This window comes from Megalopta genalis, chromosome 1 (assembly GCF_051020955.1).
Source record: "Megalopta genalis isolate 19385.01 chromosome 1, iyMegGena1_principal, whole genome shotgun sequence".
Taxonomy (NCBI): Eukaryota; Metazoa; Arthropoda; class Insecta; order Hymenoptera; family Halictidae; genus Megalopta; species Megalopta genalis.
This window is the reverse complement of record NC_135013.1, coordinates 22,976,650-23,120,828: the sequence shown is the minus strand read 5'-3', so window position 1 is coordinate 23,120,828 and position 144,179 is coordinate 22,976,650. Positions and strand designations below refer to the sequence as shown.

The following is a 144,179-nucleotide window of genomic DNA, read 5'->3' as shown; positions in this document are numbered from 1 at the left end:
TCCCTAGTTGTACCCAAATAAATGTATTGCAATTGTACCGCACAATAATAAATAATACCTTATAATTTCGTGTTAATGTTTTTATTTGATAATAATAAAATTACGTTGACGTCAGGAAATTAATGTCATAATATTAATGTTATTAAAATTACAGTGTTATTTTCATACTAATCTATGAAAAATACATTATTCTGTACGTCCGTATTTCGAACGTATGCCGTGTTCGAGGGGTTAATAACTTCGCAACTTTTGTTAGATAACTGTCTTAATTAAGTAAGTGCCCACATGCTTATTAACAAGGCATGCATATTATTAATGTTTCCAAGGTTACTAAAATGAAACATACGCGAACTCGTTTCTTGTCAACGAAAAGATCTTCTTCTCGATGTAACCGTCCTCTTGAAGTCAACATTGTTTTCCTCGGACAGTTGTTTTCCAGTGATTATATTAAAATCGTTTCGTTTCTTTGCAACCTAATGGGTCAATGAAGTGGTAGAGACGCGGACGAAAAGAAACTCGCGAAGACCGGTATATACATCCAGCCATCGTCGAAGGTTGCGGTGGTTCCGAGCAAAGAGCGGGCCACAAATTAGCTCGTTAGAAGCGCGACTTACCAGAGAACCGGTGTCCCAGCATCGTCCACGGGAGACACACTGGTTTCCGACCGGCTGAAGTTTCTTTTATCCGCGTTTCTCAGGACATTTGATGCGACGAGTCGACAAGGGACTTGTAGCTGGTACGGTGCTTGGTACCTGCAAGCTTTTCTAGCTCTCCCGCGCGTCGCGTTCCCCTAATATGCGCGAACTGCGAAAGTTTCGTCGTAAAAGCTGCGACAAGGAAGAGAGGAGTCGGTGTAACGAGATCAACGGGCTCCGCCTACGTTTCGTTTCTACTTCCTGTATATCCCCGCCTACCGAGAAATCTTCTTCTTCTTCTTCTTCGTCGTCGTCGTCGTCTTTGTATTTAACGCGCGCGCCATTAGAAGACAACTTTTGTCATTAACAAGCGCGGACGCCGGTTCGGATCCGCTCGAACAATCTATTCCATCCGCGAGCGAATTACAGCCTCGTTTAAGCAGCGAACGCGTCGCTTTGAATGTTAACGAAGTTTCGCTTTGTTCGACGGCCCGCTGAATACAATGCCGTACTTCGTGGTCACGCGACTCGTGAGCCAGCCAACGGCTAATTAGAAATTCAGGCTGCCTGGAAGCTCGCCGTGGCGAACCTCGTGTTCCTATTGAGGAACATTCGAGAGCCGCTCTTTCGGCGATCCGTGCCCCGACATCTCGCCTACGGAATATCATATCGATATCAATTTGTCGACAGTTCCGATTTTTATTTCATATCACCATTCACTTTTCACAGGCGTTATTCGTTCAACTTGTTCACGCGATTTGCTTCATTTCGGAATATTCTACTTTCGTCGGACCATGTGTCTGTATTATATGGTAATAGCAATGTTCGCGGTTGCAACGGTATCGCAAATCTCTACTTTTTCTGTTTACACGAAAGATATCAATTTTCTGATCCATTCTTCTGCTTTCTCATCTTTCTACGCAGATCGAAGGGAACTCTTGCTTTCAACTAGAAATACAAAATTAACTTTGCCGTAATTCTTGGATTAACTTGTTAATCGAGAAATTAACTTTCGTTCAACCCGTTCAGAATGGGATCTTTCTCCTTCATATTAAGAAGTTATATTATCACACTTCAAGCAATTTAGAAAATCGTGTTTATCTTGTTGATTATTCATTTTGACAAAATATTTTATGACATATTTAGAAAATATATAAATCAAATATTTTCAATGTAGGTATAAAGAATTGGTACAAATTGAAATAATTATTTCGCAGTTGTTAAATACATGTATAGCAGTAGTAGTAGTAGACTAACGGTGTCAGGATATACTAAAGAATAATATATTATAATATAATATAGAAATATTTCATCATACCTGTTAACGATATATATGGAATATTATTGAAAACGCATAAGCCACAATGTCCCCACATTTCCCTGAAAGTTTGAATCCAGGTAACCGCAGCCTACTTATCATAGTTGCCTCAGGTCTTTCCCTTCGAAGAGCAAATTGCTACATTAATCCAATAACGCAAGAAACTTCAATTAGCTTATATGTTCAACATACTTCAAAAGCGGTTTACATACTAGGGCAGACACCTAACAGCCTTAGAAGAATCCAGTCAAAATGGACGCTACAGGGGGTTGCGCAAAGTGGCAAACCAGTATCAGCTTACCTAAACCTTCTACGACTTCGGTGTAACAACCATGTGAAATGACTGCTTAAGCAGGTTCAGAATTAGAAATTAACTAGAACAGCGCTGAAAAATCTGTACAACATTGATGTCTCGCTGCCCTGTTTATTCGTTAAAATGATGTTGCATCTTGAAGTGCTCAACGAAGAACTTATCTATATCAACTGAACAAATACATTACGGTCCAAAAGTTGTCCGCTTATAAGCAACCTCGAAGACCACTCTTCGGACAGCTTCATAACTAAATCCAATGTTCCGAATTAAATTAAATAATTTGTAAACCTCGAAGATACGGTTCTCGATGCCGACGCCGACGCCAAGGCGGCGAACTTGTCTCGACACCGTCGAAAATAGCAGCTCCTTTTTGCTCGATCCCCATCTGGGCAAGACGACACGTTCCGTGCACGTCACACATCGTGACGAAACTTCGGCTACTTGTACAAACTGTAGGTACAGCGCGTTTCGACAGCGACTGACTAGGTATATACCTACACGGAGGATGTACATCCAAGACAGAGGGGGTGTATGTATCCAAGGCGGAGGGGTACATAGCGTCGTAACGCAGCAAAACTTACACGAAAGTTTCGTTCGAGGGGGGAAACGGGGCTGGGAAAAGAGCGGGGAGAGGCTGCGAATATACGCGGCCGGAAACTCGGCTTCGACGGAAACATAACGTCGCTCGCGAGAGCATGGAAACGGGCCGTAAGGCAGTCAGAGGAAGAAGAAAATCGGAGGTGGTGCACGTGTCGTGCTCGCGAAGGGTGAAGCGGCTGGAACAGCCCCCGAACTGCGAGTTCGCGCTCTCAACTTCGGTCTAGTCCTCGTGTACCATGGCAAACTTTATCTCGGATGAAATTCGTTCGGAGCCCGGCCCGCCCGAGCCCGGAATTATTCTTTGTTTCGGCCATATGGTCCACCCCCGCGGCACTGATTGAATCCGGGAGCCCGTGTCTTCGGCCGGCGTCGCTTTCGACCTCGAAACAAAATTTCGCTAATATTATTGGGTTGGCAACTGAGTAATCGCCGATTTCAGTTATAGATGTCTCTCGCTCCTATTTTTATGATATCCGTAAATGTTATATATTATAAAATTATTATTATTATTATTATTATTATGTTATTTTTTATTATCCGTGAATGTTAGCAACTGGACAAATTGAATGCAGCGGTCAAGGAAAGGCGACCAGAATTGGCCAATCGTAAAGGTGTCATTTTCCAGCAGGACAATGCTAGGCCGCACACGTCTTTGTCCACTCGGCAAAAATTCATGGATATTGGTTGGGAATCGATGTTACACCCACCATGTAGCACTGATCTCGCGCCATCGGATTACCACTTATTTCGATCCCTGGACAACTCCCTTCGTGGTAAAACTTTTAATGATGACGAAGCTGTAAAATCTCACTTAACTCAGTTTTTGGCCGAAAGGATCAGACTTTCTACGAGCGCGGAATTTTCAAGTTGTCGGAGAGATGGCAAAAGGTCATCGGACAAAATGGAAAATACATTACAGATTAAAATTCGTTCCAAGTAAAAAAGAATTTTTTATTTCATTGAACAAATCGGCAATTACTTAGTTGCCAACCCAATAGTATTGGGTAAGTCTGGGAGAGTCCGACCACTTTCTGGAAAAAGAATCGTACTGATGTGATTTCTCAGAATTTTATGGTATTAACCAAATTACAGCAATGTCTAAGTAATTTAACACATATATTAAACAATATTTTGCGTTAAATTAAAATATATACTACCATTTTCAAGCAAAAAACGATAATATTGTAAGTCGACGATCTCACCCGCATCACAGGGTTAGAGCGTTCACTTACTACGTATGAGAGCGGCCTCGAAAAATAACCTTGACTTTAGTTTATAAAAAGTACTATAAATAAAGAAAGTAATTCTTAAGTTATTTTTTCGACAGCATCGACACATAAATCACAAAAATTCTCATATTTGGAGCATCCCTCGTGATACCAACGACTATACCTCACACATTTAAGCCAGTCGTCACTTTTTGTGGTTCCGAAACAATCCTTTCTGCATCTCACGCATTCATTTTGGTTCCATTCTTCTAATGACATGTCACTTTCTCGTAAAACTCTCGTAAATATATCCCTTAAAATAAAAATACTGTAAATAAACTTCCCTATCCGTCAATTAGTGCTAAGAATATATTAGGTCTACCGGAAAGTTCTGTCCGATAATGTCATTGCAAATTTCGATAGATATGCACATATTCAATTGAGACGTTCGCGAACTGCCATCACGCTGGCAAGAGGTCATAAATAATGACGGAAATTATATCGTACAATAAATATTACTAAATTTATGAAAAATCTATTATTTCCTTTCATTTCTCAAACGGACAGAACTTTCCGGTAGACCTAATATATTAGTGAAAAAGCTTTCAAATTCGCCTAAAGCTTGAAACGCAATTTGCATGATTAGGATACAGTTCCGCGATAATTTCAATACGTGATCAACAATCAATTTATTACTTACATTGGTCAGTCTCTCCAGCCGGCCGAACTCTCCCGGATTTATCCTATATACTACTCTTAAATTACATAAATCTTCTTTGCATTTTTGCAATAACACATTTTTGCGGTAATTTTCAAGTGTAATTAGAAAGGCAATATTCTTGATCAATACTAAATACTCTGTTGTTATCAATATTTGGTACAACGATTTATAAACGATAGGTTATAATAAACAATTTATTCTCTTTATCTTATAGAAATTCCAACAGTTATAATCTCGTTTACTGCTTCTTTCATTCTCTCTATGCTAACGCGTTTTAGTTTCGAAGAGCTATTTTCAATAGCTCACTACATAACTTTAAATAAACCTCAAAAATCTAATCTTAACAGATAACGTATTATCTTTTAATAAAGCACAAAAATTTAAACTTAACGGATGATGCACTGGCGTGTTATGTTATTCCGACAACGAGACCCTGTGTCATGCGTACGCATCACGTTACGATAGCGAGTGTCCTGTCAGTAAATATCATATGCCTCATTTATAAACTTGATAACAACATTACAAATTTAACTTCTTCAACTACTATGATAAAAAAAAGGCTACCCGATGCTACATGTCAATCAAAATTAATAGTATTTCATTCTACGTTACAGGAAAAAAGAAATATTACTTTCAAACATAAAAAGAATTAATTGTCTGACACACGTATCAATTAGTAACAATTAGTATCAATTGTTAACAAATTGATAATCAATTGATATTCAAATGTGATTAGATATGCATAATATAGTCAGAAAACAAGTATAATTTTATTATAAAAATATTCACAATTCCTGAGATAATGCTAATGTCCCATTCAATATACGTTCCATTCATAATAGTTCTTCCCTACCTATTTTGGTAAAATTATTGTGGAAGATAGGTACTTCCCAGAAAAATATTTCACACGAATTTTCTTTTATCGCTCATCATTCACATTCAAAGGTTGAAAACAGTCCCTTAAGGTACGGATAAAAAGTAAGTTTAAGGGATGTTTTCACTCTTCCAATACGGATGATGTCAGATAAGTAATATATACGTGTTAAATATTTTTCCAAGAACTATGTTTATAGCTAAGGACCAGTCTATTGTGCACTATAGTGTTTCCAGAAATACAATCTTCGACGCAATCGAAGAGTTAATAATCATGCGCTCGGTGAAATGTTAAATAACCGCTGACACGATACGAAGCAAATTCAAAACAAATTCAAAGCAAAACTGTCCGTTTCACTCAGATAATTCTGTTCCCTGCGCATATAGTTTTATTGCACAGGAGACACAGAAAACGCAGTGGGACGAGAGATCCGGGCCACGAAGGGCGAGGAAGAAGCAATGGACTGCGTTCGAAACGGCGGGTTTGACGGAAAGGTTGCCGGTCAAGGGTTAATCGCAAAGTTCCTGGCGCGATCTGCGCTGTCCTTGAGGCTGCGTTTCGTCGGTCGTAGATCAGGATCAGTCGCGAGGGAGGGCCGGGACGAGGCAGAGGGATCGGTCCGCGTCCTGCAATAATTATTCCGATGTAGATAGGGCCGCGTAACTCGAGCGTTAATGCTCGCCGACGGTGCAAGTCGCCGTGAGTGCACCGCTCGAGTGCAACGCTGCGGTCGGGGGAGAGCTGAAACGGGGAGACAGATCACGAGGCCCGATTGGCTCTCGGCTATAACCTGGCTCCTGAACGATATTCATGCCGGTCAACGGTAATAACGATAAATTGCCGGGCCCGTAATGCTCGTACTGCCGTCCCTGCGAGTCCCGGGAGGATGCGCCAGAACGATGCACCCTTCGTCGTCCGGTGAACCATTTTTTTTGCTCCGTTTTCGGGCCCCTTAAGAACCGGGGCCCTCTTCTGCTCGGGCCCGACGGTTCGCGCTGACGACGCGCGGCGCGAACGGCGCCCGCGAGCTCCGTGGGACCCGGCTACCCCTGCCGACAAGTATTTCATCGGGCATATCGAACCGTTCGTTGCTGTAATTATTCAGATTTCCGTCGTAAATCGTCGCATCGACGCGTTACATTAACGCGCTGCCCATAAAATGCCAGAAAGTCGATGCTATTTATTTAGAGCTCCGGTAATTGAATAGTCGAGACCCGTTACAAAGATAATTAAACCGCGAATTTTTGTGCAGTATAAAAGTCGTTCGCATTAATTGCGACATAGAGGGACTTTAATGAGTTGAAATAGTATTAGCAGTTCATGTAAGACACTGTGAACGGCTTCACTGGCTTGCATTGGACTTGCTCGTTTTCTGGCATTGCATGGATTCCCATTTCATTCATCGTACTCGGTGCCATTAAAATTAACTTGTTTAAACAAGTACTTACGCGTGCCACTAAAAATATTTATCACCGTTCAAATGTAAAAAGAATCCGACGACTAATTCCGTTGGAGAATCCTTGAGACGATTTTCAATTATACAAACAGTTCGGCTGTTTTACAGGATCGTCAACGCGACTTTTACAAGTCATAATAACTCTTTTGTATCGTTTGCCAATTGCGCTCCTTCATTTGAACCGAGTTACCATTTCGGCACTGACCTCGTAAACACGTCATGTATCGCTTCTTCATTGGTTTTTTGACGACAGAGATATCAGTTAGATAACTTCGAGATTATGGTTTACATAACGGGGATACGGAACTTGCAGCAGTCGTGAAAGCTGTAATATCACGCATAAAACGTTGTGCTTAAGGGCCAATAAAAATAAAACATTGTATTCAATTTCATTGAGACGACCGACAACGGTGTTCTTGCATTACCAACATTTTTACGAGCTGTGAATTCTCGAACATCGCGGTTCAATTACGAAGGAATTACCAATAAATCGTGCACAGACAGGAAAATTACATTAACATTCCCTTTCTGTTACTAAATGTTTCACGTTCAACATAAGCAGAAATATTATTGATCCTTACCGAAGCGTATGCTTTCCTGCATTTTATGAATCGTTTAATGCTGCAGCCGAACGTCGACGATCTGTTAGTATGCGGATTGTACGCATTTATGGCAAAAGTTAATGGATGGTATTTAAGACGGTAAACAAATTCTTCGAATTTAGGAATGTCGATACGTTATTTCGAGCTACTGGAATGATAAAAAAAAGATAGCATACATACATGTTTGCAATTTATTGGACTCCCCGTGGTGTTCAGGATTGAAGACAATGCGATTACTATCCTGCACAAGGAGCTAGCAGAATTAATTGTGGTCAGTGCCGAAAGGAATTGTCGACTGTGTCCTCGGCACGATAAAAACGACAGCTGAAAGATCATACGCTAATAACAAGCTCGGTTCGTTAAAGATCGCGAAAATTGCGACGCGCGACGACCTAACGAGTCTTCGCACCTTTCGTCGCCTGTTGACGACAACTGCAATCACCCCGCGGCAACATAGTATTTTTCTGCACGTAACCGTTTCATTCCGACGACTGTCATTATCGAGTTCGTGTTGACAATCGCGACATTCAAATCTGCTGAGCACGTATCGTGTAAATCGTACACCGTATTCTGTATCACACAGGCGTTTTCGATCATGTATAGGGACGGCCATCTGCTGGTTTCTTTTTAAAATTGCTATAAAAAGGACCCGTTTAATATCTTCCAATATTTCTTTGTTTTATTAATAGGAATAAATATACTGATTAATTATGAAAAATTACTGGCAATTTTGAACAGGATGTTCTGAAAATTGAATTTTCTATATTGCTAGCGTAATACGTAAGGGTACAGTTAACTAATCTGCTTAAAATTTGATGTGTACCTCAAAATAAACTTATTACTATATTATAGTGCCACTGTTGAATCGAAACGTTATCTCATCTCAATTTTACAGCGAAGAAAAACTCTTTCTCGCGAAAAAACTCTTTAAACCAAAAAGGAGGCAATACGTGAGGAAATTAGTAGACTGCAGATTTTATGCACTTATGACAAAGTTGAATAGCCACAATCTAAAACGGTGTAAAAATTGAAAGCATTTTGAGACGTCGATATATTATTTTTAATTTATTGAGATGATTGAAGGAATTATTTTGTATAAGAATCCGCAGTATAGATATTAGACCAAATGATACAACCATATTTCAGAATAAGTTTTGCGAGAGCACAATAGAGAATTTTGAGTGCATTAAGTGTTATTAAAGAATTTAGAAGTTCCGTGAATAAGTCCTATCGAGCTGAGGCTACGTGTAATAATTTTGTCATAATCTACTTTGAAAGATAAGTCAGTCGACAGTCATTTGGATAAGATTATGACAATCATTTTGGCATTTTCCTACTCGTTTGGTACTAAGTTTACGGACCATTAAAAACCAGTATTTTAAATTACTTCGTAAAAATAACAAACATACATTTAAATAATAAATTCCCTCTAAACGTATCTTTATAATTTCAATAATCGTAAATTAAGTAATTTGAAATGTGTCAAAATAAATTAGCGTTAAATTAGCTCATAACATTATTTTCCTATGACAGAAATTTTTGGATTTTATTATACTCCCCAGAATAAGGCTCTCAATTCGGCTAACTAACGACGTTCTTCATTGATGATTTTAATAAATTTGAAAACCAACTATATAATGTTACCAGAAACTAGGATGTTTAGTTTACTTTGTATATTCTAATCGTATTGTTCTCATTTTCATTGTCATATTTTTATTGCTATTCTATTATTATTATTATTATCATCGGTGTGTTTTTTTTGTAGAAAATGGAAAGGCCATCTGGCCCGTTTATGCTAAATAAATAAGATAAAATAATTTGAGTAAAAGTGAATCCCGAGTTTCCGTATCGAGAGGATGCCCAATTTCGCAACATAAAAACCGCTAAGTGCAGAATTCCAGTATTCTGTTCTTCGACGAATTCGTGTCACCTTTCACTTTCCACGATCCGCGCGCTTCGCGTCGATCCGGATCGCTCTGTGTTCTGGCCCTCGTAAATTCAATCTAAACGCGTCATCGATAATTAAACGCGGGTTATTCCGAGGCGATCGACACGGGATCTCTCCTGAAATATTCGCGAGGAACGGGATCGCTCGTTCATTAGCGCAGTTTTATCGTGCAATCACGGCTGCAGAGCGATGTCGGCCCCGTGTACCGGTGCACACTTATCGCTGATAAGCAGCCGTTTATCGGCCTGGTGGAAGGGGAGAGAGCGGCAGGGAAGTGGGGGCCGCGTAATGGCAGCTACGGCATTCATTATCAGGGAAATGGCAGCCGGTGGCGTGCTCGAGTTCCGATTCTATGATCTATTTTGCACGCGCCGGTGTCGCGCTGGAATTACCGCCGATGCAAATCGACTCAGCGCCGACGTTCCCTTCGGCCGCAGGACATCGTTCTCCTCTCGCAAAGACACGCTCGATGACCTATTCGAATGCTCGCATCCGCTTCGCCGGCGACGGCGAGCCCGGCGATCGACGCCGATCCTTCTCGCGAGGATCGCTCGATCCGAGGAATTCGAGGATATTGCCCGGCGAACGCGCGGTGATCAAGCGCCTCCGCTATTCGATCGTCGATGGAAACGTGGGCTATAAATCGAGAATAATATCTTGGATGGTTGTCTACTTGAAACGCTGATCGATCGGAAATTGTGATTAAATGATCAACCACCTGCGGATCCTTCTATCTTTCTGGAAAAGTCCGTGTGCCGATGAATTTCTTTCACGAGGTTTCTAGTAATAAACGTACGGGAAATGGATTTAACTCCGTTGAATTTTATTGGTTTTTTTTATTTTATTTTCTAGCGGACGTAGAAGTTGCACGTGTATTTACGATTAGATAGCGGATTTTTATGCTTTCACAAGAAAAATAAGTATCCGCAGAAAGAGTATTTAATGGTGTTGTCTAATTCGAAAGTATTTAATGGTGTTGATATGTTCCTTGCGATCTATTGAAATTGTTAAAGATGGAATTAAATTTCTAAGTGACTCTTGTCTTATGCGATAGATGCAGACAATTTTCATTTTGCACAAAGATCCGCAAACTAATTATGTTTGTTAACCCTAAAGTAGTGAAACTTGGGTCCATTTAGAGGTTTCCATCAACATTTTCAGAATTAAACAAGAAGATTACTGTTGACCTTAGAGAAGTATATCCGAAAATACAGGAAACAAAATTAATGCGCAAAAAGAGTAAAATAATAATAATAATAACAATAATAAAAGGTTCTGCGAAAAGATGTCCGAAGAAAATATCAACAGCGAAACAGTTGAAACTTAAATCTTAATCAAAAATCGATTATGGAATATTTTTAAACGCTCTTTCAGCAATACGAGAAATGTCAAGCTAATGAATTAACAATGAACAACGTTAAAATCGAGGTACTCTTTGTCGCTAATAAACAGAAAAATATTTATGTCCCGGTTGATTTATGTTCGTTAAAGATTATACGCAGATCCATCAGTGTCCCCTTTCGCACAATCTTCCTTTCAACGGAGCAAGGTATAAAATTTCCACTGATAAATTAATCAAGTAGAATATCCAATGCACGTCTACCCAGTTCTACCGGAACCTCTCAAACTGTCCAGCCATCAGAACTCTAATTAACCGAGCAGACTTTAATCAGTATCTACCAGCTTCTATCTGGATCCTCTCAAACTGTCCAGGTTTAACGTCTCTAAACTACATATTCCACGGTACTCCGAACTCTGCGATCTACATCATTAACACGCTACTGCGATTCCACCGAAATTTCTCTAAATTTCTCAAGATTCTCGGACTTTTCTATACTTGTTCATTAAAAACGAAAACTTGCTGGTAACAAAAGGTTTTATTATCATGATGGTGATACGATTACTATTTCAATCGGGTCCAAAATTGTAAATTGCAATCCTGGTTTCATTTATTTGATTAGCAAAGATAAAGATTTGTTTGCATGTGCAATGTCAAGCTCTAAAACCACAGTATCAAAGTTCTAATTTCATTATTAAATTTCTAACGATTGAATAAAATGAATAGCCATTATATATATATTAAGAGCAACATAAAGTTAACAAATCTGTAAAAAAATCCTCGAAAAATTTCTTGATAATGCATCGTCAATTGTGTACTTGTAAAACAGATCCGCGATCAGAGTATTATTAATGTAGACTTCCCACAATTTTTATTAATATATATATGCTTGGATTAAGAAACTTATTTAATGATGTCCTACGAAAGGATCCGCACAGTTTCAACAACTTCGAAATAAAAAACATAAAACCGGTCGTTATGATCGGCACAGTAAACTTGGTCACAGTTCAGTCCGGATCACAAATCGATTAATTTCAATATAAGATATCGAACTAACAAGCAACAGTCAAGGAAAAATCAAGTCTAGACACAGAACGGTGGCATCCATATATAGATGATGCATAGCAATGAACGCATTAGAAACACCTGAATCCGCCAAATCTGGTTTCTTCGCCATTTCCGACATGAGAATGGCAGTGCAAATTCTGCTGCTTCTCGGTGATCATTCATCATTTTCATCAGCTCTCAGAAGAGTTACCACCACATGATCACAGAACCGAAATTCCCTAGCCCCCCCCCCCTTGCACAAAACGAGCGTCTTCTACCGAACGAGATAAAATTGCATGGGTAATTGTCCATTGTCTTCGACCCTCTGATCCGATGATCCTGAAAAACCGGAAGTCCTAAAGGCCCTCGCGGATCCTGCACGTTCTCCGCGACGCGACGCGGCCGCGGCGGAACACAATGACCGTGGATGCAGCCGGTCGGTTGCAAGTGTTGCAACCCGTAAAAACGCTTAGTTCCCGCAAGTAGCAGATGGCAGCACCGCACTGCACTGTGTGGAATTAAAAAGCTGGTGAGGAGGAGGGAACGCTGGCTCGGGAGGAGGACGAGGAGGAGGAATGAATGGAGCGAGAATCCTCTGCGGTCGAACGGAGAGAGAGAGAGAGAGAGAGAGAGAGAGAGAGAGAGAGAGAGGGAGCAAGAGAGACGCAGGATACCGCTAGAAAGAGACAAATTCGTAGAACAACTGGAGGGAGAGAGACCGATGGTCGGCGAAAAAAAAGAGCAAGGCGTGCGAGGAAGAGGGAGAGAGGGAGGAACGGTATTCGTTTGTGTCTACGTGCACCGATGCCAGTGTGCGTTTAATCTGCTCTATGGCAGGGAGGTGGCCCGATGGGGAGAGAGTCCGGTCTTCTTAGGAGGGAGATGACTCGGCCGGCTTAATGATTCCGGGGGAAAATAATGAAACATGACCAGGTATCAGAAAGGGGCGTTACTGGCGTCGGGGAGGCTGGAGGGGTACGGTCGCCCTTTTCCTTGGCGGCCGTTGATATAAGGACCGGGATACGACGTTTCGTCGGCTCGGGGAAGGTAGGAGGCACTAATGAGGACCGTGAACAAGGACGACAGGGCCGACAGGAGGGACGAAGGCCGGCAGATCCGACCGAAGTGCCGCCGGACGGAGAGGGAAAACGAAAGGAGGCTGTGGCTCTCTGGACCGGCCGATCATCACCGGGGATTGGCCCACGGGCCCCGGCGGAGCCGCCACCTGGTTGGACGAACGGACCCCTCGGTGCACCAGGTGAGAAAAACTCACCTGGAGAAACCATGCCTCCGCCGATGGGAGTGGTGAGTCCGATCCGCCAGGGTTGCGAGACCGGCCAACTGACTCGGGCCTAGCTACCATGTTGACTAGCGCGAGTCGAATCGCCGCATCGGTGCACGGCGTCGCGGCGCTGAACTGCGATTTATGGAAAGCCGTTGTGAGAACCACCGGACTCTTCCTGCTTTTGCCGGTGAACCCAACTTCGACCCCGATGGGAAACCGTGCCGGCCCGACAGTCCTCGGGCCTCGACAATTTTTGCGGCCCGTGGGAAACGGGGGAACAACGGCTTTAATTGCCGCAGATTCGTCGATATTTCGAAGCAGATTGGTAACCGGCCGGTCTTCGAGGGTTGAGGTATAGCTCGAGGCAGGTCTATGTTATATATAGGTATATATACCGGTATATTTACCTATTATATATAATATTATATATATATAGTATATTATTATATAGTATTATATAGTATATTATTATATATTATATAGTATATAGTACCTATATAGTACCTATTATATAGTATATTTACCCTATTTGCCCGGTATATTTACGTATATTTATCTGTAAATTTTCCGGTTTTTAGATTTCATTCTAATTTTCGAGATTTTCTTTAAGCAGAAATCGATAAGCATTATTTTCTTTTATTATTGTTACATTTAGTGGTGGTCTCTCTTACCAAAACTGTTGCAATATCAGGATTATTGTGACCCCGAAACCAAAATAATTAGTATAATTGTGATTTACTTGATACGTACGATTTTGCGGAACTTTCAACATAATGGTCTTATAAAATTGAATATAATTTGTATAACGCTTATACATCTTGATTTAACCGACTATGATTGTACCTGCTGTTTCTTACGACTACTGCGATGGTAGTCTGTGAAAAAGAAGATAACAAATACAGATAAGATTAACAAATGATAATCGATTCTCTAGTTCAGGGCTCGGAATTAACGGGCTCGTGACCGAGCATTTTCGATGACTGGTCTAAAATGTGCTGTACAGTGGTGGAAGTGAAATCTTACAATTGCGATTGGATGATGCCAATGGATTCGAAAAGCAATTTCCGCAGTGTCGTCAGTACACTCCGCCTCCCTCCCCTCTATCGCTCTGCAGCACATTTCGAACCAGTCTTCGAGAATGCTCTGTCGCGAGCAATTCAATCCCGAGACTTGCTCTAATACGAAGCCGCAAACATGAGGGTTCGTCGCTTTAATCTTTAACCTTTTGAGCTCTGAATACTCCTGGCCGAAACGGTTCGTAGGGACGGAGCGCGGCTATCGCTGACCATCGCTGGGGGCGGAATACTTTTTTGTCACACCGAAGTGACTATTCAAGACGCAAACAGTAATAAATTATAGTGATTCTTTTGCAGAAGGTTAACAAATTAATCTTCTGATTCAATGTCCGATGATAGTGATTCGCTATATTCTATTTCACTGTCGTCCCTTGTGAAATATTCCTCAAGATTTGACATTTTGTAGGGTGTCACGAATAAAAAAAAAAAATCGAACAAGTTATATTCCGCAGTATCGTTGTTGACGCGAGCGAGACCGTGAGGTTCTTACATTCGCAAGACGATACTGCTGACTGAGTCGTTTCGAGTGCTTCGAGTCGCGAAAAGGTGACAGAGCAGCTAATTATTTTAAAATCTAATTGGTTAGAGAGTGGGACATAAAATGGGATTTCCGTTTCGGAAATTCCCGGGGATTTTTATGACTCTAATATTGCCCAACCGCTACCTAAGGAAGGCAAATTACTAACGAGCGCCCGTGTATTAATTTTACACGAAAATAACTGCATATCGATTGAAAAAATCGACAAACGCATATATGCGCCCTTAGTCCAGGCCGATGACTTCGAGAAAACACATAAATGCGGCCTTAGGCTACACGGATGACTTTCGCCAAACGCATATATGCGTCCATATAGAGCTCTAAGGATTAATGACTCTTACCCGAACGGAATAACAAAATAATATCGGTATTTATTTCGATTTTCGTTACTATATCGGCTTCAGGATTAGAAAGGAATTGATATTTCGGCGTTACAACGGTTTCGATACATGTTTGATGGAATGACATCGATATAAATTCCCTGGTTTTAGAGAGGTTTCTTATTTTTATGAAAACTCGGAGGTGAATGAATAAACGCAAGTCTGTTCGCAGGGATTTGGATCTCATTTGCAGAGTTGTTTGAGACGAAAGCTTTGGTAAATCGGTGTTCTTCAATGAGCGATTCTAGGCTTTGATTTCTCAAGAAAGTTCTTATCGGAACATCTTAGCAACGATCGATGAATTCGCTATTTTGTAACGATTCTGAGGTAGGAACTATTTGTACTGTTAGCTAGGATCGCTAGGAATTTGAGAAACATTTCGAAAATGCGATGACAGTCTGACTGTATTTAAACAGGAATCTCGAGGCTCATGTGAAATTGATTTATCTTTGCAGCATCGATGGTTTCGACAAGTTGAAAAATACGTTTCATGTTTCGTGTCGAACATTCTAAAACATCTGAAAACAGAAGATTTATGAATTTCCTCCTCGAGAAACGTATGTAGGTCAAATTGCGTTGGTAGACAGCGAATCTTTATACAAAATACTAAATCGTTTAAATCCCTTCACATTTTTGTGAAAAATGCATAAAGATCCCGCTGTCTACTCAATAATTTCCGAGGATCTGTTGGAACCACAAATGCACTTTCCTCATCGTTGTAGCTTCGTTCATAAAGGATTCGTATGCAATTAATCGTAAACTACTGTACGCAACATGTACGTTTCCTATTGTTGAAAGCAAAATCATCCTTTTATCCGATGTTCTCACTTATTCAACCGCACTTACAAAAACAAACTCTCGCGGCAACCTAATGAATACAATACAGTCTCTTGATTGCTTCGCCGATACCACATTCCCGCTTACCGAGCAACGAAGAAGCTCTCGATCAGAGAATCGTTCGAGCACAAATTAACAGTTTCCCATCGCCAAAAGCTCATCACCGTTGTCACTATCAATTCCGTCGTGTTGCTCCAGTTTTCATTCGATCTCACCTGGAAACGAATAATCGCGGACCAGCTGGTTATGAGCTCGTCAACGGGTCCCGTCGCCGAGTTTACAGCGTTAATATAACGTATCGACGTCGAAAATCCGTTCGGATTTCATAGAAATGCAGATCTGTGTTTACCGATGCGCGGCGTCGTATCCACGTAGCCGAGCTTACAACAGGAAGCGATTGTTACTTTGTTATCGAGCGGATGCAAACTCGCGCAATTACCTTTAATTACCGTTTAATAGCGAGCGAAACGGGAACGGTAGCGCACCTGTCTCTCATCGGGCAGATCCTGATGCATCGACACGGCCCGCCGGTGTACCTATTTAATTGCTTTGATTATATTTGAGAAGATCCAGCCCGGATACCGACGAGCAACCGGTTCTGGATCCGTAGCTAGAAGTTCGTGCGCACGGTCCATTTCGCTAAAATAGCTGTATCGCAATTAATATTAAAGGCACGATATTTGGCTTAATAAACGTCCGCCTGGAATCGCTTCTCCGAATGCGTCTGCCCGTTTCAAATCGCATAATTTATTCCGCGGTTGGGGAGGAATAAACGCATCGCGTTTTCAAGGAACCTCGGTTCACGACTTAATTGGTGCCTGGAAAATCGCACTTGCTTTCTCGGAAAAGAAGCAAATTCGTCGAAACGATCGCTTTATTTCCTTCGAAATAAAGATATGCTGAAATGGAAATCGAAGGACAAGGTCTAAAATTAAAGAATCGTAATTTGAACAGTTAATTGTGTGTGAAAAAGTTGACAAATGTGCGATGATTGCCTGCTTTGCTAACTTAAATTCGGACTATTCATTTTGTTGAAGTTGCACACGATGTAATCAGTAGACCGCGAATTTTTATGCAAAATAAAAATTGACTGTATCAACTGTAAAAGATAGAAACTAAGTAACAAGATCCTTTTGTTGTAAACAATTTTAGCAGATTAAAAGTAATACATTGACATTTTTAAATTCTTTTAATCTTTCTACTTCTTTCGCAACTGCAGTTTTGCCATAAATGCATAAAATCCGCGGTCTGGATAATGAGACGCATTTTCCAGCTAGCAGCTTCGATGTAATCGAGTATAAAAACATAAGTCGTTGACATTCGCTGTTTTACATGAAGTTAATCAATGTTCATGAATCAGGAAACGTATTACGTAAATTAGATATCAAGCCGTCTACTGGAACAGTTTGCGTCAACGGTATGATTCACTGGGAAACCCGCGGGATCATCGAGCATTTCGTAATCGTCGGACATTATTCTGAGGCTAGATTCGTTAGATTCGATAAGTACTCGTTTCGAGAGCAGTCATCGAAAAGGGAAAATCGGCTCCGTCACCGTCGACAATCTGCGGGAATGACCACACGCTAATTCCTGTACACGGGCGACACACGCGTTCCCAGATAAAAGTCTGGCTTTAATAATTAGCGTATGCATAATTCACCGCTGAAAGCGGGCTTATCGTCTTCTTTAAGCGGTCGGTTATGCCGACCAAAGTCGTCGGCTGTTGCGCGGCAGGCCCTCCACACGATCTCTGGCTCGGGAATGATAAACCAATGGCCCTATGGTGGTCTGAACGCCCGTGAAATGGTACTTTGGTACTTGGTTCTGTGGTAAGAGCTGTGTAAACGTAACGTTATCCTTTATGGTTTTTGGAATCGTTAATAGCGTGCTCTGGAAAGATAAACGAATGGTCCTTGTGGCCTGGACGCGAGTAAGATGGCACCTTGCTGTCTCGATACCGTGATAACGATCGTTATCGTTGCTTCGCCCTTAATTTATTAGTCTCGAGAGTTTTAGGTATAGCAAACTAAAGATCTTCATGATTTATAATCGGACGAAGGTTTTTTTAGTTTCCTATTTAGCCATTATTAGACCGTGAATCATTGTGCAAATTTCTATTTCCATGTCTATTTTTACGAAAACTAAAAAACAAAGGACAATTAGGCGATGAAAAATCTTCTTGTGATAAAAGTAACAACGTTCTCGTACTTCTGAAATTTACACGTAAATACGGCCAGATCTGCGATCCACTCATTATCACAATCGATGATTTACAAGTTAGCAAATACATATAGTACTCCCGTTATTTCAATAAAGACAAATTATTATTGCTATCGAGATCTGGTCACTTGAATATGATAGATGGATCGACGCAAGTTCAGATCGTTCCGATACGAATAAACGACACTAATTAGTTGTCGACAACGACGATTGCAACGCAGTACGAAGAAACGTCCCAGGAAGTTGGGCAACGTGATAAAGAATACGCATTAAGGAATTCTCAAAGATGTTTATGATATCACGTGTAAGTGAGGTACAAGACTTTAATTTTTACACTACATGGATTCTTTATCTTCTTCGTTCTATCGCAGATAAAGAACACGTATCGTATCGCGTGTTGTCGCGCAGGGTGGTCCTGTAATTCTTCCGTATACTTTTGCCAATGTAATAATCCATTTTGCTATAAACTTCGCTGAACACTGGCTCGATCTTTTGTGTTTCACAATCACAGCCACGTGGCGACGGAATTAGTACCTAACGATTCGGTAATTAGATTAAACGAAACCTGCACGTTTATAATCCCATTTCGGGATTCCTACGATTGCAGGCTTTTCAGGCATGTATATTTAGTTTTTAGCGTACTAGTATTTTATAGTCAATTTTATTATAACTATAAAATAAAAAATCATAAAAATGGCACATAGAATTAGGACGAGAAATAAATCCGATAATGACGCTCTATTATCCGTTGCAAATTAATATAGATTTAATAAGACACGCTTTGTACATAACTAAACAATAATTATTATTATTATTATATAATTATATATATATATAATTATATAATAATAATAATAATTGCTTTCTTATTTCTTATAGAAAGAAACAAGAAAAACTTCCACTCACACTCTATCTTCAGCAACATCGTATTAGAGAACATCAGAAATTTCTTACTAAAATTATGAAAGAATATCAAAGCGCAGTGTACAATTTACACAAGAAGATCCAGTTAGTGGTCACAATTAACTGTTAGCACTCGGAAGATTTGTCTAATATACCTACCAGCAACTCGGCGCAAATTTGGCAAAAATTGAGATTTTGCTATATAAATAAAAATCATTGTACCGCTGTGAAATGTTATATAAATGAATAAACAACAGATCCTGTGATTTTACATATTTCTCTTACACGATTACCTTAAAAAATAATAATTAAGTGTCGTTGCATCGGCGACACTCGAGTGCAAACGGTTCAAAACGAATACCGCAGTGAATTAATAAACTGCACGCCGCGCCACAAGTCCATCGAAAACCACCCTAAAAGTGCGGACTACACGAGAACGGTCCCTCGGAGTAATTACCATCGAAACGACGTCCACGAACGTCCTGGGCCGATAAAGCAACGCGTTATTGTTCTCCCTATAAACGCGTGTAGCAACTGTTCGCGCATAGCCGCCGGCTAAAACGAAAAAGAGATCAGCAAATCCCTGTATCGCGGGGGTGCGACGGTCCGACGAGAATGGCATCGCGTACGATCCGCGTTATCGTACCCCAGAACATTACAATCAAGCGGCGAAGTGTCATTAACGACATAACGACGCTCAGCGTGGCCAATCGTTTCATTCACTTAGCACAAAGGTTCGCGAACTTTCGCCCCTTTACGGAAAAAAAATTAGACTACGGAGTTTGTGCGTTTGCACGAGAAACGATCGGTCCGTCTCCGAGAAAAATACGGTTAGCAATTTATCTGATACGCGCTTAATTGATGAGTTGCAAAAGAGATTGCCCAGTTCCGTTAATGATTTCGTGTGGGAAAATATCGATCGTAAACAGTTCGCGATATCGCGAACAACTTTGAAATATTAAATTTTTATATAACAACTATAAAATATTAATTGATATTTAATCCTTATTTAATTATTAGAAATATCTGCGATATTATTTAATTTTATTAATATTTATTATTATTGTACAGAAACGAGGTCATAATAGACAAAAGGATAATAATACGTCCCTTAGATTAATATCTCTTCACAAAAAGTCTGTTTCGTAATTTAAATAACTTGAAATTTTACAAAATATAGATAAATTAACAAACATGAGAAGTGCGAGTTACAGAGAACGTAACTTGACAAATGGGTAACATTAGCTTTTAGAAATTTTTACAAAAACAATAAGGGATCGTTTCACCACCCCTTCTTCCAACAATCTCGTTTCAAATCCTCATAGTACACAGGATAAAAGAAGCGAAACGAAAAAGGAGAAAAAGATGAAAATATCGTGATTCAACGATATGCAACCAATGCATCATTGATAAGGGTTGATTATCGCGAATCGTCAAGCTAAAAGATTAGCCCCATTCCTCTGCGGTCCGCTTCGTCAACTCCGATTCCGATAAATCTGTATCGCCATTAACACCGAAAGGCAAGAAGGCGGAGCCAGATCTCAGACTCGTTTCACGGGCCCATCGCGTTCGTTTCCGGCGATGATCCCTGCCGATCATTACCGCGAACGAGTAATCCGGAACGATGTCCCACGGCGAACGGCCGAAACGGTCCCTGTCCCCGTTGTCTCCGACCAGATATACCTGTGCATCGATCATGCTCATTATCGGCGTCCGAGTCACCTGGAAATTTTCAGAAAGCTCCGTGGAGCCAGGATAATTTAACGCGTGCCGATAAGCGGACGACGTTCGAGCGTTGTCGAGCGATAATCGGGGGGAAACGATCCCCTCCTACGATCGTTTCGGGATCCAGCGGCTTGTCAATCAGCCGGCGAGTCGCGATCCATCAGTAGGACGGATCGAACAAATTCGGGAGAAAGTCGAGCCTGTCCCTAGTAAATGATGAATCGATTCCGGTTCGAGCCTATCGACCGATTTCGGAGGTAGACTCGTTTGCGACTTCATCGAGCCGTTGATAGAACTCTACGGTTGAAGTTCGGTATCGTTTGACAATTAACAGATCGCAGATCTTTGTGCAGATTTTTGTTTTGACGCTAAATATAACATGACGAGTCAAATGACACGTTTTAAACGTTCCAACGAAATTTCTTACATACAATGTTATCACGTCGCTTGACTTGACTTTACGACTTTTATCATAATTTACATTCAATGTATTTTTCAATATTTATCTTTCTCTCGTAGATATTTTTACCGAGAAATATGTATATGCAACTTGACCTATCTACAGTAATTTCTTCTTAATTCGCGCTGAGATTGCGCGTAGAGCTTTGTGCACTCGGCAAATGCGTAAAATGATAGAATACAAGAAATCTACAAATCTCAACAGCCTCGGTACGAGTGTTTTTCACTATTTAATGAGAACAATTTATTACAACAATTATTATTATTAGAACAATTTATTAGAACAATTTTGAAAAGGTAAGTTTACATTTAATCTCTTCTAGAGCCTCATCGTTAACTGTTTCTTTAGTATCTTACCATCAAAAAGCACAATATACAAATACTATAGTTGGCATAGTAGTATATGTATAAAAAGTAGTGGCAATAAGATACTAGAATAAGAGGATAAATAGGAAAGAACGTGAATGAGTGTTTGCGTGAGTATCTGCGGAGTGATTAAACAAGTAGAGATATAAGAATATATTGGAACAGAGGATAATAAATAGTACCTGTATAAATGCGTACAAATCAATCGCAATAATAAAAGATCGAAGGAGATGTAAGATATAAATAAGATGGCTATATTATATTATATATATATTGAATATTCAATATTATATATATAATATTAATATATAATATATGATGTCAAGTATATAATATTATATACTATATATTTATAACGAAACTATATTATATTATATATTCTATTAACAAGATAAGTGATGAATCAGAGACATAAAGACACGCTTAACCGAGTCCATTTCCCCGCATTATATACTGAAATAAATAAATCTAACCTAGTTCCAGTTCCACGTATATACCGCAAGCAATGTCAGTCGTCGAAAATAGACACTTTATCCTAGCCTCTTCGAAACGACCGTCGAATATAAAAATTCGCCTAGTTATCAGAGCGAGAAATAAAAACCGTGAAGCTCCACTCGCAGGTAACAAACGTAGCTACTTAACAAAGGAGCTGATGACTAATATAACCGAATGTGGGCAAAGCCCAGAAGGCTGGGCAGCACCCAATCAACGGGATCGGCGTCCATGTGCCGGGTATAAAGGTGGGCTAGCGTGCAGGCCAGCGGCAACATGAAAGATTCCTCGCGGTAGAAAATCCAACGGCGGATTCGTCCGTGTTCCGCTCCAACCCCATACATCGTCGCTAGCTGAGTGGTCCATAAACAGCGTGATCGTTGTATCCTCATGCTGGATGCGCGTGTAATCGTGAGAAGAATCCACGACTAGACCTTCCGAAGAGGAGAGCGGACCTCGAGAGAGAGAGAGAGAGAGAGAGAGAGAAGAGTGGCAGAAAGAGAGAGAGAGAGAAGAGGGGAAGAAAGAGAGAGAGAGAGAGAGGGACAGAAGGAGAGAGAGAGAGAGAGAGAGAGAGAGAAGAGAGGCAGAAAGGGAGGGAGAGAGAAAGAAGAAAGGCAGAAAGAGAGGGAGAGAGAGAGAAGAGAGGCAGAAAGAGAGGGAGAGAGAGAGAGAAGAGAGGCAGAAAGAGAGAGAGAGAGAGAGAGAAGAGAGAAGAGAGGGAGGCGATGCCGGCGTTCATTAATTAAACGAAGCGTGAGATTCCCAACCCTCTCCGCGCGGCGGTCCTTCCGAGTCGCTCCACCTTTCTCTTCCTCCTTTGTTCCAAGCCGACCAACCCCCGCGATCATCTGAAGGAGCCGCTTCTCCGGCGATCATCTGCCAGAAAGTCGATCGACCGATTCATAAATCCGTCCCCGGTGTCCCTCGTCGCCCTTCCGCTTTAAATTGTCGGGACAGTTCGAGAGCCCTGGAACAAAGGGTCGACGGGACCGCGCGTACAAAAGCTCGGCGGGACGCGGCGCGGCGTGTCCGCGAGGATCTTGGTAATTGTTGCGTGATGATTGGACAGCTTAACGATCTTCCTGAAAACGCTCGGCGGAGATCAGAGGGCTCGCGACTGTCTCGCGTCGGATCGCCGATCCCTTTCAGCTCCGCGGTTTTCATTTCTGCTCGTCGAAGCGCGAACCCGGCGAAAATTTCACGCCTTCGAGAACACTGATTTTCGATTGCTGTTAATTACAATAATTGCACGGCTTACGGTAGAAATTGTTATACAAACATAAATGTCAAGGCACGACGCAGAGACCGCTGTCTCATTGTTTTAGAAAATCTACACCTCATTACTAAGCCGCAGATTTCATTCGAAATTCTCTGAGTCGATCGATTCAATTTCGCAATTTAGTTACGTTGTATTTCAATTACATAATCCCTAGTTCAGCTACGTTGCAATTCAATTGCGTAATTGAAGCTTTTCGGTTAATTCAATTGCGAATTAATGTAATTAAAATACAGTTCATCAAATTACAGTCCAGAACTTTGAAGAAGCGAGACACGTTTCTGTGTTTCTCGTTCGGTATACTCGTTTTTTGTCTCCTCTACGTATTTTCTTTTCTCATTACCTGTTTGTTCATCATCATTAAATTCGTAATTTTAATTAAATTACATCGTAATTCGTAATTAATGTAATTTTTGATTGCTTAGTATTTCTTAATTGTACTTCAATTGCAATTACGAATTACATTGTGATTTAATTGTATGGAGATTGGAATTACGAATTGCAATGCGATTGAATTATAATGTAATCGAATTACTTCGTAATTGTAATCCCTTGAGCGATTCAACTGTAATTCGGCACAGCTCTGGTTACGGTTGTAGAATTTATAATTTATAGTTTACATACAGTTCCTAGTGTCTTTATAATAAATAGATATCATTACACCGAACCAAGAAAAATCAAACGCGACTCGAGACAATAGAATGAAAATCAGAATCGAAGATTTTCTCTGACAACAGCTACGAAAGATTATTCCGTTGCCAAAATATCCTGCCCTGAAATCTGTCGAATACATCGGAGCATTTGCAAGGTAGATGAGCAACAATTCGCTATTGTCGTGCGACAAGCCAGACCCAGCACAGCCAGGTGATTCGTAGTTACCCGGACATATTTGCTCGGACCAGATTTCCGATTTATCAGCGATAGGCTGACAAAGGGTCGGCCGAAATCCTTTGAAGATATCGCGTATCGGTCGATTCGTTGTTTGATCTGCTACGAAACATGGACGTGCACTCCGTCGGTCGTCGATAACGGCTCGCGATCGTCGACGGCACTCGTTCGAAACCGGCCCTTATCAGGTACGACATATTTGTACGTGTGTCGGTCAAAGTGTTGCTGAAACGGGATCGGCGAATGGATGACGAAAATCGTCCACGTTCCTGCAACCGGAGATTCCCCGGGGATAATGGCTCCCGAGCATATGTTACGTAAAACCGTTATCGGCACGAGGCCGTACGCGTGCAACCTCCGACTGCAACTTCATCAAGATAAAACCAAGAAAAATCGTAACCGTGTGGACGACGCTCCAAGTATATGTGTTCGTTCGGCATCGATTACGAAATTTGTTGTGAACGTTCTTGACCCGATTATCTGGCCAGATAAATTACAATTTGACACAGTTCGATATTACTTTCAAACCTGGTCTGGAGTGTTCGGGGCAATTTGCGCGTATACCGCAGCGATTTTCTGTGGAACGGTCCGATTGATGAAGAAATGTCGTACGATCTTGCGATATCGCGTGGGTAATTGATTTATCGACTATGAAACACAGAGTCATTCAACGATGACTAACTTTAACTTGAACATTACAGATCTTTCGAGAACAAAAGAAACTTCGGGAACAAAATTCAATTCGTAATATCTTCTTTAACCTTTTAGGTACGGCTGAATTCTGAAGTCTGATATGTACTGTACAGAGTGTCTGTATATTCTGTCTGTATATTGTTAAGATACAGTTATATTGTTAACAGTTATATTATTAAGATAAGTCTGTATATTGTAAATCGATGTGAAGGCAAAAGAAGTGTGAAACAATCCATATGAAGACGATTATTTGATTCAAACGATGACCGAGTGAGCTACCAGAGTAAGTCACTATAGCGGCGCGTCGTTCAGAGAGATGACATCCGCGAAAGTCACTATAGTGACGCGTCGTTCAGAGAGGTGACATCCGCGGAAGCCACTATAGTGGTAAGTGGTAGCTAAAAGGTTAACTCTAGAACGACTCCCTTCTATTTTCCGGCATAAGTAACATATCGCGGGGTTGCGGGCGATCGGAAGAAAATCTTAATAATCATAATAATAATAATATATAATAATATATATAATATATCATAATAATAATAATAATAATAATAATATACAATAATAATCATAATTGCTGATTATTTTCAAAATATAAGAAAGAGTCAGAAACTCAATACGAATTTCTAAAAAAAGATTTTCGTTGTTCCTTCATGAAGTACGGCATGGTTTAAGAGAGTAAGACGAATTAAACAAAAATTTATGTAGTCGTCACGAGGTCAACAATGTGCCTCTGCCAGTACCTTCGCTACTCTAACACTTACTCAGTTTCATGTTGTACATCGGCCCCTTTCTTCCTCGTTCTTATCTTCAAGTTCTTCACATTCCTACAACTTTTTTTTTTTGACGCGTCAAAGAACGTCGCCGATCGATCAATCGCGATCAACAACGAGCTAATTGTTGGCGTCTTTTCCGCGACGCCGCAAACTGTATATGATTCGGAGATTAATCACTGGCGCCCCATTTATCTGAGAAGGTACAACATCCTCGGGTCCGGTCCGGTCAGGGTCGGGAACAATCGACGTCGAGGTAATTGCTGTCTCATTAATAACCCCGAACATCGGGCAGCGGCCGTGTACCGCGGCGTGTAATAAGTAGCAGCAACGACTCGGGATATCTGTCGGTTCGCAAGATCGCGCAATCCGCTTCGGATTCCGGAGCGCGGAACTCGCCGCGATGGATTTCATGGTGAAGTGGCCGCGGACAATGGCGGCCCCTGGCAAACGCCCGGCGTCGCAGATCACGTTGTGTCAACCGGCGCGCAACAACGGCGTGCTTATGTACGGCCTGGTGGGGTATTAATTATCCCCGAGCCTCCTTATAACGTAATTTATGGGCGGCAGAGGGAGGGCACGGCCGAACGGGGCGAAGCGTTATCAATCCGGCAAGATTAATCACTCAAGTTTATATGCCTGCGGCCCCCCTCTCTCCTCTTCATCCACTTCGCGGAGCGAAGTAGAACACTTCGCTTTGCCTTCGCTCTATACTTCGGCTTTTCGTTGCCCTCCGTCGACTTTGGCCTAACGTCTTGATTTATGAGCGACATCCATGGGGTCGGACTCTATGATACCTTGACGGACAAACAGTCGACGCTGCTACAGAAAACCACCCTGAAACTTTCGCACTTCCGTAGAAGGGTTTCGTCATAGTTCACAGCCGAGTGAGAAGACATTAGTGCTAGAACCTATTACTTTGGGAGATTTTAATTGGGGCGGTGGGGCTCGGTGTTTTGATTGATCGTAGAACCCCGGTGGCAGAACTTTAGGATCATGGGGATGCACGGTCGAGGTAGAACGATGCTACGTTGCCAGTCGAGACGCCATCTTCTTTATACATACTTTAAAACGGTGCTGGCAGCTTCAAGAACTTCGCGCATCTTCGAACTCGCATTTTTGCAGGTTGTTTTTATCGAAAATGATGTAAACACAAAAATTCGATCCATTTTATTCGCGGAAAAGTTTTTCCGTTACAAGTACGATTATAAATATTACATACGCGAGATTTTTACGATGAACGTAATGCGATAGTCCGAGAAGATGACAAAATAAAGTAAAGAAGAGTATGTAGTACAAAGTAAAGAGTAAAGATATCGCAAGAAAATAAGCAAACGGCAGCCAATATAGCGATTACGAATAATATTTGTAGGATATATATTAATAATATTAATAATAATATTATATATATATATATATAATAATAATAATAATAATAATAATAATAATAATATAATATTATATATATATTTTAATTACCCTAAATAGCCAAAATAGCGTAGCGTTCGAAGGCAACTATGGAGATAGAGAAAAAATCAACAAAGCGTGATACAGAATTCGCAAGAGTGCAAATCCGAGTAACAGGTTTCTACCGCGCAAGGTTCATTCTGAAAAGAGTAGTCCTAAAAATGAGATATTTCCGTCGTGTGCTAGGTATCGCATCGAAGCGAAGGTACGAAAGAATGGAAAGGATACTAAGCTACTTCCAATTTCTAATAGAAGTCCACCAATCGCAATCGACATGAACGTGTGCACAAGTAACAATGAAAAGTATCTTAGGAAAATTGAATTCACGTATTTACCACAACTGGTAAAACGCATTGGTACGACCCTGGTGCATCGATGCAGGCGCTGCAATCGCAATTAAAACTTGCCGAAAAATCGGCTGGTACTCTAAATAAAGCGAATCCCGATTACACCGGGAAAAGACCATCGATCGTTAGTCGACAGCAAGATTCCACTGTTCTAACCAGAGGGTGCGAAACCGCGTCGGCTGCAATATCCGTTCCGCGTATAGGGCACCGGCGATTCCGGGGAAGGTGCACCACCGAATTGAAAAGTGCATCGGGCGGCGCACTCTACCGAGTGCACGCTGAACCCGCCGGTGATTCTTTCCTCGTTGCACCGGGGGCCCGCCGTTAGAAACGTCTCACTCGTAGAACCTGTCGAAGTGCGGGTATTCAACACGGTGACAACCGTTGCTGCACACATTGTCGAAAGTATACGCCACCCCTTCTCTGGGTCCAGGTGCGAGGGGGACGAGCACCGGAGGGGTGGTCGCGAGGAAACTGGAAAGGGAAAGCCCCCTCCACCGGAACCCTGCTGCCCCTCTCTTCGTCTACGGCACCGATGCCGCGGTGCCGACGAGGAGGGTCTACAACCGTCCTTCGTCGAGTCGTGCTGCCACCTGTGCCAGCAGCTTTCGTCGACCTTGTCCGTGACTGGTCGACGGCCGCTTCGGCACCGGTCGCATCTCGCCCCGAAGAGCTTCTTGACCGTCGATCTTGCGCACCAAGATCCCGAACCGACCGTCCCGACGTCGCCTTCCTTCGATTTTACACCACCTAGGCAGAGCCCGCAATTGGTTCGCCAGTACCGGCTCGGATTCAACGCGAATCTCGCTTGCATGCTATCGGAACGGACCCGAGATCGTAAGAGGGTGTCGGTGATTTATCGAGACCCGGTTCAGATTTTATACTCGGGTCTAACCCTTTGCGCTCCGAGTGCGGTTTTACTGAAGGGTGCAGCGACTTCGAGACAGTTTTGTTTTAGGCGCATCTGAAACATTCGCTTCTGTTTCGCTAAAAAGAAAAAGATCTTAATGTTATTATTGATTCATTTATTTGATCAATATAGTTTGTGATAAAAGGAATGGAGTTTGAAATTTTAATTTTTATTATTCAACATCCTGTGATATTTTTAGAAAGCGTCTTCCATATACATTCATGGCTTAATTGGGGAACTCTCCCAATAATCTCCTTCTTTCATGTTTTCTCGAGGTATCGAATATGAAATAAAATTGATTGAGATTGTACAGCAATCTGCTAGTTACTGAACGCAAACTACATTTTGTAACTGTTTTAGGGTTTTACTTAGAATAATCGGTGGCGCGAATGCGGCGCCAATAGCGTTAGTGCATCGATAGCAAATAGCGCAACAGCAGTGCCGACGAAGAAGTGCAAAGGGTTAAGGGTGGACGCCAAGGTTCGGACTACGTTCGATAAGTCTTAGGCCCTAAGACTTACGGGTTGGCGACGGAGTTGGGACCTACTTGGGATCTTTTTAATCGCGGTTTGCATTGCAGTGAATAGACTCCTTTGCTTTTACATTATTAGTCCCTCCCCCGATCATCTTTTGCAGCGGCGAAGATCTTGAGAACGGTTGAGGCCCAGCTGTGATATTGTTTTAATTAAACGTAACATTACAGAGGACATTATTCATTTGGAGCATACACATGGGAGAGTCGTACATTGTTCTGTAAATTTTATTTGTATTTCGTTAACTAGAATCGCTGATCTTCCTGCTGGCGGTAAAGTTCTTCGTGATTCGTTCGGACTTAGTTGTAATTTTTACACTCAAGTTTCACGTCACGAAGATACAAGATAATTGTATAATATTACGTAGATTTTGCTTAGACCCTGTTAACGAACTCTGACAGACGATACTGGTTGTGATAAAAGCGTTCTGTTTCATTAACACATTGTATGCGGGACACGTATTAATAGGTTTCTCGTATATTATCGACTCGAATGCGTATCTCTGTTTTTGTATAAATTAGTATTTCGTGAAATAATGATTTTTTACGGGAAGATATTAAGAACACTTCGTGGTGAAGAGCTAAATACGATCGAATGAAAGTTCATAGCATATTAATAATTATAACGACTTCCTAAAAATTGTTCCAGTGAAATTATCGGAAATAACCCTCGTAGAATGTGCTAAGATCAAAGTGTGATTTTGTTCTTCGTATTTGACTTTTTGGGTCTGAGATCCCGAGTGAAAGAAGAGAATTGTTGATATGAATTCAAATATTTCAATTGTACTATGCTTATAGTGAATTTAGTACATCAAGAAATCTGTCGGTGCCAGTCAAAGTACACGTCTACTCAAACTTTATTCACTCCAGTATTCTGAGTTTTAGATAATGTACGCTAAATTATTATTAAACTGTGGATTATCGTGTAAAATATTGGTACATGCGAAACGGTATACAATCGCATCATATCTCTTGACCTTAATGTTACTACTTATTGTCAGTACGCTAGTCATATCCTTTACCTATTTCTTATAGTTATTGCGAGCTTGCCTTTCTCACTTTCTTCTTGTATATACATGATAATTAGACTGCGGATTTTTATGCAAATTCACATTTCCGTGAATATTTTTATAAAACTTTGAAGAAGAAAATAATTTCTTACACCAACTAGAAAATACTTAGAATAGGAGCATAATTAATTACTGTTAACAAGGGCATTTAATTGCATTTCAAAAACTCGCTAGTCCATAAATGCATAAAAATCTGCAGTCTAGTGACAATTAATATAAAGCTATGTCGATTCCACCAAAAATCTCGAACACACAAAACTAGCCAAGTCGATTACAAGAAGCAAAATAATTTGAATAAGTCGGAGATGGTGTAACAATATTCTTAAATTCATAAATTAATTCATAAAATCTAGTGACAATTAATATAAAACTGTGTCGACTCCACCAAAAACCTCGAATACACAAAACTAGCCAAGTCGATTACAAGAAGCAAAATAATTTGAATAAGTCGGAGATGGTGTAACAATATTCTTAAATTCATAAATTAATTCATAAAATCTAGTGACAATTAATATAAAACTGTGTCGACTCCACCAAAAACCTCGAACACAAAAAGCTAGCCAAGTCGATTACAAGAAGCAAAATAATTTGAATAAGTCGAAGATGATGTAACAATATTCTTAAATTCATAAATGCATAAAATCCGCAGTGCAAACGTTACAGATAAAATTCGTAGAGTCCAGCGACACATTTCGCCTGATCCAAAGTATATCATCTATCTTAGAACGAACTCATTTGGGAGCCGCAGCAGCAGCTTCAGAATTCCAGTCTATATACCTCGAATCCGCCTATGTCGATCTCCCCGATCGTTCGCGATCGTACGCGGAGGACAATGTTCAGCGTCGGGATACATGCAAATCGAATTACGTGCCGCGAATCAGATAGCGGCCCGCGGGGTAATTCTACCGAGTTGCGATCTCCTGGCGTCTGATTAAAATTGAAAAAAGAAAGAGTTACAGAGAAGAACGGCGCACGCGTGGCCGCGTATCGTGCGAATAATTACGGGTTCAACGGACGATGAGCCGAACGAACCGAGAGGCCGGGCCCGACTAAGCGTCGGATGAACTTTCACTCGGGAGTTACGTGCGCCTTTTACCTATCGCCCGCGATCTGTAATTACAGGTTACCGACGTGACAGTTTTCACGTGCTCCGTGATAGACGCGCGTACACGGACGCATTGTGCGCGGGCCGCTCACAGATCCACGTGAGAACGTTGCCGTTGCTTTTTTTTGTTCTCTTCGCGAAACCGCGTGTCTCGCTTCTGCAGAACTTGGCCAGTATTCCGGGGATATCCGCCGATCAAGAACACGATAACCCTGCACGATTGTGTTTCAACATCTCGGCCGAAATCTGCGCGAGGCTATTTCTCTGGACGGCAGAGTCTGATATGTACTGTACAGAGTCTGATACTGTATATTCTGTCTGTATATACAGGGTGTCCCAAAAATGTCTTGCAATCCGGAAATGGCGGGTTCCTCGGATCATTCGAAGCAACTTCTTCCTTTACAAAAATGTTCTCCGAGACACCGTTAACGAGTTATTAACGAAAAACAGTGACCAATGAGAGGCGAGCTCGGCTGGCGCGAGGCGATCGAGCCAATGAGCGGAACTGGGCTTCGCGCGCTGGTTGGCTGGGCCGCCTCGCGTCAGCCGTACTCGATTCTTATTGGTCACTGTTTTTCGTTAATAACTCGTTAACGGTGTCTCGGAGAACATTTTTGTAAAGGAAGAAGTTGCTTCGAATGATCCGAGGAACCCGCCATTTCCGGATTGCAAGACATTTTTGGGACACCCTGTAGACTGTTGTAAATCGATGCGAAGACAAAAGAAGTGTGAAACAATGCATACGAAGACGATTATTTGGTTCAAACGATGAGCGAGTGAGCTACTAGAGCATGCCACTATAGTGGCGCGTCGTCCAGAGAGATGACATCCGCGAAAGCCACTATAGTTGCGTGTCGTTCTAAAAGATGATATCCGCGGAAGCCACTATAGTGGCGCGTCGTGCCTAAAAGGTTAAATAGACTGTGGAAATCGGAGTAAATTCCGTCGGCGATGTACGAAAAATTCTGTTAACGAAGAAAGTCAAACTCGTACAAAATATGTGTCTCATTAATCATAAAGGTCCGCTGTCTATTTGTGAACGAGGGGCTAAAGTGCGTTCTTTCATAGAGAACACTCGATGTCGCTGATGCGGATTTCAGCATCGTTAATCTTCGTTCGGTAGTTGTTAGTTTGAAATTTTGGAAATTGAACGTGTACGATGAGTAGCTTCTGTGAAAGGGTTCTAATGTTCACTGAAATCGATAATTGAACGATTTGGTTACAGCTTGTTCAACGATAGTAAATAAGATGTATGAAAGGCACTATGTTTTCAGTTTTATGTACCGAAACACTGGGAACTCTTCTTTTAACCCTTAGAGCTCTATGGACGCATATATGCGTTTGGCGAAAGTCAGCCTAAGACCGCATTTATGTGTTTTCTCTAAGTCATCGGCCTGGACTAAGGGCGCATATATGCGTTTGTCGATTTTTTCAATCAATATGCTGTTATTTTCGTGTAAAATTAATACAGGGGTACTCGTATCGGTCTATGTATTGATAATTGTTTTGAAATTGTTCACACACAATTAAATTATTAATTCCTGTTGTAAATATCAAATTAAGATTTTTAGTTGATTGTAAAATTTAACGTTTTAAATTGTTAATGTTAATAATACATAATTTTAATGCTCAAAAATAACAGTCACTTCGGTGTGGCAAAAAAGTATTCCGCCCCCAGCGATGGTCAGCGATAGCCGCGCTCCGTCCCTACGAACCGTTTCGGCCAGGAGTATTCAGAGCTCGAAAGGTTAAAAGTGGAACATGAGCCATGCGGTAAAAATATTTTAATTTAAGATAATACAATGACGACATTTTTTTAGAGTACATTCTAACAACGCGTAACCCATCGAAGAAGAAGTTCGTAAAGGGTCAAATGTTGGATATCCAGTACGACGAGTCACTAAACTATCAAGAAGAACGATCTAAGAAAGTCAACCTTCTATTCAAGAAAATCTAAACTAAAAGAAGATTGCTCAACAACTCCGTTGTCGGAGTAAATTCCTCGACCGCTAGGTGTACAAAACAACTTATCACGTTTCGATCGGAGCTCGGCAAACAAAGATTCGAGACCGGCTCCCGAAACAGCATCACAGAGGATCGCGTTCGCATCTCGAAGAAAGCAAACACTCGATTGGTGAAGAGCGCAGGTTCGAGTCGGCTATCATCTCTCCGACGATTTGCATTCGAATTTCCGGCAAAGTGTGGATCATTAGTCGAAGCGTAACAATGCGTGTGGGACGATGCATTTAACATGAATTGCGATGTACCGGGTACGGAACTATAGCCTACAAAGTGAGCGAGCGAGTGAATGAATGAATGAGCGAGTGAGAGAGTGTGTGCGAGAGAGAGAGATAGAGAGAGCAAGAGCGGCATTAACATGCTAATGCCTTGTCTCGCGCTACAGTTAACCGTCTCGTCCCGTCTCACTACAGCTAAACGCGCCGGTTGATCCACGGCATTAGTAATTCAAAGCCGAGCCGACACCTATAGGCACAATCATAATAAAACACGCGCACCGGAATAGACGACGACGACGGTCCTCTAACGAATCGGGATCGGATGATCAACGCGCACTCAGAGATCTGTCGGTTCCCCGAAATAGCACGATGAATAATTCAATGTACGACACACGTGGCGAGAGGTCGGGGGGAGTAGTTTCTACGAGGAGTATAAGTGTTTCACGCGTGCACTGTGTGTCCGGCCGGTGCACCACCGACGACGATCGGTGACCAAGAGGAAAGGGGAACAGCGCAACGCGAACGTCGTTCCCGTCGTTCTCCCCACTGTCTTTGGCTCCTCGATTCCCGATTCCGGCGACGCACCGATGATCCTGGTTAAACACACGCACAGACGGCCGACGGGAAATCCGAAATCGATGTGCGACGACATCGGTCAGCGGCTTAGCCTGGGCGTAGTCGTAGCGGAACGTCGACGTTCTCTGTGCCGTCGACAAATTCGGTGTCGCATTCTCGGAAAGTCACCGGGTGTCGGGGATAGAAGGCGCTAGCGGGACCCGGGGAAGGGGAGCTTTTAAGGTGGAGTCGAGGTGGGCCGGAGAGGGTGGAGATCAACGACAAAGACGAAGACCAGAAGGAGGAAGGAGGACCAGAAACGGCGACGGAGACGGAGACGGAGACGTAGGAGTGGGTGGAGGAAGAGGAGGTGGGCGAAAGTGCCACGACGTTGCACACACTGGAACGACACTCGCGTATATCGGCGACCCATACACCGGCGCGTCGGCTTACAAAGCATATACGCATATAGCAGCGGCCTCTTGAAATCGAGCTGGCAATCGGGCAGGCGGGGGGTGGGACCCGGGGGCTGGGGGACTGTGCGCGCGCGAGGAGGCACCGAGAGAGCGGAGGAGCGAGTTGCGCGCGGCTCTGTGTGTAGACCGCGGTGTTAACAAACGGTACACTAATGTTTCACATCTCGGTGTGCCTCCGCCGTATGTTCTCGTCCCGTTCCATCGCGGCGAAGCGAGGGCTCCTCGTCCCGCAAACGCGCTCGGCTCCTCTAGGCCAGCGTCGCCCTCCGTGGCGAGCAAGAGCGCGAAGCAGTAGCTCAACGTGCCGCGCACACTGCGGGGTGACGAGAAAGGAAGGCAGCGGCAGAGCGGCACGAACCCCAGGCCTTGGTGGTAGTGCGAGACTCGTCGCCGGGAGCGAGGCGAGGCGAGGCGAGGCGTCGCGACAGGAGGGGGCTGCGGAAAGGTGGCAGGGGCGGGGCAAGATTAGTCCGCGCCCACGGAGGGGAAAAAAGCCGAGCTCCGCACCCACCGCGGAACGCTAGAGGGGGCACGAAAGAAGTGTGGAAGGGGACGATTTATCCTGCTCCGCGGGCTGTCTCTCTTTCTCCCTCTCTCTCTTTCTCTCTCTCTCTCTGTCTCTCTTTCGGGCCGGCCCTCCCTCTCTCTCTCTGTTCGGTGTCTATCTACGAAGTGGCGCACACCGCTGTACACGCTGGCGAGCGTCTAACGAGCCGAGGGGTAAACGGGCGATCGCGCGAGTCTCACCGCGAAACGGCAAAAATATCGTTGCCGGTAGAGGGTGGTAGGTGCACGTATACCCGCGCCGGCCGGCGAAAAATGTCGGCGCGCCTTTTTATCCAACCCCCCAGACCTCTTTGTCCCCTTTCGCACGACCCCCACCAGTCCCGACGAGCAGTCCTCCCCCGCGAACAGCAGGCGCTCGCGATCCACAACCAACAGCCGCCCCTACCCGCCCCTTTGATCGGCTCTCGCGCCGGGAGGGCGACAAGTAAGCGCGAGGAGGCGAGTTCCCTTGAAAGAACTGCGCAAAACACACTTTCGCGTCGCCACGGCCCCGAAAGTCGTCTCCCGTTGCCACCGCCGTCGTCGTCGTCGTCGTCGTTGTCGTCGTCGCCGTCGACCGGCAACCGTTGTCAGCTTGTATATTGTTAGTGATCGCCGGCACGTCGCCGCAATCGCGCGCCACACAGCTCGATCTCGACGATACTTCTCGTTTTTCTTTTTTTGTTCCCGCTTTTGTCGAAAGCCGACCAGAATATTTCGAAGCTCGGCGAACAAAGAGGTGAGGTGTTCGTCACCCAGGACTTCACGTGCGACCGATGACAATCGCGGCGCGTGATGGAACGGCCACGCGTCATCCACGCATTAAATTTCCGGTACGCGTTCGTCCCGCGTAAACGTGCGCGTGTAATACGTTCGTCGGACGGCGATCGTGCGAGCATCGGAGCGAGAAAGACGTTGTTGCTCTGGTGAATCGGAGCGAGACCAGGTAGAGGGAAAGAGCGCGCGGGAGAAAGAGAGAGAGAGAGAAAGAGATTGTGTAGTCAAGTGTCGCGTTGTGTGTGGAGCAAGGAGGTGGATCTTGGGAGGTGGGGGTACGAAGTAGTTGACGATCGTCGCTGGCGAAGTAGTATTAGTAGTAGTAGTAGTAGGAGGAGGAGGAGGAGGAGGAGGAGGAGGTGGAGGTGGAGAAGAGAGAGAAAGAGAAAGAAAGAGAGTAGTGGGAAATGGTCGGTGGTGGGGCGACGTCAGAGTGTGTGCGGTCGTGTCGAAGAAAGAGGTGGAGAAGCGAACAGGGGCGGTAGAGAGAGGGCAAGCGAACAAACTACCGGGAAGAAGTCAGCGGCAAGTAAAGCAGCGCCGCCGAGGCTAAACTTCGGGATCTATCGAACTAAAATTGTCGTGTAGTTTCTGCCTCCTCTTCTGGCCCCCTCCCGACACGGTCGGCCCTCTCGCTCTCTCCCTTGACCCCACCAGAGCGAATGCACACGGTGGCAACGGCAGCATCTCGGTCGGTTGCGCCCCCTCTGGCTCTGCGAGCGAGCACCCATCCCCTCCACCAAAACGAAAGCCGAACGAAGAGGGAAGAAAGCATCGACGGTGGGGCGTCACGAGGTACGCGGCCCGTCGGATGAACGAGGAGAGGCGGATCGGCCGGGCTGTGGGCGGGAGCGAGACGGCGAAACGGAAAGAGGCGAAAAGGAGGGAAAGAGACGGAACTCGAATGCGAGAGGGGATAGGCAGGGAGCGCGTTAGCTGGCCCCACGGGCGACTCACCATATTTTATTGTCGCGTTTGCCGACGCTAACCGCCGGCGTACGGCTCCGTGTGCCCGATCTACGGAGATGCCGGCGACCTGACTCTCTCCGGCGCGACCCTACGGAGAAGAAACGCAGCCAGCCCTACGAGACAACAGCCTTAAACAGAGGATACAGTCTACGGACCGCCGCTGGCTGGTGTCTCCGTTTTCGCCGCGCGGCCTACCAGCACACTCGGCACACACCGGAGTCATCCGACGATAGCGCGCGGTTACGACGAATTCGCGTGGGCTAGAGGTGCCGCCGTGCCGGCCGTGGCATCATCGGCCACCAGCAGAGGTGGCACCAGCACCCCCACCACAGCGCGCGGCGTGCCGGCCTGGACCCTCCCACCCGTCTCGCCGAGGGCAAACCATCTCGCAAAAATCGTCCCCCTTTCCATGGAAGGAAAAGAACTACGGCGACGACTCTGCCACCACCACCACCACCACCGTCGAGCCGACCGTTTCTCGTCACTACCACCACCACCATCGGCACACTACCATCGTTATCGCCAGCGCCACCGTCACTGTACCGCTGCCGTGCCTCCTCCTACACCGCGATCAACCGTCATCTCGCGGAACGAGGATACCAGAACTTACGGACTCGGATCTGGTCGTTCGGTCCTTACGACGAGGCCGCGACCCGCAGCCCTGAACGGGATATCGGTGCCGGTCGTCCTGCGTCCGATCGTGTTGTTCGGTGGTCGATCGTCGGATTCGGTAGCCAGTGAGACACTATTGTAAATAAAGAGTAGGAACAGTGCGCGAGTGGATCGGTATCGCCGGATTATTAAACCTACACCTTTTCGGACCGATCGCCCCTCCCACTCGCTTCTCGTTACCAGCCTCTTCTTCCACTACCGCGAACAATCAAATCGTCCGGTCACGCGTGTCGCGTTGCACGCTTCCCTCTCTCTCTCTCTCTCTCTCTTTCTCTTTCTCTTGAGTGAGACGCGTACGCCGCTCTCGTATACATGTGGACGCACACGTTCGACGATCGCGAAGAGGACAGAAGCGAGCGGGCGTTATGCGCGCAACATCCGCGCCAGTTTCACGGCTGCTCGTTTAAAGAGTGCGCACCGCCGTACGAAGGGGCGGGACGATCCAGCTCCCCGTCGCTCTAGGAGCCAGCTGGATCCCTCAATTTTCAATTGCCCGGAGAAAGAAGACACGAGACTGGCAGGATACACTGGGTCGTGATCGCTCAAGGTGCGAACAGCGATTCACAGTGCGTGGAAGAAGAAGAAGAAGAAGAACAGGAGGAGGAAGAAGAAGAAGAAGAAGAAGCAGCAGCAGCAGCTGAGGAGGAGGAGAAAGGAGGGAAGACGTAGCCGCCGTACAAGCTTTGGGAGGAAAAAAGAAAGCGTCGTGCGCGCGAGAACAAGTCGATCCTCGGCTTTCCTTTTTCACGAGTCGTCTCTCCGTCACCATCGCTCGAGTTCTCGACCTACCACTCTCTCCCTCTCTATCTCTCGTTACCCGGCTGACTGTCCGTCCCTACGGCGCTTCCTCTCTCGCTCGCTCCTCCCTCTATCCCGACCCGAGGTCTCTCTCTCTCTCTCTCTCCCCTCTTTCTTTCTCTCTTTCTCCGTCGCGCCTCTCCTCGTTGCACTCGCAGCCGTGTATACCTCCGCCTTCCTATCCGCTCGCCGGAGGACTGGATTCCGTCGAAAAGAAACGACGATTCGGAGGATAGTCGCGACCGATCATAGCTGGCGCGTCGATCGGATCAACGCCGGCCGAGTTTCGCGGTCCGACGATCTCACGATCGCGACACCCCCCTTGGTGTCCAAGTGTGTACCCTGTGGTGAAGGGTGGTTTCTTGTTCGTTCGGCCTTTTTTTTTGTCATCGTAATCGGTTCGCGCGCCGCAACGGACCTCGTGACCCGACGCACCTGGACAACAACACCGGAAATCGGTTTCGATCGACAAGAGCAGCGGGCTTCGGCGAACTTATCCTGCCGACGTTGACGCGTACGGTTGTCATCGGGGACACGCGTGTGCTGTTTAGTCGTGAGCCAGGCCAGACCGCGGCAGACAGTGTCATCGTCGGCCGACCACGTTGCGGTCGCTGGAAGATCGGAAAACTGGTCCCTCTCTGTGTGCCTTTGTGCCCGCGTCTCTCCCGTCCGTGACAGTGCCACCGGTGTGTACAACCGGAGAAGACCGTCTCCTCGCTTCTCCAGGGTCGGGACGGCGCGGCACGATCAGAAGGTGCGATAAAACGCGAGTGCGGAAACTATTGTTGATCGTCGGAGGAATCCCGAAGCCAGGGACACGTTCGTACGAAACTTGAAAACAGATCTGTCTGTGGGTTTCTTTTCCGTTTTGCTTTTCCGAGCCGTGTGAGTGGAATACAATTTGATCCGAGGAAGCGACAGTGATAGATAATACGTCGAAGTGAGACTTGGTGAGACTAAGACACACGGATGCACGGTAACGATACCATGATCGCGTAGCGGTGCCCGACCATCACGGCCCTGAGTGGCCGACACACAATGTCACAGTTCTCTTTCCGGGGATCGCCAAATCTACAGGTGAGTCCTCCCCGCGATTCTACCTTACACGCCAGCGGTTCGCGGGCTGCTGGGCTTTCGCGGGACGGGTTTCGGGGGCGCGGGTCTATCCGTGATGGATGCACTCGCAGCGACATCGATCATGCTCGCCGCGAACGGAATCAATCGGTACACCTATGCTCGGTAGGCCTCGGTAAATAATGGGTAGACGGGGTTTGATTGGTCCTTCATCGAGGATCGATCCTTCGCGCGTTTCAACCCTTTTAGGCACGACGCGCCGCTATTGCGGCTTCCGCGGATGTCTTTATTTTGCAGATGTGCATATTCAATAACCGGTAATGTCTTCGTACTATTAGAAAAGGATATATTAGGGTGTCCCATAAGTCCTTTCCGCGCCGCGCTATTTTAATGAATCCAACTGGCTGTGTTTATATAAACACGCAGACTTACCTCTTGGCTGTTTAGGGTATCGGTTTCAGTAATCCCAGAGCTATTTTAGAGTACGTTTCGTTGGTGACAAAGTTCCTTATACAAATTTTTCTACGCCGTTCAATATGGATAGCTAAAAGAAGCATTCGCGGCATGTTATGCTTCATAGCTTTAAAAAAAAAGTGATAGGGCAAAGAACACTGCGAACGAGATTTGTACCGTTTACGGTGATGGTTCTACGACTATTAGGACAGTCCGCGATTCGTTTGAGAGATTTAGAGCTGGCAATTATGATTTGAAAGATGAAGACCGCAGCGGCCGTCCAACAACGACGGTTGCGGACCTTATCGAAGATATGCTCGCTGAAAATCCGCGATATAGTGTGCGCGAGATAGCGGATGCCACTAACATACCCGGGACAACGGTACATAAGCATTTAATCAAGATGGGATATGTGAATCGATCCGAAGTTCCACACCGTCAAATTTTCATCACGACAACGCAAAACCGCATGTTGCGTTGGTCGTAAGACAAAAATTATTGCAGTTTGATCGAGACATTCTACCTCATCCTCCGTGCTCCCCAGACATTGCTCCATCCGATTATTACTTGTTCTTCTCGTTAAAAAATTCTCTCCGTGAGAAACGGTTTAAATTCGTAAGCGAAATAAAAACGCACCTTGATCGATATTTTGCAAATAAGCCTCAACAATCTTGGAAAGACGGCGTAACGAGGCTTCCTGAAAGATGGAAGAAGGTAATAGAGCAGGACGGTTCATATATAACTCGATAAATCAACTTTAAACAACAAATGTCGTGTCATCGTTTCGCATCAGATAAAAGGAAAGAAATTATGGGACACCCTAATACTATAGCGTGGTTACGATCTTCTTGCAACGATCGTTGTGTACCTACTTTTTCGCATAGAAAACTATGGCAAATCTGTTTAAAAGACGTCGTATCTCATCGCAGAGTTAACTCTTCGCTTGCCGAAAGCCTATTTCTATGAAACTTTTTTGTTACCACAGTGACCTAACCCAGACCTCGCAATCTATAACATTCTATTGAATTAAGAACGATTTTTAACCTTTTAGGCACGACGCGCCACTATAGTGGCTTCCGCGAATGTCGTCTCTCTGAACGACGCGCCACTATAGTGGCTTTCGCGGATGTCATCTCTCTGAACGACGCGCCACTATAGTGGCTTTAGTAGCTCACTCGGTCATCGTTCGAATCAAATAATCGTCTTCGTATGCATTGTTGCACGCTTCTTCTGTCTTCGCATCGATTTACAATATACAGACTTATCTTAACAATAGAACTGTTAACAATATAACTGTATCTTAACAATATACAGACAGAATATACAGTCGCTCTGCACAGTACATATCAGACTCTGCCGTCCAGGGAAATAGCCTCGCGCAGAATTCAGCCGTACCTAAAAGGTTAAACGAGAACTTAAACCGCGATTTAAAATCGCTGTGAACACAAAATGTGTGCAAGAATTTCTGTACTTCGATGGTTACAAAGTCTTCTAGCTTCTATGTTTCTGTTGTAAAAATACTGTCAAGTGTCAGATGTCAGTTGTTGAACAGAGTTTCACAGTGTACTCTCCTTGAGTTATCGGAAATAACAACAACCTTATCTCTGTTTGCTTTAGAATAAAGTAAACCAAAGAATGATAAACAAAGTCCGAATTTTCTGCTACGCGTCGTTAATACCGAATCCCTCTCTGCCGATAATAATGACCGGTAAAATAAAAATCTACGGTTTTCGTTTTAAGCTTATTGAAAGCAATTGTCATTTTTATAAAACAGCAGGCTGTTACTTTTAGAGCTTGGTAGGATTAGAAAATGTTCATTATTCATCACTTTCCACGATGAAGCAATCGATAATTAGGAAAAACGCGGCGAAATTCGCCCGACAATGGCCCATATCCTCACCTTAAGGCCCAGTTTCTTCGAGAATCAGGCCCTCGTGATCGGCAACACTTCTTTCCCCCGTAGAAAAACCTCGAAGTGCTTAACTCGGCATCCGTAAAAACTCGAGCTGCGGTCATCCGCGACGTATTTTTGCCGCGTCTAAAAACTCGTGAAATTTTTTTCCGGTTCCGATAAAAAAAACTGTGAATGCCCGAGCGTGTTTACGTGGGCCGTTTTTTGCCGATAGCTCAAGGAGTGCGTTCGTCTCTCGGACGAAGGCAGGGCGAAAATGGCCTGGACACGGCCGCGAAGAAACGGGGCTCGCGCAGTCAACTAGGGCCGCCGGTAAAAAATCCTAGCACACTACGAGAACGTCCGTGAATGAACGCGCGCGCGTATTTCGACCGCGAATGGTCGGGCCTGGAAAGAGACGCCACGGTTAACACGGTCGACCACGCCGATCTATGAATTCCGATATACATAATTCCGGCGGTTTGAAAGTCAAATGCATTCGACGAAAGCCTCGTTGCCCGTTCCCGTCTATGTGCTTCCTATCGTACGCGATCTCGAAGTCTGGCGAGTTTAACCGATCGTTTACCGCCTCTTAACTATTCACCAAGCAACAAGGATTGTTGTCTTGTCTGTCTGTTCTTCGAAGTGGGCTTTCGCCAGCACGGGAACTTCTTCTCGTTGATTTCATTTCGATGAGGTCCGAAAGACGAGACTCGAGTTGTTGGTATTTTCGAGTGTTTATCGAACGTTGGGCCCGATTTCGTTGAGCGTTGCGATGGTTTCGAGTGACAGTTCGATGACAGCTTAGGTCTTTGGTACGATTAGGAACTTGTTGCGCGTAGAAGTCGGAAGAAACGTAATCGAACGAACTGTGGCGCGAATGTTTAGAGAAGCATGACAATGTAAGCTGTGAAAACAAGCAGTTCTTACTCTTAATGCCTCGGGTGAAAAGTTTACATTGTGATCTATAAAATTAGCTCGGTCCGTCGTTTGTTGTGTTAGTCCAGTGAGATCATAGACGAGATATATGGTTCGGAAATTCCGTAGGCCTGTCATAGATCGCGATTTAGCTGGGGTTAATAGGAAATATTTCGTCGAAATCGCTGGCATTCGTTAGTCGGACGTTAATGAATTCCTCCGTAAACGTCTACAAATTACGTTTACTCTAGGCTTTTTATCGCGCGATGGATCACTCGAAAGGTTGAAAGCGTAATCCAAGCCGGCCGGAAGATTTACAGATGGCGCCTTGGCGTAGAACGTGATACCGACGCAACAATCGGGCTCTAAACATCGTAGACCCGCTTCCCGACGAACGTTTATTAGTCGTCCGTCCCAAATTCACGAGTTCAAAGTTGCCCACTAAATTCTCCTAACGGAGCATCGATGAAATCGCGCGAACTATTGCCACGGTCCACGCTAACCGAAACAGTTTCATTACCTGCAATACTACCTACGTTGATACATGGCAAACTGCGAAACGAAGAGTTGCATTTAGGTACGCTGGAGATCCGTGGAACATTCGCTTCTGAAAATATTGGGTTGGCAACTAAGTAGTTGCCGATTTGTTCGATGAAATAAAAAATTTTTCTTTTACTTGGAACGAAGTTTAATCTGTAATGTATTTTCCATTTCGTTCGACGACTTTTTGCTATCTCTCTGACAACTTGAAGATTCCACGCTCGTAGAAAGTCTGATCCTTTTGTGGCCATTTATGAAATTTCATTCTCTGATCGATGAGAAACATTTAACAAGATGTTAAGACACCGTTGACTGTCACTAAAATAAATTGTAATAACAGAAACGTTAATATTTCAGACTCGACGTTTAATCATTATCGCATGACGTTGCTGAACGCAGGCAATTACAAATTCAATCGCTCCAATTTAAACTTGATTACCTTAGAAACCCTACAAAATTCGTTTCCCTTTCATCAATTTCGCAATTAGACGAAAATCAAACATTTCGCGACTTCCAGAAACAGACAGTAATTCGATTTTTATCCAAGGATCAGAGTTAATGTATCCAATAAAGTTATATATTGGGTTGGCAACTAAGTAATTGCCGATTTGTTCGATGAAATAAAAAATTTTTCTTTACTTGGAACGAAGTTCAATCTGTAATGTATTTTCCATTTTGTTCGATGACCTTTTGCCATCTCTCCGACAACTTGAAAATTCCACGCTCGTAGAAAGTCTGATCATTTTCGGCCAAAAACTGAGCTAAGTGAGATTTTACAGCGTCATCGTCATTCAAAGTTTTACCACGAAGGGAGTTGTCCAGGGATCGAAATAAGTGGTAATCCGATGGCGCGAGATCAGGGCTATATGGTGGGTGTAACATCGATTCCCAAGCAATATCCATCAATTTTTGCCGAGTGGTCAAAGACGTGTGCGGCCTAGCATTGTCTTGCTGGAAAATGACACCTTTACGATCGACCAATTCTGGTCGCTTTTCCTTGACCGCTGCATTCAATTTGTCCAGTTGCTAACATTCACGGATAATGAAAAAGAACATAATAATAATAATAATAATTTTATAATATAACATTTACGGATATCATAAAAATGGGCGTGAGAGACATTTATAACTGAAATCGGCGTTACTTAGTTGCCAACCCAATAATTACATAACTAAGGACGAGTCTACGCAGAGGATAGGATATTTATTATTTAAAACGTTTCGCCTCAGAGAGAGAGAGAGGGAGTGACGTTTCCTTCTGACGTAATTTGTCCACGCAATTGATTATCAAAAAGTACAGTGTTCTTAAGAAATCCCAACAAAAAACAGAGCACAGATAACCCCTTGTCTTCCTGTCACACTAAATCGTCGACAGTCTACTAATTTTTCGGAGAACACTTTTATTATGATTAGATTGTGGCGGCTTTTCGTGCAAGTTTATAATACGTTCGTACACAGATTATTTTCCGGGAACCATATAGTACAAGGAAAAGTTTCTTTCAACGAGTTCGATGTTACGGTAAAAATGAAGAAAAAGAAGCGTCAATGTTTTCTAATATTTTACAGATCTGCATGTCGTAAATGCATAAAAGATCCGCAGCGGATGACTTTCCCCTGCATTTGGCGACTACTTGACACATTTGCTCCTAACGTCATAATCGTGTAACCTTTGCCATCTTGTATTAGCAATGAAAGATCGGACACTTAGATGATAATCACCGATCGCGGAATAAATTTGCATGCAAACGTCTTCGTACGAAACATGCTAAAACAAAACTAAATTAAATCGAACGTAATGCATCGTTCGCGTGCAAAAATGTAACAAATTGTTGCACGGAACAGATAAGGGTCGAAGAGAAGACCAGTGGTATTTTTATCATCCTTCGTACACGACACGATCGGTCAGGGTTGCAACCGCGATCGTAGCGTCCCCTACAATTGTCCCATTGGTATTCAAAGATTTGCCGGTGAAAATCTATTCGGCAAGAGAGAATGGGAAGACTAGAGAGAAAGGGATAGAGAGAGAAGGAGAGAGGTTCGTTTCCGTCCTCGGACCGCAGCGGATAATTTGTAGCGTGGGATCTTGTCCGTTGCGAAAATGGATAGCCGTTGGCAAGCCTGAGAGATTCGGTACCACGTGTCCTGACACGTTGCATATAGGTGTAGTACGCCGCGCATACCTATGCAACGGTGTGCATAGCGGCCGAGCTGAGAACATGTGTTGCCACGCCTAAAGCAACGCTCCGAAATGATCGAAGAGCTTGCGCTCGCTGGAATAATTATCTCGTCTTACCATCGCCGGAGCTTTTTGCCACCAGCGCCGTTCTACGCCCACACCCACGCTAGACACCACGCTGCACCCTCTCTCTCTCTCTCTCTCTCTCTCTCTCTCTCTCTCTCTCTCTCTATCCTTTTCTCCTTCTCTCTCTCTCTCTCTTCTCTTTTTCTCCTCTCTCTCTCTCTCTCTCTCTCCTTCTCTCTCTCCTTCTCTCCCTTTCTCCATCTCTCTCTCTCTCCTTCTCTCTTTCCTTCTCTCCCTTTCTCCATCTCTCTCTCTCCATCTCTCTCTCTCTCTCTCTCTCTCTCTCTCTCTCCCCCTTTCTCCATCTCTCTCTCTCTCTTTCTCTCTCCTTCTCTCTCTCTCTCTCTCTCTCTCTCTCTCTCCCCCCGTCCCCTATGAAGCTGCAGCCTGTGTCCCTCGCCTCGAAATGGCGTTTCGAACGGCCAGTTTTTGTCCCGTCTTCCAACATTGTTCGTTTAGTCGGTTGCCATTACGCGGTCTAATTTTCGCGTTTTCAGACACAAGCCCGGCTCTTTTCCTATCGATTTTCCCAACTCGCTATCTACACCGGGATAGCTATGGTGGACGCGATCAACAGAACTCGACCTTATAAAAGAATTTTTTCACCCTTTGCACCGCGTTACCTGTGCTCACAATGCGTTCTGTAACCTCGGCGCTGTCATGTAATGATTGGACTGCCGATTTTATGCACTTGTGGCAAAACCGAGTAGTCGCAGTTTATTATTTTGTTCGGAAAGTTCGTTTAAATTCTTTTATACGAATTCAATGAGACACAAACTTCCCGGACAAGCTAATATGTAGTTTGTTCGAAGACAATTTATTGTTTGGAAACTTCGTTTCATATTTCATAGAGTTCGTTTCATTGAATTCATATAGAAGACTTGAAGCAAACTTTTTGAACGACAATGTATTGTTTTTAATCTGTTTAAGTCATCGAAGTATGAAAGAACTTGATGTTTCATTTTATATTTCTTACAATCGATGCGGACAATATTGTTTTCGCATAAAAACCCGCGGTCTAGTAATAATACATAGTGAGCAGATTACGAATTGTATAAAATTGAAATTTTCCAAGGCGATTGTAGAAAATAGAAGTTAAAGGAAAATATGTTGCTTTTTTTATGATATTTTTAATTTCTTTACATGTCTTCGGAGCGTTGTATTTTCTCTAGTAGCTTCTGCCGTGAATGCATAAAATCTGCTATCTAGTAGCAAGACAATGAACTGGATGTGTGTTGTGTTTAAACAGTGGAAACTGTCGTTCAGAATTTTGACCATTGTCAATTTTCCAATTTGCTACTGCTTCATCATAAAGGTATAGTTTATACCATAATGTTTATACCACATAATGTTGCGTTTAGACAGTGGAAACTGTCGTTCAGAATTTTGACCATTGTCAATTTTCCAATTTGCTACTGCTTCATCATAAAGGTATAGTTTATACGTCAATTTACTATTTCTGAACAATGTGCATTTGTTGTCTTTACTCTACATTAATTTTCTGAATCTTTGTACTTAACGTTGCTATAAAAACGATCATACTGTCCTGAACCAACTAGATTATTCTAGAAATATACTTTCCATCAAAGTGCAGGTCATAAAAAAATGTACGTGCGTTAGAAAAATGTTTCCAATTTGTTCTTCTCGATACAGAATGTACAGTCACTGGAAGCTTCTGTATAAAATAAATTGAACGAGCTGACTGTAAGATAAATGATCAAAATGTCGTACAAAAATGTAGCTGTACGAAGTACATTCTAGATTTAATAATTCTTTGTCCTTAGAACAAATGTTGTTGGTCATCGAACATACTGAAATGCAGCTGAATAAAATGATGTTTAACCCTCGAACGGCAGATCTGTTTAACAAAACTATTATTAAGTATGGTTAATATTATTTATAATTTTATCTACCAATTTCTTTCAACATAATTATTAAGATCCGCCTTCTAGGACACATTAGCGTGTCTATAGTTGTTATTCAAGTAGTTGTCAAAAGCTAGACAGTGAAATAATAATATTTATAGACTCGTCGTTTGCATGTTAACCCTTTGCACTCGAAGCTATTTTAACTGTAAATATAAGATCATTCTTCTAACTTATAGTATTTCTATTTTATACGACAAAATGCATTTTATGCATACGAAATTGATTCTTGGGACTCGCGCAACAGTTACAGTCTGAACAATTTATTATATCTAAACTTTGTTAATATCAAAATTATCTTAAAAGGTGATATAATATAATATATTATATATAATATATTCTATTCTATATATAACATATAATATATTATATATAATATATTCTATTCTATTCTATTCTATTCTATTATATATTATATTATATATATATAACATATAATATATTATATATAATATATTCTATTCTATTCTATTCTATTCTATTCTATTATATTATATATAACATATAATTTAGTGGTGCCTCAGAGTCACCGCTCGAGTGCAAAGGGTTAAAAGACAACCGTACCGATGCAAGAAGTAGTAACAATCGCGATATCGACTGAATTTCGTGGCATGCGTGATACTTGTGTTAGGAAGAGGGCTGCGCTCACACGAGACTGGAATCGCGAAGCCCAGGGAGGTTTGAAAAATCGTCGAATGGTGTTTATCGAGATCGGTTCGTGGCAGGCTGCTGGCACATTGTCCGCTCGCAAGAAAGCTCGTGTTGCATGGCGGCGTTCCAGCCGAGCAATTTCCAGTAACGAGCCGGCTAATGTCTCTCGGTAGGCAAAAGCGGCGGTGGAACAGCGGCAGAATCGGTTCGCGTACGAAACGGTATCACGTTGCTTAACCGCCGATAAAAATTAATGGTCTATTATCTATGAGTGTTACTCCGCTTATAACACAGTTAAACAAACGAGCAACCACTTTAGCCACACGGTTGTCGTATTATCGTTGACACACTTTTCTTTCGCGTTGCGTCGCGCGTCAACCTAAACCGTTGATCTCTGTGCACGCGCCGCGCATCATTTATTACCGCCGAGAAACGCGAGAGACAGAGAGAGAGAGAGAGAGAGAGAGAGAGAGAGAGAGAGAAAGAGAGAGAGAGACCCACCAACTCGATCGAGGGTTTCGATCGCCGTGTATAAGTGCGTCCGTGTGAGACGAATCGTCGAACGTCCGGCGCTTTCTCGCATCGTGACTGGGTGACATTCGTTATCGTAATTGTACAACGGCGAAAAAATGCGATAATGCGCCGAGAGAGCCAACTGTCCGTTCCAACGTCCGTCAAACGGACTACTTTCCTCGGATTGAACCCAGCCTCTCTCTCTCTCTCTCTATTTCCGAACTTTTCACGTCGCTCGACCCGACAATAAACTATTAATTGTCGCTTGCATGGATTGCGTTGCCAAGTTACCGCCTTGGCATTTGCGTTTCGCCCGGTGATGCAACGAGAGACTCGTCGGCGTGGAAACCCGCCGCGCGCCGTCGTAAACGCAGCCAGACCGTGTAAACTTATCATTAATAATCGTCGCTCAGGTGTGTTCGACATCGGCTCGACGCAGCTTCTTCGTTTATAGCGGATCTATCGATACCTTGTATGCGTCGTTAAAAGGAAAGAAACTAGTAAATGGTTTCAGGATATTCATAAAACGCAAGATCAACTCTTTATGCGATAGGTGATTTTATAGGAAATGCGTTGTCCTGTGATTTCTGTTTCTATTGGACTCGTAAACGATTCGCCTTCAGCAATTTACAATCGAATTCCATTTATATATATATTTGACAAGAGACACAGGTTCTTACATATAATCCGGTAGGTTCATTCGATAGAAGTCCGCTGATTACCCCTACTACTTGTAAGTTTTTGTTCATATATAATCAGAGTTCACATTCAGATACATTGATTTAATCGAACGTCTTAAGTTTACGTTTAGAATTATAATTTATTTATATATACGGGTTCTAGACCGTTTGACATACCAAAAATATTAAATATTGTAAATATTACAAGAATTTTATACATGACTTATGCAGAATCATCGTTGGATCGTAATAATGTTCTTTGTAGTTAAGTTGTCGTAACTAGCATTTTTTACGTTTAGAATTATAATTTATTTATATATACGGGTTCTAGACCGTTTGACGTACCAAAAATATTAAATATAGTAAATATTACAAGAATTTTATACATGACTTATGCAGAGTCATCATAGGATCGTAATAATGTTCTTTGCAGTTAAATTGTCGTAACTAGCATTTTTGATTATCCATAAAATAAAACTTTAACTTAACATGAATCATTTTTAAATAAATGAAAGTAAATAAATGAAATGACTTTCGAAACTCTACGAAGTGTATAGAATATTCAACATTTGCTTAAGAGTTTAAAGGCACGCGATGTTTCAAATATTTATAAAGTGGCAGATTAGTAGATAATACATTTTATCTAAGAACGGCAGAATACGATATCACACAAATATGCGAACGATTTTTATTTAAAATCGTAGATTGATACACAATAGATGCTGAATCATTAGTTCTTCATCATAGTTCTTCCATCAAAAACATTTTGTACCTGTTGTTGCAAATCAATTACAGATCGAATCTCGAGTGTTCGATAAAACGGTCATTGAAACGATCGAAAGTTGTAGCTTCGGTCTCCAAGAGCTTGCCCGAGCATAAATCTACATAAACTTTGCGGAACAGTGTTTCCACGTTGCGCTATCTCTGCGCATAACTTCAGTTTCGAGGAAGCACTTCGATAAAGCGCAAGGCGAACCGAAAAGCATTGAAATTTTACGCCCGAAGGTCTAAGCTTTAACCGAAGGTCTATTTATTTATTCGTACAACTTGTGTCCTAGCCGCAAATATAACTGGCATAATCGTAGGCGCTTCGCCTTCGGTTGTCAAAACACACCGGGGTTAACTTTGTAGCGCGCCATGCTAAAAGGTAACTCGGCTGACACAACGTTAGCTGGTAATGGCTGTAATTACAGCAGTAGAAAATATCGCGTCCCGCGGGCGACTCGCGACGATAGAATACAATCAGACCGCAAAGGTTTAACTTCACTTTTCTGAATATCGGTTACCGATCTCCGCGTTACATTACGCTACATCCGACTAGTCTGTCAGACTAATATAAAATCGTAATAGAACTCTTGCGTCTAATTCCTCCGGGAAAAAAAGTCAGCACTGTTACACCATGATTTATGATACCTAAACAACGGTTCCATTCACGACTGTGAGCCAAGGCTCGAAAACTGTTACGATATAAGATTAAGTGCTTGAAATAGTAATGAAATAATTTTGAAGAATCTAAAAGTCGGATTATTTCAGTTTAAATTGAGATTATTGCGTTCGTTTCCATATAAAGAATTGTTCAGAGAAAAAGTCGTTCAGAATATTGATCTTGACAGTATGTTAAAAAGCATCACGTCAGCGTTCGTCCATGAAAGCAGACATTATAGTATTTTATTAATGCGACTAAATGTGCAGCAGATAACGGAAAACGTTTGATAAAACGTAAAATTTACTTGATGTATTAATTAAATGTGAACAAAATAAAGTACAAAAACAATATTCAAGGTAAAAGATCTAGCTTGTTATATTTTTTAAGTTAATTTTCCAGTACTTCGAAGAGCACGATGGAGCGTCGATTTTAAGAAAAATTGATCAAGTTACGAAACAAATATTTTACATTTGATACCAGAATTTCAAAAAGAACTTCGAGAACCTTAACTGAAACCGATATTTCGATAGTTCGATTTTTAAGTTCTTCATAACATTTATTCGGAATAAAAGTCCTTCGTAACAGTTTCCACCAGAACTTTTATATTACGATTTGAAACAATTATTTTCGGAACCTTTCCAAACCCTACTACTCTGAACACTAAACTCGACTCACTGGGAGAGTTCGCGAGCGACAGAGAGTTTCGTTTACTTTTGTCGGTAAGAATGTAAATTTCCATCAGTTTCGTCGTTGGAATAACTTTAAAATTAATTTTATGTAATCGCCAGACCGTGCATGTCCGTCTATTTGACTGTACAAAATGACCAAACAAGCCTTACATTGGAATAACGTTCAATTTGCATTTCGCTGTAGTCCAAATCGTTGTCAACACGTTGTCGCAAAATTTACATTTGTATCATTTTGTTTGAATTTAATTGCATGCATACGCGTATTTTCAATATGACTTGGAAGCTCGAAAACTTCGGCTTATCGCCAAGTGTTTGCGTGCAACGCACGACGCGACGATCAAATAATACCTAATTCATATTTTACAAAGTATTTTCAGTATAGCTCCATCGTACAGTGGGAAAAAACTGCTGATTTAAGAGTGTAAAAGTTAAAAATCCAAATATAGTGTAGGAATTTAATACATTATATTATTTACACTATATTTAATAAAATCGGCAATTTTACTTCTCAAAATAATTACTGTTAAAGGTGACGAAAATTGAAAGTAGTAGTATTAAGAATAGCATTAAAATATAGAATATTCTTTCCTCCTGTTATTAATTGTTTAGAACCTTAATATAAACATTAGGAAAACATCAAAATAAATGGAAACATTTTTCGAAAATTTTTAAACGTTTTCCGCGAAGGTTTTGAGAAATTCATTTCTTAAATTTCTTTTATGAAATATTTATAAGGTTTGCGCTAATATGCGTTAATTTTTGCATAAATTTTAAGAATGGAATATGTAGCTTATGTTTTCATGAAATCTGAATGCGCACAAATGCGCAAGAGCAGGTTGTTTTATTTTTTTTTTTTGGAATAGTTCGATGATGAATGAAGTGAATAAGTTTTCATTTCATTTCTAAAGAATATGCTTTTGTAATAAAAAGAAAATTTTATAATAACAGTATTTCTCTTTTTTGTCGTCATAAATTGAAACTGACGTTGAAATGATTGAAATGTCATAAATTGAAATATGTTGCTTCCTCTGTTCTATTTTGAACAAAAAGTATTTCACCAAACTTACGGAAATCTATTAGTCTTCTTTATACTTACTGTACATTGCAACGACGACTTATCTTCGCAGAATTATAAGACATTTTTTTGCAACTGCAGTAGAAAGCAGAGCGCGATGCTTAATTCATGCGTGAAAAATTGAGCCGTTTATTTTGAAAGTGGCATAAGTCACTTTGTTTTTAAGTCGATATATTTAAAGGGTTTGCGTTTTAACACGTTTAAAAATATGGATGCTAACTTTCGAGAAGATTTACTTGTATTTGTTATCTCAGGATGCTGAGATATTTTTCTCGGTATAAATAATTTCGTATAAACATTAAAAAATCACCACTTTTCATTACGGAAAAGTGGCTTATGCCACTTTCAAAATAAACGGCTCAAATGTGTAGAAGATACAGCAATAATATTTAGCACTACTTCAATCGACGCTTTATTTCTTCAATTTTCTATAAATGAAGCGCAATAAATTCATTTTTATCTTAACAATGTAAGAATGAAAATGGAAGGTGTTGAAGAAAAGAGGATATTGAGAATGTTGCTCTGACTTTAGCAATACTTATATCCCTGGTAAAAGATGCGTAAAAAATTACAAGTTACATTAGTAATATTTTATTCCACTCCATTCGATACTTTATCTTTGGAATTTTCTGTAAATAGAATTCAGTGAATTCATATTTATCGTACGTTAACATTCACTCGTTTGCTGAAATATTGTTGACAAGAGAACAGAATTTTGTTCTTGACTTAAAAGAACGAAATAACATTCATACCTGACAGGTTATCACTAAAATCTCTATCAGAAATTATTGACTCATCCAAGTACGACAAGGGGCTGACGATGTAACAATAAAAATTATAATATTAAAAAATGGAAGACATTTAATATGTTGTCCTAACTCTACCCATATTTAAATCCCAGGAAAAAGAGGCTTAAGAAATCGTATGTTGCATTCGTGCACATTTAGTGCTACTTCATTTGATAAAGTTATCTCTCGGCTTTATTTCTCAAATTTTCCTTAATTACAATTCAGTATACTCTTCTTTATCGTATCAATCTATAATAAGAATAAAGATTGAAATATTGAGGATGGAAAGACATTCGGAATGTTGCCTTACATTAAAAAACCACCACTTTTCATTACGGTAAAGTGACTTACGCCACTTTCAAAATAAACGGCTCAATTGTCAGCCACAAGATGGAAGTTGGTGACAACGGGTGCGAATTAAATTTAGAAGACTAATTCGCATCGCTAATCTGCCTCGCTTACTCCAATTGAAATAATGATTGCCTGCATCCACCTTAATCCGTCGCGTATTTTCGGACTATCTGATCTTCCGGCGAGGGGGAAAGAAAGGGTGACAAGGATCAATCGCCGCGATCAATAAATTGCTAGATGATACACGAGCTCCTTCGATATCGCCGCTGGCAATTGGTTACTGCTAGACTTCGAGATTACGGGGCTGCTGCGAGCGTTACAGGCGAATTAAAGCAATTAAGGATAACGTCCGGCCGAAGGCACGCGTGTCGATGTCGATAATGGAGCCTGTTGCTGAATTTTTCTCTTGTAGCGGTTCCGCGCTACCACTGCCCGACTTGTTCCCCGGTAGCAACGCGATGGAGAACGTTTCCGCTGCACCGGGACTTTCTGTCGGGACCCGTGTAAAATATATCAGCTCTCGAGCCTTTTGCTTTATGAACAGTCTGTTGGGGATAATGAACGATCGGTTCGGTGAATCGGTGAAAGCCTGATCCCGTGCTCTTTGTTCTCCAGGTAATTAGCACGCGAATAGCTCGAAAAAATCATTAGAGTTTCCAGTTTTCATTGAAATCTTAGCTTTTTTTTAAAACTGCGGGACTGTTATGTTACTTTGCAGTTGTTAGCTTAGGATAGTAGAATTTGTTTTGCCAATGTGGCAAAGATCTTGTGGCAAAAACTCGGAAGGGATAACAGGAATAACATCTTTCTGGTAATTTTCTCTGAGAAGTAAAGCAAGACATTTTAAGAGATCATATTTATTCGAATAATTTATATAATAAATAAAATTTTATTCGAAGAATTTATTCGAAAAATTAGTCGAATAAAATGTTATTTGGCGAATTTGTTGTAAATACGTTGTTCGAATAAAATTCGAATAATACTAAATGAATACTTGTTTCTTTCTTTAATCGTTTCGGCAAGTCGACGGCGATATATCTACGCTTTTAAATTCATCTTTCAGTAAAAATTAAAAAAGAAAAAAGATCTATATTTTCTTTGTATTCTTTGTATAACGTTTCTTTTGTAATTTCGTCTATCTGGACCTCGGCTAGTAAACTAGTAATCTAATATGTCAACAAAATCCAAGTAGTTTGAACTAATTTCAACTACTTTTGGAAAAGTATATACATTCGCAACAATTTTCTTACATTTTTTAAAAATACAGTATCGTCAATCAAATTCGGACTCGACTAAATAAAAAGCTGTCATACAATCATTAGACTGCGAATCTTCATGCAAAATTCATGCAGATTCATCTAATGTCTTTATCGTTTTATATTTGACCAATTCATTTTTGTCATAAATGCATCAAATCCGCAGTCTTAACAATTACGATAGCTTTTAAAATATTGATTTTAGTTAAACGAAATAGATCTTAAGAACACAACAAGGATTACAAAGTTATTTCCTTTTTTTATACAAATCGTTGATCATGCCCCTAACTATCTCCTATCAATTTCCTGCCTTCCCCAAAAATTGGGAAGTTAACATGGAGTTGCGTAAGTAGTCGCGCAACGAGTGGAGCAGAGTAGATTGTGCGCAAGGTGCTGATCTACTTGATACAGGGATCGAACCTTTTCCTCCATTAATCCCGTTTTCCTTACTATTTCTTCGCGTGATATAACATTCTTATTCAGTACCGAGACAAGTGAGCCGTTTATTTTGAGAGTGGCATAAGTCACTTTACCGTAATGAAAAGTGGTGATTTTTTAATGTTTATACAGAATTATTTATACCGAGAAAAATATCAGTATCCTGAGATAAATAAAAAACGTGTTACAAACGTGACAAATAAACGTGTGAAAACGCAAACCCTTAAACATATCGACTTAAAAACAAAGTGACTTATGCCACTTTCAAAATAAACGGCTCAAGTCAGTCATACAATTTCACCAGAAACTCGGTCCAAAATAACATCAAGCAAAAGGAATGTCCGAAATGAGAGCGAGAAATTTGAAAGAGAAATGAATCATTCGGCAAAGTGATAGTCCGCAACCGAACATGTCAGACAACCGTTTGGAACTGTGCAGTTTTCGCGTTCGAGTCACCTCGGCCGAAATTCCACCTGCACCAACTTTGTTCAGCGAGTCGGGGGGTGTCGCGCGACCTCTGTATCTCGAAAAGTTGGGGACCGGAAGCTAGGTGCCGCGGCTTCGCAGCCTCGGCATGGCCGCTGAAAATTGCTCGTCCGTGGAATTCGTGGAATCGCGTGGCCTGCGTAATCCACCGCGATTCCACCACCGAGGGGACGGCGAGGAGGTGGCGAGAGAATTCGGCCGCGTTCCTGCGAATCGGAATGCCGGTGTCGCGGGGACGGAAAGGAGCAGTGGGAGAGCGAGGGAGAGAGAGAGAGAGCGAGAGAGAGAGAGAGAGCGAGAGAGAGAGTGAGACAGAGAGAGGAAAGAGAGAGAGAGGAAAGAGAGGAAAGAGAGGAAAGAGAGGAGGATTCCTGAATGACGGCGCGGCTGTGTAAAAATTATGAATGGCCATATTATTGCAAGTTGGCAGCTCGATGCACCTCGCCACGATACGTTGCCACGTAGATACGATCTCCGGTAGTAGTTCGCGGCCGGCAGTTAGCGCTGTTTCGCCCGCTGACTTGGCGCTACTCGATCCAATCGAGCTGACTCAGATCCTACGCCCTCTCCCCCCCCCCCCCTCTCTTTCTCTCTTTCTCTCTTTGATTCCTCCGACCCTCTCGCCCCGGTGCATTCATTCACTCGCACGCTAGCGCAGCCTTCTTTCTTTTACCACTTGTTCCTTTCGATCGCAATTTTACGCCTTTTTCTTCCAACCCCTTCCCACCCCCGCGAACCTCGGACTATTCTATTCATTCACGCGTTTCGCGCGGTTGATTTTTTCGGGCTTGCTCTTTTGGATTGTTTCTCGCGACACCCCATGCTTTCTTTTCACCGTACGCTTCTCGCGCAGCTGGTTCCACCCCCCGTAAAGGTCGATCCACATTTGCGGAGCCGCACTGGACTGTCCAATGGGCAAAATTCGAGAAATCAACTTGCTATTTCGTGCCACTTAACACGTTCTCGGACGTGATTGCTGTAGCATTCATTTTCATTGTGTTGCATTATCGTGCATTCGATTCTATATAGCGTTTATTTTCATAACATTATTTTATAGCGTTTTATGCTTATTTTAGTTTATAGCATTCATTTCCATTGTGTTGCATTGTCATGCATTCAATTCTATGTAGCGTTTATTTTTTAAATTATTATCCACTTTTATTTGAATCGTATCGACGCGGATGTTATAGCATTCATTTTAAACAATTACCAAAATGTGATATTCCGAGCACTCGGACAAAATGTGACTGATCAAACTTTGGATATCACAAATTAGTTTGAAAATAATTCGTCTGTCTAGTTTTTGCAACTCATTAAAATGTTTATTGTTCCAGAATGTGTTAATTATGAAATTCAGTTTCGCTTTGAGGCTAACGAAATTGAGTTTTTGTTTCTTATTCAATTAAAAGTAAAGTATTTATTAAAATATTGGTATTATTTGAACGTGAGAGTATTGTTTTGGTTAATCTTTGATTAATAATTAAGTATTTTACAATGGATAATCGGGATAATGGTACGTAAAAGCTTTTCCAAATATAACCTAACTTTAATAGCATTTTTCTCTAATTTATAATTTTGGTTCGATGAAACTAATTTCGCGTAAAGGTGATTTGAATCTGTCTTCCATTCCAGTTTTTCTTTGTTTAGTCCAGTTATCCGATTTCAATTGTTGTGTTAACTGTTATTTCAACGCGTTGAATTCCGTGTGAATTTCGTTTATATCGTTTGGTACAATTAATAATAATTATTATCTACACAGTAATGAAATACTGTGAAATGTGTGTGAAATGCACACATAATCTAGTCAATTACAATGCTAAAATATTTCTATCAGACGGTTTTAATTTTATAATGTTCGCTTTAATGTTCGCTTTGAACAACTCCGAATTAATTGTTTTAAATAATTTCACTTTATGTTACTGTACGGCTTTTGTACTTAACGCTTACATGCTTGATCTCCGGACTGGCTAAATATACCGTGTAACGAGTGAACACTTAATACGAGGTTGAGAATTTTATGCGTTTGCGATAACAGTGAATAAGAGAGACTTTAAACAGTAGAAATTTTTTATATTTATTAGATGCATGAGAAGATTTTTGTTTGATTTTCTGTACCTTACAATCGATTAATAATATTAGCATTTTCTAGTTATAACATTAGTTATAGCATATATATAGTTATAGTATATAGCTATATATATAGTTATAACTATAATTGTATACTTTGTAGAAGAGACCTTACCGTTGCCTGCACTTGTTTACAATGAGTCATAATTATTATATCCAGTACGTTCCTGTAACTGTTCGAAGATATCAGTAATGTTCTACTATGTCACAATGCTTCGACTACTATTTTTAGAAAATAACAGTCCCATAGAAATAGTCGTTAAATAAATTGTCGCTTCTTAATACGGTCATTATCTCTTACAGGCAACGTTGGAAAATTTTATTTTAATTAACAAATAACAAATTACAAATTAAATTAATATTTCATTTGCGAACAATCACATTTTTTATTTAACTAAAACATCATTCAAAGAATTCCACGAAAAATTTATTTCCTATTTCTTACTTACAAATATAATGTTATATTTTATTCGAATTTAGGTGAAAAACAAATAATAAGTAATCGTTTTCTAAATAACAAATAATTTTGTATTTCAATGATCATTTAAATGAACATTTACTTAAATGATGTCTAATCCAGCTTACAGATACAATGGAGTAAAATTGACGAAACTGTCCAATCTGTAACATGACTTCATGTTTGAGAACAGCGTTTGAGACCAGCGCAGGTGTGCGCTCTCATTGTGAAACAACCCTAACTCTCTTTCCGAGAATCATTTTCTGACTTTGTTGCAGCTTTCTTTCTCCGTTCTGTCGCTTCGACGAATTTATACGAGTCTCCGTTTTATTGTTTCTCTTTCTCTGTTGCCGGTGCTTGACTCTGCGCACGCCTCGAGTTTGTAACATTGACTTCCGGCACTCCGGTTACGTTCCGACATAGCGCGCCAATTGTCGCCGTGTCGATAAGTTGCTCGGCTGTTTATCGCGCGTGATTAACCGAATCGAGACCCGATCTCGGCATCTCTTCCTCTTCAGCCTCGATGGTGATACCGGTACGAGGAATTTGAGAGATAACAAGCTGAGAAATCGACACCTTCGAGCTCTCCCACTCTCCGCCTTAATTCAGGTGCGTCTGCCGGAGCATGGTTTTTTAAATAACATATCTCGAAAGCACTAGTAAAAAACAGTGACTATCTATGTTGCTTAATAAAAAGCAATCAGAATGTATCTATTGAGAAGTTTAGCAATTTTTGTTATAATTATTACGTTGTTCTTTTTTATATATTTATGCAGTGTACAAACTATAATATTTAATAATATAATAATATAATAATATAATAATATAATATAATAATATAATATAATAATATAATTTAATAATATATAATATTTAAATTCAGATCCTCTAATCAGCGAAAGAAATTTTTCTCTCAATACAATTTTTAAGAATAGAGTAATAAGTAGTAACAGAGTAATAAAGAAAAAAGTTGCCAAAATATCTGTATCCTAATTAATTGAATCCCATAATTCCTCATAAATGCAACTTTACAGATCCGACAATCGCGAATTAAAAATTAGAGAGCCGTCATTTTAACGTCGCGTTAACGCGACTGTGTCTCGCGATCGCATGCATATGTATGAAGTTTCGTCGCGCGTTAATATGCATTACTATTTATCGATGTAATTGTAGAATTATCTATTCAATGAATCGACCGACCGATTGCAAACGTTCCCGGTGTACTATGCAAACGGTTTGCTAAACTGTCACTGCTTTTAATGCGACGGGGATTTTTATTTCTCATAACTTGTTTACAATCGTCTGTATTGCTTACTTTTCACCTAACAGTCTCGAGAAGTTCTTTACCTGACAATTCTTGCCGATCCTTGTTCCGTACCCAAGATTTTCTACTTCAATGTTCGCTCAAGGATTCGACGAGAATTTTCATCTTTCCTTCCCGAGAATTATCCGCAATTCGTCGTAATTCTTCGTTCAAAAATTCTTCTAGTACGAATTCATTGTTTGTCCTAAAATGTTCTCGATAAATCTTCGCTGTTTCTTATTGTAGAATTGCCTGTGATCATTTCATAAGTATCGCAGTCTCGAACTCTTATGCCGATAATCAAAATTGTCGACGTTGTTACATATAGCTCCTAAATTACGTTACTGTTTCATATAATAACTTTTATAAAATTAATTAATTAATTAATTTTTATTTATTTTATAATTATTATCGCAATACACTCCCTTTTCTCCCATAAGGAAACCCGGCTACCCCGGTTATTGAACAAACGTACGTTATCGTTCAATTCTAGTGGTTCTCTCTTAACAAAATGGTAGACTCGAAGCAGATGTCGATAGCAAATGTGCCAAATGTGCCTGAAATAAATATTTTGTCGGAACAGAAAATATTTTGAAGAGGGTTAATCGTTACCACCGGTTCCCGCAAAATCCCCACAAATGCTGCTTTTCTATCGAGTTACCGTTGAAAGCACTGCATCATCGACTTGCTCGTAACGAACCTCAGGTCCGATCGAATAATTACCCAATCACCGTTCACCGATCTAGATACCGGGTTCTGCAGCAGGTCCAGGCTCGCTTTCGTGCATCGTCCCACGGCACAGCGCAAGCGATTTTATTCGGGAACGTGTCGGGAGAGCGCTAATGGCGCGCTATCTCGTGATTGAAAGGGGCGCCAAGAATATGGAAACGATTGGAACAGGAAAAGAGAGTCGCGGACACCGAATTCGTAATGGGGCCCGTTTTACAAGCGAGCTGCGGAATTTATTGCACGGTGCACGGTACACATCGCCGTTGGCCGCGGTACCAATGATTTATGCCGTGAGAAAGATTAGGCATTCGCGGCTGAACCCTTGCACCACTACCGTTACGCCAGAACGTGGTCTCCCCTCTCTTTCAGCCCCCACGGATAAAATAGTAACGACTCACGGCGAGGACAATTTCAATAAATTATCTCTGCAGCGCGAATGATCGGAGATCGCGCTGTCTCTCGCCTTTCCCCGAATGCTTCGAACACCGATTACACCGAGATCTAACCTCCCCCACTTTCTTCGATAGGAAACCCCCCCTTCTCGCCCAAGAGTCGACGTAGCGTTCTCTCGCCTTCCGCTGAATTTGCATCGACGTGTTCGTTCGTTGCCGGGCTGCAGCCTCGGCGCACGAATGGGACTTCTGTCGGGACCGAACTGATCGATGTCCTCTGTGAATTTCATTGTTCCCCCGATAGTTTTAGTTTCTGATAGTACCAGAGCCATCTGAAGCAATGCGGCTGGTTTATTAGACTCCCGAGACACGGGTAGACAGCTCTGGAAATTTTTCAACCGACGGAAACTTACGATCGACAGAAAATTTTGCCTCGAAACATTCGACGTTTTCTAATTTTTATTTTAATAGATTCTCAAGACATAGGTAGACAGCTCTGGAAAATTTTCAACCGACGGAAACTTACGATCGACAGAAAATTTTGCCATGAAACATTCGACGACGTTTTCTAATTTTTATTTTAAACCATCTTTATTCTTAACCTTCCGCGGACCAAGTGGAAGGATCGACGACAAAGGAGGATGGTAAAAATAGGCCGATTTTGGAAAATCGTACGATTCTCTGCGCCCTAAAGAATATGAAAGATGAAATTATTTCTTCGGAAAGCAATGGAGAAATTGTTACGAATAAACGTAAATTTTTAAATATTATCGTCGTGCGGATTTAGAATTGGTGAACGAGTTGTTTCTTGCTGTTCTCGTAGAACAGTAATCCTATGGTCTTTTTCGATATGCTCGCATCGATCCACGACAAACTTGTCCGCTGAATATTTAAATGACTATTTGAGCCGTTTATTTTCACTTTGTTTTTAAGTCGATATATTTAAGGGTTTGCGTTTTAACACGTTTAAAAATATGGATGCTAACTTTCGAGACGATTTACTTGTATTTGTTATCTCAGGATACTGATATTTTTCTCAGTGTAAATAATATATTAGTATATTATTATTAGTATTATTAGTACTTAATAATAATTAATAATTATTATATATAATATATATAACATAATATATAATTATATATAATATAATTAATAATAATTAATATTTATTTTAATAATTAATAATTATTATTAGTATAAACATTAAAAAATCACCACTTTTCATTATGGTAAAGTGACTTATGCCATTTTCAAAATAAACGGCTCATTTTAATGATGAATTATCATCAGAAAGAGAAAATATCGAAATAATTGTATTTTGCGCTTATTTTGAATAACTTTTCCGTCGCCTCCCGAATATACAATTGTGTATTTCATACTCTTTCGAAGATATCGTATCGTACTCTGATAAACTTTTTCGTTCTCAAGCAATTTTTACCACGCTTCTATATAATTTCAATAAGAATATACGTTAAAAATGGCATTTCATTGCGATAAGGACAGAGCTCAATAAAACAAACATTAACGTTTTAAATATAAACGATTTATTATTATTAAGAAAATCACGCAAAGTCCACGTCTGACTAACATCGCGGCACGATGCGATACGACGTCTCAATTTCAGCCATTCAGAAATCCAGACCGCTCGCTCGTACTTCGTAACGAAATACTGCAGTTTAGTAAATACCACACATTCTGCGAAATGTTAATCTTTGCGCGCGAAAATAGAAACTGCCCGCATATCTAATTCATGAATATCGTGAATATTTTGTAGATATTCGTTGGAAGAATGCGCGGTCTTCCAGAGTCTGACGATACGATTTTACTGAAAGTACAGGTACCTTGCTCTTGTTGCTCTTCGTAGTGGCAACTGTTAGTTCCCATTCGAGGTTTTCGATGCAGAGAAGTCAGAATTAAAGCGGGGGAATAAACGTGTCGATGGTTCTACAAGAGTAGTAGAAACGAAACACCGCGAAGACTAAACACCCACAGGACAAAAGCCAACAGCGGCGGGAACACATACTGAGGCTATTCTGGCGCTGCTTAGACTTTATTTACGACTCGCGGTTTAGTTCATAAGTTTGAGGTGCGTGATGTTCTATTGTTCTCTCCTTCGAGAATGTTCAAATAATTTATACTCGCGCGCAAAATAGGGAAAAGCGCCGCCTCTCCCAGAGATATTTATAGAGTGCAACGAGAATGCAACGTTTATAATAACCGATAAGAATTCGAATATTATATACGTTGTGTCCTTTAATTAGCAACTGAACGATTTCGTGTCGCCCAGGATTAATGTTTGTTTAATCGTAAATAGGGAATATCAATTTGTTGGTCTCCCGTGGAGGCGCTGTTAAAAGCGGAGTACAAACTCTCTCTTTCTAGCTAGCTCCGCCAATTAAACAAGTTTACAGATGCTATTTTCGAGTATTCCATACTGTTTACGACCCTTGTCACTCTCGGGTTACCAATTTAGCGGCGAACAAGCAATCACTCCGTCGAGCTTCCAACGTTTCATAAATTCTTGTAACAGTGACACAGTTCTTGTTCTCTCGGACGATTTGCGATTAGACTGCGAGGAAAAGAAAATGATTGATAGTAGTAGAAAACAAGAAATGACTATTTGAAATAATTAATGACGGACTGTTATTTTTAACTAATTTACAAATAATTTCGAATAGTGAATTATTTCGTTACTTTTTATTTCAAATATGCCAATAGAAATAATTCTCAGAATATTGTATCATTAAGACTGAAATGCATCGATTTTATAGTAAAATTGTAGAGTAAAGTATGCATTTCATCCTTAATGACCTAATAATATGCAATCAGAAGATTTTAGTTTAAGGAATCGTTACATCAATTTGCTTCGAGCAAAACTCTTTCTTCAAAAAGTTCATCGTTAAGAGATTTTAATCTGGATCCATCGTAAGAGAAAATAAACGTTCAATTAAATTCCATAATCACTCCAATCGTTCCATAACCCTAAGTTCGATCATTTTATCTTGCAGAAACGCGAATAAAGATGTCAGTGTAAATCAGTCCCATTGTTAGAGCTGATAATTAGATCATCGTGTAATCCGAGAAGAATTTCACAATCATTTCAAGTAATTATTTCAAATAATTTTAAATTAAGATAACGTGTTACTTAAAATAATACCTCAAATGTAGTTATTTCAAAAGCGATCACAGGCATGGAACTGTGGATTTACATTCTTAGGAACTGTGGACAATTACATTCGTTAATCGATTAATTCAGTTATCAACGTTTCAACGATTAATGTCTTCATCGATCTTCCAATCAAATTAAAAATTTCAGTCGATTTTTCCCTAACATTGATCGCAACTCCTATCAGCAGGAGTCAAAATTTGTGGGGCCGTTTGTCGCGGAGGTTAGCGATCGCCGACTGAGTAGTAGGCCAGTGTTTTGTTTCTCTCGAACGTCGGTGAACATCCACCACGCGGTGTGCTCCTTGATTACAAAGTAACTGTTCGCTGCGATAAGCTGCCCAGTGTATCGGGCTTTAATACGTTCGAGTGGTGTGTGTATGTTTAATAAATAGAGCGGAGTCGGTCTCTCGGCGGGCACACCGGTGACAGAGCAGAGAGAATACGATTATGCCGACGAGGACGAGAAAGTATACGGCGACACAATGCGTACACAGCCCACGGCATAGCCAAAGAGTAAGTGAGAGAGAGCGATAGAGAGAGGAGGGGCGAGAGAGAAAGAGAGGTTCGCTATCGTTCGGCTGACGGCGTTAGCAAATGACGCCGGATGCGCCATTGTATCGTCGCGGCGTCTCCGCCGATAACGCCACTCACCCCGTTAATCGCTTTACGGCGAAACTTCGGTGTCGGATGGCGATTTCTCGCTACAAACCCGCTCCCGGAGCCGCTTTTGTCGAAACCCATGCAAACCTCTTCCGCTCCCGGCGATCTTTCCATCACCGGTGGTCGTCGCGATTGTCCCGCGACACCCCCTCGACGATCACCGCGGCCGATAATCAACGCCTTTCCGAATAATCGCGAGCCGACCGAGCCCGGTGCACCGATTAGTATGGAGCGGCAAATTAATTCAGCTGCTGCCGGGAAACCCCGTGAGAAACACCGATTTCACGAACTATCTGATTCCCGTTTAAATTCGGCGCTCTTCTCATTTGTAGAGCCGCCGGTCGATTTTAATTATTCTATTCGTTCCGACGGGTTTTCATTTGTTCCAGTCGATTTTTGGACTTTCTTTTCCCCGATTGCCGGAATTCTGATCAATCCTACAACGAACGAATGCTACGGCGAACAGTTTTTCTTGTTAAGTCGAAGTGCTACAACGAACACGGGAAAATACAATAAAAGCAGAAATCACGACTCTTCTCTTTCCTCTTGTTTATAAATTTTTATAAATTTACACATACCTTCAATCTATGTAGAATTTAAATATGATAAATAAAATTATGGTACGTATATTTGCATGTTTTTATATAATTTTTATTTCATATTACTATTTTCTGTGAAATAACTGTATGTATTCAGTAAAAACTGTGCTATGTACATATGAGCCGTTTATTTTGAAAGTGGCATAAGTCACTTTACCGTAATGAAAAGTGGTGATTTTTTAATGTTTATACGAAATTATTTGTACTGAGAAAAATATCAGTATCCCGAGATAACAAATACAAATAAATCTTCTCGAAAGTTGGCATCCATATTTTGAAACGTGTTAAAACGCAAACCCTTAAATATATCGACTTAGAAACAAAGTGACTTATGCCACTTTCAAAATAAACGGCTCAAATAGTCATTTAAATATTCAGCAGACAAGTTTGTCGTGGATCGTTGCGAGCATATCGAAAAGACCATAGGATTATTGTTGCACGAGAACAGCAAGAAACAACTCGTTCACCAACGCTAAATCCGCACGACGATAATATTTAAAAATTTACGCTTATTCGTAACAATTTTTCCATTGCTTTCCGAAGAAATAATTTCATCTTTCATATTCTTTAGGACGCAGAGAATCGTACGATTTTTCGTTCCCAGCAACGTCCAGAATCGGCCATATTTTTAAACGTGTTAATACACAAACCCTTAAATATATCGACTTAGGAACAAAGTGACTTATGCCACTTTCAAAATAAACGGCTCATATGTACGTGATAATAACGAAAGAATGCTATAACGAACGAGGTTCTAAGTCGAATTAGTTCGTCATAGAATACCCTATTTTATTTTATTTGGAAATCTCGTCATACCTGGTGGAAACGTACATTTCTGAGTAAGCTGTGTTTCCGACAGGTGCAACAGTCGTTCTACGGATGTCCTGATATTTTATTCGTCGCATTTGAATACATTTCGGACACCGTTTAATACTTCAATCCGTTTGTAAACAAATAAACAAACAATAATTAACGAATTCGCAACAAGTTTTATATAAATTTATAGTTGCGAAGAAAAATGAAAGAAACAGAGATTGAGTAAAAAGTTCGAAAGTTTTCAAAAGTGTCTTGTACACAATGATGTTTCTAAATGGTTACCAAGAGTCATTGGTAACACGCGCGACGAATTGTTTCTACAACAAGTGCGTTTTTACGTGTCTCTTACTACTTTCCAGCGACGCGGATTCAGAAAAAATATTTTCTTATCTGCTTACGATATCGATTGTGTTGCTTCGAAACAAGGAATACACGAGCCTCGCGGGTTCTCATTTCTTAATGAAACCGTGTTTCTTAGAAACATACGTGATTTCGGTACGTTACGCGTTTCAGTATGAGGAAGGAACTTTCAGCGATGTAATTCGTGATCGGCGATTCATGTTTTCGTATCGATCGATAATTATGAATGATTGCGGTTGCGATTCTGTAATTGTTATCGATCGATTGACCGCCTCGCTACCTGGCAGCCAAATAAGATTACAAATCGATGCTTCCCCGAAGAACTTTCCTTGTTTGTACGAATCGTGATGGTGTTATTACAGGAATCGTTTCGGAAGGATTGCTCAAGAGTTAAGGAAGTATTCGATTCTTTCACGTTTCGAAGCTCCGAATTTTCAACGATGTAGCAGTGTACGTAAAATTTTCGGTTTCTTCGTATTTCGGGGACTTTAACTTTCGAGCACGTGACTTCTTTACGTTTCAGGCGACTAAAATTTTCCGCGGGAACAATACTGCTTGAAGCTTCCAATTTTTCCATTTTTAGAGAACATGAAATTTTCAAGGGGCGATGCGTTAAACCGCCGACTTTTCCACGTATCGATGGCATTAAATTTTCAAGTCGACACTAAATATACACCACATCCGATTTTTCACGTTTCGGATACCTTTCGGATATTGTTTTCTTAATCTTTTCAATAAATAACAGTTTCATTTCTTATTTCTGTTTGAATTTTCTAATTATCAACTTTTACGAAAGTTTTGTAATTTCTTTCCGAAACTTTACTAAACTACATCAAAAAGATTTGGTATATTTCACGTATTTGTATACGTTAATTATTATTACGTTGGGTTTTTGTAGACCCACATATTTTTATGCTAATATTGTGAGGGAAATGCTTATCCAATTTTTAATTTCTTAATAATTAACTGAGATATATATATATATTGTAACTACTAAAATATACTATCTTTTTTTAAATTTACCATACAGATGTGCATTAGAGACAAGTTCTTCGCTTATCAATTTCACAAGCTATACATTCTACAATTGTTATTTTCGAATCTACATTGCATACAAACTGTTCGCATGTATCACATTTATTAAAATACATTATTAGAATACTTATTATTTAATATTCCACAAAAGTATTCTAATAATTATTATTTTATTAGAATACTTTTCCGTGGCTCTGTATCTGAAAAGTTTCAAACACAGCAAAAGTTCAAGTAGGTTTCGAGATAAGAGTTATAATTTTTTCCCTATACGTTGTATGCAATACTTAGTTTTTCCAACGATACTGCGACTAATGAAAGGAAAATTATTCATAGATTACGAGCTATCATAAGACGTTCGAGGAGTATTCAAAATTACAGCATCGTTGAAAATCATTGGAAAAACCGAGTGACGAAACTTCAATTCTTGGCTACAAAAAATGGCCGCCGACGGCTCCGCGAGCGTTAGTTCGTTCACGTGGACGGTAGTATAAAACGTGCGCGACTTTCCGAAACTGTCGATTGCCCCGCACGCTCTGCGAGCCTCAAATTTTCAGGCGACCGGTGTACACATCGATTACAATTCATCGTTAGGGCTCGTTCCGGCGTCCGGGAACGAATCGCGCGCCCTTAAAATAAATCCCGCCGTTTGCCGCTCGGTTTACCCTCGGCGGCCGTTGTCTCGTTCGTTCGATCGGCCGGTCGAAATTATGGCAGCGCGACCGCCGATCCCACTATATCTTTCACGTTTCTCGGAACGATTTTCAGGACGATATAATACACGGCCGAGCCGAAAAACCGGGAGGGTGGAGAGGCCGTGGGGCTAAACAGGGACTAACGAGGTCAGGGTGGGAACATAAGTGAGTGCCGCGAGGCCTAAACACACACGCGAAGACGGTCCATCAATCTGGCCTGCAGTCAATATTGACTCGGCTGGGCCTCGTTGCAAAGAGGGCATCATCGAACAGACCGAGGACCGGTCCCTTTTCTTCTCGCCAGGACACGCGTGACAAATGCTCCGTGTGCAAACACCGGCGCATCTGTGTCCACAGGATAACCGATTTCTCTCTTTCTCTTTCTCTTTCTCGCTCTCTCTCTCTCTCTCTCTCTCTCTCTTTCTTGCTTCTACCGAGTCTATAAATCGTGGAAGAGCGCAACACGCCACCCGGAGGAGGACCTCCGCTCGAATCGTATTCCGGGCTTTTTCCGTCACCGGCAAAGATTGCGCAGCAAACCGCGATTTCCTAAGACGGCCACGCTGCAGTCCCGATTCTTTTATGCAGACGCGATTAGTTTCCCCCTCTTGGAACCTCTCGCAGACTTATTACGCCCTCCCTCGTTCAGTCACGATCATTTTATAGGATAATTCCGCGGACATGAGGAGAAATGCCGCGTGTCACGACTTCGAAAGATTTTGGTTTGTGCCGTAATTGAGCTGTAGAATGTACAGCTGTATACCTATAGCTAATTACCATATTTACCAATTGTAACCCATAGCTAGTTACCTACGTGTGTTACCTATTTGTCAGAAAACAAGTCATGAAAATAAATTCGAGAGGTTTAACAAATATAACAATGTGGAAACAATGCTAATACGAAGCATTATAAATCAGAACAGAAGCGGCAATAACTCGAAAGTGAAATCACACGATTTGCGGCGTTTTTCTTTGCAACCGCAAAATTATTCGCGAATCTTCGCGCATCTAGGTGGACTGTGGATTTTTATGCGAAATAAATATAATCTTGATCGATTGCAACAGACACGAGTCAAATACAAATTTCTTTGTTTACCGTATTGAGTTGAAAAGAGAAAAGAGTCGAATATTGCAATGTTACACGTACATCGACTTTTTTATCTTTCTTTTCGAATTGTTATTTCGGAAAAAACATATCTTTATCAGTAGAAATATTTATTTATACTTTTACAACATAAATAATAATAATACTAGTATTTCTTATAAAAAATGATATACCGCGCTTTGTTCCATGGAAAAAGGCTATATTTTATTCTTAAATAAATAAGTGTTATAGCTTACAATCCCATGTAAATGATAAATATCAATAAAACGATTTTTTTTCTTTGCCTTCACATTGTTATTTTCAATTCTCGATTCTATTCCAATGTGAAAAATTATAGCAGCATAAAATACAACACCGCTCGAATTATCTCGAGTGTGCACAGTTTGGCCTGTTTAGCGCGCTCGAATTAACTCGAGCGTACAAGTTAAGGGGTTAATCGATGCCTGAAATCGGCGATCTCAGCTTTCCATCGGCGATAAAGCCACTAGTATGGTCTAATGAACATGCCTAATAGTGTTTTGTCGCATATGTCACTAAAATCGCAGATTTGCTATAACTAAATGAATTAACAGTCAGATGGCGGATAATTTGTGGGGTAAATATTCTATATTTATGGAACATTTTACATCTCATTCCTAAAATTGTATTTTCTTATAAAAGTATTACTTATTATAAGATTATAAATTATACTATAATTTATAATTATATAATTATAAAAGCATTATTTACACAATTGTACAATTTTCAAACAAAATACGTGTCACGTTGATAAACACGTTGTAGACATGGGTCCAAACGGACCCGCTTCCGCCGACGGATTGTTAAGCGAAATGATCACAAAATTGCTCTGGAATGCGATTACGAATTTCAATAACCATTTGCTGCAATAAATACAAACAAAGCTTTGCATTCGGCGTAAAAGTTTCGTTTCCGAATTCGACCGGTCCATTGTCTCCGGAGAAAAAAAAGGGGCCATCGGTCAATCTGCGTCGCGATCGCGTGCCTTCCCAGGGGCCCGGACCCCGATCTTTCGCCGACGGATAAGCCAAGGGTGGAGAGAGGACAGAGAGGGTAGAGAAAGGAGGAAGAAGAAAGAGAGAGGGCCGTTCTTGCCGAACGGGCAGAAGAAAGGAAGGACACGAGGAATCGCGACGTTACGTGTTCCCACGTCGACGCGACTGTTACATTGTGCATATAAATCGCGTCATAAAACGCGTGTACCCGGGCCCCGATCGTGGCCGTACAACCGAGTCGTACTGGTTTTCCAGAGCCGGCGGTACACACACTCGTCCACGACCGTTTCCACCCGAGGACTTCCAGTTTTTTTCGCAGCCGGGATCGGACGTCCATCGATCATCCGTCGTCGGGGCTCGCGCACCGATAGATCGGTTTTTCGTCCGCCATCGGACACAGGTATGCGAAGCTACCGATGGCCTTGCCCGTGAGCGGAATCACTCCGAGAATTTTCTGCAGAGCCGAGCACAAGGTGTCACCCGATACCAGTCCTTCCTTTGATGGCTCCTTCGCGTCACCGTTCCCGTCATGATTTTCGATATCCGACGAGCGGATTGGTTCTTTCAGCGGTTCTCGGTACCAAAACCATAGTGTTTGCCTCGACTCTTACAGGTTCGAAGGTTCGCGTGCTCGCAGTTGGTAGCCCCGAATCGTTGAGTACAAATGTCGGTCGTTAGATTTGCAAAGTTGCAAATAAAAGATTCGAACGTAATTTTATTTTTTCCAAATATTGAAGAACGTGGTATATTTCTTTCATGGTTATTTTTTCATTCATTCATCGATTTCATTCTAAGATGCCCCCTTCCATTTTTTTGGCATAAGTTGACTTGTGGGCGAACTAAAATAAAATTTTAATAACTAAAATATTTATAAATACGTTTATTATTTTCAAAATATATTAAAATGTATATTATTTGTATTATTGTTATTATTATATTTTATAGGTTACATGATATATAATCTCAATTATATTATTATATTATATATATTTAATTATTATTAAATTACATATATATCTCAATTATAATCGTATTTATTGACACGTTTGCAGTCAAGTTAAAAATTCAATACGGCCGCCATTAAACCCAAGAAGTAGTCTTAGTATAAATCTATGTTCTTCTTAATTCTGATAATTTATGAACCGCAAGATGTGAAGTTTCATTTGTTTACCTAATTTAATCGAACTGCTCGTGCCTTCCATCTTCCCGATCTTCGTCTTACAAATAGCATAAAACGTACACATCTTGAACTCGAAGAATTTGCACCTTCCACGGATGTATAAAAACCTGCAGCTTAGTCATCGTTTCAAACGATTATTCAGCAAACTGCGTCTGACAAAGTGACTAGTCTCTACGTCAGACATACTATCTATCAACGCCACAATCAGTTACCGAGTCAGACTTCGGGTGGCCAACGATTCAATCAACGCTCCCAGTTATCCGACAAACGAGTCATACCTGACGCAGTTGATAGTAGCCAAGGTGCCATCGGCTTATCGCGTGTACCTCTTATCACCGCCGTGCCGGTCTTCCGTTTTCCGGGGGCAGAAAAGAGGCGAGAGAGAAGTCCGGCAATTAGCATGGTCTCGGAAACAAACGAGTCGGCGAATCGGTCCGATGGCTCGATACATCGATCCCCGCGAATAATTATCAGCAGGCCAACAGCGCGAGGCAGAGTCTCCCGTAGAGGGTTCGACGAGGGGAACGCAACGCCTCGGACGCTACTTTAAAGGCGACGACGCCAGCGGACGGCATCGGGCCCCGGGGTGTGATATAGTTGCCAGGGCCCCGAGGCCCGTTGCACACACGGTTGCGAACCGGCGTTCTCGCGGCACCTCGATGCGATCGCGTCGAGTAACTCAGGGACTCGCCGGCTGCTTCCTCCCGGGCCCTAGCACTGAATTATGGCCCGTGGCCTCGGACACTCGGCAACACGCTTCGTCGTTTAACCCCTTGCCCGATCCTGAGGCCCCGAAGGCGCATTCTTGCCGGGCCGTCCTCTGCTTTTCTCGCGGACCCGTGGAATCTTACGGGCCCCGGTGAGAACGGACGCCCCGGGCACAGTATTTCTGCCGCGTTGCTGCTCTTCGACCCCCCCTGCCCACCGTCGACCCGACCCGGGAAGCATTGAATCTTGCCGCGAGGGCCGCATCATGTTTCGAACACCGTTCGTCGATCGGAATTTTTCGGGGATCCACGGTTTCATCCCCCGCCGTTATCCGACGTGGTTTTCCCGCAGGTGGTAACCCTGTTTAAACAGTCCGCGGAATTCGGAGATACGACTGTCCTAGGAACTACTGGATGTACAAAGTAGAACCTTACTTATGTAAGAGATTAGAAAATATCAGTCGAGGGCTGATCACGATTACACTCCTCCGAAGCAATCGCTCAACTTGAAGGCACTTGGGGCCCGTCTTACTGTCTAAAATTCTTAATAATCTATTGGGTTGGCAACTAAGTAATTGACGATTTCAGTTATAGATGTCTCTCATTCTCATTTTTATGATATCCGTAAATGTTATATTATAAAATTATTATTATTATTATTATTATTATTATTATTATTATTATTATTATTATGTTATTTTTTATTATCCGTGAATGTTAGCAACTGGACAAATTGACTGCAGCGGTCAAGGAAAAGCGACCAGAATTGGTCAATCGTAAAGGTGTCATTTTCCAGCAGGACAATGCTAGGCCGCGCACGTCTTTGTCCACTCGGCAAAAATTGGTGGATATTGCTTGGGAATCGATGTTACACCCACCATATAGCCTTGATCTCGCGCCATCGGATTACCACTTATTTCGATCCCTGGACAACTCCCTTCGTGGTAAAACTTTGAATGACGATGACGCTGTAAAATCTCACTTAACTCAGTTTTTGGCCGAAAAGGATCAGACTTTCTACGAGCGTGGAATTTTCAAGTTGTCGGAGAGATGGCAAAAGGTCATCGAACAAAATGGAAAATACATTACAGATTAAACTTCGTTCCAAGTAAAAAAAAAATTTTTATTTCATTGAACAAATCGGCAATTACTTAGTTGCTAACCCAATAGTTCAGTGACCAGATATTCTTCCGCACTCTAGATTGTATGCGACTATTTGAAGTTTGTGGAATTGTTCTTTGCCCATGCCAGATTTTGATAGTACCGTGTATGGTCAATAAAATTGTATTAGCCGCACAATTGCTCGGATTAACGAGTATGTATTCGGCATCGTTATATCTTTTTCTCTGCGCTGTTATCCTTCATACAGCGACTATAACAGATTTTATAGACGTGTTTGCAGCCTTCCGATACTATATAATGTTAAGGTTTATAAAACTTTGCTACTACTCATCTAATTTCTATAAATGTTTTACTGAATTAATTTTTAAATATATATTTAACTTTAGTTAATTCTATTAATTTTTAAACGCATCCCTAGTATCATATATCTTTATATCTTGCATTCTATTCTGTACTCTTTTTTTCTTTCGTACGTGCTTCTACTTGTATGCCGTACTTAGAAATACTCTCTTACGTTGCATACTAAAGCGTATCGATTCCTACAATAAGCTATTATTATTGTTGGAATTCAATTGCTCGATTGGTTGGTATGAATGAGTATGAGATCGATAAGTTGGTATGAACGTCGAAAGAGTGGGTATGCTTGAGCGGTTATTGTTTCTCGGGACACTTCCGGAGAAGTTGCAGAGTATGCGAGTGTCGCGAAGAAAGTTAAAAAGTAAAAAAATAAAAGGATCCAGGTGCATTCTACGAAATTTAATTATCGATTGCTCTTTTTGTCGTTTTCTCTTTGTTTCGTGTTCCACCAACAATTATCATTATTAGCCCTCGTTATTTTCTTGCAAGCTGCAGTATTTATTCAAAGGAGAAAGAAATGAGTGACATTTTAATCAGGGAAATAATCTTCCTCTGCATTTATTCATTTTTGTCACCTGTCAGGCAAATGCCGGATGCCTTCGCGAAAGAAAGGTGGCGATTTCGTTTCGATGACATCGTGTATGCATTTCTTCGCGTCGTCTATTGTTCCGAAGCGGAAATCCGTTAAATGATGTTTTAGCGATCTGTGTAAACGATAGTCCGACGGGATCGGATCTGCACCGCAGCTCCCAGTACTCGGAAGGTTAATGCTATAGCTGATTTCAATGGAAGGTCGCGAATTCATTTGTATATCTAATATTTCGGAGCGGTTCATGACACTCTCGTTTATACTCTGTTCGTTCGCGAGGTATTAGCAGTTTCTTTAGTCATACACGCACTCTTAAATAAATGTATCTTTGAAAGGAAATATGCTATCGATGTCGAATACATATGTGTCTGTTCGAGCGTCCATTAAAAATCCATTAAAAAGTATTGCATATGTCAAATAAATTTGTTAGAAACAGTACGCTACTTTCGGAACAAAACATATTACACCAACCATCGTTTATCTAAAATTTATGTGGTAACGACAAAGCGTTAGAATACTTTCGACGAACGATTTTTACATTGACAGACATTCGACCGCGGATTTTACGCATTTATAGCAAAAAGGGAACAAAATACGCATCGATGTGTCTTCTGTCTCCAATGATCCAGCTACGAATTTTTTCATCCTGCGTAAAAATCCGTCGTCCGCATCTATTTTTTAAAATCTGTGCTCTCGAGGCCTTTCCTCTAAACCGAAGTACCAAAAGCAATGAAAATGTACATTACATACCCGACATAAAATTTGAGAAGAATCATACAAATATGTCTAGAAGAAGGTACATCGGCAAATAAAAACAACGGTTTACTTCTTCCGGAGAAAACCTGCGAAGACGGAAAGCCACGGCGCGACGCTTCGCAAAGTTCATCGAACGCGCGCAATTCGCAAAGATCCGAGTTCGTTCGCGTTTTCAATGAAATCGACCGCTGCGGCGTAGGAACATTGGGCCGAGTGGCGCAAACAAACCGGGGGCGCAGGATGATCGTGCCCGGCGATTATAGTATCAGCGATGGGAAGCGTCGCGACTACGCGTTACCAAAAACCTCGGATCGGAAACCAGGGGAACACGTCGCGCGGCCGTGGCCTGTGTATCCACAGTTTGATCGTAGGATCGAGGGAGGCTGTGGATCGCGGGCACGGTTATAACGCACGGTTACATGGATCGACATCGGAACGGCATGGCAGGCAGTTGGACGGTTTGGTTTCGCGGAGTAGCGGCCCAGGACACGCATTAACGCGGCTCTCGACGCCATAATGCGTGGCGGGTCACGTTTTTCGTGCCGACACAATGCGCGCGGCTGGCTTTCGACAATATGTTTGGGGCCATCGGAACGAGCCGGCCAGCCGACGGACGGACGGATGGGTGGATGGACGGACGGACGGATGGATGGATGGATGGATGGATGGGTGGATGGATGGATGGATGGTTGCGGACGGGACGGATTGATGGTCGGCAGAGTCGCACGATCCTGCGGGAACGAGCCGGGGGTTTGTTTAGGTCCGGGGCGCGAAACCCACTCAACCCGCTAATCTATTTAGCCGTGCTGTTTGATATGGAATTAATGAGGAGACCCCCCCTCCCCGCCGCTATTATTCACGGATCCCCTTTCCACCGATTTTCGGTTTACCGTGCGGAAGAGGGGGCCACGCGATCCGTCGACTTAGCAGTTGCTCTGCCTTTTCAGGCTGCTGGAAAACACGTGGGTCGCTGCTGGGTGTGGTTCTTTCGTGCAGCTGCCGCCTAGGTCGACTCTCCGCGATTATCGACACCGTGCCGGCCAGAGACCCGTTCATTGTTTCGCGAATCGGAAACAATCGGCGCACGCGGCAGGTGTCCGCCTCGCTACCCGGTAATCCGCGTTTCCTCGATCTTGCGCCACGGACGACAGGCGGCTCTCTCTCTCTCTCTCCAGTCGGTCGTTTATCGATATGGAAACGTCGTTTGTTGGCCTGTTCGGATAAACTGCTGATATCGCGGTGACGGGCTTAATTTTGCTTTGTTAATGGGCTGCTCGCTCTGGTATCTTTTGTCGGAGCTGCTGGATTGGCCTGGCGAACTTGGTTCTGCGGGAATTGCCAGTTGAGGTACGGCGACAGACACCGTAATACGGTAGTTGGCCGATTAAGTGGACCGTGGTTTGAGAAAGTAACGCGCGCTGTTTTAACTTGTCGACCGTTGTTTCAGTAGTCGGAAAGGTTATATAAAGTCAAAGCGATTTATTTAACCTTTGCTCTGCGCAGTGTTTCCCGTCTTTGTTTCCAGAACTAACAAGTTACATTATATTTGTACGTGCCACTTTGCTAATCTGTTCAGAACTGTTGGGAAACGATATAATTGTCCTAACATGCAAATCGGTAAAATGAATAAATAACGCTGCAATGATAATTTATAGTTTCATAAGGCTGTAGAGAATCGTCGTAGTTCAACAAGTTGCATGCTTTACTCGCAACTTCGCTTCTCAAACAAACGCATCAAACTGCGATACAATAATAGAGAAATTATGCCTGAAAATAAACCAAAGGCACAGCAATTGGTCACTCCACAATAACTTGCCCGATTATCCTAGTACCTTACTCTAGTGCTTACTATAACAAAATTATAGACTGGAGACAACTTTTTAGGCACGACGCGCCACTATAGTGGCTTGCTCTGGTAGCTCACTCGCTCATCGTTTGAACCAAATAATCGTCTTCGTATGCATTGTTTCACACTTCTTTTGTCTTCGCATCGATTTACAACAGTCTACAGGGTGTCCCAAAAATATCTCGCAATTTGGAAATGACGGGTTCCTCGGATCATTTGAAGCAACTTCTCCTTTTACAAAAATGTTCTCCGAGGCAACGTTAACGAGTTATTAACGAAAAACAGTGACCAATAAGAATCGAGTACGGCTGACGCGAGGCGGCCCGGCCAACCAGCGCGCGAAGCCCAGTTCCTCTCATTGGCTCGGTCGCCTCGCGCCAGCCGAGCTCGCCTCTCATTGGTCACTGTTTTTCGTTAATAACTCGTTAACGGTGCCTCGGAGAAAATTTTTGTAAAGGAAAAAATTGCCTCGAATGGCCCGAGGAACCCGCCACTTTCGGATTGCGAGACATTTTTGGGACACCTTGTATATACAGTATCAGACTCTGTACAGTACACATCAGACTCTGCCGTCCAGAGAAATAGCCTCGCTTATTATAATATTTTACTGAGAGCAGAAAATATCTCGAAGAGAATGTGCAAAATGGTAATCGGAGTACCCTGTTATTGACACAAGAGTTGAACAAGTGAAAAATTCTATTCCACGATGATGGAGCAGCAGAATAAGTCGACCTGCAGCGTGTTTTTATCTGAAGCGACGGGAACCGGACGAGATGCGTTGGGATCGGGTGACGATTATACATACCGTCAGGCCCCGAAGGGACGCGTCCATCGTCAGCGAATTCTCTCGCCGCCGGTAGTCTCCTCTAGAGCAAACTTCGGCTATGTTAATGCGGCTAGCTTGTGTGTACCGAGTGAGTTGTTGGCAGAGGCGTAACGCGTGTCCGTCTCAACTACGCGCGGCAAAAGGCACACCGTCGACTTTTCCGATTTCGTAATCGGTTAACAGCGCTAACTACCTGGTCCCCCGATGTTGCCAGACCCCATGAACACGATGTCCGACGCGGACCCCGTGGGGCCCCGGTAAATATTAAGTTCGCGGTAAAAAATGTCGTGGAAAAGACGACGTTGTAACGCGAGAACCGAGCGGGTGACCGAGGCATCAAAGTGTCCTGGGATTATTGTTTGCCCGGGGAGCGGGGACGCGTGTTGATATAACCTTCCGCTGGAATAACTTGATATCCTCTTTTTCGTGAGTACACGCGGGAATCAATCTCCGTCCCGGCCCGCTGACGTACGCACTCGATACGGATAGAATGTAACGCGCATTCGATTAAAGAGTGTTCCGTGATCGGTGACTGAACGACGACAAGCCCGCCGAACAAAGCCGTACAAGTGTCGCGCCGCTGTTGGACCCGCGATGACGTAGCGCCGCGTCATTTGATGGTCGGAGCGGTGTTACGTGACGTTTCAACAAAACCGGGAATTTTATACCGCGCATGCATTCTCGATCGGGAACACGCCTCGTTCCGCCGATCGAATTTTTTGAACCGCGTAAGCGGTTCTTGCGACGAAGGAGCACCGGCTCTATTTGTTCGGTGACATTTTTACTGCTTTGCATGTTTGCTGGGAAATATTGTACTTAGCTGATCGGATTTTCTGCGATGCAAATTCACGATTGCGTCCGATAAGTCAATATTGGTTATGTAAAGCCAGATATCAGAAGAGGAGCCGCATTAGACGCTTGTTTCGCAAATAGCGACTCCTCTTTGAAATGCAACCGGGTTATGGGATTTTCGTGTTGCCTGATTTTTAAGAGGGTATTCCAGCGTAAAGTGCGTTTTTCCTTAACTTTCTTTGCGATTTTTTTTTGCGAAGCAAGTATTTACCAGGTTTATTAAACATGTTTCAACAACATTTACGAATTTTTCGTTTCAAATGAATGAAATCTAATGGCATTGACTAGATTCAAACTTAGATCAATTTCAGAAAGATATATCACGATTGCGATTATTTTGTTTAGTTGAAACGATAAAAAAATGTGTACAATTTTAAATTAATATGAGTTTGGCTACTGCAAAAATTGAAGCAGAAGCAAGAGATCGATGTCACTCGATCTTATCTCAGTAAAGACACAGCTTAACCCCTTAACTTGTACGCTCGAGATAATTCGAGCGGCGTTGTATTTTATGCTGCTGTAATTTTTCATACTCGAATATAATCGAGAATTGAAAATAACAATGTGGAAGCAAAGAAAAAAAATCGTTTTATTGATATTTATCATTTACATGGGATCGTAAGCTATAACATTTATTTATTCAAGAATAAAATATAGCCTTTTCCCATGGAACAATTTACATAAAAAAATTTGATTTTTTTTGGCCGTATTTTTTTCAAAAAAACTGTGCGTTAAGGGATTAATCTTCTAACTGGGGACCACCTTTCAGAAGCCTTGCATTTTCTTTCTGCTACAAAAAATAATTTTTTTATTCTATCGTATTACAGCTAGACTGCGCATCTTTACGCAAAAGAAACTGACTAACTCAATTGTAAGAAAACAAAAAGGAAATGAATACGCATCTTTCCGTTCAACAATTTTAATAAATCAAAGAGAAGATAGCAGTGTTCCTAAATGTTTTTAATTGTGTTTACATTTTCGTATCTTTTCCAATTTCGTATCATTTAAGAACACGAACATTCGATCGCTCGAATGTCCAAGCCAGTCAACTATTTCCCCGAGATGATCTAACCGAGATATGAATTTTGTTTCAGTGTCCTGTGACAGTGAGCTCGTCGTTAGCGTCGTCGTCGGCTTCGCCGGTGTCCGGCGCTATCCTGAGCGCAGGCGGTTCGTCGCTGGTCAGCGTAGCGGGCACGGCCACGAATCATCCCCTGAGCGTAGCCGGTCTGTCGAATGCGAGGATGGCGGTGACCAGCGCTGTGGTCAGGCCTCCTGGCAGTCCTACCACCTCGGTCAGCCCGTCCCAAGGTCATCCACCGCCGACGACCGGCGGGCCGACGCCGACCGGACGATGTTGCGACACCGGAAGGCCGATCTTCACGGACCCGTTGACGGGTCAGACGGTTTGCTCCTGTCAGTACGAGTTGCTCGGCGGTTATCAACGACTGGGAGCGTTGCCGACGGCAGCGTTGTCGATGTACAGCGCCCCGTACGCGGCAGCGGCCGCCGCCGCCGCCTCCGAGGGCATGGCAGCGTACTTTCCGAGCCTCGGCGCTGAACAGGCACCCTTCTACACGCCCACGGTAAGCCTTGAAACCATCTAATAATCATTTCGAACCATTAAAACGATCGCAAATCTCCTGTAATGATTAAAGTATAACTGTATATTTAGTTATACTATTATTAGCTATACTATTAGCCGTACTATTATTATATTTAGTTATAATATAGTATAGTATATACTATAGTATAGTATACTAATATAGTATATAGTATAGTATATATACTATAGTATAGTATACTAATATAGTATATAGTATAGTATATATACTATAGCAACTATAATATTTGAAATATCAATTCAATTAACATGTTATTTTATTTTTATACGTCTTTGTACGTAATTTACTTATCCGAAGGAAATGCTCTTACCACTTTGAATATCCTCGTTTGCAATCGGTTAAACCGGCCGTAACAGCAACGGAGAATTTTTTCGGGACTGAATCGAACGTAGATTTCAAGGTTGAAGCATTCTCTTTGCAACCATTCTGCAGAACTTGATGCACGATTCAGCAGAAATTAGGCACAAAGGATAGCTCATATTAGTTTAATCTTCAAGAAAAAATAGCAAGTTCTAGTTTTGATTTCTTATGTGCAGCAAATCACTTCATTTCGCAAAGTTTCCAGGAGATCACCTATATCATTGCAATCCATAAATATTTGTTTAGGTATTCCGTGGGAATAAACTTGAACTCGATAACTTTACTGTACAAACTGTATTCTTTAACGGAGCCATTAAATGGCGAGGGTGCCTTTAGTTTGCTTTTCTCTAGATTTTCACGATTTTCAATCGAAAAAATTACGATATACTCTGCAAGGCTCGAATAATCGTATCTCCTCTTTCCAAATTGTTCATTTTTGTGCACAACTGAGCGCGAATTAGGGAGAATTTACTGTACAGCGTGAACGAAAATAAATAAAATATCTTAACACGTTGAATGCCACGCCGGTTTTACAGAAATTGTCCGTGGCGCCACGATGAGTTTTCTTTTCTGTAATACATGAAATATTATCTGCAATAGATAAGTTACAGTGTATAACCATGTTTGACGTGTTAATTGCGACATGGGTCACTGTTCGAATCGACGATGGTATTAATACAAAATTTTAGATATTGACATTTGTTTTAAATCATATATATTTCTATCAATTTGGGCGCGCCGGTCACCGGTGGCCCCCATGGCGTCACCGCCAAGTTAATTTCATTCAACGTGTTTTAAAATTGGTTCCTGAAAGCCTGATAGATCAGCCAAAAGAAATTGTACGTTAAAATTCGTAGGGTCATGATAAAGGTCAGACCACAATCTTCAAATCTTCTTTCGATTTGCCCTTTCAGATTACGTGACAAACAATTTTCCTTTGCACCTAAGAGATGTTCGAATATCGACAAAATTGCGGACACGAAACTCTTACAAGGAAACACTAGCAAAACGTACAATATATCGTATTTATTCTTGAAAACTCGATCTACGCGATCTTTAGAGCTCGCGTTGCTCCCGCCCCCTCTATTTTATTTAATTATGCCATCGCACAGGTGGCTGGCAAGCGCGAAACGCGTAATAAACGTCTCAGAACGCAGTGGATGTTCATACGCGCGCGGAACGTTTCACTCGACAGTCTTAAAAGTTAATTTTACTGCATCCACGAGCGACCCAAGTCGAAAGCATAAGAGAAAAAGAAAGAGAGAGAGAGAGGGGGGGGAGCGGTGAAGAAAGAGCACGAGAATCCCTTTCGTTTTTATTGCCAGAACAGTCGCGAGCAATTCCATCGAGCACCGAGTCGGATCGTTCTTTTATCCGATCCCCGCGAAATATAAATTCCGTCGATCGAGCCTAGCTGCCATTAAACTGCCTCGCGGATCGCGCGGTTATCTCGGATCGCGTCTCACAGCCGCGATAAGGAAGACGATCGCCGATTGCCCGCCGAGGAACGCCGTCGATTTCGCGGACATAGTGCCTGCGACACGATTTTTCTCTGGGAAGCCTCGATCAGGAAGATTCTCCTCTTTGCATCGCTTATTCGTTTTCTTATTAAATCGTCTGTAATGCGATGCAATAAATATGGAGACATTTAGAAATTACACAGCCTTCATTGTACAGTGACCTACGAAAGTGTTCTCGTGTCTGAATGAGGTCTATTCATCTTAATTTTGTCAAGATTTTAATCCTCATACTATTTTGTCACGTGAAAATTCGTTCATTGTTTGATTCTAGATACCATAGAAATCGTTCATTGTTCTCCATTTGTGTTGCAATTCGATGAGTACAGATAACCATCTTGTTATATTCATAATTTACGTGCTAGTACTTGTAGAATGATTCAGAAAAGTGTTCAGAATGAAGTCCATGCAATTTTATTCCGTCAAATTCTTGACTTTTATACGATTATTGCGTAAAAAAGTACGTACATTTTTTGTTTCTAGCTACTATAAAATCGTTTATTGTTTTTGGAGTATGTTGAAATTTAACGTGTTCGTTCGAAATATAAAATTTCGAATAAAATGCATAGGGTAGAATTAAAGTATAGGTAGTTCGCGCATTTATGGCGTGGTTACGCCAACTTTCAGAAAAGAACATGATCAATTAAACGAGTTCGAGTGCTCAGAATGAAAGTGATCTTTCTCATCACTATTCATTTTGTAACAAAATCATCATCCATAAGAAACAACATTAACCCTTAGTGGACCAAAAACTATTTATTTCCAGTTTACACACTGCCAAGTCTAGACTGTTTTTCAGACGAAGAGAAATTTTTTACTGAAAATTTTTGTATCAAATATAGGGAAGAGATATTCAGTTTTTAAATAAAACTTCGTTGATATATTTTCATCGAAACAATCGTGCCTATTCTTCCAATGTTTATTTATGTGTTTTATAGATTTCTGCCGCGTGTATGGTGGCATTGGATCGTTAAGGGTTAATAATGATGTTCTAGAACCTGAAGAATCTTAGAACTAAACTACATTTAGTACTTTTTGTAATAATACTACTTATGCATATTCGTTAATCCATTTGTGTAAACCAGAGCTTATATACCCAGTCAATAAATAAATAAATAAACCGTACAACGGATCGAATAATGGTAACATCTCTATTCTTGCGAATTCAGTCACAAAATTTCAAAGCACATCGTACTTTGAAGAGTTTGCAGACGTAAATGAAACCGATTTTTCGAACCAGTTGCCCAAAGAGTCTCCAACATCTGAAGAATCGATTGTCCGTTCGGCAAGATCGTTAATAATTTCGTACGAATATATTGGGTTGGCAACTAAGTAATTGCCGATTTCAGTTATAGATGTCTCTCACTCATATTTTTATGATATCCGTAAATGTTATATTATAAAATTATTATTATTATTATTATTATGTTATTTTTTATTATCCGTGAATGTTGGCAACTGGACAAATTGAATGCAGCGGTCAAGGAAATGCGACCAGAATTGGTCGATCGTAAAGGTGTCATTTTCCAGCAGGACAATGCTAAGCCGCACACGTCTTTGTCCACTCGGCAAAAATTCATGGATATTGCTTGGGAATCGATGTTACACCCATCATATAGCCCTGATCTCGCGCCATCGGATTACCACTTATTTCGATCCCTGGACAACTCCCTTCGTGGTAAAACTTTGAATGACGATGACGCTGTAAAATCTCACTTAACTCAGTTTTTGGCCGAAAAGGATCAGACTTTCTACGAGCGTGGAATTTTCAAGTTGTCGGAGAGATGACAAAAGGTCATCGAACAAAATGGAAAATACATTACAGATGAAACTTCGTTCCAAGTAAAAACAAATTTTTTATTTCATTGAACAAATCGTCAATTACTTAGTTGCCAACCCAATAGCATGTCGTTTGATAATCGAGATGTTATCGGCTCTGGCCTTAACAGTAAAGTTGACAGAAAGAGGGTGACGCGGGGTAAATGGAACGGGGATCGGCATCGAGAGCGTATTCGTCCGGCCAGTCGGAGGTTATCGGACCACACACAAAGCGTATACACGAAGAAAATAGCCGCGAAGCGTAAATTTATGAATCCGTCCCGCCGTAACAGTGGGACACTGTCGTGTTCGAGCCGTCGCCGAGCCCGGCCTGTTATCGTCGCTCTTTATGATCGAGCTTAAGGGGCGAGCGTACGGAGAGGCCGCCTCGTTACGAGGCACCAGATTGCGCAGGTTTCTCTCCTCGCGGCTACCTATCCCGGCGAACTCGCACACAATGTCGTTAACTAGCGTTTTTAGTGCGAACGGTCGTTTACCCGTGATCCCTTTTTGACGCTTGACATAACGCTTGTCACACCTCCAGCCCCTTTATTCGATTCATTTATCGAGGAAACTTACTGCCACGTTCTGGGTGTCATTTAAATTCATCACAGTCTTATGCAGATTTTTATTTTGAGAAGATACTTCGTGGAAGTCGGAACAGCGACGTTTCTTTCACTCGCTGGACGATCCATTCTGGTGAAAGAGACGCGGGCAATTAGGCTGTTAATTTTTGTAATGAGCTGACCGAGTTAGGGCTATGCCATAATTTAGTATGGATTATAAATGAGATGCAATCCGTTTAAAATACAATTCTTCGAGTCCTGCATAATGGTAGAAAAATTACCGATATTTTGTTCGCTAGTAAAGTAATCAGAAACTGTATTTCATCTCCAGTAATTATTCAATTGTTCTCGTACGCGCCATCAGAACGTACATTATCATGAAATCGTACATTATTTTATTCTGCAAACTATCGCGCAACATGTGGATCTCAAAAATTTATTAATAGAATGGTTAATCATGCTAACTCCGTACACAAAGACAGAGATAATTGAACCTGAATCTTGTCGCGCTCTTTACGGCCATTTTAATTCTCTAGACCGATTGATTCTCACTTCTTACTGTTTCTCACCGTTTTTGCGACGCTCTTCATTATTTCAATAATTCTTTCGCTTCATTTAAACGCTTCGCTCTTATTGTTGACGTAGCGTGTCATATATCATATTACACTCGTATATTACTTTTTCCTTCTTTTATATTTATTTTTTTTACTGTTAACTATGTAACAAAGGACTTTCCCCGTTGGCATAAATAAACCATTATTATTGTAATCGAACAATTCTTAGGAAATCTAAAACTATCGTTGCAGCATATTGTACATTAAACATTTTACTAACCTTTCTAAGGCGATAATATTTTCTTTTCTACAATTTTTATTTTCCCGTGAATAAATCAATGGAATAAAAGGCAATAAATATTTCCAGTGTCATTCGCAATGCAAACTAAAAGTTGTACCTATACTAAAGTTCAATCTACGAGTCGATCAAAATTACTATGCTTTCACCTGCATTTTCTCAACAAAACCGTGGTTTCTCGATGGAAGAAATCCGAAGGTAATTGTTAATGAATTTTGCAAGGTTTCGCAACGATCGAGAGTCTGACGAAATTGCAGCCAAGTCGCTGGTTTCGAGTGCGCAACATCTCCGAGAAAAGAAGCTCGGATGAAGAATTCACCGAGTGTTGAACGATTAATTGACTTCGGAGTCGTGGTTGACAAGCTCCCGGGATCGAGTAATATTCTCGAGAATTACAGATTTCTCGGCGGTAGCACAAGTCCACGGTTTTTTAGCCGACCCCGACGGCCAACGCCGTCTATTTTCGGCCGCTAATTACAGTCGGTCCGCTGCGATGACTGCGCGATTCGAACGCGGTGTATAATTAATGCCATTAATGCAAGACTAATGCATATAGAAGAGTGGCCGGTGATAGGCGTTAGAGGGGCGACAGGAGGGAACGAACGTACGCCGGGTGTTCTATGGTTCTATTATTCCACCGGTTGATGGGGCATTAAAACCGAGAGTTCTGCCGGCGGGGTTACGGGTTAGAGAAACAAACAAGAGCCCCGCGCATCGATTCCAATTATTATTATCTCCGTTTTGCCAGCTATTTTTCTCATTATCGCCGATGAATTGGAGATCCGGGAGAACGGCGACGTCAATTAACCAGCGTGTCCTTTGAAAAATAGATTTTTAGAGTGCGACCAGAAACGCTGTCGAAGCAGAGATTGCGATGCGTTGTTTCCCTCGCAAATGATAATTATAAATTCTGACTGATACTAATCTGATCTTACGCTCGAAGAGCCGGGAATAAAGTTTAATGTTTTTTTGGTCCGTTCTATCGATCGTTTTCAAATTAAGCGGCGGGGGGGAGCACTCGACTGAAAATCAAATATTAGTAACTTTCTGAATGAAATTTTGAAAAAATATATTGCTATTTAGTATTTAGTATGCAGAATCGAATTATGTATAATTTAATTTTCCAACTTCCATTTTTGAGTAACAAAAAAGAAATGTTTCATCTGCTTTCGAGCAGATGCTTGCAATACCGTTCCTTCAGCGATGCACGCGAAACTTTTATATCCCGTGCTCGAAAATGTCTCGAAGTCAATAGACAATATTTTCAGTATTTACTTCATAATAAGTAAATTTATTACTTATTTTATCCTACATAAAGATCCGCAGTCTACCGATAAATTTTCAACAGATGAAAATAATTTAAAGAGCATCGATATCTTGACTGAGAATGATCAAGGATGTTTATTTAGCACCTGCGTGTTGCAGAAAGTTGATACTTTGCATGAACATCCGCTATTTAATGAATGAAGTTTGATTAGCTGTCGTGCCGCGTGATTCCGCGTAAATAACCATCAATTTTTAAAGCCCGGCCATTATTTATACACGAGCACGTACGCGTTTTCTTGCGTCATCTCGCGCTAATCGCTCGAGCGAGACACTGCTAGGTTTATTAACAAGCTTAATTACCTTGATTGCAGGCCGCCGGACTCGATCTGAAGGAAAATCTCGGAGCCGGAGCTGCGGCGGCGTGGCCTTACCCATCTGTCTACCACCCCTACGACGCCGCTTTCGCCAGCTACCCCTTCAATGGGTGAGTTTCGAAAATATTTATTTTGTACTTGATGCAATTAACAGCTAACAGTCTTCCCGTTACAATGTTGCATTCATGGGAAATCGCTATTAAACGCGAAACGAGAAAGCAGGAAAGACTTTTCGAATATATTTTTTCGAAAATATTTATTTTGTACTCGATGCAATTAACAGCAAACAGCTCTTCCCGTTACAATGTTGCATTCATGGTAAATCGCTGTTAAACGCGAAACACGAAAGCAAGAAAGACTTTTCGAATATCAGTGTTGCAATTTTCATTAATAATCTGCGCAAGATTGATTGCACTTGTCTAACATGAAACGCATTTATTTCTATTCGAAATTTCCGTACGGGTTGGTTTAAACACTGAGTTGCTTGGGGAAAAATGTTCAACGATCCCTCTTGACGGACAGTGGGTTGTAAAATTTGCTTATCTATTGAAATTTATTTATTCAAATAACGGGTATAAACCCAATGCGACATACATAGATTGAAGAAAATTGACGGAATAAAGAACGTGCGTGACATGTGTCATTCAAATGGGGTTACAAGGCGGTTTTTAGCCTGCCGTTCTACAAAGTATAGACATTGCCACTAAAAAAGTCGATTTTATCGGTGATTGCACTAGCATAAATACAGATTCTGTTGACCGGATCGTAGAACCTACGGTCGGTTTTAAATTTAGCTACAGCGAATAATAGCATATAGTACGAGCATATAGTATACAGAGCGGCATTAAAGTTAACTAAATGAGGTAACGTTGGACAATCAATAACGTTAAGTAATTTTAAACACTTACTAATACCAAGTAATGTTAACATTTTAGGCATGACGCGCCACTATAGTGGCTTCCGCGGATATCATCTTTTAGAACGACACGCCACTATAGTGGCTTTCGTAGATATCATCTCTCTGGACGACGCGCCACTATAGTGGTTTACTCTAGTAGCTCACTCGCTCATCGTTTGAATCAAATAATCGTCTTCATATGCATTGTTTCACACTTCTTTTGTCTTCGCATCGATTTACAACAGTCAACAGGGTGTCCCAAAAATGTCTCGCAATCCGGAAATGGCGGGTTCCTCGGATCATTTGAAGCAACTTCTTCCTTTATAAAAATGTTCTCCGAGGCACCGTTAACGAGTTATTAACGAAAAACAGTGACCAATAAGAATCGAGTACGGCTGACGCGAGGCGACCCAGCCAACCAGCGCGCGAAGTCCAGTTCCGCTCATTGGCTCGGTCGCCTCGCGCCAGCCGAGCTCGCCTCTCATTGGTCACTGTTTTTCGTTAATAACTCGTTAACGGTGCCTCGGAGAACATTTTTGTAAAGGAAAAAGTTGCTTCAAATGGCCCGAGGAACCCGCCACTTTCGGATTGCGAGACATTTTTGGGACACCCTGTATATACAGTATCAGACTCTGTACAGTACACATCAGACTCTGCCGTCCAGAGAAATAGCCTCGCGCAGAATTCAGCCGTACCTAAAAGGTTAAATAAAAAAAGTATGTCTGCAGTGATCCTCCTATTCTCCAATGTAGACAAATTTAGGAAACATAAAACCGTTCCTCCTTTTACTCCTGCGTGGAGTCAATGACCTGTCAAGTAAGCGATTTTTAACGGCAAATAGAGAAGTAACGCCATTTACCGTGATGACAAATGCGACACGGTGTTCGCTAATATAAGTACTCCAACGAATAAAACGTTTTATAAACTGAACAGTAAGATGGCTGAATATACTTCGCCGAAGAAGTGTCCCGAGATATCAACTAATTAATAACGCTCTTACGAACGATGAAGAAAACAATTATTCAGAGCGTTTACGCAAATAGCCTTCGCACGAGTCTCAAGATCCTTGTTCTCTCAGTGGTTAAACGGCCGCAGGATGAACCTGTCCGTCAAGTGTCTTATTTGAAGGGGTTCAAGATAAGGAAATTGAATGTCGGGAATCAAACTAAACGGAAACACGAAATTAGTCGTTCACATTTCTGCGCGCGCGAAGAGATTATCGCAGTTGAATAACAAAGTTTTGGTTCTAGTTCGATATAGTGTGTTCGGTTTGTCTGCGCGCTATATTTCTGGAAACGCTCAAGAAGTTGTTCAGATGAATCTTTTTATTTAACGAAGGCTGTGACGTCAATCAGTGTCCAGATTGTGCAGCACGAAGTCATTAGAATAGATAAAATCTGTGGATTTTCATAAACGTTGCATTCTGTATGCATTATCCGGATTCGAAGGAACTGTGCTACGAAGATCATTTGAGCCGTTTCATTTTGAAAGTGGCATGAGTCACTTTACCGTAATGAAAAGTGGTGATTTTTTAATGTTTATACTACTAATAATTATTAATTGTTATAATAAATATTAATTATTTATTATATTATATATAATTATTATTATTTAATTAATTAATATTATTATTTATTATTATTACTATTATTAATTATTATTAAATATTAATAATAATATACTAATATATTATTTATACTGAGAAAAATATCAGTATCCTGAGATAACAGATACAAGTAAATCTTCTCGAAAGTTAGCATCCATATTTTTAAACGTGTTAAAACGCAAACCCTTAAATATATCGACTTAAAAACGAAGCGACTTATGCCACTTTCAAAATAAACGGCTCATTTAAGCTATGGAGTTAGCGTGTTCGATGTGAACGCTTCTGTGAACGTTTTTGTGAACGTTCGACGACTCTCACGTGGCTGCTTCTGGAGTAGTATGAAATTTGTACTTTTTTTCGTTATCGAATTTACGGTCGTTGCTATTGCGAATTTCATTTCATACTACTATTATGAAATTACTATAATAATGATTCCAGATCAGTGACTCGAATATTCTGTCTGTTGCACTGAAAGCAAAATTTTTATAAAAACGAAACGTTAAAAACACTTATAAAAATTATTTTACGACTTTCAATCATCGTACGCAATGTTTATAATCAAATCATTTTCGTACAAATGTGTTCATTGAAATCGCATTCGGTTTGCCTTACGCAGTCGAATTAAATCGATTCGTTCAAATCATTTGAAGCATTCGATACCTTTGCAATTACAAAACACGAAATTCCGTTTCCCAAGCTGATATTATAATGTACAGCTGATACAATGAAAAGACATCGACGTGAACATTGAAGTCCGATATAAGTACATAAACTCTGCAATCCAGCTATAAAATGTTTTCCCCGCTAGTTTCGAATTATCGCTCGAGCACGTGCACAGAATCTCTTTTGTTTTCTTTGTGCAGCAAAACACACAGGAGGTCTTTGCAAAATGTTGCTTGTAATTTTAACATATTTTACAATGACGGAGAAACAATGACTTGTGTCTTAAAAACGTAATCTGCGCACGCCGAAGTGTTTAAAAAGACGAGTGAAATAAATGATAAGGTTACTACAAATTAATCGGACTCTACATTATCATTAACAATGAAATAACACTCCTTGTTTCTCACAACAAGGTAAATGTGACTCTTGCGCCACTGTGATTTTAACCCTTTGAACTCGAGTGGCGACTGTAAGGCGCCACTGAAAATTGTTATTATCATGTTTCGAAGTAATTTTAACATCAAATTTGTTTGTATTAGAAAAACTGTAAAATGTGTAGTTGTTGCATGCGTCAAAAAGTTCAATTTCATACGTATAAGATGCACTGGGTTCTATAAAATGGAAATGCTACAGGTTGGAAAAAATATTTCGAATTTCGAGTTGAAATGCCTCCGACCACTAAAGGTTAATCCGTGTAATTGTCTCGATCACAAACCGTGGCTCGTATACTGTATAGACTCCATAGGGAGCTCTTTTCAAAGCACAAAATCGTATCTCAGAATGACAGTGCAAAGAAGTTACTCCGCACTCGAGAAATTCGCCTTCCAAGAGAGCGCGTTTAGGCTTTTATCCAAAATTTTCCGCGTAGTTCGAACAGCTTTCGAGACGACGAAGCGTATACAAATACACCAGACACCGCGTGTATGTGCTGTACGGTGAAGATCCGTTCGTGGCCGATGTGGCCGCGCACACGGCCAGATAACGAGCGAGAGAAACACATAAACATTCTAATAAATTAGCGCTCCGCTGACCCGGGACTGTCGCCTTGGGCGTTTTTATTCTCGCGTTTAGCGTCGGAATCGGTCAACGCGTGTCACGATGCGACCGGTGAAAGGTCTCGCCGGTCTCGATAAATCGACGCGGCGGGGCCGCATATATGGTACTATAATATCGGCCGAGATTAGAGGAATTCGGCCGCACGGATCGAAGGTGGCAAGCGTCTCGCCTCTCGATAATTAGCCCTATCTGCGTTTCCGGACCGCTTTTCAATTTCACCCTAAGCTCTCTCCTCTTTTTCTCACCATCTTTCGTCTGTTATCGGGGTGACGCTTCTATTCACGCCGGCCCAGCAACCGAATACGACTTGTTAACACGTCTGACACAACCGGAAAAATTCCTCCGCTGACGCAGTAATTCGTTTAATCTTGGAGAAACTGAATACTTGAGATTCATGGTGGCAGAACAACGCGCAACCGTGTAATAAGATTTAGCGGATTATTAGTATTTAATTTCGCTGATTTCATTAGCAGGAGAGAAATGATTTAAATTGTTGAAAAATTGTGTCTGGCTAATTTAGTCGTATCTCGTGGATTGCAGTGAAATATCGTCGATTCGTTGCATCTGTGCAAAAATGAATTTTCAAGTTCGATAAACATGTGTTATCTACGAAGTCGAAAATAAAATTGTCTCTCCGTCTTCATATCGTTGCGCTTCGTGTCAACGAATGTCCAACCGATGTACAAAATCCGCGATCTATTAATAAATTTGTACTTCATTATGCAAGAGTCTCGAGTGTCGTCTCAAACATAGCACAAACTTGTTGCTTATTCCTTTCATAGTTTCATAATCGCTTCTAATTTATCCGATTATATTGAATTACTTCGTATTACCGTCTCTATTTTATGCGTCACGAACCGCAGCAAATTCTCTCCAATTGTCGCCCAGCTTGTAAACAAAAATGGACAATTTGGGAAGGAGGCGATGCGATTATTCGAGTCTCGCGGCTCGTTTTTATTGTTGTTGACAATCGGCGGCTACGAAAACAAGCCGCGAGGCTCGAGTAGTCGTATATTTCCTCTTCCCAAATTGTCCATTTTTGTTTACAAGCTGGCCGACAATTGGAGAGAATTTACTGCATTTACTCTTCTTGACAAGCTATTCTCTTTCCGACGAACTATTTCATTCTTATGGAAGCACAGAAGTCCACGAACTGCAAAATATTCGATTGTTTAAATTTATTAAAATAAGAAACGGTTACAGTAATTTCTCCCTAATTCGCGCTCAGATTGCGCACAAAAATTGACAATTTTGGGAGAGGAGATACAAGTATTCGAGCCTTGAATCTGGTTTTTATAATTGCTCACAATCGGGAACTACAAAAACGAGCCGCAAGGCTGGAATAATCGTATCTCTTCTTTCCAAATTGTCCATTTTTGTGCGCAATCTGAGCGCGAATTAGGGAGAAATTAATGTATTGGGTTGGCAACTAAGTAATTGCCGATTTCAGTTATAGATGTCTCTCACTCCCATTTTTATGATATCCGTAAATGTTATATTATAAAATTATTATTATTATTATTATTATTATGTTATTTTTTATTATCCGTGAATGTTAGCAACTGGACAAATTGAATGCAGCGATCAAGGAAAAGCGAGCAGAATTGGTCGATCGTAAAGGTGTCATTTTCCAGCAGGACAATGCTAAGCCGCACACGTCTTTGTCCACTCGGCAGAAATTGATGGATATTGGTTGGGAATCGATGTTACACCCACCATACAGCCTTGATCTCGCGCCATCGGATTACCACTTATTTCGATCCCTGGACAACTCCCTTCGTGGTAAAACTTTGAATGACGATGACGCTGTAAAATCTCACTTGACTCAGTTTTTGGCCGAAAAGGATCAGACTTTCTACGAGCGTGAAATTTTCAAGTTGTCAGAGAGATGGCAAAAGGTCATCGAACAAAATGGAAAATACATTACAGATTAAACTTCGTTCCAAGTAAAAAAAGATTTTTTATTTCATTGAACAAATCGGCAATTACTTAGTTGCCAACCCAATATTTCCATTCACCTTACGCATCTTCCAACTCGGAAATTTTCAGTTTCGCAGAAATATCCGCAGCCTAATTCCGTCGATCAGTATGACAGCGTGTTCGGCTCGAGAAAATCGCGTGTCCCGTTTTCTCGTAGCACGATAAGACGCGGTAGTGGGAGCCGATAGCGTTATCCGTAAGGGACGCGGTACATCGGTATCAGCGGTTCCGATCAATTTTTCTAATGTTCATTATCTGGTCCGGGAAAAACCGGTCACGTACCCGTCGACCCGGTGGTCGTCGTCGTCGTCGTCGTCGTCGTCGTCGTCGTCGTCTTTCGTCGACGTTGTCCTCGGTCACCGACGTGGAAAAAATCTGTACAGGGGCCGCGCGCGTGTGACGCACTTCCGCTGGATACCGATTCGTATGCAAGGAAGCGATCGGGTACTACAGCTTGCTTAGCAGCCATTCGGTCTAGTCGGCTCGAGCACCGGGTCTTCCTTTACGGAGACCTACCGCCGGTCCAAACCGGAACCGCGGCCACCTCCAAGCGCTAACAATTACCGGAAGATCGGAGGTTTGCACCTGTTGCGAGCGCGCGCTTCGAGATCCGACGAGATATCGACGGCTCGGTGATTCTTTTATCTCGGCGTATTCGATTTTTATCCGCTGTTTACATGGTCTTTTATATGTGAAAATTGGCGCGACGAAAGGGATCGATTAGGAATTTGTGAGCAACCAAAATCATCGGTGGAAATGCGATGTTAACATATTGATGATCGGTCGCGAGTTAACTTGCGCAGTTCTTATGCCCAGACGTAAAATCGCCGGTCGACAATGAGTTAATTGTGGAGGTATATGGAGTGATTTTCGCAATTGTCTTTTTAGATAATAATAATTTATTCATATATACATGGACGGGATGAATCTTTGTAGTAAGCGCAAATCACACGAGTATAATTATAAAAATGTTAGATGAATATCGAAGGAACAAAAATAATGGAAATAAGTGAGTAAGAAAAATATAAATATAAATCCAATAAAATAAAATACCAGAAAATAATAATATCAAACAGATGATTTTTCAGTCGGTGAAAGGCTTCTCTGTTGTAGTTAAGTTGTCCATTTACTTGGACACGCTGTTAACGATATTTGGTTTAGATGCGTTGATTTTTCTGTTGCATCTTGTTGAAGAATCTTTGATTCCAAGTTATCCGAGTTAAGCTATCTAACTATCAATTGAACGTACACTTTGGCCAAGTTCCACTCAAAAGGATTAAAAGCTTGTCAAAGATTAAAGCGTCAAAGTGTTTTTATTTAGAATTTATCGACAATCATCTTGATCCAATATAATCCGGTTAAGTCTTACTAGAACGATCTGTATTAAATTGACGATAGTTCTGCTCGAATAAAACTAGAGCTAGTTATACAATATATTAATGTTCCTCGAATGTTCGAGCACACGAACGTTTTCTACTTTTCTAGTTAATTGCCTATGAAAGAAGCAATTAACAACAATTTGCAAACTTCTTGCCCCTCGAACATAGAATCAACAATGGACGATAGTCGTTTGCAATTCGTATGAACTACGGCAATTACCTATTTCGAAGCGAAACGAGTTCTGTACACGAGCTGTCCTCAAGACTCGCGGATAATTTCCAGCAAGCCAACGTTAGCCGTTATCGTCGCGGCAAACGAGTCAATTATTGAAATTTCCGACATTGATTATTGTTCAGCTGTCTACGCGAACGACGGTCGTCCGTAAGAGCGTTCAACCGCCGGCAATTTAGTATTTTCAATTTTCCGTATTGATAAAGCACGCTGTTTTCAAACGACCGTGCCGGTCTAATGAACCGCGGGTCGCATTCGGGTTTGATATCGCGATGGCGACGGTGTCGGGCCACGAGAAACATCGCCGCGATAAGGTCGAGGCGCGACGACGACTTTTTCCTCGTTTTCGCGAATCGCCTCGCGTCTATTTGTCGCAGACGACCGATACGTTATCAGGACCGTTTTTTCTCCCCCCGCCTTTCTTTCTCGGGAATAATAAAAGCCACGGCACGAGATTTATTCCCGCGTGTCGCGCGAGATACGTGATTTCGCTGTCGACGGTCCTTGCGAACTTCATAAATCGCTCCGCGTCTGAATTTTCGTTTTACGTCTGAACTTTGTCGGAATCACGGAGCACCTCGAATTAAATGGATGAATGCTGGCAACATTTGTTGCATCGATAAGTCGCTCTACGAACTATCGCTCGCAGCCGCTTACGTAACGCACACTTGGAAATAATCGCGCGCGAACAACGCGAACCTCTTATCGAATCGTGTACGGACAGAATTCGCGTTTGTAACGCGCACCGGCTAACCACTTAATAGGCCCGATTACCGTGTCCGACGGACACGGCCGGGGTAACGGGCGATTAAGAAATAATTAAGAAGCAAGCAAGTCGTGTAAGCGAGAATGCGTGAATAGAACGATTGGCGGTGCTAGACCGCGCGACATCGCGCGATCTTGCGCTTTGCTGCACGAATTTTTGATGGAACTGAAACCAAATGTGGGTCGACTTCTTTTGCACAAGGTTTCGATCGCCTGGGAATTGATTCCGAAGCAGAGAATTTTGTGGATAACTTTGTTTTGTAATTTGTTGCAAGATTCGTCGATGTAAACGTATAAAATGTATTTTATATAGAAGGAAACGGTTATGTCATGGTTATGTCAAGGTTATGTCAATTGATTCCGGAGCAGAGCATTTTATGAACAACTTTGTTTTGTAATTTGTTGCAGGATTCGTCGATGTAAACGTATAAAATGTATTTTATATAGAAGAAAACGGTTAATAGAAATTGCAGACTGAAACTATCGTGGCAGATGGTTATCGCGCATCTTTCAGTGCACTTAGTTGCATAATTGAGAAAGCGATACAGATTTTTCAACTTTTCGGAGTCAGGTTTTGTAACGGGATTATGAAATTGATGCATTCAGTGCAATATGCATGCTGAATCTCGACTTGCTGTGAATTAATATTTGATACATAGTTCTCGCACGAGAGCTCGTAGTGTTAGCAACAACGCGATCACACCCATCTTTATCTCAAACGATATTTTACGAATATTAATTTCAATAATTGCGTTCACAAGAAAGGGGGAGTATTATTATTATTATTATCGTTGTCAATATCATGCAAGCATTTTGTTTTTAATCGGATCCTACAAGGCGAAGAAGAAGTTTTATTGTTTGATATTTCCATTTCAAGCTTTCAATTGCGAGTCATCAATTAAGTAGTAATTGATTGGTAAATTAATTTAGTATCGCGCGGAGACTCGATAACTCGTCGAGACATACTAACCAAAAAATCCCGCGAACTAATTTAGTCAATGAAGTCAAGAGTGCGAACTCAAGCTTATCGAGAACCTGCAGGTCTTTATGCGTTTATGCGGGTAATATGTCAATATAAAACCGGAGGAACTCATTTATTCAGCTCAATCTGTCCCTTGTTGGTAAATTTCTCTTGCATATCGACTGCCATACCGCTCGCCGACATTGTACAAAATTAGAACTACCAGATTTATGATAGCAATTACTGGCATATAATCCTCTTGCCGAGTATAGTATCTGGTACTCGATAGTACAGTCTAACAAACTTCGGTTTACTTAATTCTGTCACCAATGTTTGACTGACACGGCGGTCAAAACGGCGACGACGAACGTCTAATCAGGAGAAAGTTGAAACAAGATTAATTTTTTCCGATCTCGAATATTCCTGTTCCTTCTCAATTTTTATTCTCTTCTTGCTTGTAGAATTAAAACACCTACTCATGCATTTTTAACAATTTATTAAATACGAACAGTAACATGAACATTGTTTGAATTTAGAATGTAGGCACTTTAATTGGTGCCTCGTAGTCGCCATTCGAACGAGTGCAAAGCGTTAAAACAAGGTACAAAACGTACTATGTATTCGGTGTCAACGAAACATTCAGACGGAAAATGGACGAGGCTTCGTATACGAATCTTCGCACAATCTACAAATTTCCATACGCCACGGATGCGTAAAATTCCACAGACTAATCGAGCCGTTTATTTTGAAAGTGGCATAAGTCAGTGTACCGTGATGAAAAGTGGTGATTTTTTAATGTTTATACGAAATTATTTATACCGAGAAAAATATCAGTATCCCGAGATAACAAATACAAGTAAATCTTCTCGAAAGTTAGCATCCATATTTTTGAACGTGTTAAAACGCAAACCCTTAAATATATCGGCTTAAAAACAAAGTGACTCGCAGGTGGGTGTAGTTGGTTTAGCATTATGAGAATAATCGCGAAGGTTTTCCGAGGGCTCAGATCGTGCAGAAACATTTCAATTACCTCTCTGAGATCGCCGATAGCTCACGTAGTGCTCGAGCTCGCTCGAAGAAAGCGGACTAGAGCTTCTTCAGGATCAGATAGATCCAGAAAATAGATCCAGTACGGAAAATCGGTAGCAGGTTTAAGAAAGCACTGTGCTCGTGCTGGGTGATGATCCGAGAGCATTATGCGTAAGTGTGTGTGTGCGCGCGCGCGCGTTGCGGTCACTTAACATACAAAAAGCCAATAATGCAGAGTTGGCATGCGCGGCCGCGAGGTCTCGGGATCGTGCGGGTTAACGGTCTCGTCTTTCCGGCGGATTGGCCCTGCTTCCGGGGACATATAGGGTAAACAATAAGAAACAACCTGGCCGGTTGTGTATCGGGCTCTCTCGCTCGTTGTACGAACACAGCCGGCTTACGTAGCTCTCGGCTCTATGTCCGGCTAACGCTTCCTCCGCGATCGTCGACACGTATTATTAAGTGTGTCCGTACAACGACCGATGTGTCGGCACGCGCTGCGATCCTCAGCCGCGTTTAAGGACCTGCCGACGCAACGCGAATTCTTAATTCACGCCCGCGCGCAGCTGCGACACTGATACATCGGTGGAATCGAGGCGGGACACCTGTGCGAGCCGCCTTGGCATTTTTTTCGGGCCCTTGGGCCCCTCCAACTTGTCCTCTTTACCTTCGAAATTGGCTCGGTGTTTCACGAAAGAATCGTGATTCGATCGTGCAGTCGTCTCTGGAGCTTCGTTTCACCTAACTTCGATTTTTCTATTCATTGCAGATTACGCAAGGAACTTAACACTGTGCCGTCCGGTGGCACTACGCTGGTGCCATGCGAAAACTATCTGTTGTATGCCGGTGGTACCACTTTGGTGCCATTTGAAAAAACTGAAATGTCATTTGAACTATATTTCTTGGGTGTTAAAAGGCGGCAAACTAACTGTAGCATTGTGCTTATTTAACTAAGAATTGAGTACGAAAATTCTTGGATAACATATCTTAATTTTAGGAATTTATATTACCGCCATCATCGACATTTTTTTTTAAATCTAAGACTTCCAAGCTATTATGCCGGCGTCAAACAAAAGAATCGTATCTAAGATCTGCGGACGGCATAGTGTTAATACCGGTTGAATTTTGACACCGGTAATGTTCCAGCGAAACCATACCGAAACTGATATAATACCTGAATATCAGTATCTTCGCAATGCCTAAAACCGAAATAAATACCGGTATTATTGGATTGGCAAATAAGTAATTGCCGATTTGTTCAATGAAATAAAAAAGTTTTTTTTACTTGGAACGAAGTTTAATCTGTAATGTATTTTCCTTATAGGTTTGTGTTTTACCTACTCATATTTTTGCCGTAAATGCATAAAATCCGCAGTCTAATTAAAGCGCCAATTAAGACATGTTTAATAATATATTATATAAATTTTCTAAAGCAATTGCAGGAAACAAGAAGTGAAACATTCTGGTCGCTTTTCCTTGACCGCTGCATTCAATTTGTCCAGTTGCTAACATTCACGGATAATAAAAAATAACATAATAATAATAATAATAATAATTTTATAATATAACATTTACGGGTATCATAAAAATGGGAGTGAGAGACATCTATAACTGAAATCGGCAATTACTTAGTTGCCAACCCAATATTTCGGTATTCTATTCGGATAGGAGTCATTAGAGATTAAAATGATGAGTCTCGAGGCTCTTATTATATAAACCGACGTTCATAAGGCATATTACAAGGCCACGGAATATAATTATGATGAAAGAATGCTGATTATTGATCTCCGCTTAAAGACAATCTTGAAAATTATTTTGAAATCTAAACATCTTTTCGTGTCTCATATTCTCGAGCAAAAGCGAAACTATTGTGGAAACGAGTTGGTCCGCGAGTGGACCTAAATTTCGTGTCTCTCCATTAAATCGTGATAATGTTTAAGCGACTATATCGTTGTCAGACTGGTCGGCGGATTATAGACGAATATAATGACGCAATCGGAACATTGTACTATAGGAGCCGACGTATCGGCGATTCGATACGTCTATTTCGAGCATCGGAACGAATGCTACCATCTGAATTAATTGTGACCGGGAACAGGTACTACGCTGTATTCGATGGTTAGAGCCTACGGTGTATTAAGCGTTCATGCGTTACGACGTTCCATTAATATTTAATGTTGATTTTATGTAATAGGAAGCAGTGGCGATGATAAACGACCCACTTTCCGTGACTATCTATCTATTTGTGGTTGTAGTGCAGCACGGGTAAAATTATTAATGATTTCCTTGACGGTAACGACTTCTAAATGCATAGTCGGTAAAAATGACACATTCACTTGCGATAGGTCAGTTTACAGGAAAATATAGAATAAGTTCGACTGGGGCGGTTGCTTCTGAAATTTGTTTCCTGTTTTCGCAGACGCAAACTTTGTCTCTCGTGTGAGCCCGAGCTCTGCCAACGACTCGTTGCAGCCGATATAGAGCAGACAAACCACACACATCGGCTTCCATCATTAGACCAAAAGAGGGGGAGGGTCGTGGCTCTCGATGGCTGCGCTCGATACCAAATTAACGCGGGACGAGTTATTGCGAGGGGTCCGGTGTTTGCCCGCGACAGAAATTGCCTCTTACTCGAATTGATTTTCACCGTTGGCTGTATCTGCTTCCCGTCGATCCGATAAGATTAAATCACATTTCTCTCGCGTTCTTTCGTCACATTCGAGGGTCTACGAAAGACACCGATGTTGCGCTGCGAATGTACAAATTCTTGGCTCCTGCTGTTACCTCCAAAATAGCTTAAACAATTAGTAGCCGGTTCGATTCACTAACTATTTACATTAGCTCCAATACAAAGATCGACTAATATAAAATAGACAAATCGTAAGGATTAACCAGCTAGCTGTTTTTTACGGGTATGATCGTTATGAAATAATAACAATATTTGGTGTTACGACGAGCATACTCATTGTGCGTAAAAATTTGACGAAACAAAACGAGCAAATGAAAAAATATACATAATTGTTATGAAAAAACTGTATAGAATATTATCTGAATTGGGTAGTATACCCTTCATCGCTTTTTGCGTTAAATTTTGGAAACACACTTTTCAAAGAGATTACAACAGCTAACTGATTAATTAGTTTTCTCTTGTCTAAGCTTCTCCCAAAATTACAACAGAATTTTCAACGCGAATGTTTCACACGATGGTGAGTAAATAAATGCAAATGGCGAAACTCGAAGTGAAGCTCAAATATATTTAGAGCATGTACTACAAAAGCCGTCTCGTTAGCATAATGCAGTAACAGTTTAACATTTAGACCGCCACCGAGAGATGCTATTGTGGACCATTTAGCGTTGGCATCGGGTGCCGTACGTTCCGACGATAAGATCGCTTATTTGATTTACGCTTCGAGTACGCTGCCAACCCCTTCTGAACGACCCGCCAAATATTTGCTGTCTTCGGCTGGGATGGAATTATATTGAATCATGGGGCAACTGATCCATTTATTCGTCCGGATTGTCTGTCTGTCGACGTTGATGTTCGTTTATGGTTGCACAGGGATACTTAGGGGTTCGATCGGAAGATGGTCTTTTGGTTCCCACTGTGCAAACTGGCTATGATCAAAAGTATCCAAACTGCCCACCCACGTTTCTCAGACCCTTCAAAATTACTACGATTTATCTTCTGCCTCGGAGATACTAAATAGCTTCGTCGACGAGTCAAAATTATTCACATTACTAATAACATGATATCAATTAGATTGACGCGACACAACAGGCGTCGGCTACCTACGATCCACGGGCTACTAAGTGACAATTTGATAATTTGATAATTTGACCATTACATTCGTTTTTATAATAATTAGAGAGAATTAAAATTTTGAATTAAAAAATTTAAAAGCATCTTTTAATTATTTTCGCAATACAATTTTCTGAACGACTGTTCCAAATTGAAAATACAATTGACTCGATGCGTCTTCTTAATTGTCATATTTTGGTTAAATTTCACTCGCACCCGGAACAGATCGCCGACACCTGCGATATAATCTTCGATGCATTCGTTGCAAACAATTTTTGATGTATTGAGATTGATAAGTTGGTACGAATGTCGAAAGAGTGGGTATTTCATTGAACAAATCGGCAATTACTTAGTTGCCAACCCAACATATTGTCGCGTGGAAGAATAAAAATGGCCTGATTCCTGAATGGAAATCGACGGTTTTTCCAATTTCACCGTTGAAAATCGAGTCCTTGGAAAGCAGGCAAATTAATCATCGCTCCAAGCAGAGAGCGTGCAGGAAAGGAAATCGACCGAGCGCAATCTTCGCCGAGTTCTCGAGCATGCGAAGAGGAGCTCACCCCTTGCGAGACGCGCGCGCCTCGTCGCTCGGAAGTTTTGTGTCCGTGGTGACAGTCGGTTGTTCCACATCCAACTTTATTGCCAGTTGGTTTCAACGCGGCAGATCGATCGTAAACTTGCCAACGCCGTTGTGTTCGTGTATCCGTGCACGGTTGCTTGGCCGTGTCCGGACATCGCTGAAGGAGAAACACTCACGGTGACGCGATCGCGTGTGCGCCCATACAAAGAGCCGGTGTTCTCGTCTCTCCGGGAGATTATACAACCAGCATCCATCCCTCTTTCTCCTCCTTAACCTCCTTCTCCTCCGCCTTCGCCTCCTCCGTCCGCAGTTCCCGCGGCAAACGTAACAGAGTTTATATAAAATGATACACGGCCCGCTACTTTGTCATACGATCGTTTAAATTCATCTCGAGGCAGCGTAGCCGGCCAATGGGCCGCGATTAAAGTCAGCCACCGCTGAATTATCGTTAGCCGAGATTACTCTCGGCCCGCTGTTATGGCTAACTCGTTGAAAATTTACAAAACCCCGGTGATAGAGCGCGGTGTACGCGCGAGCCTTGTACCGTTCCGGAGTTACACTTGTCCCTGTTCTACCGTTACAATGGGCAACCTTTATCGAGCGATAAAGAAACCGACGCCGGATCTATGGGCTGCCACCGAGATACCTCGGTATCCCTGGAAAAGCCGACATGGAACGCTCGGCGTTACGGGGTTCGCGAGTGTCTCCGGGAACACGACGAAAGATCGCGCCGATTTCCTCGATGGATCGTCTCGGCGATTCTTTCGCCAACTTATCGAACGATCTCCGATATTATTTTTAGCAATATCGGTTGACTCGACAATTGCAGGCAACTTTTGCAATACGTTCTTCGGAAGACGCCTTTGACGATTTCACGGTAGCCAGGAAAAAGACAGGTCCAAATCGTTTCAATACTGTTCGCGAACTATACATTGCACTTTGTGAACTGTGCATTTTGTACTTTTTTTTTATGCAACATGTTTCACCTTGTCCCAGCTAGATTATTTTCTTGCGCGTTCGCAACATGAACGTCGCCTTGGGAAAAGGTTGTTGCTCAATCATTTTTCGAAAAAAGATTTCTACAAGTCGTTCGATACATGTACTTTTAAACAAAGTACCCCTTCCAAAAAAGAAGTCTGTCAATTTTCTCTGTGAAAAATTCCCACGAATTACGTCCATTCCAGATTGTCAATTAGCTTTTACTGTCTGTAACTCAGAAACACGTCTGGTTAGAATATTACATTTCCTAATAGAAATTTATGATTAGATCGCAAACTTTAGGCGCGGCAAAAATAAGCGATAGAACCTGTATAGTTTAGTAGTACCTTGGACAGCAAAGATCGGAACTTCGGAAGGATCAAAAGCCCGCGTCCCGCATCGAACCGGTCAGACTGCATAAGAAGGTGTTAGCGGCTCGGCACCTAAAGGTTCATTAAACGGGCGGTCGATAAATCACAATTCCCATGAGCGATTTTTCCAGGGCGGTATCGGTACGCGCGGCGTGACCTTTTCGGTCGCCACGCGTTATCCGTAAAAGCGTACGCCTAGCAGTCTCTGGTGCAGTGTCGAAAGAGGAAACGACAGAGAGAGAGAGAGAGAGAGAGAGAGAGAGAGAGAAATGAAGAGAGGAAGAAAGAGAGAGGAAGGCGGAGAGTAAGTGAGAGGAAGACGGAGAGAAAGTGAGAGAGAGATAGGCGCGGCCGAGTCATTAAATCTTTGCGCTCGGCCGACAGGACTAATCTGCCTCCATTAAGGCTAATGGGGAAAATCGCGAGAGGAGGCTCGGCCGACGAGCCGCCTGTCATCTGCATGTCGAACGCCAGCGCCGTGTGTCCCCGCTAACGAAAAACGCGTGTCGCTGACTTTTCACTCGGCCGACGTCGCCGACGCAACCCTTGCCGCGCAACCCCGAGCAAAAACCCACCCCCACGACTAAAACCAGGTCATTAAATGGCCGTACATCATCGCTGCGACGTGACACATCCTGAACGCTACGCGGCCCGACTCATTAGCCCCGGATATTCGTCCCGCCGGCGATGCGGGGACCGCTTCAAGTTTGACGGGCGAACGAGTCCTCCGGGAGCCCAAGCTGCTACCTATAGTACGCTTCGGGATCGATGGCATAGCGGGAAGATGCCCTTTCTTGCGATCTTTGAACGGTTTTTTGGCATTCGCCCTAGCTAGGATCAACTTATCCGTTGTTTAGATGTGTTTCGTACATTCAACTTTAGAGGGCCGTTTTAACGCTGTGAAAGTAGAAGCCGTGAAAGTAAAAAGTTGGACGAGAAATACTTTGTAATATTCTATATGTGCGGCAAGTTCGATTAGAATTGACGACCTCATGATATAGTTGTATATTACAAAGTAGCTGAAAACAATCGCCACTTTATTAAGTTTCTTTGCAAAAAGTTATTGACAATTTAAATATATAATGAACACGCTGCTGAGCTCTACCGTTCCTTGTTAATACAGTGGGGGTATCCTACAACGAACGGACGCTACAGCCAACAGTACTACAATTAACAAATACACTGCAGCTACAAAACGAACACGAAGAAATACAATATTTTATTACATTTTATATATAATATTTTATTTCCTCATAATATTGATACATAATACATAATACATAATACATAATATTAATACATAATATTAATACATAATACATAATATTGATATACTATAATATTAATACATCATTCATATGTCGAATGTATAAAATTTAAATATACTAATAAATTAAATTCATAGCATGTGTGTGTGTATACATATTTGCATTATTATTCTTATATATTACTCTTATATTTTTTATTTCGTCTTCAATTTATTCTACGTTATGTGAGATCGTTGTATTCAGTAATAATTGTGTTGCATATTTAGTCATTATTCGGTAATACACATAAAAATATACATACGAATATAATCAAAGTATGAAACAACGAATGGATGCTATATCGAACAAAGATCTAGAACGAACTAGCTCGTTATAAGATATCCCACTGTAATAAAATCTGGATAGCAGATACACACTGATTATTTCCGATTGCTGCGACGTTTCTGACTTTCGAAGCCAAAATGGCTTCGCGTGCAGAGCTAACGTTTTCCGACAGCCTTAGCTCCCACCCTGGGGCCTTGCGCGCTCAAACGGGTCCCGCAGCCGAAGAAAAAGATGTCGGCCGTTCTCAGGGTAGCCTATCCGAGGCCCTGGAACCCGATGTAGCTCATTATCCAAACGAGCGAGCACGGGGCACGGCGTTCGGCTCGGTCGAGCCTGAAATGTGTTCGCCGCTAAAACAATCGGACGCCAGGTTCGGGATCGAGGGTACCTGTGGATCGAATATACCTGAGACTGGGATGACTCCCGCATTACTAGAACGAGCGAAGGAGGACGAACGGACGGACGGACGGACGAATGGACAGAGATGAAAGGGACCGCGGTTCGGCTGGCGTGGCTTCGCGGTTGATTAAACCGAAACGCGACCACGAGGCAGCAACTTGAACGGCTCTCCGTGTGCCATGTGCGTGCACACACGTCGGGGAAGATGGCGCCGTCACCGAAATGGCTGCACCTTCGCGTTGATAAAAGCGCGCGAACCCCTCCGCCAGTGGGGACCGCCACCCTACCTGGGCGCAAAGGTGCGCGCCGGCTGAGCGAGCCCCGTGGAAAAGAGAACGACGGGTTCAGGAGGGACCGGGAACGTGACGGGGCGGTGGAGAGGGAGAGGGACGAAAGGAGTCGGATATCACCCCTAGTTACGAGTGGTAACGAGGGGCGGAGTCGCGCGAGCCGCACACCTGCCTCGTTTCGAACTGGCCATGGTCACTCACCCTCCGGTTTTATCCCCCTTAAAGGCTACGCCTTGACAGACGCGTTTAACGTAAACGCGAGGGGGAAAGGGCGATGGAAATGGCCGATTCGGTGGACTTTGATGGTCGATCGACTATAGGCCTGTTTTGCACCTCTGGTTCGGTCTTTCTGTTTTCATGTCTTGGGGGTGCGAATGGCCACCTCTACCGTGTCACACGAATAGAATCAAACTTCCACGGGGATTTCTATCTCACGCTTAATATTTGTATTCTCAACTGCCGTACTATTGCTGCTGTATCATTCGAGTAAATAAATAAAATATATATTCAGGTACACAATAAATATTATATTATATTTTATTGTATCGTCGAAGATATATCAATCTCTTATTTTTCCTAGAACAACTATTTCTAAATATAAAAATTGCACAGATATTCGCAGTTTTAGAATCGGACATAAATCTACCCTACGAAGTCGACTTATGTATGTCTAAACGGCTACTATCGCTGTAACTCTGAAGAAAATTGTTATCATTTTCAGTTTTGTAATTTACAGACGCGTCAAGTTTCAAATGATGGTACTCGATACTCTTCTTTGAGAAGTTCCTAAAAACTGTATTATAATCGGATCGTTAAATCGAAAAGGTTAAATCTTCGTACGGGTTCAAATTCAGCCATTCATTATTATTATAATTTTTAAACATTCGAGTACATTCTTTAAATACGCATATAGATGCGTATTTGAAGATAAGATTATTTATTCTATTACAATATTTATTCTATTACAATTTCTATTACAATATTGATTACCGTTTCTTCAACAAATTCTTAAGAACTACTTACAATCAAACACAAACTGGACTCCAAAATTCTGAACACGCAAATTGTTCAACTTAAATTCTAAAAACAAAAACTGAAAGGAACCATCGCCGCAGGAACCGCAGAGAAGCCGTACAATGAAAGCTCTAAAAATGGACCAATGCTGAATAATTCGCCGCTCTGTTTGGTTCCAATCTACCACTTCCGGCGATAGAGTAACCGTATCGACAGGTCGAATAAAATAAAACGCCGGCCACCTTCTATACATTTAATCAAGCATCGTCTACGGCTAAGTAATCAGCAGCTGTCCCGGGAAAAGATCATTCGATAGCATCACTCTTTTCGATGGACGTGAAAGAGCATCGACGAAGTCGATTATGCCGTTCACTGTGGAAACAAGCTTCGATCGAATCAGCTTCTCGCGCGAAATCTGCTGGCTCTCTCAGCTATCATCTATATAAGAGTATAATATGTGTATAATAGGATCCGCGCATACATGGATAGGCGACAGATCTAAAATATTCCAGCGGCTTGACCGGGCGTATTTAACCCTTTCGGTACGTTGTCCGCCGTGACACTCCCACTGTACGGGGTGCCGCGCCGAAAATGCGCATATAACGCAGGGTCGGTCCACTTTTGTACGAAGATTTTCTTAAGCGTTAAATAACGACTGTGCTTAATCCGTTTCTAAATCTTTCTTTAAATGTTTCCCGTAAACATTCTGTAAAGGGCCTACAATATGTTAAAATTTATGAACAAGTTTCGAAGAAAAATGTAACCTGAAATTTTTTTAATCGATTCAGATCAAACGACAATTATACCTGTAGCTGTTTTTTCGGAATCCTTGTAAGAAAAGACTTTATCCGTTTGAGTCCCAGGGATTATTCAGAAAACACGGTCGAAAAATGCCGAACAGCGTGGTAGCGCTGCTTGGGACTCAAACGGTTATTAGAATAGTTTCTAATATGTCAGAAATATGGCTTGCACGGATGCCAGATGTATTCGGCACTCGTCCATATTGGTCATCGGATGGATGCCGGATATATCCGGCGCTCGTACCGAAAGGGTTAAAGCTGTCGTGGACGTCGGTGGCGCGGCGATATCGTGGAGGCTGAGCGAGCGATAGATAGATCGGTTGGAGAAACGAAAAACTCGATCCCGGAAGAAGGGAGAAAGAGAGAGAAAAAGGCGCGGTGCGGGGTAGGAAACGGAGAGGGAGGGTACAGGTGGACGCGAAAGAGGCGGAGAGATAGAGTCTCCCGACAGAGGAGGGCCGAGGGTCGGGGGATAGGAGAGACGGAATCGGTAGAAAGCAGCAGTTCCCGCTCTCGGGGGCGGCTGGCTGTTATCATGAGAAACAAGCTTCCACTCTGATTTTTTAATCCGATCCGCGCCCCCTGCCACCGGCTGAATTTTAAAATAACTGCAGAACGCCATTTGCTCCTCGCAAACAGACCGGGGGTTAAGCCATCCTCTCTCCTCTCCCTTCGGCGCTCTCTCCTATATCGTCCTCTTCTGCTTCCACACACACACACACACACACACACACACACACATACACACACTTTCTCTCTCTTTCTCTCTTTCTCTCTTTCTCTCTTTCTCTCCGTCTCTTTCGCTCTCTTCGCGAGCGTGCACGGGGGCTCAGGTTTCGACCCTCCGCGTGCCGGATGGGCGCCGTTTTAACGGGAAAGAGAGAAACACACACCTGGGGCCGGGGCGGGGGTGGTGCCGAAGGAGAGAACGCGCGTGTGAGCGTCTCCCTACATCCCCGGTGTGGAAGCGGCTGATGCCAAATTGAAATGTTTAGCGCCTCGTTTCAGCTGCTGCGAGTCCCGCGCATCCCGCGCGACCACCCCCGCCGAAACAAAGACAGATGGAGCGCCCGCAACCGAACAACCGGCTCCGAAAGATACGGGCTGGAAGGAGATAGAGAGTAAGCCGGCAGAGATACCGAGCAGCAAGCGAGAGCTAGCCGGGCTAGGCCTGCCCCCGGGAAGGGTAGATAAGTGACAGTTTTATTAATTTCCCATCTCCGCGGGCCACCCCCTCGATCCGCCGACAACAGGAACGTCAGTCCCGCGCGTCGACACACACGTACATACAGCCACCTACCTACACGAACCCGCGACCCGGAACGAAAGAGGGTGGAAATAAAGCTCAATAATGGCGGCTACCCGTCACGCAGCCTCGACAAAGGTGCGCTTCCGAGGCGGCTCCGAAGGGATTTCGAGCAACGATATCTCGTCGTTCAGGATGTTGCGACCTGCTGGACCCGGGCTGCTCGGATTTTTCTGCCGAGTGACCCTTTTAACAGACGCTGGCTGCGACTTGGACAGTTTCCGTCTCGAGAATAATTCTCGATTGCTGTTAGTTTGCTTTAGTAGACTGAGAATTTACGGACGAAATGTCTGTCATTGTAATTATTGGACCGTATTGGAAATTTTGCTATTAAACGAAACACTATAGAATACTTTTCAATATAACTGTGACTTCACTTTGAAGAACGAGCAACACACGAGATTAATGTACGACTGAAAAATCCAGAGTATCGAGTCAAAGCGGAACCTGTCATGCATCCAGAGACCCTATTCGTTTTTAATATATATAAATATATAATATAAAGACTTAATCGAGATCTTCGAAGTGACATTGTCTTATGAATACAAAGCAGATTTTTGTACATTCATCGGATAAATCCAGCAGCCCGTGAGAATCATCGCTCAAGCATAAAACAAGCAGTCCTAAATACAATCTAGAATAAAATCCTTAATTTTCAAGTTATCCATGAATTTCAATTACCAGAAAACAAGGACAATCACAATTAGCATAAATATCCCCAAGTCCGGAGACACCAAACACCGGGACCAGGTTGTCCACGGTAACCGGAAGGTCTGCGAGTTCGAAGGGTCGAAGGGCAGAAGGTTTCGAGCGGACCGGGCAGAATTGTGAAAAGGGAACCGCAACGAAGAGAGAACGGAGAGTCGAGTGGAGGTGGGACAAGGGAGAAAAAAAAACGAGCGGCAGGGGGGAGTAAGCATCTCCGCAGTCCTCGGGAGTCGGCCGCCGGTGGAAAATTTAATTTCGATCCCGTCGATTCAGCAGTTATACCGAAGTTTAATCTTTGATAAGGGTTAGTCTTTTAGTAATGGGATCCCCGGGGTCGGTCGTTCTGGTCCGACTTCGTGAGCCTGGTAGGGGGGCTCCGGAGGAGTGGTCGGCGCAGAGGGGATGAGGGGGTACTCGTTTCCACTCCACTCCTCCCGGCCAGGATGGAAGGAAGGAGCTTAAACCGTTAGATAGAGATCTGCTCTCGGGACGAAAGTAGTAGCTACCCGCTTATATCGTTCCTCTAACCGAGCAGGACTCGGACTTTTATACCGGACCCGGGCGGGGGAAGGCGTAACGAGCCTCACGATTGGATAAGTTTCTCGACACGAGCTTCCACCGGAGACTTTGCCATCTTCCTCGTTTTCTTCTTCCTATCCCCCACCCCCCTGACTCCTCCGCTCTGCCGGCCGGCCCCCCTGTACCCCCGCTTAGATCGCGGTGTGTCTCTCTCATCCAGTTTGCTCGTATAACGTATCGCGACTTGTGTACGGTCCCCGACCGCCTTATATCCGGGTCACGTGCATCCTACGACGACGAGAACGGCCAACGTCGAAGGACTTAATAAAAGGATGGACCCTAACTCCTCCGCCTCTCTTCCTTCTCTATCTCTCCTCTTCCCGCTGTCTCTTTCCGTCCGTGCCTCCCCCCTTTCCTCCTCTCCCACCGAAGCGTTTCCATTAAAGACTTTGTTCAGTTCGCCGCCTCGATTCGCTTCGCGATATTGGGGACGTCTATTCGTACCACCCCGGAGGTTAATGCTTTCAATTTGGAGCTGGACCGTCTCCCGACCAATGCTCCGTTCCTTTATTTATAACACGACGAAGATGGGACCGAATGCTCGGCCATCCAACTTTGGGAATTCAACGGTTCGACCGTGTGTCTTGACCGGTGACACATCTTTTCTCATTACCGATGTAACGTTCGGTTGTCCAAGCTTTCGAGACGATCTGCTACAGTTGTGTCACGCTATTCTAATGCAACGTTGCAGAATGTTTACTAGATAGTTCTGGAGAATGATTTTGTGAGTTAACCGAGGTCGTCGTTTGCGTGTTGCAGCTACGGGATGGACCTGAACGGCGCGAGACGGAAAAACGCGACACGGGAGACCACGAGTACACTGAAGGCTTGGCTGAACGAGCACAAGAAGAACCCGTACCCGACGAAGGGCGAGAAGATCATGCTGGCCATCATCACCAAGATGACTCTGACACAGGTATCGACGTGGTTCGCGAACGCCAGGAGACGTCTCAAGAAGGAGAACAAGATGACGTGGGAGCCCAGAAACAGGGTGGAGGACGAGGACAACAACAACGAAGACGACGACAGTGGAAGGAAGAGCGTGGACGAGAAGGATCGACTAGGTGAGTCTCCGAAAGATGCGTCGCCGAAACGATACGTGCTGCATTCTGCTCGCCTAGAACACCGAGCCCCGCATACCCCTCGCCCCCTAAAAGCAAGCTCCGTCCCTGTTCCAGACTCCAAAGACTCGGGCACCGGTTCGAGCGAGGACGGCGAGCGACCGGCGCACCGGATGGAACTTTTGGGCACGAGCGGCGGTTCCGGCGGTGTCCAGGGAAGAACCGAGAGCGAATGGAGCGAGTCCAGGGCCGACAGCGGTCCCGACAGTCCGGAGTGTCTGTACGACCAGAGGGAGCCGAGGCATCCTCTCCAACTGCAGCACCCCGCGTACCTATCCTCCCCGCACGGCAGGCTGCTTCGTCACCCGTCCCCGGAGAGCACGTCACCGAGCAGTCATCATCTTCCTCCCAGCACGAGCGCGCCGTCGACCGGAAGCGGCGTCACCACGAAGCCCAGGATCTGGTCCCTGGCCGACATGGCGAGCAAGGACGGCGAGCAGCAGAGTCCGACGCCGACGACGATGACGGGTCTGTCGTCGCCGTACAGCGGCAGCAGCGGCGGCGGCGGCGGAGGCGGTGTAACCGGCGGCGGAGGCAGCGGAGGAGGCGGTGGGAAACTGGTGAGTCCCCTGGCGAGTCGATTGCCACCTCACCACCCCCTGCACCCCGCGATGCACACGGGAACGCAGTTCGTCCGGCCGCATCCGGACTTCTACCGCAACCTGTACGGCGCCTCGCATCTCGGCTCCGGCGACATGTCCTTGCTGGAGACCTACTCGAGGACCCTGGGCGGGCTAAGCGGCGTGATGCCACCCTCGACCGCCCCCAGCATACTAACCTCCTCCGCGTCGGCGGTCTCCGCCAGCGGCAACGTGAAACCCTTCTCGATCAACGGTGGCGGCGGACTCGGCGGGCCCGCGGTCCTCCTGACGACCGCGTCCTCGGGCCTCTCGCCATCCTCCTCGTCGACGGCCTCCTCCGGCGGGTCCGACCAGTCGCCTCATCCGAGCGGAAGCCTGCCGCCGACGCAGGAGCTCAAGTCCCCCGGCCGAGTGTGATTCGGCGGCTCGACCTAAAGTCGTCGGATCTCGCGAACACGACTCGAACGACCCGAGACGCGCCGCGCCGCGCCGATGGACGATCGTACGCGCGAGCGCGAAAGCGTGGCGCTGTGTGGTGTGGATGACAATAATAAGAGACTACGATCTTGTAATTAGTGTACAGTAACTGACCGAAGAACAACAGAACAAGATGTACTGCCCCCTGGCCCTCGTTCCCCCGGATCCCACGTTCCTAGTCTCTTCGGGTGAGAACCTTGTTTGACCCCCCACCCCGCCCCACCCCTTCCTCTATTCTTGCGCGTCCTCGAAAGAATTAAAATTCGTAGCCCCCCCCCCCCACTTCTCTATCCTCTCCCCCTCTCCCGTTTATCTCCGTAGCAGCAGCAGCTATCGCGGTTTAAAAGGAAAAAAAAATGGAAACCTATCCTAGTAATACTATACATAAAGTACTATATATATAAATACACACACACGATAATAATAATTATTATTTATGCGTTTGTAAATAGTAGAGAGGGCCCAGTAGAGAGCGTCCGGCCAGTGTATGTATTGTATGTAGAGTAGGTACGATATTATTATTATAATATTTGAGATCATAATTCATACTAACGACGACGATGATTATTATTATTATTATTATTATTATTATTATTATTATTATATGATTATGATTATTATTATTATTGTTATTGCAATGTTTATATAATATTATCGATTCACGTCGACTCGGTCGATCATGACGAGGTATGGATCGTTGATCGAGACGGGTTACGGGCGGGACGGGTCGATCAGCGGGGGTGGCTCGGGCCCCCTTCGTACGCAAGTATTATTTATTTATTAGCTCGACCGTTCTTCGCGACCGTGTTCGCGGATCGGTCGATGACGGTCAAAGGTATCTTTCCTTTCGATTTTCTGCCCCCCCGTTTCATGTTTTCCACCGGGCCCCGTCGCGGACGCGCCTCGGCACCGCCCGTAACCCGCCAGAACCCGGAATTCCCGTTGCGCCCTGCTGTCGCGGGCTCCCGGGGCCCCCCATGGGACACGAAACGCAAGGCTCACGGAGACGCGACACTTCTACAGACGTACTATGTAATAAAGGAAAACGGGCCGGGGGCGACGGCGACGCTCGCTGGGGGCGCAACGACCGTCAACATATCATGTCATGTCGAGAGTGAACGATCGCCATCACCTTTTAGTCATTCGTGTCCAAATTTCACGCGAGCTCGCCGATATGCCACATTGGCAGATGGCTTGCAGACTGTGTCCTTTCGCAATAAACGAATCATTATAAAAAAAAAAAAAAACGAACGTTGGAGGTTTTGTTATTTCGCACCGCGCCCCTTTGTCCTACCATTGCGATCGGCGCTGATCGATCACCCATGAGATCAGTGGGAAAAGGAGATCGGAACACTGGGAGCTGTCTTGAAGACAGTTCGTGGGGACTCTTTGTTCCATTGTTCGACGCTGTTGGAAACAGGTAAGAGCTCTCGGTGACAGCCGTTTGACGCGGCGCGTTATGCGCCCGGCGATTTTAATAAGTAGTTCTGGGGCGGGGATGCGCGAGGGGTTGAATTCTCTGGGGAGAATTAGGATTTGGGATTTTTGCCGTTACAGTTGTTCAATTTTCTTTGGATCGTTGTTACGGTGTTTCTAACGCGAAGTTCTATTAAGTTTATGTATCTAGGAACAGAAATTTTTATTTAATCGATGGTTCATGGGAATCGTGTACGCGATATTTAAAAAAAAATTGAATTCATCATATTGTACATAGTTAAATTTGTCTTACCTTTAGCTACACTAACTACGGAATTCCTTTTTAAAAAGAACGACGGTGATCTTGAAATATCAGGAAATACGGTCTGTTGAAAAAAAGAAACTTGAAAAGAGACCTTGCCAAAGCAAATACTTTCCTTTTATCGTACATTTTCTCCTATCATTAAAATCAACAGAAATCTTCCAGTGAAAAAGATTAGCTGTCTCACCCTATGTAGTTCATATAAGTAAGTTCAAAAATTTGAAGCGAATCGAAAGAAATTCTTCGGTATGGAATTCTGACAGCGATTCTTTAATCAATATTTCACATCGTAGACTATAATAGCAGTTTTATATTTTCAATAATCGCTGATTAAACGAAAATAAGGAAATATTTCAAAACTGTTAGGAAAACGACGTTCAAAGCGCTAATCCTGCTCAGCTACGGCGCACAGCTCGCACGATTCCGCATCGATGAACTCGCAGGGAGCATAGCAGCGAATCGGGTTCCTCGAAGAAGCGCACGATCGAACAGATTCCCCGTTTGCTCGATTAACGAGCGGGATCATGCACACAGCCGGTGGAGGGCCGCGAGTCATTATGCCGTTGTCGGCCTAATCGCGGCGCATGCATCCCGATCGTAGCGGAGAGACAATACGGTCCTCTCGATGAGAGGATGCCGGGGGACAGCCCGGCGAGTCGAGCCGGCGTCGGCGGCGGTTGCGGATGAATATGAAACGTCCTCGTTCTCGGAACCGGCCGCAAGATGTACTTATAAAAATGCAAAGCGACCGACTTCTGGGTGGTTGCGGGACAAGCTTGGTTATTAGTAAACATTTAAATCGACAATCGCTATAGGTATACGGACAGCGGGGGAATGCCGCGCAGGACAGCCTTCCCTTCTTTGCCTCGGTCCTGCAACGGTCTCCGGGACCTCTGTCACTGTCCCACGGCTTCGCGTGGTAGGGTCCGTCCCTCGCAGTCCCTCGCTGTCCCACTCGAGGGCCCCGAGGAGGAACCGAGGAGGAACGGAGGCGAAACGACACACAGGCCAGATCGGCCGTGGTGGAGGAAACAAGAAATCAAGCCGCGGGACCACCCGCCACGGCCTTGGGGGCACCGAGCCGCGGATCCCAAGGAGGTCCATCCCGTCTTCATGAATCAACTCGTTCCTGAATCGGCATAAACCTTCAAAGGGTTGTGGGGGTCCAGACCCCCTCCCCTCCTCCTCGACCCCTCTCGATAGATTCCGCAGAGTTATGCGGACACCGGTGCCCCGGTCCGGGGACCCCCTCGCCGCGTTCTTGCAACCGTGCCTTCCGTGCCTGCCATATCGCTGCTCCAAAAACGGGACTCCTCTGTCCACGGGAAGTCGGACCATGATATTTCAATTTTCTCTTTCTGCCACTGGCTGCTCCGTGGCCCCTGTACTTCACGGTAATCCGGATAGATTGCCTCGGAGTTGGACATTATTCGAATAACATTTCGAACAGATTTTTACTCGAATAATCTTTGAATAAAAGCTGCGAATAAACGAAGTTTCTCGAAAATAGCGAATAAACGAATAAGTCCCCCCAAATTATCGGTGTTTATTTAATTAATGTGTTACGATCTTGCGACGTAATGCATACATTGTAACGTTGTCCATGAGACTCGGTGTAACGCCATCCGATGTCACCTTTTGTTCATCCCTTAACTCCTTCGAATAATGAAAAAAATTGTATTCGAATAAATCTCTTCGGATAATGTTACAGATTTATTCGTAAATAATAAATAATTATTCTACGTTAATAATATAAATTCGTTATTCGTTACTTACGAATCTATCTGGAGGATGTATACATTATTTGCCACCCGTTATACGTTGTTCGTATAAAATTTACCCAACTCTGTTTAGAGCATTGTCTTCCGACCGTTTCTTTCGGATCTACCTCCATGTTTTGGGAAATTTTAAACTTGTTAGGTGCTTCGCTCAAAGAATTTGTACTTTTCGTTCGTTTTTCTTCAAAAAATGATAATTGCATGATATGTTCTATTTAAATCTCGATACCTAGACGTCTTCCTGATAGGTTGTCCTGCCATGTATTTCAAATAGGCAGCAGTGTGTTACGCGTTTATATTAAGAATGGGTAGGTGAAATACGAAACAATGCAAATTGAACAATTTCAATTCTAACCCTGACATAACCATGACATAACTTTGACGTAACTACACCATAATTAACGTGTGATTTATATTGTGGAATATAGTTAACATTCGTATTGACATGAATAACCATAATAGAAAACTATGACGAGTCGTATGGATTAATAGATTTAAAGAAGATGAAGACGTTCTTGGTGTTATCGTCCTTACGGTTCGTTCCATGAAAAATGTATTAACATAGACAGCTTTTATTTTGCATGAAGTTGTCTAATTGAGCCGTTTATTTTGAAAGTGACATAAGTCACTTTGTTTTTAAGTCGATATGTTTAAGGGTTTGCGTTTTTTAACACGTTTAAAAATATGGATGCTAACTTTCGAGAAGATATATATTTAAATCCCAGGAAAAAAAGAGGCTTAAAAAATCGTATGTTGCATTCGTGCACATTTAGTGCTACTTCATTTGATAAAGTTATCTCTCGGCTTTATCTCTCAAATTTTCCTTAATTACAATTCAGTATATTCTTCTTTATCGTATCAATCTATAATAAGAATAAAGATTGAAATATTGAGGATGGAAAGACATTCGGAATGTTGCCTTACATTAAAAAATCACCACTTTTCATTACGGTAAAGTGACTTATGCCACTTTCAAAATAAACGGCTCAATTATAAAATATAAAACGTGTGTCGGATATCAATGAAACGACTTGGGAATTTTAGTTATATTTTTATGCCATATAGAGCGTATACCAGAAACAGCTGTTTTCTTGAAATTTACTCGGCAGCAAGCTGTAATAAATATTCTACGAGCCATAGAAATTGCAACCGTGTAAAACTATCAACGTTTTTACCAGATCGTTTCAACCGATAGGAGGTAATAGCTTTTACAGCTTGAGAACGGCGTCGAGTGGTCAGTGCAGCAGCGGAGGAGTGAATAATGGTATTAGCGATCCCGGTTGTGGAATCATGTCGATTCAACGGTGCACGAAAGTTTCTGTCCCGGCTCACAATTGAATCGTCTATTTACGGACGCTGAATACCCATTCTACACGCTGCAATTCTACTTTTTGTCTCTTTGGATCGAGCACGGGTACATACAAGCTCCTTCTTGGAACCTGGACTTTCTAAAACGGCTGTTTCTAGCGATGTTTCTGGGTCAGAGATGTTTTGTTTCTTCTTTGCCGGACGGATAGAATCGCCGTCAACCGTAAGCGACCCTCAATCAACGTTTCAGCGAAGCTCGACCTTGATACAGATTAGGGGATGCATTTAGTTCGGGAAAAGTAAATTTAGGAGGCCGCGCTAATGGCAGCCGTTGTGTAACCAGATTACTGCAGTCTGTCTCTTAATCCGAGATATCCTGACAGTCTCGGTGACTATTTCGATTTCAATTTCCCGTATAGTACAGTAATTTCTCCCTAATTCGCGCTCAGATCGCGCACAAAAAGAGCATGAGGAGATACAATTATTCGAGCGCTGCGTCTCGTTTTAGCAGTTGCTGACAATCGGTTGTTATAAAAACGACCCGCAAAACTCGAATAATTGTATCTCCTCTTCCTAAATTATCTATTTTCGTGTGCAATTTGAGTGCGAATTAGGGAAAAATTACTGTAATCGTCTAACTTGTGTATCATACGGCATTCGATAGTTTTGAATTCCTCTTTTTGTGCGATCGTTTACATACTCGTCCCGTGTGAGTGATGAAGTGATTAATTTTTTGAAACCTTTTGCTGCGTCGAGTTAACAATAACGAACATTTCCGATATATAAGCCGTTTATTTTGAAAGTGGCATAAGTCACTTTGTTTTTAAGTCGATATATTTAAGGGTTTGCGTTTTAACACGTTTCAAAATATGGATGCATTCATACTTGACAGGTTATCACTAAAATCTCTATCAGAAGTTATTGACTCATCCAAGTACGACAAGGGGCTGACGATGTAATAATAAAAATTATAATATTAAAAAATGGAAGACATTTAATATGTTGTCCTAACTCTACCCATATTTAAATCCCAGGAAAAAGAGGCTTAAAAAAAATCGTATATGTTGCATTCGTACACATTTAGTGCTACTTCATTTGATAAAGTTATCTCTCGGCTTTATCTCTCAAATTTTCCTTAATTACAATTCAGTATATTCCTCTATATCGTATCAATCTAAGAACAAAGATCGAAATATTGAGGATGAAAAGACATTCGGAATGTTGCCTTAATTTTAGTCACACTCGAGACCCAGAAAAAAGCACTCGACAAACTGCAAGTAGCATCGTTGAGATTTAGCATAGTTTCGTTCGATATTCGGTCCCTTGAAATCTGCATTTGAGATGTAATCAGAACTTTTCGGAAATGATCAGTTACGTGGTTCGCGCGAATTCCCGCGGACTAACCGAAGACAGCTCGTTCCCAGGCCATGATTCGCGTACAGTGCAGAGAACACGAGTTACGTTGAGCCCCATTAATCGTTATTCCATCGATTCGCAGCACGCTCTCTAAGGGTGTTCCCACAGTATCCGCGTGTACTTGCAAGATAAGTGGTCGATTATGGTCCCTCCCCTTTCCACGTCGCGGCCACTAAAAACTGCGTCCCCGTTGGGCGGTAGATAGTGTTGTCTCAGTTAGTACCCCGCGACACGATCATTTTACAACTGGGCTACTATATTGGTAATGGGACGGTTTATCTGTCGGCGGGTAGGTATTGGGATACTGCGCCGTCCTCCTGGCGTCTCCTACACAGGTACGTATATACACACCTGCATTTTTGCACATCGGTATCTTTATGGCGGCATAAAACGGGTTTACCGGGCAATTTAAATGCCGTTCGCCACATTAACGCCGCGTCGTAATACATTTTTGTAATTCTAAAATTAGACGTCGCGCTCCCCTACCCCGGGCGCCGATAATGCGCAACGACAAATTAATTCTGTGAACGCGACCGGTAAGCCGATCGATTGTTCCTCACCTGCCGCGGTTCCTCGGATCTCGCAGCAATACGATTTCATTTTTCGGAATAAGAAAGCAGCGAGGTATCGAAGTTGCCTCGTTGGAACTAAACGGGGCCACAAGTCCGAGCGGTTTCAATTTTGCTCTTGTGCAATTGTGTATTTACTCGTTCCGTGATTCTCGTAATAAAGTGATTAATTTGTTGAAAACTATGGAATGACCAGTTGACAAGAGTGAACACCTCCAATATGTTGCGGTGTACGATTAAATTCGTAATAAAGAGTGATTCATGTTTTCGAAAACTGTGGAGTGTTGTGTTAACAAGAATGAACATTAACGATTCAATCGCACAGTAAAATATGAGCCGTTTATTTTGAAAGTGGCATAAGTCACTTTACCGTAATGAAAAGTGGTGATTTTTTTAATGTTTATACGAAATTATTTATACTGAGAAAAATATCAGTATCCCGAGATAACAAATACAAGTAAATCTCCTCGAAAGTTAGCATCCATATTTTGAAACGTGTTAAAACGCAAACCCTTAGATATGTCGACTTAAAAACAAAGTGACTTATGCCGCTTTCAAAATAAACGGTTCATTTAAATATCTTTCTTTACCGAATTTAGGGTAAACTGCTAAAAGATGTTTTCAATGCTTTGAGCAATTTGTGCTTGAAAATGATTTTTTGTCGTTGATTCTTGTCATTCGATTTGCCAGTCGATTTCGTCCATTTCCCAGCGAACGAATCGATAGCGCCCCGAAGCGACTGGTCCAGGAGACCGGTGTCGCAGGATTGGCGTCAGGATCATTGTCCTAGGCTCCCGGGGAGCGTTTAAGGAGCCCGTGTCCGGCCGGACGATAAAAATTAACAGCCGACAGTCGAGTACCAGTGGGGTTTTCGAGGTTGGTGGATCGGAGCTGTGGGTCGGGAGGTCCTCGAACTCGTGTTCCGCGGAATCCTCGTAAGTCTTATCCGAGAAGGACACTGCAAATGGGCGCAGGTTGGCAACGGTCAGCCCGGTGTAGAGCAGCGGACCGGCCCGGTGGTCACCGTGGCGGGAACCGGCGATAAACTATACTAAACCGAGCTCCGTGGCGATGCTTTATTGGCTTTTATCGAGTTTTAACGCAAGCACACCGGATTCCTTTATGGAAACGCCGTTAATTTTACGACGCGGGCATATTTAGCCCGCGGGCTTCTCGTAAAATCATACTTCGGTCGCGATAAAGTTAAAACATCGGCAGGCTTGAAGCAAAGTTCGCCTCGTAAATATGAACGGGGGTGGCGGGGGTGGGAAAAGGGTGTCGGATGGCAACGCTCCACACCGTGTGCACGTTAGTCAACGTGAATTGTGTGCGAACCCCACTGTGTGTGTCTGTGTGTGTGTGTGTGTATGTGTAGGGTAGAACTCTCTGTGCGCGTGTGTAGCGAGAGAACAGAGGCGAAGGGGGTGGCTGACGAAGCTTTCACGTCGTTGTAATTAACTTATGGTAATTAACGGGCTCACGGCACCGGGAAAAGATTTTTATTAGGCTTCCGAGACTTTTCAACTTTTTTTATTGGATAGCTTAATCGAGGGCTGGGGTGGCTGGGGCGACGTGCTTCGCCTATCGGGAACACTCGGGGGTGGGCACGCCAACGCTGGCTGGTGGCTTTTGCTGCGGATTCGATGCCAGCCACCACTTACCGCCCGGCGAACAGTATTACGCACTGGCGAACCCCCTCTTTTCACGGCTTTATTGTGACGGCTGACAGCGCGATGCGTGCAAATCGTAAATTGCCGACGGAGTTCGCGATTTTATTCTTTATCGGTCTGCGAGCGCTATTGCATTGGCTCAGAAAGTCCAACGATTTGTAGGGTCCTCGTCGATGACCAGAAACAGAGTTTCGATTTTTAATAGGTTCAGGATAAGCTTATCGGTATTCGTCAAGTTTCGTATTGTTTTCATTGTCTTCCGCGTTATCTACTCATTTTTGTTGCGGATGCAGAAAATCTACAGTTAAATAATATACATCACTTGTCGCTACTTCTTTTTCTTCTTTGCTTTCTCTCCTCACATTTTTTGTGACAAGTGATATTTCTGCTCGGCTAACGAATGGAGTATTTTTAGCCTAAATTATAATACGCGACCGTTTTCAAATAAGGAGGGGTGTTCTTAAATTAAATATTTAATTCAATTAATTTATTTATTTGATAAAAACGGGAAAAGATCTTTGGAGTAAACGTTGCAGAGTCATTCGCAAGTAAAAGTTAGATATATAACAGCGCAAAACAGCTGCTGTTTAAAACGATTAAACGGGGAGAGAATATCAAACGCTTCACAATAAGTACTCACGTCGAGGAAGACGCGATTTATACAATTTTATTCGCCATAAAGTGTGTGGTGGTTTTTTCGTCGAAGTATTTTCGATTCGATGGACGCTGGTGAGCAACATAAACAAAATAAAGTCGGTAATTCCGGACAGGCACAAATTGTTGAAGCAATTCAGTACATTGTGAACAAAAATATTGATTTCCATGAATATGACATCTGATGAGACGAAATATGTATTGTCAGTTGTCATGTCCAGAAACTAATTCTGATAAATCATTTCGACTTTTTCTCTTCTACGTACATCTTTCTCTCTTACATATTTTAGACACAGTGATTCGAATAGTCGCGACCAGTGTTCTCTATGTCCTTCATCGTTAGTCCAGAATCACTTTTTCGTTTTCTCATTAAATAATGTTAAGTTTCTGCGATTCCGTGTCGAGCCAGACATTGCATTTTTATTCATAGTCGATTATTTTGCTGATTTTATTATTATTACTTATATTATATATATTATTATACTTATTATTATTATATATTATTATTACTTATTATTATTTATAATAATTTACATATTTTATAGGTAGCTCTTCTACACTTATTCTAACGCTAAGACTAATACTTCAAACTAGCTTATTTACATAGTGTCCATAAATGATGAGAATCACACGGTATATAAGAACAATAGCATTATTTTTCAACTGTCCTAAATCGATCGTAATGTCGCGTATGAGAACGTGGTTTTAATATTGCAGCAATTTCTGAAATAAAAACGAGGACACGCTCCGAACTGCAAAGTGTTCCTGTGACTTTGATTATGGCATCACTTATGCATTTCGATGGTTCTCCGGTGATCAAAGCTGACCGGAATCGATCGTCCAGAACACTTGCCAGTGTCAGGAGGGCAGAGTTGCGTTTTATAGCGCAATAAACGAGCGGGTTCGTCGCTGAGAAGTCTCCGAAGGGGTTCCTCGCGGCCTCACGAACGAACGGCCCCGGGGAAGCGGAACGGAAGGGACCGTACACGCGAGTTTTTCAAGTAATCGCGCAGGAAGTCGAAGAGTTACTGCCTGCCGTTGGTATTCGGCCATACGATGGTTTATTCAGGAACAATAGATAGTCCCGCAGTATCCGGGACCTACGTCGAAGAGGAGCGGCCGCATCAAACATTCGATACCGAGGCCACAAATCGGAAAGCCAGACGTCGGCGATATATTATGATCGTCACGGACGTCCCCGGTGTTCTTTACCGATTCAGCTGCTGTTACTCGGACATCGAGGAGACCCAGAGAAATCGAAAAAAAAAATGAATAAAAGGAAAAGCCTTTTGCGATCTCGTTCGCGTTCCGAAAGAATTTCCCTACCGCCTCTTTATCTTCGGACGCATCGAACGCTTCAAGCCCTGCTTGTGCTCTTATCGCTGACCATTTCAGATAGAAATGGGATTAGGTTAATAACCAGAGAATCGGTCGATCCGCTAATTAACCATGCGATCACGGCGGGTTCGAATGGCACGTGGTATTTTTTAACCCTTAACTGCGGACATCTGAATTTGCGACAACGATACGGACACGGAGTTCGTCAGACTCTCGCTAAAATATATTTTTTATAAAATTGATTGATTTTTTTGCATAGAAATTAAATATAACATGTATCGCACACTTTTATTGCAAAATATTTCATACTTACGCATAGAAAACTGGGAATAATATTTAAGGTAGACTCGGTTAGACTCCGTGTTCACAGTTAAGGGTTAAATTGATACGAAATCTTTATCTCTATGCAAACTTGAAGGTACTGTCTCCCTGTTGGTTTCGGTAAAATATAGAATCAAAATGAATTGTTAGATCGACCGATGAAAGCAACGAGTTTACATGGAATGTGCAAGATTAAGAAATTTTATTGTAACAGTTAAAGAGTTGCTGCAAAACTAAAAAGTCACGTTACGTCTATGCAACGAAATCTTATTATTTTTATGAACGATCAAAAATATGTCTGATGATAAACAGCAGGGTTAGAATAAAAGTCTGGAAGCTGAATGAATTACTCTTCTAAAGTAATTCAAAAGTATAAGGAGAGAAAGGAACATCATTTATTATAAATGATAACAATTCTATTCACTTGTCGGAGGTTAGGATGAAGTAGAAGGTTTAAAACGGAATTGTAGAAAATAAATAATTTGTCTTTTGTTCCGCGAAGGATTAAGTTATTCGAGTTAAAAATAAATACCTGATATTGTCTACTTAAGACTATCTATTAGACTAGAAGATATATAGATCTATATCTCTTATATATCTCTTATATATCTCTTATATATAATAGATCTATCTATTAGACTAGAAGATATATATATTAGACTGAATATATCTATCTATATCTATCTATAATATATCTATTAGACCGAATGAAAATATAGCGAACAACAATTCCATAAACAATTTTTCCTGCAAATCCTCCGAGACTTTTGAAATTCTATTTAAAGCGGTCGGATTAGGTAACAAATCGGCTGGAAAACGATACCGAACCAGCGTCGTAAAGAAGGGAGTTCTGTCATTACTTTTGCAGGAGTCTGCTGAAAAGAGCGGGACCGAGGCGAGAGAGTGGAAGATAAATAATTTGTTCGGTCCGGGATTAAATTGCCGCGGGCCGAGTACGAAATAGTAGAACAAGAGGTGTCTCTCCGATGGAGGCGTTTCCGGAGGAGGACACCGAGGTTTCGTGAATCGTTAGACGCTCTTTGTAAAACACGTACCCGGTCCTTTTCCCGGACGCGTATCTTCGCGCAACCGCGTCCCGTGTGTCGAAAGGTAGCGTACCCGTGTAGGAGGTGAATAATGAATGGCAACGTCGAAACAACTTGCTGGACCAGCGTCGAGGACCAGGAGGAGGACGAGGCGGTCGCGCGCTCCAACTCGCGAGCGAGGCGAACGAGCGGAAAGAGGGACCGGGGAGGACGACGCGGTTACAGCGCGAGTTCCGGGTGAAACGACATGAAAAATTAACGGGCTCGCGTTTTGACGTTGCGTCAAACTTTCGTTGTACGGGTGATAGATCGTCGCGCGACCGTGTAGATTACTCTCGCTGCGGCGCGGCGCGGCGCGGCGCGGCCTGGACCAGCTTGCTCGGAGAACGAGAGAAAAAGGGAGACAGAGGGCTGAGAGGGAGAAAGAGAGAAAGAGAGAGAGAGAGAGAGAGAGAGAGAAAGAGGAGGAAAGACGGTTTTGAATTTCTCTCTTAACGACCATCGGACAAATCCGAATTTTACGAGCGACGCTCTCCTCCTCGCGCTGCGTCCACTCGCTACCTGTCCGCCGACGAATCTGCTTCGTATCCGGCTAAGTATTTATGGGGAGATTTATTGCCGCGATGGCACAAAAGTCCCGCCGTTCCGTTGGATACGAGCTGTAGCTACGCCGTTTATGCAACTTTGTAAATGCCCGCGCGGTTTGTTCCGCAATCACGGCGTCGGTTATCCAGGCCGAGTGTCTCTAAAGTGCTCAAATGTCTGCAATCAAGATCATGATTTCATTTTCGAAAATTCTACATAAAGAAAGAAATCGTGTATACTGCTATAGGGAAGTTTGCAACATCAGTTATCTGTAGAAAATGCAGCTAGAATGAGCAGTGGCAATTTTTCTGTTGCATTTGACGAAAACGAGTACACTTGATAACAGATTCGAACGTCGAATGCATGGATAACCGATGTTCCATTGTATTCTACAATTTAACACTCTGACTGCTGCATCACGCATATGTGACATTCAATTCTATGTCAATCTATTGTATCTTTTTAATTTTATTAGGATCCGCAAAATGTAAGAACAAGATATGTACACTAACGATGATTCAACTGAGGAACATTGGAAATATTTGATTTATATATTTTCTAAATATGTCACATAATATTTTTGCCAAAATATATAATCAACAAATGAAAAGCAATTTTACTGCTTTTCGTTAATAACTCGTTAACGGTGACTCGGAGAAAATGTTTGTAAAGGAAGAAGTTGCTTCAAATGATCCGAGGAATCCGCCATTTCCGGATTGCGAGACATTTTTGGGACACCCTGTAGACTGTTGTAAATCGATGCGAAGACAAAAGAAGTGTGAAACAATGCATATGAAGACGATTATTTGATTCAAACGATGAGCGAGTGAGCTACTAGAGCAAGCCACTATAGTGGCGCGTCGTGCCTAAAAGGTTAAAGAACAACACACATGAAGTGCTCGGTAGGTTTAATGTGAACGTCATGAAATTTTCGAGGTTGTTGGCGTGGCGGTCACAATGTTAATCGGAACATTACCGTATCGAGTTTCCAACGTAGCGTAACAATTCATTTTTCAACCTTTAATCGTCACGCCCCACTCGCATTCCCGTCTCAACCCGATTATCAGGCCGCGAATAATCACGAAGCACGTTGACAGTCCACGGTGTAGCACGAGGAACGGGAACCAGCCTCAACTATGAGGCTCGAAACCGGCTGCTCAAAGACCGGCAACAAAATCGCGACGAAGAGCACTCCGAAAGCGGGCTGTTAAAGAGGCGAAGAGCAGCGTCGAAAGGCGCGCAATTCGCCGACGCAATAAACCGATTGCGGGCCCGACTAATCCTTCGTAACCGTCTCGATCTTCGTATCCGGGATTTCGAGATGCGTCGACAACGAGCACCGGGAGAGACAGGGGAAGAGAGCGAGGGAAGGAGAGACGATATTTCATTCGGCGTACGATCCCGCGAATTCGTCCGCTCAAAGACTTCAAAGGAGAATGCTCGCGAGTTGCCGGATGTCCGGCTGTTCCTCCGCGACATCGAGTCTTCTTCTTGGTCTGAGAGAAGGAACAGATGAACAGAGCGATAGAAAGAGAGAGAGTGAGAGAGAGCGGGAGAAGGAGGGAGGGAGGAAAAATAGAGGAACACGAGGGGATCAGAAGGAGACGCGACCGTAGAGGAGAAAGAAGAAGAAAAGGAAGAAGAGGAGGAGACAGAGGGAAGGCTCACCGTTCAGCGAGGTACTCGAATTCGTCCGGGGCTTGTCGGCTGGCAAGTACGACATAAGTCACCTACTAAATTAGTGGGCAAGGGGCGGTGCATAATTCACCGCGGGTTAATTGGCGAGCGTTTTCACGCCAGCCGGCAGTCTGTCAAAGCGGCTACAGTTTAGAGGAACGCTGGTTCCCCGAGTCACCCGGGACAGACGTTCGCTCTGCCGCTCGTATAGAATCAATTTTTAAGCGGTTAACTCGCCTGTCTCTTCCTCCCTCTCTCTCTCTCTCTCTCTCTCTCTCTCGCTCGCTCTCTCTCCCTATCTCTCGCTCTTTGGAGAGCGCTCACGAATTCGGATGGAAACACGCCGGACGTTAAAAGCTGAATTAACGACCGACAGCGATAACGCCGCGACCAACGAGACGGCATTGTTACGTCACTGTAATTGTTCGCCGGCTGTTCGGATATTAGGTTTAGAGGGTATCTGTCCACTACGCGGACGGCTCAATTGCGGTTAGAACGGTGATTCGGGGAAAATCTGGCCGGCTTTATAGGGACTAATCTCCGAGTCTATAGTTTATTATTTCCTGGCGCGTGATACGCGAGTTTCAATCCGTGATCGTAAAAGAGTTAGGGGTGTCGAATGGGTGCAGATTTCTAGGCGGAAAATTGGGGTTCTCGGGGACCGGAACGAGAGGGTGTCTTAGGTGCAGGGAGCGAATGATAAAGAGTGCGGGGAGATCGGTGTTTTTGATGCTTGAGGTTCGATTGGAGAGATATTATTCTCAATCTACTCTCAAACTACTATTCTCCAAATTATGAAGAAATTTTGAGAGACGTTAGTAGACTGTGAATCTCTATAGAAAATAAAAATCTTCTACCTCGATTATAACATGCATTTGTCAAATAGAAGATCCATTTCTTAAACTCCATTTCTCAAATCCTTCCTTTATTGCGTTCTTCATCATTATTATTACTATCGTATACTGTTTACGGGTCAAAACTCTTTCTTACAAAGATTAAGAAAATATAATAAGTTGCTACTTGACGGCTAAACAATAATATAAGAGAAGACGAAAGCGGATGCTACAATTAAGTTGTGTTTGTCGTATCACATTCATGATAGAGTGTTTAAAATGGAAAATACGATTTAAGCAATTCTTTTCGCCGAATGTAATTCTACATATAAGTTGAAAGAACAAAAAGACTGCTGTTCGACGTTGTTCGTGGGTCATTAACCCGAGATCTGACACTACACGGTGTCCCGAAAACGTCTCGCAATGCGGAAATGGTGGATTCCTGGGGTCTTTTGAAGTAACTTTTTCCTCAGCGAAAATGTAATCCGCGGCTTTGTTTACAAGTTATTAACAAAAAACATTGATCAATGAGAGGCGAGATCAGCTGATGCGGAACGGCTAAGTCAATGAGTTGAACTGGGCTTCGTGCGCTCGTTGGCTGGGCCGCCTTGCGCCAGCCGAGCTCGCTTCTTATTGGTCAGTGTATTTCGTTAATAACTCGTAAACGAAGCCGCGGATTGTATTTTCGCTAAGGAGAAAGTTGCTTCAAGTGACCTCAGAAACCCCTCATTTCCAAATTACGAAACATTTTTGGGACATCCTATATATGGATACAGTCATGGCAGGCAACAGACATTGATGTGTTGGGTAACAAGTGTTCTTTAACAATAAACCTACCAGTACAGGTCGTTTCGGCCAGTTTTGCGGTTTTCATCCCAAAATTCACTATTTATACAAGCAGTTTCATGAGAATTGATTGAGTATATTTCTAAATTCAAGCATCCTTTATGATAAAAGAGCCAAAAAGTATAAATTCTTTGAGTTTTGTAATTCTTACGAAACAGTAAATGTCTGTTTTTGGTTGTGTTGGTTAGCGTTTTCGGTTGCGTCAAAGTTACTGTTTTTGGCTGTGTCAGATTTAGTATCAACAGAAAATTTATGTCTACCGTACGCCCGCATCTGCTTTAATGCCTAATTATTGTGAATAGAAAAATAAAATCGTGCTTCGATTGAAGAAAAACAAAAGGGCATAAAAATCGGTGAAACTTCTATAAGTGCAACTTTTCTAGGAAGTGTACCCATCTCTTTTTTATTATACAACGTACACTACGGATGGCTTCGAAGGATTTTCAGTAATGAAGAAAATCGGATCGCAAATTCCAACGGTGCGCACCAACGGTCAGCTGTTATTTCGAAGTAGAAGCACTAGGAGCCACCCTTCGGGTTCTCGAGACAGTCCCCGCTATGCGATTCGGACTTCATGCAAAAAGCCAATTAAAACTAGCTACAAGGTAGCAAGCGCGACCGTATCCGTCCGCAAAACGCAGCTACAACTTCCTTGCGGTAAAAATCGCTCCTCTGCCACCGCGTTTCGCAGCTAAAGTGGGGACAAGGTATCGTGAAGTTTCATCCGCGTGCTGCGGATCTCTCTCGTGCTTGTTTATAAATACTGCCTGTGTCTGGAGCACGCGGCGATGCCAGCGAAAGATCGCGGGATGCTTCGGGAGGGTGGAAGACGGGGAGGCTGTCAGGAAAAAGAGGCTGTAGCTGCTTCTCTCTCTCTCTCTCTCTCTCTCTCTCTGTCTCTCTCTCTCTGTCTCTCTCTCGCTCTCTCTCTCTCTCTCTCTTTCTTTGGTAGCCGACAGACGATGCCGAACGACCTGCTCGAGGATGCCGCAGCGCTTCGTTAGCAGCTGCGACGATATGACTTATTTAATCGTCCGAGATGAACACCGACGTGCAAGAAAGGATGTTCTCCGCGTTATGGGCACCCTGGACCACGATTTACGAGAACACCGCCGGAATATGATCAACCGCGCCGCTTAATGGCGCGTCGATGCTCTTGTCACTCCACGAGTGACATTAACTTGGACCCACCTGGTGGCGAGGATCGCGCCTCTCGCTTTTACCAGTGTTTACAGTGTTCTGGGCATTAAACTGCGGATTTTGTGTACAGAGTACCTTCGTCGTCCGTATGAACACCTGACAATTGAATTCCGCCGTTTCAGATTAAGACATGCGATTTAATTTCGTTCGACGTTCTGCATTCGCAATCGTTTGATTTCCGTCGCCGATGACAGTTTATGGTGAACTGTAGAAGATAGATTTTGAGATAGCACTTCAAAGCAAGTGGATCAGACGGTTCGTACGGTTCTGTTATTTTCTCATAACAGAACTCACGTAGAAGTTATAGTTACGGTGTTGTGGAATACATTTTTATTCAGTCGTGTAATAAATTAGGTGATAGAGAATTGATATTTAATTAATGTTATATTTATGTATTATTATATTATATTATAATGTATTATTTATGTAATGTTAATATTAATGTGATATTTGAGAGCCAGATAGTCGTCGTTCTGCTGTATTTACGACAGCAATCAACGAGTGAAGTATTTATTCGTTTTAATAAAAAAAAATTTATTTATTCGATCTCCTCCTGATTTATTAGAATTGTTACAGAGAAACGTGAATTTTTAATCGAGTTTTGTTTGCTGATTATCCGAGGGACTAACATAGGCCAACCAACGTAGAGTACAGATGAATAGCAAAAGATGCGCCGCAGTACCAAAGTTTTTTCGAGCAAAGTTGTCGCTTTGCCAAAAAAATTCAGCATCGTTGGTCCACCTTTCGAAGTGTTCAGGATTATTGGTTTTTGCAAAATAAATCGTTTTCATGAAAGATCGATCCTCGAGGACGAGAAATACGTTGGGCGCGCTCTGTTATACATATTGAGATCCACCGACTCAATGTTTCTCCCTTTTTGCGTCGCCTACATTAGGCAGAAGGGACACTGCAGCGTGTAAAGCGATGTCTGGCGAAGCGAGGCATTAGAACATTCGTCGGAGAGACGGTTTTGGATATGAAAGACATCAATCATTATAACGACCCCGCGAGACGGCTCCCTGTTTTGAGGCGACCCTGACAACCGGGAGACATTTAATCTCTTTCGAACTCTTATAAACTCGTACGACGAACGTCCTTCCCCCTCCGATGCCCCAAATGTCAAAAATTTTTCAATATGCACACGTGAAAAATGTACGCATCTATTGAAAAGAGGATAATTCGAGAACCTCGACATCGTTCATCAACGCATTATAACTTTATTTCTGACCATAGATTCTATGGCTGCAGACAAATGGAACAATAAATTGCCCCGTTCATTTGGTACGAGATTTAAAAATATTATCGAGTCTTGAATGGTGCACGAGTGGTTGTTGGGGGAAAAGTGACGAAATTAGGAATTAAATAAAAAAGAAATAAAGTGAAGGGTTCGAAGGGTTTGAAGGGTTCGATTGTTCTAGAGAGTCAAAAATGACGAAATTACGAATATGTAAGAATTACTGCAAAAATTCTTAGAAGAACTGCAGAACATAAAATCGATAAAAATACAATCGAAGTGTCAGAAGCATCATTGTCCCGTCTGATTAGCGTATTTTCGTCGCAAGCAAATTCCCGGTAGTGTCCGATCGAGAGGAAAACGATCGGACACGCGCTGCCACTAATTATATCGGCGACTCGTGTTCTCCTTCCAGGAAACAGACATGGCTCCGGCGGCAGAGGCTCAACATCATCGTCCTCGTCGTCTTCGTTGTCTTCGTTCTCGTTCCGTTCCCCTTTTGATTTATTTGCCGGTCGCGGCTCCCCCGTCCCAGCGGGCAGCCGCGGATTCGGCCCACCGATGAAAAACTGTATTTAATTAAACGACTCGAACCGAGCGACGACTCCGGACAAGAACACGAAAACTACGACGTGGAAGATGACTGGTGACTAGTCGGGGGATCGCGGGCAAAAACAGGATAGCCGCGGCCTCGATGGATGACGAATCAATCCTGGGGACGTCTGCGTCTCGTCGTGATATAGGTTGTGCCACTGCTTCGATGATCAGGGGACGGTCGGACTTCTCTCTTGCCTTTCGATGCCTCTATGGGGGTCGAAAGTTTCGAAACTCCTGTACAGGCATCGAGAATCTGAACTGGTTAGGTCAAACGAATTTTCAATCATTAGAATTCTATTAGAATCAATCTTTGTTAACCATAGGACGCCTCCCTGGGGTTGCCAGCCCCATTATTGATATCAGATCACGTGCTCCCTAAAAGGATTCGACTTTCGTTTGAAACATGTTTTAGTATCATCAAAGGTTTTGAAAATATTTTTGATTGGGTCATCTTCAATAAGTCACCCTGTATATTATAATGGATACCACGATGTTATTTATGCTAAAAAATACTTGGGGATCGTTATAGGATTAACACTGAACCTATTGCATATATTTTGTTTTAAAATCATTGAAATTATGAAGATTCTCTCATAGGAAACGATTGAGTATGAACGTCTCAATTCTAGCATATGCTATAATAAATATGTCGGAATCAATCAACTTTTAGAGCTCAACTTTAGTGGGTTCAGTGTTAACCCTTATAGAAGCCAAAATGTATCCAAGTGCAAAATAATGAGGCAAGTTCATGTAATTTGGTAAGGCTCGAGGAAACTGAAATGTTGTAAAAAATAAATAAAGTAAATAACCTTGACATAACCTTGACATAATCCTTATAGAAGCCAAAATGTATCCAAGTGAAAAATAATGAGGCAAGTTCATCTAATTTGGTAAGGTTCGAGGAAACCGTTATAAAAATTTTGTAAAAAATAAATAATGTAAATAAAGTTTTCTCAAAGGTAGCAAATATGTGTATCGTTGTTCAGCACTATAGAGGTTAATTGGTTTTACATACTATAGCATAATTTTTGCAGCATATATAAGAATGTGGGTAAGTTAGGATATGGAACTTTATTTCTTTTCTTCAGAATTTTGTTACATTACAAATATCATATTTTCTATCGAAGGTCTCAACAACTTGGTTTCTTAAATAACAGAATCATCTTGTCTAAACAATAATATTGTTTCACTATATATTATATTATTATTTTATATTATATTATTATATTATTTCATTATATATTAATATTATTGTTTCACAATAATATTGTTTTCACTATACTGTTTTCAGCCTGTTCGTCAGCTTTCATTGGTCCAGCGTCTAGATGCACTTTGTTCGACAGAAACTGATAACGGCCTATATTTTGAGGTCTCTCTGAACTCTTATGCCATAGTTAAACCTTTGTCCAGTCAACGATGGGTCGAGATCGAAAAAGCCCTTGATAAGAGTTGGCGAATAGAATCGGTTTGGTTCAACGTGTTAAAAAATGGAGTGCCGCGCTGCGACTTATTGCACCACAGTGCGGTATGCAGCTTAGAGCCGCAGTTCTCCATCGGAGACGCGCACGATTCATGGAACTGTTTTGTTGGCTAGCTGCAGACAACGATCGGTAACATGTGGATAACATAGACGAAGAGCAGACGTGCATCAGTTGTCACGTGACACGCATTCCTCCTAGAGGGACCGAGAAGTGTCAGGTCAAGTTACAAAACATTATGCCTGGGACATTACCAAGGGACAAAATGCCGACCTTAAGCGTCGCTTTTTCCTCGTGTTACAACCCGAGGCTCCAGAAGAAGAAAAAAAAAACAGATCTTTTCCTGTTTTCGAGCGCGATCCATGTGTGCTAGCTTCGTCCGAACATGACCCATCTCGTAAAATTTATCGTCGCCTCCAAAATATATTTGAAAGTTCCTTCCATGGTATAATTTACTCTCTACAGGCTTCGATCGACTTACAATTTAGATCAGACATTTTGTATTTGTTCTTCGGCAGCTCCTGAAAATGTCACACAGTCGGTTGGTTAGATATAAATACAGGACACGTGGCCTCTCCACGGTGACACCATAAACGCAGTAATGCAGCGGCTATCTGGACGCTGATTAAGAGAATACTGAGTCACCGGGTCTTAATTATACAGACACGTAATCGAGATTCCTTCTTCCGTAGAAAAACGCTCTTGCTCGGATAAGGAGACACGTATTCGTCAACAGGCCTAATGAATTGCATCGTACTCCAGTTACTCCGAACCGTGACTCCATTTTTCTAACATGTTCGCCAGGAACAATGCTCTCCTTGACTCTCCGGCGATAGATTCATCGCGTGATCGCGAAATGCGTATTTTAGAATTTGGATATTTATTAGAACATTTATATAATTAGGCTGCAGATCTTTACGTAAACATGTTCGCAAAATCTTTCTCAAGAGCCAGAACAAGGAAAGCGTTCATTTTGCTGAAAAGTAAGAACACCATCGGTTATAATGTCTGCACGTGCGCCATAAATGAATAGATATATCTATCTAATCGTAACTTCCAGTCATCTTGGCACTTCCTCGAACTTCCACCGCTAACTTCGATTACCTATACACCCAGCAATCCGAAACACACAGTTCCCCCACTGATCAACATGCGCGAGAGCGATTAAGCTAGCTCGAATCACCGCGTTCGTACTATCAATTAGCGGGGCCCACGGCCGACTGTCATCGACCAAAAATAATCGACAGCTTGTCGGACGATTATCAAGTCCATGTTCGCAGGTAGATCAGGCCGCTCAAGGATTCCCGGACGAGAGTCATCGACCGAGAGGATATCCACACGCGACTAGACAGTAGTAGTAGTTAGAAGAGTCTCCGGCACGTCATCCCCTGGTCACGTCTCAATCAGTGTCTGGCCAGGACGAAGATCGAGCGTGGACGCGGAGAGCAAGGGGGGAGCAGAGAGGATCTCGGTGGCAAGAAGCTACTCGAGAGCTGGCTAAACGTGCCGAATGTTAATTACGCCAGCGGGGTTCCTGGTGTTCCGTTCGGGCCCAGGTGAAAAAGTTCTCGTTCGGATCTCGCCCCCTCCCCCCCTACGCCGGCCCCTCCTCGCTCACGGGCGGAGCTGGCCGTCGATTATGGGACCACGATATCGAGAAAAGAAACGCTATACCGCTACCGTCTGCGTTCCCTCGCAACCCGGCATGGGCCGATCGCCTGGCTGGATTAACATTCTGAAAGCAGCGGGATACCGTCGTCTAACGAGATAATTGACCGTAAAAAGCGCAATTAAAGGATCGCCGGCGTCCGTCCACGTCCAGCGCGCGGTTTCTTTCGATTTTAACGATACGCCGCGATTAACCCGATGCTAATTCCCTGACAATTTAGATAGTATCGGTCTTGCGCCGCTCCTTATTTATCGCGGCTGCTGCTCTTCAACCTTTTCTGCTTTGTTGCTGTCCCCGGGTGCCTTTGATTCGAATAGAGGGAACAAGAACGCGCACGAGACTGTTGCGCGAATTTGTGGCTCACGCTGCTGTCCGATGTTAGCAGACTTCGAAATAGGATGCAGGTTGTTGAACAAGAATCGAAGGGAGTTGTTACTCTGCGATTCTACAACGATGTTCCTGTTTTTACTTCGTATCGGTAGGCTTCGATACGAAATAGGCTTCGACCGTAGAGTCCCTATACGTACGTGTAGCTACGTGTACGTTTAAATGAATATGGATTATGTCACCTTTGACACACAGTAATCGGAACGTTCGCAGTATTTAGCTCCCAGCAATACATACATAACTGCGGTAATATATGCACACGTATGGCTTCTTTACGTTACGCTTTTTAATGAAATTTGTGCTTTCAGAGATCCAATATTTTGAGAAAAGTAAATATTCAAATTAAGGAATAATAGATATAGCTCAAGTTGTGTCAATTTATTGAAGTAAAACAGGGGTGTCAAACTCGTGGCCCGCGGGCCGCATGCGGCCCGAGATGAACATTTTTGATGTCAAGTATCAGGACGTAAACAATAATTTAACTTTATATATGTTTATTACAATGTACTAGTCGAAATAAAAATATTTGTTTCTATGAACATTGATTCTTTTTTTGCGGCCCAAGTTAGCTTTTGAGTTTGACACCCCTGGCCTACACGAATATAAAACAAAAACTCGGAAAGTCATCAACGAACCTGTTATTTTGCGATGTTGCTGAAAACCACTAATGAGAATTACCTAAGCGAACATAAAACGAAAACCACCTCAAGAGACATCAACAACTTTGCTCTTTCGAGATGAGAAAAAGATGTCCGAGTATTCAAGCGACTCGCTATCCTTTCTAAGACTACAAAAACACTGTGACTATGAGTACATTCATAGTAATTAGGTCGAGTCATAAATAACTACCGATGCAGCTAGGTGCAATCTATTGTTCGTATCTACCCACTACGAGTCACCGGGACAAACGAAGTTTTGATTTCACTAAATAGACGAGGGTTCAAAATGAATAAAATAAAGAAACAAGAAAAAAGAAATTAAGAAAGAAAATAAATATCTGATAAAGGAACAGAGAGAAGTTATTTATGGTAGGTACAACCTATTGTTCGTATCTATCCACTACGAGTCACCGGGACAAACGAAGTTTTGATTTCACTAAATAGACGAGGGTTCAAAATGAATAAAATAAAGAAACGAGAAAAAAGAAATTAAGAAAGAAAATAAATATCTGATAAAGGAGCGGAAGTTATTTATGACTCGATGTAACATTTCTGCGTTGCCTTCGGTGTCATAAGAGCATAGTACATTCAAGAACGACAGCAGACATTAACACTTCCACGACCGCGCTAGAAACCACAAAAGTTTTCATAAAATTAAAATATTTCATTCTATTCAACACAAATTATGAAGCAAACTTATATGGCATCGATTACTTCTTCAGCATTCGTACCTCTTGCAAATCTTAATAAAATTAAGCAATCATTTTTAATTTTTCATTAACCATCCATTCGGTCGTCAACCGGCTGAATTTAAAACGGGAAGATCTCCCCGTTCGGTTAGCTAAGTGTTAAGATCTGCAACCCCAGCAACTCCTGCAATTACTTTTCACTCACCTGTCTGTCCCACTGGTTGTTAACTTCTTCTATCCGCGACTACCAAGATTCGGATCGTGAAAGCTGATCCAAGAATCCGCGGGCAATGGTAAGAACAAAGTGTCGAGGGTTGCATCGCTTTGATCGCGCGGCCCGGCAATCGTAATTCAACGAGGAAGCTTTTATATCCTCCGAAAAGCCGTGCTACATCCGGCGACGCTTGTTGTGACACGGCCGGGACGAGACGTCGTAACATAATTAGTAATACATACCGTATGCCCAGGAGTGGGGAGAGGATTGTATGTCGCCTCGTCGCGGCGCGAAGGGTGACTAACAGTCGTTCTATTAATGTTTGTTTTCCACGTGCGCGCCGCGCACAATATATATCAAACCGGCCGCGATTTACGGTCGCATCGCGTTTTTCCCCGGCCGGTGTAGCCGTCGATCTTTCCTCCACCCTCGCGTCGCCGTGTGTATAAATAAATGACGTTTATTATGAGAGAATCGTCGGCGAGAGGGGGCTCGGGGGTGCGGACGACACCGAACGTCACAACACCGTCGAGGCGCGAAGCGTCAAAGTGGATTTATGATATTTTCCCACCGGCTGCTGTTCGCGGGAGCCACCGAGCCGAGAGACGCCCGTCGCCTTTGATGTCCAAAGGACCCGTTCACACGAATTGCCACCGGTTTCAACGAATCGTGTCATTAGCCACCCCCCGAACCTTTCAAGAAGTCGTTTCCAATTAGCTATCTGGAAGACATGGATATCTCGAAATTTTGTCTAGCAAAATAAATTCAGCTTTTTTCAGATCAAGTACCTCGCGTAAAAGTACGTACACTGCAGTATCTGTGGCGATTTTGCGGTTGCAAAATCTTGAGAAATGTCTTAAAGACGGTCTCTCCGCCGGAAGCTAATTTCTTGAAGCTTGATTTTTCGGAGGATCGTCTGCAAATAAACGTCGTTGATTAGCGCTTCTGTGTCGTTAACCCTCCATGGGCCCATGTAACTTTCAAGTCGCAAGCTAATATATACACATTTTACCAAATAGTTTTAGTTTTTTTCACAAGATGATGTATACGTCTTAATTATATAATACCTCTGAAATAACCAATAACGATATTGATGACGGTAGGCAGCACCACCAACCTGAAATGTCAAAATAAATATTTTGCAAGTTGTGTGCAGATAGAAACCAAAGGGACCACCTTGTGTAATTGAGATTACTTGTGCTTTTGTCGGTGTTTACTAAATAGAAAAAAGCGTATATAATAGCTCTGAGTTCGTATATCACTAACAATTTATTTATTTGCATTTCAATAATCATTTTGTTACTATTTGTATATGATACAGTTTTGTAACTTTCAGGTTACATTGGGATATCGTGGTAGATTCGAGTGTATCTAGGATAATAGTTGTGCTTTCTTCTATTTTTAAATTTATATATCAAATATCTCATAGAGGGTTAATAAATTCATACGAGAATATTGAAATTTCTTGCATGTCTGCATTAATTTTCGAGCACACTTGAAGTTTAACGTCGACGTGAAACAAGTGAAGAACATCTGTACTTGATAGATTACGACACGCTAACGCATGAGGCTCGATGATATTTGAGTTCATGATGTTCTTCGAAGATTCAAAAGTTTTCGCAGCTGTTTCCCGAAGTGATCGACAGAGTCCGCGAAAGGAAACGCACCGATGCGTGGATCGTGACGGATCGGCCGGCCCGAGGTGAACGATGCACGCGTTAAAATGTATGAGCCACGCGAAATAGATCGTCCAAATAAATCAACATTGGTCGAGCCGCGCGAGATGAATGGAAGCCGAACGCGAAACGCGCGGATCCGTCGCTGCCGGCGATTTAGGTCTTCGAGTTTATCGGAGCTTCGTGGAATCGCTCGAGACCTCCTTTGAGCTGGCAGAATAAAATGATCGCGCGGGAACGAGCCTTGCTAACTTTCTGCATCGTTTGTTGCGAAGTTTTAGTCTGTCGAGCGATCCCCATTTCCTAAATCGTTCCATCATCGAGAGATCTTATCTACAGTCGTCTACTTTATTTTGTCTTCGGTTGACTAATTAGGGCAAGTGTGGGTATTACTGCGAACGTCCCAAATATTGCGGTATTTTATAGAAGTAATAAAATCTAACATTTTATAGTGTGTAATCTTCTAAAAATGAATCTCATAATTTTTTATACGTTTAATATTCATTATTTATGACATTCGCGTAATAGCAATTGTAATTTTAATCAATTTATTGACTTTTGATATTCGGAATCTTGTGAAAACGTTGAGTCTCATGAAATACTTGTAATGGCAGCTGTGAATGCTGATTCGAAAGGCATTTATATTTCGGTGATTAATAACAAACTATTCATTTTAGCAATGTTTTTAGATGAAGTAATCATTACTTTGATAAAAAGTCGACTTGAGAATATCTTGATCCTAGGAATTGTATCTACGTGTACATTTAAAAGGAAATGGATTATGTCACCTTTGACACGCAGTAATCGAAATGTTCGCAGTATTTAGCTCCCAGCAATATATACATAACTGCAGTAATGCACACGTGTGGCTTCTTTACGTCACGCTTTTGAATGAAATTTGTGCTTTCAGAGATCCAATATTAATTTTGAGGAAAGTAAATATTCAAGTCAAGGAATAATAGATATAGCTCAAGTTGTCAATTTATTGGAGCGAAAGGTCTTATTTTCTCTATCAAACATCGCCCTCATTGAGAAATCTTAGCAATACCTACACCTACCCTATCAATTCAGTATAATTTCATGATCTGTAGGGGCGTACCATAGTGAGATACCAGGAATATTTCAGATGACCGCCTATGAGTCGAGCTTATTATCTTTGGTGATAAATCTGTTCGCATCATTTGGTGTATTGGTAACGAACGAGTTTGGACATCATTTTCTTTTTTCCTTGCTTTGTACATTTCTACTGATTTGACTAACTTTCTAAGTTGGTACACCTTCCACATTGCTATTTTACGGTTTCATCTCATTGTCAAAGACAATGCAACTGTGTTGGACAGTCAAACTTGCTGCCTCAATGATTGTATTTGAGTAAGACGTCACAGTGACATCTTAAACGTCATAAGACGTTCGAGTGTCACTATGTAAACTAAACGGATATTTGAACAGTGTTGCCAAATCTATAGACCTTTCTGTACATCCACAGACTTTTAACCTAATCTTCAGACCTAGGACGATCGCATAAAATCGCATGGAATCCGATTTCAAAGTCCTTTTCTTGTTTTTGCTTGTGTACCGTGTATACGTAACAATTCAAAGATCCACGGGAAATTTATGTAGATATAACTACCGTTTATTATATCTCAAAGCGGACCTACGAAATTCTACGGTGTTTCGAGTTTGTCCCTTCGGATTGATACAATATTAAAGTTGGCAACGCGTTGCACTTTGTCCTAAAATTGTATTACCGTGTCGAATAGACACGTGCTTAGGAAGCTACCGTTTTATTATATTATTATATTATACTATATATATTATTATATTATATTATTTTATTTTATATTATTTATATTATTTATATTATATTTATTTTATATTATATTATTATTAGGGGGACCGGAAAGTTATGTCGTTTGTTTACGTTAAATTCAAACAGATAAATATGCGCAGAAACGACATTACTTTCCGTTCCCCCTAATACTATATTATATATTATATTATATTATATATATTATTGTATTATTATATTATACCCATAGATTCGCAACTTCAAGTCCCAACACATCGTCATAGACTAGGAATTTTTCGCAAGTTCTACGCGCAGTGCCAGCTGCACTTATTGCACAAGATCCTACGCCGCGCGCATTAGCATCTGCATCGTGCATCATATCGCAGATAGTTTCAATTTCCACAAATAAATGATTCATCGACCGTCCCGGGTTGTGCAACAATCCCAGATCGTTACAAATGGCCAGCACTCCGGCTTCCATTATTGATCAATCATCTTAACGAAGTTGGCTCGGGAATAATCGAAATAGCTGCGTCGTGGGAGCCCGAGATAATGGGCCGGAAGAATTCATCGGCACTTCCGAGGGACAAGAAGCAAAAACCGAGTCTATGCCATAAACCAGAACGCACTTCAGGCTTTTTGTATGCGCGCGGAAAAAACGAAGCTGGAAGATTGATGCACTTTGGGGGCCAAGACTCGCGCGACGATCGACGTTACAAATTACGAGCTATACCGTCGATGCGCAGATGGATCCCCGTGCAATCGATCGTTGCTCGCGAGCCGGACGCGCTCGCCCGGCAATTAATTATAAATAATTAGACGCGATTCGTTAAAATATCCGACGGTGATCGTGACAGTCGGGGCTTACCCTAACGATTGCACCGTCAGACAAACGACTCCGAAAGACTCCTCCTTCGTCTTTACCAAGGAAAACCGACGCCGTCACCAAGATCGTTACGATGACGGATCTAGCGACGGAAGTCACGTGGTGGCGCCTACCTCACCGTCATCCCCCCCCCCCGTCCTAGTCGAATCATAACATCGCACATATTTCAAAAGCGTAAGTATTTTTGTTATTACCATTGGTAAAATATATAAATATATATATATATATATATATATATATAATAATATATTATATATATAATTAATAATAATATTATTATAATAATATATATATATATAAACGATTGCTATATATATAGAAATATTATATAAATAAAATAATATTATAATATAATATTATATATAAATATTGCCCCACACACACATCTTCGGAGACGCTTTTGTTTCTTCATTCTTTGCTCAAAGGTGTGAGAATTAATTTTCATAATAAAATGCGAAATAGTTTCGTGCTAAATCTCTTTGCCTTTTCACCTTCAACAATTCTACCATCTAATTCAAGCATATTATTAACACAATTTTGTAAATGTTCCTTATGAGGCATGCGGCGGGTATTCCAAAATGTCTGACACTACACTGATTATATTAGCAACCGATTTATGTGTTTATAATATGAAATTGTGAACGGGACGCTGTTCGTTGAACTGAAGATCTCCTGTATGATTATTTCTAACTAATGTAGAGAGCAATGCCGGCGAAAAATGTTTCTACATTGCACCCGAAGTGTCTAGCCGGTGACTCGATTAGGTCGGCCCTGAAGATCTACGAAGGAAGATCGGCCGCGTATCCGCAAGTGGCAGCAGATCCGAGACACGGTAAGATTGAACATCGACGGAAGGTTGCTCGGAGCGGGCAATTATAAAACAAAGTGACACGGTTTCGCTGAAACCGGTCTCACTTTTCAGCCGGTTGACTCGCGAGGCCTGTGATCTCTTCTCCGCGCAAAAGAAAGATCTACGCGAGCGGTGTCGCGTCGCTTTGTGCGTTCCTCGCGCAAACGAGCCGAGCACAAATCGTCGAGGTATCCGTTCCAGGCGTGCTCGTGCAGGATTTAGTCCCTTCGGAGCAAGAGAGGCTCTAGCTCCTACCCAGAGGTTCCCAAACTTATTTTGCCTACTGTCCTTTTTTTCCAGACAAAAGTTACTCCGCAAAACAATCTTACTTCGGATAGAATCCTCGTTTTATTGATCAGAAAGCAATGTTTCAGGATTTTTTTACAAATTATAGGTAGCATCTTTTGTATCATGAGGAAAAGCATTGAAGCAAGAAGAAGTTCGAACAGCCTTCATGTTTCCTCTTTGCTCCCTTTTGCGGTTCTTTCATGATTCTTTTCATGGTAGATTTTAATTAAAATTCGAACGCGTAGCTGGAGAATGCAATGATGTAATGAAATATGTTGCCATCGGAATTCTCTTCGTTAAAATTGCACTAAAAACGGTAACAAAAGATCGTCCATTGAAGTCTTTCGACCGATTGTAAAGAGTCATTATAGACGTTGAAGTATATAGTTGAAGTTCATTATAGACGTCTATTTCTCTCTTTTTCTAACAATTTTTACGAGCTTCTAAAATGTTTAAAATGCTTTCAATGTTTCGCATTCCAGTTACTCAATTGTTTTCATAGATGCACCAAATCCGCGGTTATCATAATTCGCGTAACGAAAAAAGATTTTCGCATTTGAGAGTTCATAAATTGCTACAAATTATACGAAAAAAAGAAACCACGTTTACTTTCTTATCCACATTTTCCGACAAAAATACATTTTCTTACAAGCGACTTAGGACAGTAAAACTAGATACTCCACTCTTTAAGCTGCATTCAATTACACTGTTCCTCAATTTTTTCGCGATGTTATAACCCCTTATTTAGAAAGAGAATGCATTTCTACTTCCATTTTAAGCTAATTGTCTGCTACAATTGAGCTAGCAAACTTTTATTTTGCACAAATATTTGCAGTCCACGAATTTGCTGGTCCGTTGACAGTTAGCAAAATAGTTACAGACTTGTACATTCGTTCAAAGCCACTGTCACCCCCTGGATCGTTGCACTGGTCTTCAGAAGGGCGGATTCCGCGACTTTGGGAAGCACTGCTCTAGCCGAAAGGGGTTCGGCACGGAGAAAAAGAGAGGAGAGGAGAGGAGTACGTATCCCGCTCATCAATCACCGGCGTTCGCATACCCGTTTATTTTAAGTCGGCCGCGTTTTTAATACACCCGCGTCATTAACGCGGACGCTGGCATCTACTAGCGCGAGAACGAAAAGGAGGACCGTGTCGACGTGGCGCGCGATTAGGTATTCGATGTTCGCTACGACGAAGGAAGTGTCCCTCTGTTCGCGGCTGCACGTCCGCGCCAAGGTTCCTTTGCCAAATTTGAGACGGCGAGCCGGGATATATTGGGTTGGCAACTAAGTAATTGCCGATTTCAGTTATAGATGTCTCTCACTCCCATTTTTATGATATCGGTAAATGTTATATTATAAAATTATTATAAGAAACCATTGCAGTAATTTCTCCCTAATTCGCGCTCAGATTGCGCACAAAAATGGACAATTCGGGAAGAGGAGATACGATTATTCGAGCCTTGCATCTCGTTTTTATAATTGCTCACAATCGGAACTACAAAAACGAGCCGCAAGGCTGGAATAATCGTATCTCTTCTTTCCAAATTATCCATTTTTGTGCGCAATCTTAGTGCGAATTAGGGAGAAATTAATGTATTGGGTTGGTAACTAAGTAATTGCCGATTTCAGTTACAGATGTCTCTCACTCCCATTTTTATGATATCCGTAAATGTTATACTATAAAATTATTATTATTATTATTATTATTTTACTTTTTATTATCCGTGAATGTTAGCAACTGGACAAATTGAATGCAGCGGTCAAGGAAAAGCGACCAGAATTGGTCAATCGTGAAGGTGTCATTTTCCAGCAGGACAATGCTAAGCCGCACACGTCTTTGTCCACTCGGCAAAAATTGATGGATATTGCTTGGGAATCGATGTTACACCCACCATATAGGCCTGATCTCGCGCCATCGTATTACCACTTATTTCGATCCCTGGACAACTCCCTTCGTGGTAAAACTTTGAATGACGATGACGCTGTAAAATCTCACTTAACTCAGTTTTTGGCCGAAAAGGATCAGACTTTCTACGAGCGTGGAATTTTCAAGTTGTCGGAGAGATGGCAAAAGGTCATCGAACAAAATGGAAAACACATTACAGATTAAACTTCGTTCCAAGTAAAAACAAATTTTTTATTTCATTGAACAAATCGGCAATTACTTACCCAATACGTTCGTGTATTTCGATTCTATCGCGATTTTACCGTCTCCAATCGTTTCGTGCGTTTCCATTATCGTCCACAGGAATTCGAGTGGCAATCTTTATGCATTCGCGATGTGTGCAAAATGTTGAAATCCAAGATGTGTCTGTGAACAGAAATTATTAGCAGTTTGCATCATTTGTACGGCTGTTGATAAAATACATTTTTTACATATTAATCTCATGTCGGTAGAATGATTTGTGAAAATGGAATATTGCTTAAATCTCTACGGTTTAATTATGATAGCTATTTATTCGGCTCGATTGCAAAGATCGAGCAATTCCATTGCGATCTTAATGTAACAGGTCGGCTCGTAAAGTGCGTTTTTATCACCGACATATTTTGCTGTACGATTAAATCGTAAATGTTCATTCTTCTGAACTAGATATTCTACGGTTTTCAAAAAATTACTCACTTTATTACTCGCAAGAACGAATTGGTAAAGAATTGCGA

General features: G+C 42.3%; 1 protein-coding gene across 1 annotated transcript; it reads left to right on the top strand.

Moving 5' to 3' along the window:
• Positions 1-36,398: 36,398 nt before the first annotated feature.
• On the top strand, positions 36,399-113,376 carry mirr (iroquois-class homeodomain protein mirror). Its single transcript, XM_033472526.2, has 5 exons — positions 36,399-39,513; positions 79,678-80,169; positions 86,959-87,071; positions 110,706-111,010; positions 111,125-113,376. Exons 1-5 carry the CDS (start codon positions 39,475-39,477, stop codon positions 112,063-112,065), a joined length of 1,890 nt encoding a protein of 629 aa, XP_033328417.2. The 5' UTR covers positions 36,399-39,474; the 3' UTR covers positions 112,066-113,376.
• The last annotated feature ends 30,803 nt before the right edge of the window (positions 113,377-144,179 follow it).

Bases quoted from the DNA above. Each gene is read 5' to 3' on its own strand.
- mirr (XM_033472526.2), top strand. From the start codon at position 39,475: ATGTCACAGTTCTCTTTCCGGGGATCGCCAAATCTACAG. The intron at 39,514-79,677 runs GTGAGTCCTCCC...ATTTTGTTTCAG, and splicing joins GGGGATCGCCAAATCTACAG to TGTCCTGTGACAGTGAGCTC. The intron at 111,011-111,124 runs GTGAGTCTCCGA...TCCCTGTTCCAG, and splicing joins GGACGAGAAGGATCGACTAG to ACTCCAAAGACTCGGGCACC.